Genomic DNA, 104,649 nt, shown 5'->3' with positions numbered 1-104,649 from the left:
AGTACGATGAGGCGGAGTTCGTATCATACATGCGATAAGGGGATCGTGCCGTAGTCTTGAAAGGGACTACTCACAATAACAACCTGGACATTCTTGCAAGGATATATCCACACGCTTCGTTGACGCAGAGATGCCGTTCGCCTTTTAAAAACCTAAGGTACGAACTTGATTGATGCACGCATTCAACGACCTCTATTATTACACCTTCCCTAGAAGCATTCAACCTTACTACGACTAGCTGACCACCGATTTGTAAGTCTCATCCAATTTGTCTCTTTCCTCGCAGAGAAGCAGACGGTGTCCCACCACGGCCACAAACACTTGGTTTGGACTAGTAAGTCCAAATCTTGATAGCCGGAAAGCTGAGGCATATGTCAGTGGACATGCGATGCGAAGTGGTGAGACCATCGTATGGTGATCAGGGTCTCATCAAAAAAATGGATGCACCTCTTGCATACATTTCCGTGCATATGACGTTACTTTGCACATGGCATTATCGTGCACACGGCGAAGTATTTTCGTACCTGTGGCTCAGCAAATCTTGTGCATACAGCAAACACAGACCACACAGACCAGCCTATGCCTTGTTTGCAAATACGCAAGCAATAGGTCAGCTTTGGAGATCGAATGACTTATATTAAACATGTCATTTTGCTACGAATTTGGCACTATTGTTAACTCAACACCTGCTCTATACACTGTCGCACGCACTCTCAAGTGACACGGCTTTACGAATCAAGTAGATGTCGATGGTTTACTCGCCAACACAGGCTTTGTCTCCTCCCGTGTGACGGATCTCTCTCCGACACACGCAGACACCAAGAACGACCCATCTCCGCTGCCGGACATGTTATTCTAACCGCTATAATGAAAAAGTACTGCCATTTGGGACTAAAGACATACTCGTACACACCTAGCCGCTGCCCCATTAGCATATATTTAAGCCGCACTCACAATCTGTTTGCAGCTCTTCTTAGCGACACCAAGGGCTACGGACTATTCTTTCCACCACGGTTATGTGCCTCGACAACTATGCTCACTAGACGGTGTTGACGCGTCGATTAAAGCACACGCGAGACGACTTTATTGAGCCAGAATCAAGCTTAGCTAGCACTTGCAGACAAGACTCGCCTATACAGTATCTAATCACCGCATAACTTCAGTCCTACGCGATAAACGTTCCTTATTCGTGAACTCACAAGGGAGGATAATGTGAATCCTGTACTAAAGAACAAGATATAATTAGCTTGACATGCCTAGCTTTAGCGTGGGAATCCCTTCTTCTACTCGTATTTTGCTAGGATCTCTCTACGCTTGTCTTGTTTATTGAGGATCGTTTGCTTCTTTCTTCCGATATCCAGGTGATCGAACTGCCATACTCCTTCACGCTATGCAGGAAGCCTTGACGGAGACCGGCTAACGTGTTGATGCTCTCGCCCCGTTTGACTTCGAACTTGAAAGCCCAGAGAAGCTTCGCAACACCAATGAAGAGATTGCGCTCCGCCGGATGAATACCTAGTTAGTGCAGACTATCAGCGTCACGTAAGAATCAACCTTTTCACGACCCTCTTACCGGGACATATCCCCCTTGCAGCACCGTATCCGTAGTGGTCACGCTTGTCCCACTTCCTAGATGCAGGATACGAGGAGGCTAGTTCAGGGTAAGGCTCGAAGCGTTCGGGTATGAAATGCTCTGGATCCTTCTATGTGTTTTCATCGTGATGCATCGCCCAGACGTTGAGGACGATCATCTTCTACGGAGCGATTGCGCCAATGGAGAGAATTGTGCACGCCGAAGCCGGCTTTCCCGCCTTTCAAGCGCTGAGGGAGGGGAACATAGAAAGCTCGGATAGGGTGCGGATTCTCACGTACTTGATGCAAATAGGGTTGGCGGCCATTCTACAAGCAAACGGCATCAGACCTCAAGCTGTTGTTGGTCGTGGGAGGAGAGGTTAGGCAGTCCCAAAGCAAATTGATGGCGGTATTGAGCAGCAAACAGCATGAAGTGTCGATATGACATCGATGCTATGAAGCGCATCACTTGCGCTTTGGAAGGATCTTGTCGTTAAAATCAGCTGAGGCTGAGGGGAGGGGCGGAGCGGACCTCTAAGCTCCGCAAAGGGACTTGGCAAAACGATGGTGAATAAATGAACGTTGTATAATATCAACCCTACCTTCACTTCACTGCTCCGCATGTATGTTAATCTCTCCTCTCCTCCGCTAGAACGTATCGAGCCCTGCACCCTTGACCAGCTGCTCGCTCTACATGAAGACAGCCTGCTTGTCTGCTTTACCTCCCCCCAAACTTCAACAGCTTGACAGTGTCACTCGTAGGCTCCTACTTCTAGTCCCAGCCTCAGTGATTTGTCCCTGCTTTTCAGCCCTCGTGGCCAGCTTGGCCGTTTCCCCTGCCCTTGACAACCCTAACTCCGTTCCACTCCGCATCACAGTGTACTCTCACAGGTTTTCATCGCGCTCTTTTCACCTCTTTATAATCCCGGGCCACCTTCTGCGACCGCACTCAACCTTTCTCCGTCGCACATCTCATCGCCATGTAAAGCGAGTCTTGGCTTATCGGAACATCCATATCGCGGCCAAGGGTCTAGTTCTAGCCAATTCTAGCCTAGCCGACGGCCTGAGCAGCAGCTAAAAGCTTGGTATATGACGTAATCTATCAGCTAAAACCTCCTTCGAGGCTCTCCCTAGAATAGTCCTCGACAATGGAAATGTTTAGCATAACACCTACTGAAGCTACGCCAAGTAGCGACGTTATTAGAGTGGGCATTATAGGGTCAGTTAGAGAGTTTTGGAACTGGAACGAATATTAATTATCCATAGATGTGGCATGGTAACTCAAGTCATTCACGTGCCCTTGTTGAACTCTTTATCCCACCTTTTTCAGGTCACATATCTCTACGATGTTTCTGAAGATGCTATGAAACACAGCCAGCTTAAGGTTGCAGGTATCTCAAGACCCAAGACGACCCGAAGCATTGAAGAAGTTTGCAATGCGCCGGAAGTGGACCTAGTACTGATCGCAAATAACCATGCTTTCCACGCATCCGTCGCAGTGCTTGCACTACAGGCCAACAAGTTCGTCTTCATCGAGAAGTCAATCGCCCTGACTTTGCAAGATACTGACTGTATCATCGCTGCCGATAAGGCTGCAGGCGGTTCGAGAGTCTTTGTTGGCTACATGAGAAGATACGCTGCGGCTTTTGTTGACGCTGTGAAAGAGGTTGGAAGTATTGGACAGATACGCTATGCTCGCGTCCGGGATATCATTGGACCGAACTCGGTCTTCGTGGCACAATCCGGTACACATGCCAGAACATTCAGCGATTATCATGAGGAGGATTCTGAGGCACTACGCATAAAGACACTCAATGACATTAAGCAAGCTCTTCAAGCCGAGCTTGGAATCCCGGTGACAAAAGAGACGGATATGATGTGGCAGATGCTCTCCATCCTCGGCTCGCACGATTTAAGCGCCATGCGAGAGATTATTGGTATGCCGAAAGGCGTCGTAGGATTCTCACCTTGTTCCATTACCGGCGCACCGTTCTGGAGTAATTCTCAAGACGGTGTAAACACGCTTCAAGACATATTAACTTTGACAGTGCAATCTTCCAATACCCTGGCTTCGCGGTCGCATACGAATCAGGTGTCGATCAAGTTGCAAGATTTGACGCCTCGATCGAGATTTTCGGTGATACAAAGACCGTCAAAGTGTGCTTCGATTCCCCCTTCATCAAAAGTTTGCCAACGACGATGATGATCAAGGAATCTTTGCCAGACGGATCGTATAGAGAGTCCACGACTCGACGGACGTATGAAGATCCTTTTGCACTCGAGCTAAAGGCGGTGTATGACTGGGTCGTTACTGGAAAGACTCTAAAGACCACTCCAACAGACGCCAGACAAGACCTCGTAATTCTGGGAATGCTCATGAAGGCTATTCCAACATGAAACATAGCTTTGTCCTCTGCTTGCTTCACCATACCTTCACAAATGGCGCTTTTTAGGATTGAGGCATAAGTATATCCCTTGTGGAGGTGACTATTATGGACATACCGTAGCACGTGAGCAACTGCTTACGTGTTAGGTGGAGCGAGCCATTGTTCAGCAACAAGTACATAGGGATACAAGCTGTCTAGGACAAATCGTAATCAACTCATATTACAACCCCACTAACAGGTGGAAGCCAATTAGAATGAGAGGTGGGAACATCTTGGCTTGGATGCTACCATCGCATGATGAAAGCGCACCGTCCAGAGCTTACCAAACAAGTGCCCCGCAGATGTTTTGTGCGACGTTAAAGCAATGTAATACCTCATGTCTTTCTCAAGCTCTGATCCTGGCTTCTATTAATACCGCCACCGCGAAAATGACGTTTTCTTCGAGAAAGCTAGCTTTTGTAATCCTGCACCCATAGTCAGAGGATCCCTTTGCTATGATTTTCGAGAGCTCAATTCTAGTCATTGCGCCATGGTCACGGTCGTTTCATTTGCAATAAGACGCCGTGAAAAGCCGAGCAGCCAATGGTATTTGTTCGCACATTCAAGTCTAGACACTCATGTATGTTCATCCTATTGATTGACAACTAATTAGCGGATCTAGCAAAGAATGTAAGCGGTGGCTAGCAATGCTCTACGCGGACTCTCCAGAAGGATCGAGGTGTTTTCCTATAATCTTTAGACAACAGCATTTGCATTGCTGCATTGTCCCCAACTAGGCGAAGTCGGAGTCCCAAATTACAAATATACCGATACGGTGTTCTTTTTAAATTAGGGATGCCATGGCATGGGTTAAATTTATGCACGTAGCCGACGGTACTAATAATAGAGCTGACTTTAGTATTCTTGGCACTTTGATATCTGTAATACCGTGAGAGCGTGCATTGGGATAGTTGATGATCGATAGGAACGGTGCGGCGAAGCAAAGCCCACCAAGAGCGCTTTATTGCTGCCATCAAAGTTCTTGCGAATCACGCATCTAGAGATCTCAATGGTGACATATTCATATAAATGTGGGTCCTTGTGTTCACCTAGCAATCGTTTCATGCGTTAATGTATTCTCTCTCCAATGAATCCTGTCCAACAACCATCCCTAGACGCTAGGATCCAATTGTCAGCCGATAAACAACGTTTCTAGCACTCGAGTCCCACCTCAATTTTCCGATTTCCACTATCACACCCATAGGTATCAACCTCTGCCCATCCTTCTAGAGGATTCCCCAAAGTGCCCTAATATGTATTACCTTGAAGTCTATTCCCACAGACCTACTATGCCCCCGCGTTCACATCATCCGCGCCACTATCCCCAGCCGTGGTAATGATCTTATACGGCAACTCGCCAGTGATCTACAATGTCTTGGTCGAAGGATTGACTGCGACTTTCTGCTACGTCACCAATGTCTTTTTCGCGGCATCGTGTAGTACCACGTCAAAAGCGTACTGATCGTGATTCCTGAGCTCATTTCTTTGATACTGGACGACATAGAGCGTATACCAGCCCTTAGCGAAGTTGTCAGGTACTGGCTCACCGTCCACAGGAGGCACGTTGTTGAAGATGCCGAAGGGGGCGCCGTTGATCTTAGGAATGCCACACTGCCATATCTTCTCTTTGATAGCAGAGTTTCCACCAGTCGTTGCACATAGTCTGCCTATGGTCGCGGAACCGTTGTGCTTGGTTAGGTTATCTACTTCGATTCTTTTGTAATTGTTTAGCTTAGGTAGCTAGATGACAGGGGAATGGAGGCCATATAGCCATCGGTAGTGTCGCTATCGATCCCACCAATTTTGTTGAGTGTTATACTATAGTCGCCGATCTTAGGATGGCTAAAAGATTGTCAGCCTAGAAGCAAAAAGTGTCAATGAGGGGGAAACGCTAGACAGTAGGAGAGTCTTATGTACCGCCCTTATAACACACTTGCCATAGACCCGCTAATAGCCTCAGTTTATCTATCTCGCCACACTGTATGTTGACTCCGCAGTTGCCCCTATCTATGGTGCTAGCTGACAAGGTACACTAACTCGGGACGTTGAGATCCTTCAGCAAAGCGTTGGCCCTTGAGCTACCTCGAGAGAAATCATTCAGAATGACTTTACTAAACGACATAGGATTCTTACTTCTGTATCGAGGCCTTTTAGACCAACTTCCCCTTCGATATAGTTGGCTGACTTTGCAGAAGATACTATTTGACCTCAGTCTTCCAATTGGCGATGATACTAGAATTATAGCTCTCGGCATTCTTGATGGCGCGGATGTCTTTGTAAAGCAACAAATCGAGAGTAGCAAAGTGAATATTAACAACAGTCTACCCAACTTCGGACTTTATTTGACTTTTGCTGCCTTTTCAAACGAAATCACTTCTGTGAAAATGTTGCTCAACTTCAAGGACCCCTTTATCAATGTTGACAGCAAAGGCATTATATTCTGTATTGCCTATTAAGCTGCTGGATTTCAAAGAAACCTAGACATCGTGCAGCTTCTATTAGAACGCGACGCAGATCTTTGTATAACTGGGGGCAAGTGCATAAGTCCACTTTGTGCTGGCGTTTTCTTATTGAAATCTAAGATAGTTGAACTGCTAATCATACATCCAAATTACAATTCAACGGTACTTCAGAATCAGTGTACAACATAGAAGCTCTCGAGCTAGTGAAGCCTTACGTACTAGTTGGGATAAATCTAACAGTTCTTAGGATCCATCTAGGGTGGTCAAATTACTTGCCGGTCACAACTTTCAATATAAGCTGTTCTCGAACGTTAACATCCCTATTGCACTATGATATCTTAGTGTTGGCTCCACTGTCGTGATTGAGATGCTTATCCGCAATACTCAGTATATTGACGCGTCCGGCTCTATGAGACTCACGTTATTCCGCACTATATGCCCGAATGGGTCTGATGAACTGGTGAGACTTTTGATTAACAAGCTTTAGGAGACTCAAGCTGCGTTAAATGAGACTAATACATTTAAGTGTACGCCCTTGCATTACGTGACAGTGAATCCGTCCCACGAGGTCTTTGAATGCTATCTTAATAAGGCAACTAGATCGATAGAAATGAAATATACTGTCATACGAGGTGTGACTCCTCCATAATCGCCTTTGCTTTAAGCTCACAGAAATATATAAATCTACTGAAGGAAAGAAAAGCCGACACTAGAGCAATTGGCGCCGATTAGATGACTATACGGTAATTCGCCATGCTAAACAGTGACGGTCACTTGAACATTTTAGAGCTTGACGACCTGACTAAGGATGACATTAATGCCGTTGAGATGTGATGCTTGAGAATGGAGCAGACATCAACAAAGTCGACGATGAAGGTCGGCATCCACTACTGGCTGCGTGTCAAAACTTCACCGGCGACGTAGTTGAGATTATAGACCCACTAGGGGAAAAAAGGCTTTCAATGACGGACAAAGACTTTGGACAGCGGACTACCTTATATCTACCTCTTTACAAATAAGCCTCAACAAGCAGCAAGAGATCTTTGCTGGGACTTCATGCGGGGCGATGATTTTGATGAATTCTCTTCCGATCGCTGCAGCGAGAATGTCAGCCGGATTCTCACTGAAGAAAAGTCTGGGCTCAATTGTCATAATAACGCCGGAACAAAACCCTTATATTTTGCCTGCTGGAGGGAGACACAAACCACAATCATTCAGAGAGTACAAAAAGGTATAAATATTTACGCTGTCAATTCACAGGATGTTACACCTTTAAACCTCATCGCCAACGAGCAATTGCGAGAGAGTGCAAATGCCATCCTGTCGATGGAAAGCTTTTGTCAGCATGCGAGGACAGAGTCCCACTGTGCAACCTGCCTTATAGAGTGACCTTTCTCATCTAATTTTTCATTCATCAGTGATGTAACGATCTTGCATTCGCATACGTGGTACTTTCACAATGACTTAACGCATTTTGATGAATTATAAAATGATGAGCAACGCATTCTTGCCGCTTTGCCCCCCCTACTGTTGAGTCTACCTAATCATAACACTTCAGGCCGACCGTAGATTAAATGGTCAGACTATCGCGTCTTATATGTCGCAAAGACGATGCCCACCGCCAATCGCATCTAGGAAGATACAGCCACAGTATAGCTCAACAATCGCATCTAGGAAAATACAGCCACAGTATAGCTCAACAATCGCATCTAGGAAAATACAGCCACAGTATAGCTCACCAATCGCATCTAGGGATACTAAATCATAGCATAGCTCTAGACGATCGTCAGTATTACTAGGCTTGGATTTGGCTGTCTGAGTGATGTCTCATTATGCTCTCATCTTACTAAGTCGGAGCTTAGCCTTATGATCGCATCGGTCATTGCAATCAAGACTATTATAGGCTATCGAATTATCATTATAAGAATACGCTGTTTCCTTGCGTGCAAGTCCTTGCAGGTTACTACAAAACTCCATCTCCTTAGAGGACGTAACAAAGCCGTCCACAACCTTTCTACTCCTGCTTCAGATTATCTTTGACCAATATCGTCGACATGAAGCTGTCAGTACAAAGCCTTAGCCGCGCAATGTGTACCGTGATCGGTTTCACTGTAAGTCTGCATTCGACCCACTCTCTCACGTTCCCAAACCCACAACGGCAAAGATAATGTTAAACGATTGTGAATGAATATAGGCGCTCGCATGGTGCAGTCCAACAATCAACGGGAATGCAACCGGAGACTTAATCGCAAGAGCCGACCTCGTCGACAGAGCAGGCAGGATGAATTGGTCTCTCCAGAACGTCGTCTGCAGCTTCACCGGCGCGGACCGAACCTCCTTCACGGAAGGCCAGCAGCAATTCTGCAACATCCTACTCTCCGCATACGGCGGGACGACCCTCTATTTCCTCGAGTGGATCTCGGAAGCCGTGTGCGAGGGCAACTCGGCGTGTGAGTTGACGATGAAAGTCGCCTTTGGCGTCGGTGGCGGCTTCCTTTACACCGAGTACGGCACGTACTGCAAGGACATCTTCCAGGAGATCTGGAATGATTGTAATGGGCATAGAGGCAGTGACCAGTTGACGATTCTTGGGGATGCGCCTGCGAATGCGAAGAAGGAGAAGAGAGGACCGAAAGACTACCAGGCGCTTGTCACCATTGCTTATGGGGCAAAAGGCTACTGCCAGGGCGATTCAAGCCCATCTAATGTCGGTGCTAGGTGCATTCATAATGGCGTCAATCTGGGCTCTCAGTAGTGAACGGGTCGAGCTTCAAGACTGAGCAGAATTGGGGGAAGAAGGAGATGATTTCCTTTGTCCAGCGTTGACATTGCTCTTTCTCCTTACCATAGTGTGTCTGATTGTCATATTTTTAGTGCGTCTAGCTCAAATCGTTCCAGCCATCATTCTCAATATGATACAACATGATGCTCAGCTATCTTCCCCTTGTGGCGCCCTTTCCGTAACAGCTTGGTTTTCAAAGACATTAATTACATCGAGATGCTCATATAAGCTTTTGGAAAGCATCCGTAAATTCAGGGTCGCGAAGTTATAAGACCTACATTCATGTCCTAGTATAACCTATTTAGGAACAAGCGCCCCTTGTAGTTGATGCAGATTGCTTTGCCGTTCTGTGGGCGATCGGGTCTGTTGGATCACTGCCGTCCATTCAACTACAATTTTGTATCCTGTGAGGCATAGACACTCATTCTAGCCCTGAATTCCAGTGCTGTGCCTTCTTTCGCTTGTGATTGATTAGGCACAGCAGACTAGTGTCCTTCATTGTCCATAAGCGCAGAAGCTATTGGCAGTCAATTAAAGCTTGACGTGACAACGATCTCTGATTGTTTAAACTTGTGGCTTCAATCGACACCAGCTCGTCCACCTCAGGCTCATAGACGTCGCCCTTCTCACGGACCGGCTCGCACCAGGGTCCTGTCCGAAAGATGGCTCAGCGCCCAGCGGATGATGTCATGCTTACCTAAGGCTCAAAGGCTCAAAGGCTGGAAATCTTGGCAAAACGCCCAGCGTGAAAGATCGCGAACAGTTGAAGGGGACGGTTCCTCTGCTTCTCACACTCGTGCGCTCTAGGCATTGTCGTATCGAGACGGCAATCGCGCTATAGCAATGAGCCTAGTCCTCGCTCCTCCTCCTCCTCGAAGACCTCAAAGAGCTCTCTGGGAGAGTACAGTCCCTTAGCCGCCTGGCCTCGAACCCCTCGCCATTATGCCAGCTCCAGCGAAGAACGGCAACAGCATATCCCCTCAATGGCAAGAAGGCTGCGCAAAGGCCAAGGGAGATTCATTCGCTGGCGGACTGCAGATGCCAGGAGGTGGCCCCTCCGTCGAGCCTGCGATAAAAGTAGAGGCCTAGGGCGGACGAGCACAGAAGGCAATACGAAGGCGGATGCGCTAGCCTCAATGAAAAAGAGCATAAAAGACCCTGCACAATCAGGGAGATACTATGAGGCCTCTCAATGGAGCTGCCAAGAGGAAGCTTTCTGCAACCCTCTCCAGCAACGCCCCAAATTTCAGGCTCACAGCGTCTCCTTGTACGACGCCCCACCCTCAGCATCACTAATAAAATGCACAAGAGACAGCATGCTGAAAAAGGGAAACAATACAATAATCAGAGGCATGAGGGTGTCTTTAGGCACTGTCTTGAGATCTTGGAGGCTGAACGATATGAGTTTGCGACGCTGGAGCAGATGTGGGTGAGATTTGTATAAAGATCAGGTGGCAAGTCTCGCAAGGGAGTCCTTTCTCATTACGAAGAGTTGCTCACTGAGATTCTGGGACGGAGGGTGGAGTCTGATAGGATTGGAAGGAGGGGAGGGATAAAAGCAGGGGAAAAGGGGAGGGGCAAAGGAGTAGGTGGTATAAAGGGCTGTGAGTCGGGAGTGAGAAAAGGGAAAGGGGAGACAGAAGGATCTGGAGGAAATGGAGAGGACAGAATGGGATAGAATAGAATAAAGAGGCTGAGAAGGGGAAGCTAAGAATAGGGGTTGTGGTAGGGCCTGGGGCAGGAATTGAAAGCATGGAAGACTTGCGAGGAAAATTGAAAGCGAGGGGGCGACGCCAAAACTAGAATGCTGCGAGGAATCATGGGAAGAGCAGCGGGCTGAGAGCGATGCTAGTGGGGGGTTATTATACCTTTTCGCTATCGTCGACGCCTGAACAAGCTCCATACCGATAGTCGCTTGTTGGACTTAGAAGTGTCACTTCCTAATGCTGCTATGCCCGCAAAGGCACTCTCAGCTCCCTAAGACTTCCTCGCGAGTCAGTGAAAGGTCGTTTTCCCTAAGGGCGGCGGGGGTGTTGGCGCTGGATGCGACTATAAGGGTGTAGTTTCTTGTGTATTAAGAGAAGGATGTTGTGGTTGTGCAGGAGGAGGGGAAGGGCAGGTAGAAGGCTATTAGGGGGTGGATAAGGGGGTGGGTTCCTAGTCCGAACATAGACGGTAGGAAGGTTGTTGAGGAGGAGGGGGAGAGGAGACCGCTTGTTTGGGGCGGAGATGTGAAGAAGGGTATGGGATGAAAGCATAGGATGATGCTGCCTATGAATGACGCAGCGTTAATGACTTAAAGTGATCTATATCTATATCTATGGCTACAATACTTTACACATCTGCGCCTTTTTCCTTCCCCCAAACTCCACCCTACTTCTGCCTCCCCTCCCCAAATTTTCTATCCTAAAACCCACCTTTTTCAATCCTCCTCTTTATCCTCCTCACATCCTGCGTGATCATACCCCCATCATCGCGTCCTCCAGCCCCATCTTTGATACTATCCACCCCGTCTCCGCAACTCCCTCCATCCACCCTTTTCCCCCAATGTCTTCCACCTCTTCCGGTTTCCCCGCCTCCCCCTTTATGCCAACCTCCTCACCCCTCCCGCCGGCACCATCTCCTGCACCTCCCTCCACCGTTCGCCACTCCCAAGCACCCATATACCGCTCCGCGAACTCTTTCCTCGCTACAACGATCACGCCATCCTCCCACTTGTTCCCACGAACATTTCTTCCTTGACCACCACCCGCACCTCCTCCTCCTTCTCCACCTCCCACTCCACCCCCGCCGCTACCCCTACCATTAGAGGAGGTTTGTAGGACTAGAAACACGTCCGGCATCGTGCGGCGGAGGTGAAAACGGCCGAGTGTGCCTTTAGGGCTCTCGCGCGTATTCAAGCCGTTTATCTGTACGCTGATCCCCGCCTCCCGATATCCTTATCCTCCGTCCGCGTTCGCAATGTCGTGAACGTTGTTCGTGGTCTCTGCGCCGTCTCGTCCAGCAAGCATCAGCGACTTCAACTGCTCGCACAGGCGTGTGTGGAAATGTACTAGCTCCGGCACCCAATCCTTCTGATTTCCTTCTTCATGTGTCTGTGAGGTGGAAGAGGAGGAAGAGGAGGTGGGGGGGGAGAGCATGACGTATTTTGCGAACCAGCCTCCCAGCACCCTTTCCTCCTCCTCCTGCCCTCCCCCATCCCCTCCTGCTAACCTCGCTTCTCCCCCTTCTCCGTCCTTTCCGCTACCAACAGGGAAAGGAGGCGGAAAGGCACGATGCGGATACCACACGCCCCAAACCTTCTTTAAAAACTCTATGGTCTTGTTTCCGCCCATGCCAGGGTAGATCATACAATCCCTATTCAGGAACGGCTGTGCATCTTCTAGGATCAGGGAGAAAAGAGTGCGTGATAGTCTTTCGAGCTCGGTGGAGGATATGATTGGGTTTTCAAGGTAGATTTTGTATTCTTTCTTTTCGTCTGTCGAGGTAGGAGAATTAGAGGAGGGGAAGGATAGAGGGAGGGTAAGCACGATGGAATAGATAAGGGAGTTTCGGCGGGCTTAGTAATAGCGGGTCTAGCAGAGGTGGGACAGTTATGCTGCTTTCTCTGCATTTCTTTGTTCTGTGCGGAAGGGGTGGTGGTAAACATTGTCTTGTCGTCAGTAGTTTGAAGAATGGAGGGTTAGATCCGCTGTGAAGACTACACTATCAAGGGTGACGCGGAAGGTAGTGACAGTAATCGCCAGGGTCAGAATTAGCTTTAGGTACGCTCTTCGTCATCCATGGTTGGGTTGTGTTTGGGGCTGCTTTTTATTCAATGATTATTTAAACAGTAAAGGAAGATTTTTATATGCGTGAACTTACCTGTTCGCTTGCTCGCGGTTCGAGCGTCAGTTGTGCTGAGAGAGTATGCAATCACGCTTGTGGACAGGAGAACAAATGTGGATAAGTACGCTGCAAGATTAGCTTGGACGAAAGCCACAATATTGGATTGGAGCTCTGACTTGCTGCTGTATGCGAGCTGTGCGCACATCGAAACACCTACGCGAGCAGTCAATGCTTCCTTCGCAAGCGAAATGTTATTGGCAAGCGCACCTACGACGGGGCGTACAGAGACCTGACGATCACATCGATTCTGTATTGCCTCAGCTCTCCACACCGTTTACATGTTGTGCCGCTGGCCAAGGTCTAGGGGCACAAATCGTCGATGCCCGCATGTGGACTCTGATGCTTTACCGTGAGATCGAGCTTCGATGGAGCCAACCTAGATTGCCCGTTCTTGTGTTCTTTCCCAAGACCGGCTGTCCTGTCGACATAGAGATCGTACGAAATGTTAAGGATATTTCATCTTTTAGGGCTTATAATCATGCAGTCTATCGCGTTGTACGGTTAACTTCACAGATCGCGATAGACGCGTTCATTTGCCACCGTGTTGATCAAGTACGAGCGCGTTCTTTGCAATTAGGCCAACAGGTCCTACCTACCGCGCGATGAGCCTTGGAATCTCTTGCGAACAGCTCTGCTATAAGTATGTGCTTGAGGCGCATGATGACTTCGATATACGACTTGAACCTATTCTTATCTGTTGACCCTGCCCCTTCACAATATCCTCCGCAAAGTTCAATTCATTCTTTAAGGTCTCGAGTGCCAATTTTGACATTGTCAAAGAGTCTTTGATATCCTTTCTTTGTCCAGAGTCAAGTCAACATTTTGGGGACAAAGCATGTCCACGGTCAACAAGTGACTATTTTATACAAGCGATCCTTTGTTGACCTCTAAAAATAGGTATGTATCTGGCCCTGGGTTTGCAACAGTAGGCATCTGATTTCGAGCTATTGTGTATATTAGCTGCTTTGCCGACCAACCTCCGCCTCAACAACTTCTTGCTGAAAAGCAAATCTACATTCTGTCGAAGTCCCAAGCCTTGGACTCAAAGCTTTGAAACCTATCGAACAGAAAGTTTTCGGCATAATGCTTCTCAGCGTTCTTAGCTCGCTCTGTTCCTCGCTTTCCAGTCTGACAAGTCTAGGTCACACGGTACATCATCATTCAATCTTTAATGGTCCACATCGCGATATACCCTCTTCAAAGTCTTTGAATCCTTTTTGCCCAGCCCAGAATGGAATCATCCCACCGTTCGGTCAGTGTCTCGTACCGAAGAAACGTGCTCACGACAGTGGCTATTCAGCTGGAGCTCTAGCAGATCTTTTGATAGCTAATCTTCCGGTCCACGTACCAAATTCCGAGGATTATAATTTGACGGTCGCTCAACAAGATGGACTGGACAAATGGCATACCTGCATTTTCCCTCCTTATGACACTCTCTTGGATGCGTCAAAACATCGAAGTGTTTTGACTTGCGCCTTTGAAGCATTTGACCATCTCTTCTTTGGCTCGTCGTTAGGGTCCAAGGTAGATCTTGGCTGGGAAGCCTATTCGAACGAACATCTTGGAAGAACGCTGTCTCCTTATCTGACTCGCAAGGACGTGCCAGAGGATTTGGATCGTCAACTCAACCCTAATCGCTTCGATACTATTGGTATTAGCCTCCCCAAATCTCAAGAGAGCGATGGACGGATCATCTGGTCAAAGGCGCGGTTCACGAAAACCTTAGGAACAGTGTTGCATGAGATGGTCCATGCATATTTCAACGTTTACGGCTGCTCGACGTGTGCAATCGTTGGACTCAGGGAAACCCCCAAAATATTCGCTTTTCGTCAGAGATCCGAATTAGGGTATGGCCACGGGACTTCTTGGGTGAGAGCACTGGAAGCAATCACCAAGGTGGCACGAAAAGTATTAGACACAGAGTCACTTGGAACGACCTCTCTGCAAACCGGAATCCTTGAAGGGAAATGTTCTGAGGTACAAACGTTAGTACTCGCTGACATTCTTAACTTTCATGCACGCAACGAGTCAGAAGCACAGATTGTGAGCGCGGTTGCCTTCGGCCTCCTTTCTAACGGCTCCCTTATTAACGGCTCTATCTCAGATTGCGACAGAGCAGCTGCTTGGGCCGTTGTGCGTGAGAAGGCGGCTACGCAAGTCGAACATTTCCGGGCCAAAGATGACCACGTTTCTGAATTGACCATGATCAGGATTCTTGAACTCAGTGAGATTCTTCTACCCCATTATAGGCTCGCATGCTATATCACAAGGGCTTTCAAATGGATCGGGCTTTTGGTGATTGTGTATTGCCTACACCGTCTTGAGAGGAGACTATTAAGAATAAACTGGCCTTTCATTGATCGACCTTGGGCATCAGAGAGGGCGGCAGTACCTGATTCCACTAAGATACCAACGCATGCCGAAGTCAGAACTGCTACCAGAGCTAAAAATATCAGAGCCCAAATGGATGCTAGTGTTGAGCCCATTGCCGAGTACACAAGAGTTATTGAACCCGAACAGGCAAAAATCATAGCTACTGAAGGGCTGACAGAGTCGAAACCTAAAAGAAGAGGCAGACCAAGGCGTGATGAAACGCCCGCGAACGCTGCCCCAACTAAAGGGTATAATCTAAGGTCACGTTGCTAGCATATCTAGTAATGTTGAGAGATAAAGCAGAGGGAAATGGCTAGGGGGTTGTCTGTACTTGAAAAGATGTTAGTTTAAGAGGATGCTTGTTTTCGAATCTACCTCCTCTCTCTTCTACCACCCTCGATGCGTGTGCAAGTCCAACAAAGTCTCCTAGCCGATCTGGACTACTCCGAGCAAGAGATAAAGCCTAAGATGATATGGTGACGAGAACACAGCAGGGAGTGATCCTAGAGTGACTGGGCTAGGTACTCCGTCATAAATATCTGGTCTTATTTAGAAATCCTAGTTATCCTCATTAATTGACTCCTATTTTGCATTCAAGTTCGCTGGAAAAAGTAGTAGTATTAGCTTCTACTTACTTTCCAACTCTTTTCATGAATACGTTGGAATGATAAATTGAAGGGCGGAATGTAAAGGAGGTGGCAGCTGGCAGTGACGAAAAGAGAAGCCTAAATCTCTAGCTCTAGAGTTCCTAGCCGATCAGGATAACCCTTGGAGCATTTTAGTCAGACTCGAGCGTAATGATTTTGGAAAGACCTATCATGTGCTCATATACGGTCTCCTTCTCCAGCACTCTACTAAACATAACCATTACATTGTCTTAAAACATAATGCAACAGACGGAATTGGAGACCTCTTGAGGTGATACGACATAGGATACGAGCATGCGGATTCCAACTCTCACACGAAGAGATTTAGCACTTATAGCGAAACAACTGTTGACGGGAAAGAAAGTACAACTTAGATCATTTATGCTGCCTTCAACACATAACCGCAAAGACATTAAGACTTAAGAAGAGGTTCTACGTTCTACTCAGGACGGTCTTTTTAGCTTCACTAGAGCGTCACTCGAGCTTGAGTAGAAGAAATACATTCACGGAATAGGAGACATAGTTGTGGACTTGGACGAGTATTACTTTCGACTATTTTATGCAGTGAAATACTGGCTGAATTGGTACCTTTGTTTGACTAGTCGACTATGTTTAGTAAAAGTAGAAATCGAGAGCGAACAGCGAGAGGCAAGGAAAAGCCCAAAGCAATTTAAATTATTTAGTTAGCTAAATTTTGTAGACGAAAGCGAAGTCAACAGATCTACAGTAATATATATCTGGCTTACCCCCTAGGACCGATATCGGACTTATAATAGATAAGGAGAATCTAAAGACCAATGTTCCTCCTATAGCGAACGCTAACTACGCCCCAAAAGAAAGACATGAGCAGCGATTCTCACTTGTCATACTCTATAGAGACCTTTACTATTCTCTAGAGCAAGACTTCAAAAAAATAGTAGAAGCTTACATAGATCATCAGATTAGTACTTACCGAACTCGAGGCAGATCACATACAAGCATAATGATAAAATCTCACATTAGATCTCTATGGGTCTCGTTTCTCTTCTCGAATGTGGGGGTGCGACAAGGAAGATCCTAGATGCAATAATCAAGAAAGCGAGAGACTTTAGACGAAATACTATGATTTCAACTTCGACCATATCCCTGTCCAAGTTAAAAATTTAGCGGTCTGGGTGGAACTATATAATCGATATGCTCCGAAAATCTGCGTTATTGGGCATCGTTCTGGATTTATTAAGACCGCAGCATTGGTCGGTATTCCTACCTTTCACCTCAATAAATAGAGTGAAAAAATTGCTCGTCGGAGGCACTTCATGACAGCGGGAGATATCCTTTAGAGGCTTATAGAAGATCGTAGATCCAGATTACAACTATTAGATGAAGTCATGGATACATTCATTGCGATAAACTCTTTACACGAGCCTAATTCTGGAGATAGTTTAAACAAAGCCAGCGAGAGCTCTAAGCAGACCGCCAAGATCTCAAATGATGGCGAGAAGAAACAAAGCAAGAACGTTAAAGCGCTAGAGAATATTTATATAGTTTACTAGGATTATAAAGATGAGCTCGTAGCGCACTTTTCATGTTCATTTGCTGCGAACTCATACCGGGGAAGCAGAACCTAACCCTGGTAAACCTAGTTGAGGCTATATGAAAGCGAAGAGTCCAGCATGGACGCAAAGAATCTGCACTAGGAGCTATACGACTAATGTTGTTGCAGTCGCTATTGACGTAGAGGCTAGTCTGATTTCTGTATTCAACTACGCACTTTTGGGGGCACTGCGACGAGTTTTGGAAGTACGTAGTTCCTAGCATCTTCTGTTCGATATTAATAACATCCAAAGATCTCATAATCAATGCAGTGATCTGGGGTGCGATTGAGCTGTGCAATTTGATTATGGCAGTATATCTGCCTACGCTTGGTCCATTGATCCCTGGCCGATCTAAGGGCACTCGGCGAGCTCGCGACAAAGCGAGTTGGATTGCAGCAATACACAAACAGGTGCCTTTGCCTAATGAGGATATAGGAGCGATTACTTAGCATTGCCTTGAGCAGAGCTCCGATCATAGCGTCTCTAGTAAATTGTCGGAGTCCTCTTGCTGTTTCCCTTTATGACCTTGAAAGACGACAACAACAACTTCACAGCCGTATATTGAGATTCACCTCTGTAGATAGGCGGCTTTAATTGCGTACCTCAAGCAGCATAATATTACCGCGTACTTTGTTAATAAATATAATCACACTTTTAGCAGGGACAGCTATTATTGTAGGCGGAATAGAAGCTTGTCTAGTCGAGTAAGATGAGTGTCGGCGTTCTCTCTCAAAAGCTTCACGCTCTTATCAAATTTTGTATTTCGCGCTTATACAATCCGTGGGATCTTGCGCCCCGAGCAGCCTGCGGCGAGACTTCGACTAGAAGCGACCGGTCCAAAGCCGTGGCAGTGAGATCGCTTAGGCGGACTTCAAGTGCTCACACTACCCCGATTACGCGGACGTATACAAGACTCCTGCGACCTCGCTGGATTCTACGCTATCACGCATTGCGAACCATTCGATGCGCTTGCGATCAATTTCTTTAATGCACGCCTCTTGAGTAGCGAGAACATGGAAACCCTCCTTTGCAAGTAAGATTATATATGCCGTTTAGAGATTAGATTGTTCTTCGAAGACGCCTTGCACCTTCGGCTAGCTGCAGGCTTGGATAAAATCCTCGGGGATTTATTTCCTAGTAAACCAATGAGATATATCTTAATACAAAGGTGGAGACTTCCTTAGTAAACGGACCTGAAAGCCTAGCATATGGCGGGGAAGATTGCGCAAGTGGAAAGTATTAGTCCAGAGTGTCTATAGTAATGCAAAGAGTCTGCGCTACCTGTCGATGTCATAGATAGCGAGGGCCAAGAACGATAAATACGAAGGCTAGTGACGAGAATGACAACCGACACAAAGATTTTTTGGGATAGGAAAGATTGGCTCTGCGATGTCATACTACAAGCGGGGGAGATTTTCGTCGACGCCTGAATAGAAAGCCATAACCGGGTTATCATATGCGACGAGTAGGTCGATCTATACAGGGAGGCAATCTTCACGGCTTCGTGACAATCTTATAACCAATCGAACTTGTCACTCACTAGACCTTCAGCCCATTCCGCGCCCTATGTCTCTTTCCAGAATCTTGGAGCGGAGCCGTCTTGACTATCTACTGTATGACCCTACAGCTTTGTGAGTCCAATGCACAACGATTTCAAGAACCAAAATTCCCTACCAGTTCACAACGATACTCCCTTGAGCCATAGTCCCACCAACCGCACTGAACGCTCCCGGCGTCAAGTCAATATCAGTAGAGGGACATGTGGCGCAGAGATCCTTGACGGTGACCACGATACTTTTGCTACCATTTGTGACTTTGACTTTCTTTCCACACGCGCCTTGAAGAGCACCAGTTGGCAACGCAACGGCCAGGTCGTCCGCGATGCGGCATCTTATCACTTATACACAGGCAGCTGAGGGGCTAGTGAAACGTACTGTTATTAATTGCTGTCCCACAAGCGCCTTTAGAACCACCTGGCGTGTAAAACCCAGCGTGACCCGTCGTACGCTTTTTAAGACCTTGTGCAGTTGGAGCTGCGAGCGCGCATCCAGCAATAAGCAGGCCGAGGAGGGGAACCTTGAACAACATTTTGATGTGACTATGTGTGAAGAGTCTGTGGGGAAACAAGTCCTTGAATCTGCAGATGGTGGAGAATTATGCAGCTTCCCCACGGGGATTCAAGTGGTCTTTATATCGAATACGCTCTCAGCAAGCTTCTAGGCCCATACATGTCCTCGACTATTGCTTCCCCGCATCTTTCTTTCAGAGACTAGTTAGCTGACGAATGACACGACTTATTTCCAGACTCTTTCGCTCAGATCCTTGAGAGAGCAGAATGTACGAGATGTATCCGAACGCCCAAGGCTTGATATTCTCCGATTTGGGCCAAATAAAGAGGGACGCGGCATAGCTATTGATAAGGTTCCTCGCATTCTCAGCACTAGTATAGACATAATGTCGAAAGTGTGGGGTTCCGTCCCTTCAGCAGAGACTTATTACTGATCGATCTATGATTGTACCCGTAAGACCCGCTAGAGTAAGCACAATGTATGGCCATCGATTGGTCCGGTCGTATAAAACTCGGATGCTAACCATATTCCCTATAAGAAAATGCTAATTCAACGTACTATCTACGGTCTATTCTACTTACACCGCTTTCAACCTCGGCCGCGTTTAAAACAAAGGACGAGAGCGGGGATCTTTCGTTCACCAATGGGAAGTAATTGTAAGGGCGGCACAGTCAATGCATTAGGCTTTGAAGGGGTTTTACAAATTCTCAAGTGGCCAGAATGGGTCTTTGTGTTGGAGAATCAGCGCGATGTCGATCCTGGATGCATGTAGATCGAAAAAAATGGGTCTTTACAGCCGTGGTTTATGGAGCTATCGATCCTCGAGGAAAACAAGCAACACTGCGGCCGTCTTGTTCGCTCTCTTAGCTTGAAACAGTGAGAAAATTACTTCTAAGATAATTAACTCGGCGGACACTTTACCTAAGTGGATTTATGACCGGGACACGGTCAATGCTTTCAATTACTTATAAGCCGAAGCTAAGCAAAGTCTGTAATAATTATGCCCAACCATGTGTGCTACTCATAGTCCACTTGGACGAAATGGCGGTGCTGAGCATGTTAATCAAACTCTATACATGATGACAGCTATTAGGGGGCATTGGCAAAGATGGCTCAGCGAGTGGCATCAGATACACAAGATAAGCATAGGAATTCTGAAGAAGAGGGGGACAGACCATGCGACTCTACATACTCTTCTATGGTGACGCCCTAACTCCTTCGTTCATAGACCAGCCTCGCAGCATCGCCAACTCAGCTGTCATTTGACAGCTGCAGGTAGGTCACCAAGATTGCAGCAAGCCAAGGCAACACTCCCTGTGATCTAGTCAATCTCAGCCCTTAGACCACCATTCACGAATGTTACTCTAGCTTCATATCCCAAATCTTGCTGCTGCGACCGGTTCCCTATATATAACGGATATGCAAAGGACTTTGTTGGACCCGGAGTGTGTTGGTGGCTTAAAGGAAAACAACGAGCTTGCAATAGGGGCACAATGTTCGACGGATGACTTTGAATGCATGTCGCGCCCGCTATCAGTATTTCCCCTGCTTGATCACACGGAGGAATGACGGAGGGAGGATCGTAGGGAGTTGATAGTGTCCAATAGAGCCAGTGTAGAGAATCATATCTGAGTGAGACTTTGTTGGAAAGATGGGCTCATGATTGACGATACTTCTTTTCCAGATTTAGCATTTGACACGAAGTGCAAGTGGCATTACTCAGTGCATACGTTAAAGGCTGCCTTAAGAGCACAATTTCGGCCAGAAAACCTTGGTCTAAGATAAAATTTTGTCGAATTTCTAATCAGAATTCACAAATCGTCAATGTCTTAACTTTAGAAAGAGACGCGGGAGACAAATAAAAGAAGCGCCCTTTGCGCAAGACCCTTTCTCGAGCCAAAGGTGGCTGAGCTGTGTATAGTCTCACTCACAATTGAAAACACCTGCAAACTCAAATACGTATCCGTACTCATATATGTATGTCAAGGCATAATGTTGGTCTGCAGAGGTACAACAAAGCCTAATTAGCAGTATTCAGTAAAGTATAACTTTGTCCAGCAAGTAAAATGTTGCAGGGGCATTCATCATCAGCTTTCTTGATCAAGTCGCTTCTGTTTGCTCGTTATTTTTCTTTTGCTGAAGCACGCGCACTCGTCCTGGCCAGTAGGCAGCCACCACGCGCTTCGCCAAATCAGCATATTCAGTCACTAACCATAAGCTCCATGTATTCAACAGATCTCTTAGTGTTTTTACTCAGCTACGAAAGTCAGGACTAACTCTCATCACCGTGCATAGCCCTCCAAATCGACATCAGCCGCTACCAGTAGACTACCGACATTATCTAACCGAGGACGCCGCCGTCGACCACTTCCATTTCACCAATTACAACCAGCATGTACAGCCTGATAACTTCTTTCTCGCTCTTCTGGACGCCTCGAGTTGGTTACTCGACACTCTCACCGAATCTGTTAAGCGGCATCCCTCGCGGCCAGATGAGGAGATCGACCGGCGCAAATTACCACACGGGTTCTCCCTAACAACTTATGATTTGACATTTGATCTGACACTTGGCCCGCGAACAATGGACTATAGGGAATTGATCCTTGCTTCGGTTATTCGCATAGATGGGAGCAGTTTATGACCTCCCAGAGTTTAACTTCATGTGCTGGGATACACCATCGGCATCTGAAGAAGTAGTATTTGAGATGGCACGCGGCAGTATGAGTTACCGAAATGGTGGCATTAGCAAGGTGGGAAACAGCACTCAAGGGCTGGTTGCCCCACTCGTATCGCGCTCTTCTACCGATTCTTCCCATATATCGAATAGGCTCCCACTGCCAGATCCATACAGCGCTCAAAACAATCCCTCTATAGATGTCGACCACTTCACCCTATCGAAATACACAAGGGAAATAGCGAATGAGCACGTCTTCGAGGCGCTCTTCGACGCTTCATGCTGGCTGATGGACAAGCTAGTCGAATCAGCACACCTTCATCCTCCTGGTCATGGACCTCTCATTGACGACCGATCTCTAAACCAGGACTAGAACCATACGAGCAGCAGTGGCCTGAAATTCGTTCTGGAGCGCGGCCCAATAGACATCGAATTCTCAGAGTTCCGCCACTTTCTGGAAAACCTGGCGAAGGTGGGAAACGAATATGTGATGCGGGAATTGTCATTCCGTCTTTAGGACGCGCCTCTGGGGCATGAGCCCAAGGCCGATTATATAGGCTTTAGTAGTCTTAGCTACGCGACAGACTCGCAGAACGTGAATACTACAATCGCATCGCTTTCGCCTAAAAGTCGTCAAGCCAATGGTGGCCTTGTGGCACGCGACGTAATATCACCAAGCAACAGCGTTGAAACATCGAATAAGCTCCCACTACCACGTCAGTACAAAACCGAATTCGGGAGGCACGGAGACTATTTCATACTCTCTAACTACGGCGCATTACTCGCACCAGATCGTCTTTTGCAAGCGCTTTGGGAGGCTTTATACGACATAGTATCGAAACTCAATAACTCGGCCAAGGATAAACGACCATATTCGGGAGAATCCATTTATTTCCGGGAGTATCCTGCTGACTATCGGCATGTAAGCTCTTATAGGGATCTGGAGATGACCATGACTCCAGCGCAGCGGGGAATTGATTACGACGACTGGTTGCACGTGCTCAAAGTGTTTACGGATACGATTTAGCGGTATCAAGTCCCGGAGTCGATTTCACGGTATAGGACAGAGATAGTGAGGAGATGATGGCGACGGGGAGTGTTCGACTATCAAATGCAGGAAAGACGGTCAATAGCACGAGTGTTGAGTAGCGACTGGGATGCAAAGACTGCCGTGCAGGTCAAGGAGTAAGGCTAGTTAAGACATGTGTAGCATCGCTCGGTGAGAACCATTACAGTAGAATTCAATCGTCCAAAAGCCTGAAGCCATCCAAGACTCTGTCCACTGCACTCCCTCGCCCCGATTCTCCTCCCTCTGCCTCGCCCATTCCCTCCCAGCTCCTATCCATCAAACCACTATCCACCTTACACCCGAGTCCCACACAGCCCATCCCAACATCGACCCCATCAACCTGAACAACGAACGTACACTCCCTCCTCCACCAATACTCCCCCTTTGCGAACTTCAGCCCGCCAAGCGCTTCGCTCAGGACGCCCCACGTGATCCAAGCGTCGCCTTTCACTTGGAAAGTTCCATCCCCACTCAAACAATTCCCCCAATCATACCTCCCACCAACCCTAATGCAGCCAACCAGCCAACACCTCGTCCTTTCAACGCCTCATCAGCCGCACTCGACGCGCCGCTGCTGCCAGCAGGAGCCGCAGCCGAGGTCGCGCTCGCATCGGCATTCATGCTCGACGTAGGCATGCCCGTCGACGACGCCATCGACATGCCCGACGCCATCGACATATCCGACATACTCATACTCATACTCATACTCATACTCATACTCATACTCGAAGACATCTCCTTTGCCTCGCTCGCAGCTACAAATACCCCGCCGGCGACCGCCGCGGGGGACTGCGTGGCCGCACTCATAGCCGCTTGTTTGTAATCGTCGAGTTTCTGATTGCCGCTGCATACCACCCCATCAATACATTATATGATATATTCCGGCAAAGGCGGCGGGGGAGCGAGCGGGCGGGCTTAGGGGGGGGGACTCACGGCGCATTCACAACCATAGCCATACCCCTATTACAATGGCCCTCGTAGCCACAATACAACCAGATCGGATTAGTATCGTTAACCACGACATTGAAGGTCTGGTCGCTCTCTGTCCCCTTGACTTCCACGGTGCCGGAGAAGATGCCGCCGGCGCTAGGCACGCACGGTTTGTCGAATGTGCTCTGCGCGACGTTGTGTTCGGGCGGGTAGAAGTGGAAGGCGAGCACGTCGCCTTTGGCGGCGGTCACGGTGTCGGGGGCGAAGTTCAAGCCCCCGGATCCGACGTCGATGTCGATCGTTTTGGCGAGAGCGGCGGGGAGGAGAGCGAGGAGCGTGAGTTGGAGGTTGCGCATCGTTGCGGGATGGTGAGGGTGCGTCGTTGAATAGTGTGGAAAAGGAAAAGGAAGAGGGGAAACGCAAATCAGGGCAACGTCACGGTCCTTATGTTGTAAGCGTATGCGGGGAAAGAAAGGGCCAGGTCCAGGCTAGACTAGAATAGGGGGACATGTGAGTGAGGGCTGTCAGCATTTCCCCTTCTCGTTGAATGGCTTGAAATCCCACACGTTATTGGTTGAACAAATGACCGGTGCCGCCGCTACGTGACCCCTAATCTTCTGTTGAGTTTAGCGTCGTGGCGGAGTCTGCAGGGAGCTACTGCGCCCCAATAACTGTGATGGACGGAATAGGGGCCCATTGGTCTAGGGCTTCCTAGTTATTGATTATTAACTAGTCTCGCACTAGTCTCATCCCTAAGCGAGGCCGCTTATTTTGTGCACAAGCAAGGCTTCGTAGGCTAGAGAGAGAACTAGCTAGAAGAGTACGAGGTCCAATGCGTATCTGATTAAGATACATGAAAATCATGTTAACAACAACAAATAACTTTATACTAATATAGGAGTATTTATTTCACTAGACCTTCAATAATTAGATATGCTTATAAGTAGACTTGTTGTCTACGTCTCTTTGTAGAGCGGTAACATTTCCTTTACTAGGTATCTAAGCACAAGGATAATGGGCACTATTCTATATAGTTAGGACTAGCCTAACGGATCAGAACTCTTGTAGCCCCACTTAAGAACAGAGGATCACGGCGAGATCGTGTACCCATTGCTCCACTTCTTCGATACGCTGCTCCATTCGCTTGATCTTCATCTCCCGCTCCTTATTTTGCAATAAAGATCGCTTCATCTTCGTCTCTAGATAGTCTTCAAATCCTAACAAAGGGGACATTAATCCTGCCGTCGAGTGGACTGACCACTTCGTCGGAACCAGCATGACGACAAAGCGCTTGTTTGGAATCTATGGAAAGGAGACAACAACGATCATTGTGTCTTAGGCATCGTTAATGCTAGATATCTTTCAGAGCGACTCCTTGTCCTCCAGACCCAGCACGAATCAAGTCGTTGATTGTAATGTCAGGCAGCACACAGTCTAAATATCCCACGGGAATTAAGAAGCTACGTTGTATTGTTGGCTTTGCCTAAATGTTTTCATTTTCTGCGAATCATTCCTTTCAACCCGCCTACATAATCTGCGGCGATATTGCTCGAGGAAATAATATAAAAGCATCTTCTTCACCTTAAATTAGAGATTTTGAGCAACATCATACTCTCATTCTTCTCTTTCCTAAGCACGAAGCCGAGCACCCCAAGCGCAGCAGACTCAGGCTATTAGAACCCCTTATCATAGATACCAAAGCCGTCCTGACGCGGAAACGACATCATGGCGGACCGCCAATCACTTGTGTTTCCGGCGCTGATCACAATAGTATTGCCTTTCGTGATAGGCTTACCTTTAGCGATCCTCAACCACAACCCCTGCTGGTTGGATCACCTCCGCTAGTGAGATGGTTCACTGATCTTCTTCAAAATCTATATCCTTTTCGCCTTCACTTTCACCATAATGTGGGCCTTTGTAGCGGCCTCTTTAGGCTTGGTTGTGGCAGTAATCTTGGCCATCGGTTTCATTCTTGAGATCGGATTCAAGACGCTCACTACACTTACATACTTTGGAACAGCGTTTCTCTAGGTCTCGCTGACCGTGATGCTCCCTAAGGAAATGCGCCTCCAGATTCAATGCTAGATGGAAAAGAATGGCCTTCTACGTAGCAAGTACGCTCAAGCAATCAATGACGTCGACGATGGGATTCGAGCGTGCCTAAACGATCTCCTTAGCGTTTCTCGTCATTAGTACCGCCAAGCGATAAGCAGTCTCAGTCGTGAAGTCAATGGACGCTTGAACAACCTCTTTACTGAGTTTGAGGAATGGTTTGAATACCGTCAAGCGACTACGTTGATGAATGGGGTCCCTCATTAGTCGACTTCTCCTCTAAGCCTAAAGGTGCTATTAATGGATTTTTAGTAACACCTGAAGAAGCCACGTTTGAACAAGAGGCTAGAGACTTGGCGAGGCATATAACAATTGACCTGCGACATCGATAGCAGAAAAACGCAGCCAACGACAAAGGCTAGCGTTGAGGAACCAAACCTTAGAGGCTATCTGCTTCACATTAGCCCTTAGCACGTTTGTCCTTAGATATATCCAAATATAGATAAGGCAGCAATTGTAAGCAAGAGTTATATCCAACGTAATGCAAGCCTTCCAAAAAACAGAGCATATATTTACTGCTATGTTCAAACGCTAGGGACTCCAACAATTTTAAGCTAGAATGCTGCTTCTATGATAAAGCTAAGATAATTGATTGCCCTCGCGTCGCGCTCCAAGGCGCCTTTAATAAACCGTCCTTTATAGTGAGCGTTATTGCGTTGATAACTAGACCGGTAGATGCTAGGCTCAACCCAAGCATATACATTAACATAGTCTCTCAAATGAACATGTTTTTGAAAGGCTTCTTGCCTCAAATCGCGACGTCTTTGACCTTGCCGATCCCGGTTCGGTCAAAAAGATTGCTTAGCTTCGTCATGGCAAGCCAGAATATGAGTATAAAACGCTTCGGCCGGTGTCCTCTATCAGTAGCTTTTATGAGACTTGTTTTATTACCTGTTAAGGAGCGTGTCGCTCCTTGAGAAGGCATACAAGTCTAAAACCATTATCGTCGAGAACCTTTACGAGTTGTTGGACTATGCCTTCTGATTGGCACGGTTGTGATCTTCGCCTCGATTTAATCTTATTCGACCTTGTTGATGCCTAGGCAAATTCCGCGTAGCGCTTAAACATATCGTATACAAGGTACACACCTTCATCTTGATAGCGAACATGGCTTAACAGAGTTCTAGGAGTTGAATCGCTGATTATTTTGAACAAAGCAATTATTGCTCCTATTGAGTAGCGACTAGACATCATCGTGTCGTAATGTCATAGCGACAAAGATCCACCTCTGCAGGAAGGACAGTGCATATACGTCTTGCCTAGTCCGGCAAACACCCATAAGATCACTGCTGCGGCAATCGCGCGACATAGAAGAATCAAAAGCTTCGCAAAGGGTAAGTCTCTCTAAGCAAGATAATAACGTTTCGAAGACTATGTTAGCTCTCTTGCTTTTCCCGGTGCAGCGTCCCAAACACACTTCATTAGTCCTGTTCTAGGGGTGCTAATGATGGTCATGTGTAATGCGCCGCGAAGTTCTCTAAAAGCTCTGCTCTACGCGCCTATTCAAGACAATACCCAATGGAAAGATACTAGGTATCGGTCGATCTTCGTTGAAAACTAGACTGAAAGCAAACTAAATCTACTCATTCTCATACCCCCACCCTCCTGCGTACCAGAAACTTCTCTCTGACAGTAAGATGAGCTTCTCTAAGCTATCATTTGGCAAGACTCCATTGCATTGAAGCCTGTATTGTGGAGATGTTGGTCATTGTCTACCTAAGATGTACGGGTATGATTTAGCCCCCCAATCTCCACATAACCCTGCCTCCCCTTTATTAAAGACCCTATCTCTAGTATTCTACCCCTGTGTTTAACTACTACCTTAAAAACTACCGTAAAGCCCTATCTTTACTTTCCTCTCCCCTGGGCTTTTACTCTCCTAATAGCTCTTTTTTCCCCTTTCGCTTTCACTTCTGTATCCCGAAGCAGCCTCAACACCCTTCACAACATCCTCAAAGGTCACTTATAGTATGCCGCTCATCCTTTGCTACCTAATTATTTCTTCCCTTTTTACTCCCAACTTCTCTTACGCCAGTATTTGTACGTTACGTGCCCCTTGCGATCCCTCAGTCGGGCCTGTTGACCACCATCTCTTCACGCATGCTTGTGGGCTCATCGTTTTACGAGGCATTCGGGCTAACAAGAGGAGAGGTTTTTCATACGCAGAATTTGGAGGCGTGGGATGAGTCGGGAGAAGAGGATGCGGACGTAGCAGAGCAGGATAGGGCGGGGGAGGGCGGGTAGGGGGTTTGATAGGGTATAGTGATGCGTGAGAGTGATATGAGGGAGAAGGACGGAAGAATGGGAGGAAGGGAGAGGAAGAGGGAGGGGATGAAGGAGGGGATGAAGGAGGGGAAGGTGGACGGCGCAGCTAGGGAACATTTGATTGAGAGGTTTAAGTCGTCCTCATCGACATAATATGCCTTGAACAGTGCCATCAATATCAAGACTTCTCATCTTGATTCATTGTGAAGGAAATCTCATCAATCGAAACCGTTGAAATACCCCGAAAGGACGCTGGAGGAAGTTCTCTCATACTATCCCGTGGCCAAATGCTCTCGTGAGCTATGGCCTATCAATACGGTGTATTAACAACCTCCTCGAGCCCTTATCTGCATCGTGCAGTGACCCACCTCAATGTGCTAGCAGTAGCAATGCTCTCAAGTAGATGTCGAAGAGATGATTAGGAAAAGGCCCAGTTCGAGCAGTTTCCTACGCAGGGTGGTGGCGGTGGGTGACGGAGGAGATTATGATAAATGACAGCGGGATAATGTCGTATTGTATTTAGCTAGGTGAAATTTTGTGTGAATGATCATAGCTTCCCAGCCATGATAATGATATTAACAAAGCAAATGCAGGTGGTAAAAGCCATGTCGAGCAAAACCGCAAGCGAGAATGCTGTTTTGTCGATCATCTTTGACTCGCTCCATAGTAGAGACCTCCCCATCTAGAACTCCTTACTCCGCGCTCAATTGCCCCCCGCCTTGGAACATCAATGATTAGCAACATCAAGCCGGATACTGCTTAGCCCCCTTCAATTACGCCCCACCACGATTCTCGCTCATGCTTTCGTCATCAGTAGCACTATCGTCGAGCATTGCGGGTCTCTGGTCCGCCTCTAGTACTTGATGCAGATGCTCGACATCGCGAACAGTAATCTCGCGATAACGGCTAACATCCCCCGTATACTCGCCCGTACAAGAAGGGCACTTCACCTTGGCCTTACTTTCGATGTTATTGTGGTGGGGCGTGTTCTCCGGCTCACAGAACTGCCCCACCCCAGCTTCTTTCTGGCGTGCACATTGCCAGGTTGCGAGGTAGACGTGCGTTCCTCTGCCCGTGTAGGTGCATTGGTGATACTTCTTGTAGCTAGTGACACACATAATCAATGTGATGGATGGTGTTTCTCAGTGAGAGCAGTAGGTAAGCCTGTACCGTTGTTAGTAGTGATTAATACATTTTACGACCTGGGCAGAACTCACGTTGCTGAATTCCGGTCACTGCGTAAGTTGAGCAGAGGAAGAGAGGTCTCTCGCAGGTAGAAATTTGGTTTTAGTGGCTCAAGGAACGGAAAGGCCTGGTGCGGCTGGTCTTGCAAAGGGATTCTGGAGTCGTAAAGGGATGCTAGAGTCGTAAGGTGATCGTAAGGTGGTACAAGAGAAAGTCGAAGCATTGTCCTAATGAGGCAACTGCAGGAAAGCGCGCTAAGAGGAAAGTAGCTAGCCTAGATAGGTCTTGGCTGACGTCATCCGCTTGGCAAACTTCGGCGCGCAAACTTCGCGTTTCTCTTGTTTCACTCTCACAAGCTATAGCGACAATGTCTCGATATGCCTACCGCTGGAAGGATGCCGATAAAGCGATGATCCGCATAGATTCGCCGTCCATGCAACCATCACAACATGTGCACGCCTCGCCAAATGCTGCTTTGGACTCACTAGCAACGCTTCCACTAGAGATACTCCACGACATTCTCTCCATCCTCGACTTTCAAACATTGACTACACTCCGCTCTCTCAGCAATGCAAGCTGTAACATCGTCGACTCTGTCCCAGCTTACCAAACACTCACGACATACGCTCTGCCAACATTGCAATCGCTGGCTCGAACGCGTCTGCTCCCCTACTTCTCTGCCAATCACCTTCACACTGCACTGCTCAACGATCGATGCACCAACTGCGGAGACTTTGGATGCTTTCTCTTCTTGCCAACTTGTTCTCGAGCCTGCTACATTTGCCTAGACCATAGTGCTCGATTCCGCGTCGTCGAAAAGGCTACCGCAGCTCGTCTTTTCAGCTTATCGAAGGCCAACTTTAGCGCTTTACCAACCCTTCTCAGTCTCCCTGGAGCGTACGGCATCTCGCCTGGATACAGCCGAAAACAACGAATCAAACTCGTGAGCGCCTTTCAAGCCTTTAAAGCCAGTGACATAGCTCGCGCGATCCTGGAGAACGACGGCGTCAATCACCTCGATACGGACCAGATACTCCTCAGCGCCACGGCTCAAGCTCTACGGACCAACAATCGCGAAGACACTGAAAATGCAGCATCCCACAATCTTCACATCAACATCGAAAGCTTACTCTCTCGCAGTGACTGGTTTGGTTTCACGTCCACCACCTTTCCCACCCTCAACGTTACGACTTCACAATGTCAAGATGGTCTTTACTGCGTTGGATGCCGCGCACAGCCGAAAGGCTTGATCAAAATCCGAGGAAAGAGAAAAGCGTCTCGCAAGCTTTCGAAACGGTGGACGCAGAGAGCGTACTCTGCCGAAGAATTCAGCCAGCATATGCAAAAGTGTCGGTGGCTGCAGTGGATCATGGAGCAGGATCGCAAAGGGGGAAGAGGGCAGAAATGTGGTGGAAGGCTTATCGTGGGTGCACCAATGATAGGTAGCTTAGAGCTATCAGGTAATACAGCGCTCGATCACGTCGCCGATGCTTACCTTCACACCAGCTCCACTGCCCCCCGTCACGTTACTCTCGCTCCCACCAAAGCAGTCCAAGATGACCTCTCGCCTTGCAACCCACATTGCACCACCTTCACGCTCTGCCACTCGTACATTCCCCAGGTCCCCTTTAGCACCATACTCTCCGATATACTATGCTTTTCCTTCAACTTCTCCGTTACAAATGCTACATTCGCTCTGCCTTCCGCATTACTCATGAGTCCGGCTCTGCGCAGGATGCATGGCTTCCATTCGCCATGAATTCGATACCAATTGTTGATCTCAAACAAGAGATCACAGTTGAATGCATTGTCAAGATTGGAAACCTGCCGACGTCCCATGCTTTCCCTCCCGCATCATACCTCTCTGCATGTCGCCGCTATCTAGCGGCGTCTCAAATCCACCAATTCTTTTGAGCTTGATGAAGGGCAACTTGAGGCCAATTTGCTTCTTCGCAACGCGACTAGCACCCTGTCCAAAGGACCGCGTCTAAAAATTTATCTAGTTCCTAGAGTGAGAATCCAAATGCGGTGACAAAGCTGCATCACGATACCTAATCGCTGTCGCAGGCCTCGCCTAACGTGAGGAGATCTCGCTTGCTTTCAACGCATGCAAGCTGACAATACAACATATCGTCTAGAAGTATATCTTGTTCCCAACCATTTCGTTCGTCTCCGACTATCCCTCTCGCCATATGCAACTTCTCTACCAAGCTTGCATCCCAGCATTTGTCTTTATCCTCTATCACCCTCCACGGATAGCCTTTCCTCCTCAACGAAATAGATCGATCGATTCAACCCTTGATCCAACCCAGATATCATTACACGCGGTGCAATACACTTTAGATGCCATTGGCGGGGAGGGTTGGGTGATTCGATAAGGCGGCAAGTGCCAAGACTATGGTAAGCGATTACTACCCTCACCACACAGTACGGTCGGCGGTTGAGCATTTAATACATAATGAAATTCTTTTGCCTCACGGTATTCTGAAAATTCTTCCACCTCTACGAGATATATTGGCCAGACAGATTGCGCTTCATTACTATTTGAATTCTAGCGTGTGCGATCTATCTGTCAAGCTTTGATTTCGGTAAGCTGTCTTAGAGCGACCTCTCGTCAACCCTCAGCAGCTGGGGCAAAGACATGACCTTATTCCCCGGTGCTTTGATGCAAATAGACGTTGAGATATGCGTCTGCTCCACACGACAAAGCTCGAGCTATTCGACTTCCTCGACAACGAAATTCCACCCTACGCAATTCTTTCGCATACTTGGGGCGAAGACGAGGTCAGCTACGCAGACTTCCTGACTGGCAAACGCAATGCCAAAATCCTACGCGGCTGCGAGCTGATAGCGTCCGAGTCGTGGGAGTACGTGTGGATTGACACTTGTTGCATCGACAAGTCCAGCAGTATGCGCGCGCCGATTCGTGCTTTAATCCACGGTGCTTGCTGACAGATAGGAGGTGCGGAGCTTTCCGAAGCTATCAACTCCATGTACAGGTGGTATCAGAAGTCTGAGACCTGCTACGTCCATCTCTCAGACATTCACGTGAAGCCCCGCACTTCAACCAAGCCAAAGCGTTTCGTGGAGACCAGATGGTTCACCAGGGGCTGGACATTGCAGGAATTACTTGCGCCAAAGCGGGTCGTATTCTTTGACAGCTGTTGGGTGGAGATCGGTAGCAAAACGAGTCTAAGTGATGCTATTTTCGAGGCGACACGTATTGAGCCTGAATATTTGACCTCGCCCGACACTATGCTCCAAGATGCCAGTGCCGCAATGAAAATGTCATGGGCGTCAAAGAGAGAAACAAGCAGGGTCGAGGATATTGCGTATTGCCTCCTCGGTCTTTTCAATGTCAATATGCCACTTTTGTACGGCGAGGGCGAAAGAGCCTTTCAGAGATTGCAGCACGAGATCATTGGCCGGTCGAGCGACGAGTCAATCTTTGCTTGGACCGATCGGCGGCCAGTGATCCAGTGGGAGATGTTTGCCGCCCACCCTTCGGCCTTTGAGAAATCCGGGGACATTATACGGTCGGCCAATGATGTGATATCTAGAAAAGGAACTTTGCCTTATGCGTTGACGAACAAAGGCCTTCAGATTCACCTGCCAGTTGTTGGTCGCAAAGAATCCCATCTGACTTCCGATGAGTGGGAGCTCCAACCCATCGAAGACGACGATAAGTACGCGGAGGAAAGGGTGGCTCTTGCATGTCGTCGACGCAGTCAGCCTGGCACATGCCTGGGTATTCGCCTCTCTAATTTCTCTGATGGTGGGTCCTTGAGATTGCGATTTGCTTCGCTCCAGACCTACCAAGAACGTGAAAGGCCTCTCAAGGAATACTACGTGAAGACCCATGACCCTGCGCACACGTACATCAGACGGTGTCCATTCCAAGGCGAAGTCGAGATATTTATGACACCGGCTGTTGAGGATGAGCTGATTTCAGTAGATGACGTGACGCATGAACATCAACAAGAGGTGGAAGTCTGCAATGGACAGATCTACTTCTCAGCGCAGTATGAGTCGGATCAGAAAGTCACCCACGAAGGCCCACAAGAGGTAGGAATCCTTGACGGCAGCATAATCTACCCAGGCTGGTCATCCAACATGTCTCGACGACTCGCATTTACGTTCAAAGACGGCTCCAACCTGGCACTTGGATGGCGGCATCGCTCAGAACTGGTCTCCTGTCCATCAATCATTCTTTTACAACTCATCAATCCCAACGACGATGGAGCGACAACGGAGAAATTACGAATGCTAGATATACTGACTTTTGTCTCCGATAACGAAAGATTCACAAAGATGTACAACGACCTGACACAGCAGCTTGATGAGCGACGGGAAGTACTGCTGGTTCTTGACTACAACGACAGATGGCATCGATCTTTAGCGGACGGTAGACAGCTACAGGTTAGACTAAGGCCCGCGTCATCACCTGGAAGTGAGAATTTGCATCTGCAAGTCGTTTTCGACATCATTGAAGTGACCTATGACTTGATTCTCTGATCGCTCCGGTACTACTCCCGGCTTCTAGATCCTCTGCAGCAGCGACAATGGCATCGAGCTCACTTATCCTCGCACCTTCTCGCCTCCTCCGCCCGCAACTAGCCTAAACACTAATATCTCATTCGACCCTTCATTTCCGCTCACCACAATTCTCGTTCCGCGATCACACGGTCCATCCTACACTCAAAAATCAGTCATCATAGGATAACCCCGCTTTTGCGTCTACTCACAGCTTTTGCGTCACTCTAGCCACCTCTCTCCACTCTTGCTCCAACACTCTATAGTCGCGGTCTGCCTTCTCAACTGCTTTTCTGCCGCGGAAAAGTCTCCAGATCAATCCATGCGGTTGCTCCAACTCTTGGTCTAGATTACAGATGACTTTTACAAGCCGGCGCTGATCGGTGTTGAGCCTTGCGACGGTAGCAGCGAGCGGGCCTGCGCGGACAGTGGGGATAGACTGGATGATGTCGAGGGTATCATTGAGTTGGCAGGTGTGGCGGAGAAGGTCTCGGAGCTTGCTTTAGACTAATGCGCGGCGGACAGAAAGGTCGGTCTTTATCGCAAAAGGCTTTTGCAAATGTAAATAATGCGAATGGAGGCAAGGGATACTAGACCGCAAGTACGAGAAGGCGTGATTGCGATGCAAGTGGATTAAAAAAGGTGTGTTTACAAATTCGCAAATAGGTTGGAAGGCAATCATCGTAGAAGGCAGAGGAAGGCACAATAATACGAAGGTTCCTGAGTGTTATGAGAAGCCTGGCATGCTCCGTTACTTCATCACGACGCGGTGATGCTACAGGTCGAGCGACGCCAACAACACCTTGAGCAGCAGCAACATTGAAGAAAATGGCCACCTCCTATCCTTGTTCTTATAAGTAAAAGGCGCCAAAACGAAAGCAGAATCGCTCGAGTGGCACCAACTCAATCGAAACATTTTTTCGGCGGCTGCCTTTCGCAATAAGTCGCTGACAAGACAGCATCACGGTTGATAAAACATTTTGGCGGACAGGCCTCTCCAAGTCAGGAGTCAAAGTCTTCTGCCCGATTCTAGGATTGGGGTTAGGCGATGATGATGATGCTCAGGGATATTGAGGAGATGGTGCGGCAGCGATGCTGCTGATGGAAAAGAAGGCTGTAAGGGCAAGAGCGGGAGGGAGGAGTTCGGATGGCGGGAGTTGGATGCAGTATCAAATCAAGCGGATTGTGGAGTGGGAATACGGATGACCTGATATGTGGTAGTGCAGGATGGAGAATGAAGGAAAATGAATGCATTCTTTGAGAACTGGCGATCTCCGCCATCTATCTGCATGTGGGTATCATGTCGCTGGTAAGGTTGTGAAAAGGGAAAGAGAGCACGCTTGGTAAGCTCCGCATGTAGTCATCAGCAGGCCAATCAGCCAGAAAGCAAGCACATTCGATCCTCCCCTTATAATACAGCCCCTACGCTCTGGAGCACCTCAAGCCGCAATCGTATCCTGGTTCAGGATCTGGTCCTCCCACCACTTCATGTAGTCTTCCCTGCTCCAGCGCGCAAGGCGCTGTATTGTCGCGATGACTTGGAAGAGTCCTCTGATGGTACCTGTGTTGCCGACTTGCTGTCCAATATGGACGAGAATCTCAGTTTCGCTTATCATGCGCATCACGAGCAGGGTCCAGCTGTGGCGTTCGGTCAGGATAACTGGCATAGTAGGCAGATCAGTCCATTGAAGTCCCGGATTCAGCAGCTTGAGCTTGGTGAACTGCGCAAGCGTCCAGACGGCGAGTTGACAAATTCCCTTTGCGCGACTCCGAGCACCTTGAACTTTGGTCTCAATATTGGTAGCGAGGATTGTCTTTTCCAAATCTTTGGCATCCGTCTGGTTGAGGCAGTTGCTGGAAAATATGGTATTGAGCTTGGCCAGAGTTTCATTGGGTGGTTCGATCAATATTGCGAAATCGACCATAGAGCCATCTTGTGCTTTACCCGACAATGGAGGTTTTGCTTCCTTCGTAATCTTATGCATCGTGACATTTCTGTACCAAATATGGGTATCCTTACGTTGCCCTTGCAGGGCGAGACGCAGAATCCGGGAATGTACCTCGTCATTCCAGCTAGGTTCAGAGCAATCTTTCTCATCACATTCACTCGCTGCCGCAAGAATCTTCCGTAGCTCTTTATAAAATTCATCGATAGCTTCTTGGCCTCCCGGTAGCTGGACGGGGCAGACAGAGCCTTTCAGCGTCACGTATGCCTTATTACGCTCTGCCGCGAACATGTCTGGGAATGCGTGTGCTTTCAATTCGTAGGGTATGATACTGATCCCCTGGCCTATCTGCAGGAGATCTTCTGTGAGTCTCTCTAGACGAGGAGGCGGGAAGGGATAGTCGGCGGCGTTGAACGAGGCCTTAGTGATCTCAAAGCGATCGGAGTGTAGGTAGCTTGATGGTGTAGTGCTCGCGTGAGGGATGAATCTCCTGCTTGACTCGCTGCATCTTCCCCAATCTCCACGTCACCTAGGTCTCATGGTAACCCCAGAGCGTCATTCTCCTCTATGAGAGCCGATGATGATAGTGCGGAAGAGCCAGCTTCGGATGATGGGGCCTTTTCGGCTATTCGACGGGAGGAACGTGTAGGTGACATATGTGGAGAAGATGGAGCGCGAGCTGGAAGGCTGTGGTCGGTATGCAGGTGTGGTCTGGGAGTCTTATCGTCATCGTCGTTGAGCGGTTTAGGGGGTGTCTGCGGCTGGAATGCTACTAGATTGGGCTTCTGAGGGGACTGGTTGCTTCTAGGTGCCATGATATTTGATGAGATGCAGCCAAGTGCGGTGCGTATAGGCAGGCTCTGCTGTTGTGTCTTCCTTCTCTTTCTTGAGAGTTCGCTCGTGCTGGCGGGATCGCAGAAGAGTGAGGCAGGGGATGGCAGGGAGTCGAGCCAGCTGAGAGTGCGAGAGGTAGGTTTACTTGCACTTGACATGTTTTGAGACGGCATGACACTTCAATGACACAGATAGCGGTGTTGCTGAGGTGGTTTTGTTGTTGTCCCCTCGGTCGTCCTGCGTTGATATCGCAACGTTATCGATAAGAGATGCCAAGCCGTCCTCTCGCAAATCTGTCGGATGTCCTTTCCGAAAGATACTCATCCTGTCCACCAACGTTCTTTCTCCTCACGAGCGTGCCTCAATAGCATCACAACGTGTTGAGGCTCAGCATCCTTTGCATTTGTAAGCTCGGTGATTGGGCCCTCTCTTACCGGTAAATTGCAAACGATCCGTGACTTCATAGGTCGTTTGTAGCAGTTACCTACATGTCTTCACACTATTATTTCTATGCTTAAAACGGCTAAGATGATTCCCGCAACTGTAGCATCGCGCGTGGGGCATAGCTTTATACGGTCTTGCTATCCGAGGACCTACTCATGTGTACCCAGCTTCTCCGCTCGTTCTTCACATTCACGTTTAACAAGGCCGCATCCGGAGATCAGGGCAGAAATAGACTGAAATTGGGGTATTCCTTTGTCTTAAAACGGGGAACAACTTGCCAAGATGCTGGTAGGCGGATAAAGAAGATAAAGAGCAGAATTTCTCCATCTCCTGGCTGAACTAAATTCTTGGAATTAACTCGCATCCTTTCCATTTTCTCAGATCACTTGATCCCTAGTTTCAGCTAGCACAATACCTATCGGTCACATATTTGAAGCTACATACTCACCAAACTTCGGCTCTCTGCACCACTATGACGAACACGAAGTATCTGGATGTGCTAGAACTTGTCTACACCTTCTTAGCAGGTCTATGCGCAGCCCCTGTAAGTGTATTTATCTTTAGGAGAAACTACATCATCGACCGCTGGCTATCACTCGAGACGCTTCTTTACTTTTTAATCTTCTTTAGGCTCGATTCTCTGCTCACAACTTCCTTGCCTTTGCGTGCGGAATTCCTCTTTTGGTGTGAAGATTACCAAACTCGCTAGCTCATCGGCCTACTCTGCAGCTACAAAGCCTGGTGTAGCGTTTGTAACACATTCTACAGTATCGACTTCTTCAGTTTCCTCAATACGACCTACCATGCCCTCGTATCACGTAAAAAACCCCTATCCCCTCTCAATCGTCCCGAACGAAATGCACACTCGGTCGCCTGTTAAACTTCGCGCTGTGGTTCTTTTCCACTGGCGTTCGCAATTTCTAGACTAGATCCCCTGGCTCGAAGTCGCCAAGTTCTCTGGATTAGCCGCTACTCTTTCGTGTTTGATCTGGCCCTATGTAGATCTTCACTACGGACCCGACAGACATGAGCGCGATTGGCAATGGTATCAAGACACTTTCGAACACATGCCGACGACGCGTCGTACAGGTACAAGTCCGCCGCCGGAACGTCTCGGCGCATCGTCGTCGGCGGAGAAGGAGAAGGAGAAGGCTCCAGAGCTGCGGAAGACACTAGTGGCGTCGGGACAAGAGGGAGAGCGCGATGAAGCTCATGGTGTCAGTGCTGTAACAAGAACGGGTAAGAAGGGGGAAAGGAGGAGGTTAGTGAGCGATGAGCTTTCGAATCAGCTCCAGTGGGTATTGGAACTGTCGATAAGACGATCAGCTAGGGTAGCAGGCCAAGAGAAGGGAAAGGGGAAGAGGGCAATTCATGCGAGGATTAAGGATGAAGGGGAGGGCTGTGATTGATTGATGAAATGTTGTGGTGTTGGTGATTATAGAAAATAGATTCAATTACTGAGGTGTTCAAGGCCGGTTTTTGAATATGCGCATGAATTTCGAGGGAGAAGGTTGTGAACGCTGATCTTGGATAGGCTTCCGTGATGCAACACAAATTTCAAGCTGGAGATAAAACCCCACAACTAATATTCATCGGGCTGCTAGGAATTCGAAGTAGGTCAATCTCATTGTTCCCTGCTGTCTCAACGCTAGGGGTTGTGAGTGCGGTCGCTCCACGTCTTTGCTCTTGCAGAGAACTGAAGACAGGTTGCGACAGAGTTATATATCCTATGGTTGCCTAATACTAGGCGTGATTTGGGTGGCGGATCACAGGATATAGATATGTCTTGAGCTAATGGAGCGGCACAGATTGATTTCACGCTATAAGCACCTGTCACTATATCACTAACGACGTTACAGCAGGAGACTGCAAGACTGGCAACGGATATTCATACACACATGATCGTTCACGAGAAACCGCTTAGTCCACCATCAGCCGGTCAACGTCAAAGGCTCCAAATTAATGCGCACTCGCTGCTAATAGCGTCCAATCTTGGACAAGCGAGAGTGTAAGTCATTCTCGAGATGGCCATCTGCGCTACCATTATAACACCTGGTGTCTCTTCTTCACATAAGAATTCGAATGCGAGCGTCGGCAAATCGTCTTGTCCACTTGCGGGCTTGTTTAATTTGGAGTCTACGTATTGCAATAATGTCGATGTATGCAAGCCCTGAATATGCTTTACATGAAGACTCTCAAGAACAAATATTAGTAAATTTGAAAATTCAACAGTACGATTTAGCTAGTTGTGTTTCCTTGCTCTGTCGATCGTTGCCCAGGATTCTAAGCTCAGGTGTAGAAGGCTCTGTGAATTGGCACTGCCAGTCGTACACCACATAATTCTGGATGTTAGATAACTTGACTTCAAGAGGATTAATGTTGACCTTGAGAAAGCCTACAGTTAACCCACTAACTCCTAGTTCCTTGCCAAATAGATTCATATCAGGTCTGCCTTACTAGCTATATCATGGAAGTGGATGTATAAGCGAAGCTCCGCATCATATCGCCGTCACTTATCAACAACTCAAACTCAAGACTATTCTGTTATGACTTGAGGAATACTTCCCACCGTAGGCTAGTAAGAAATTGATCTCCGCAGTAAGACACTATCTCAGCAAGAAGTGCAACACAGCCTTCCTCCTTAACCTCGCGGATGCGGCTTTCAACCTCGGTTGCTGTCATACATACATTTATGGCAAGCGATTCAGCACCGCTTGCAAACTCCTTGGGAATACTATTTCAAACGCTAATAGACACCAACTACAGTTATAGGACCTTAGCGCTATAGCTTACTTAGGATCCTCTATGACAGCAGGCCTTTCATAGAACGCTCCCTGCTCACCTGACTAACGAATGCTGCGCTCCAAGGGACACAGATAGATCTTATTACAACGATGTAGGTGCTTAAGAGCACTATTCAAAGCATATAGGTTACATATGTCACTAACATAGGCGTGAAAGGTTACTAATTCTACGTTAAGAAAGATCGGCGGACTTTTAATTATTATAGTAGGATAAGCTAAAGTTTAGAAATAATTAGTAGTCTAACAAGCTTAGATATAATAATGTAATAAGTTATAAATCTAATATTAATTATATTAGCCTAGGGTTTAAAGGTCTAAAAACCTTACTACTAAGTGTCTACGCTAGCTAAAGACTAACTCTCTTACTAGTAAAGCTATATAGCTACCTTTAAGCTAGTTAAATCCCTTTATTAATATAGCTTTAAAGTCTATATTTATAAATCTATATATAAAAATAGTAGGTAAATATTTTAAAAGCTTTTTAATTAATAGAAATAATTATAAAAATAATAGAATAAAAGTTATTAAAATATTATATAAAAGCCTAAGTAATTAAGTAAAATAAACTTTTAGCTTATTAATCTTTAGTTTAGCTAGATTCTTTAATAATCTAATAAGCTTAAATATAATAATATAATAAATTATAAATTTAATATTAGCTATACTAACCTAAAGTTTAAAAGTTTAAAAACCTTATTACTAAGTATTTATACTAACTAAAGATTAATTTGTTTATTAGTAAAGCTATATAGCTGTCTTTAAACTAGCTAAACCTATATTTAAACCTAGTAGTTAAATAACTACTTTAAAAAAATAAAGCTAAAAGGTATAGCTTTTTAATAATAGCTATATAAAGTAATAAAAAATATTTAAATATAGTTAATAAAAAATTTAATAAGAAATTAATATAATAAGTATAAGCTTCTAATTTCTAGCAACTTAAAAGCTAAATGTTATAATTTAATAAGCTGTTTCTTTTAACTTAAGTTACTATTTCTTTTCTAAATAAATATTTTAAATAATAGCTTTATAAGCTATAGTTCTATAGTATAAAGCGTAATTTATTAATAGTAATCTTTTATATAAATAAGCTTAATAATAGCTAAAATAGCAAGAAATTAGCTTAGAATATTATTAAAAAAAATAGGTAATATAGTAAGTTAACTAAATATATATTATTATTTATTCTAGTAATATATAGAATAATATCTTTTTAATATAAGTTACTTTTTAAGTTTAAAAATTCTAATATAAAATAATTTTTATATAAAATAATTAATAACTTTATTAGATACTAGTAAAAGAGATTAAATATTAAATTTTTAATATTATATATAATTTTACTTAAATATAGGAAACCTATAAATACTAAATAAAAAATAATATATAATAAAGCTTTATTAAATCTAAATATATTTAAAGTTTAAATAATTTTAATTAATATATTTTTAATAATAAGTTATTATTTTTTAAATATTATATTTATTATAGGTTTTATAAATTTTATTAATAATATATTTAACTAACTAGCTAGAGAACTTATAATTAAAATAGTTATTACTAAGTCCCTATTCTATATACTTTAACTTTACTTTTATAAAATATATTTTTATTATTTTTAGCTAAATTTAAGAATAAAAATAATTAATAAGCTATTTATATAAGTTTTTCTTTATTGCTAGTATAATAAGTTCTAGATCTTTAAATATATAAAATTTAAAGTAACTATTATAGATATTTATATATATAGTATATATATTCTTTACTAGGCTATAGTTAAGAACTTTAGCAAGCTTTAATAAAATTAAAGATTAGGATTATTAATAAAAAAGCTTAAATACTAATATAGCTATAATTTTATAAAGCTTATTAACTAAAAATAATTATTAATAATTTTTTTAAAATAAAAATAAAAGAGATTATTAGCTAAAATATTTATTTTTCCTATTAGCTAGTTAGTTTTTAAATTAATATTAAAAGTAATAATAAATAAGGCTATTTTTTTAATAATAGTTATTATTAGTCCTCTTATAGAAAGTTTTCTATAGCTATAGTAATTAGCTTATTATCTTTTATTATATATATAATCTAGTTTATTAGTAGCTTTTTCTATTAAATTAAAGTATTTAAAACTATAAATACTTTTTAAAATTAAATATTTATAGGAATTAATACCTAGAAAAGGCTTATAATTATAAACTTTAGGGTTAATAAATTAGTAGGGTCTATAAGTAAAAAGTATTTAAAACCTTCTATAAAAGTAGTATTTAACTAGAGGAAAAACTTTTATTGGAATTTTAAAATATATTTAAAATAATAACTATTATAATAAATTAATAAAGTATATTATTATTTTAAATTTAAATAAATATCCTTTTTAATTTTATACTAGGTTTTCTTTTTTATAAAAATATTATATATATATCTTAAGAAAAAGTATCCTAGCTATATAACTTTTATAGTAAAAGTTAAAAATCTAATAAAATTCTTATATAATATTAATTTCCTATTAAGGATATAAGATACGTTTATTAAAGCTCTTTAGAGTTTATCTTTTAGAAATTTAATATATATTTTTATAGTATTAATCTTAATACCTAGGAATTTTATTAAAAGGCTAGTAATATCCTTTTTAATATTAATAGTTAAGCTAAGCTTTTTATAGATAGTATTAAAATTATTATTATATTTTTTTATATTAATATTTTCTAGCAAAACTATAAAGAAATTATTTAAGTAATAAAGAACTATAAAGTAATAAAATTTATAAAAAATAATATAATATAAGCCTTTAATAAAAAGGTTAAAAATAAAAAGTATTATCTTTAAGCTAAAAAAGAGGTAATAGTTAGCTTAATATATATTATTCTAATAGAAGCTAAAGAGCTATTACTTATTTATTACTACTAATATATATTAAAAAATATTAAAAAGATCCTTTTTTATAAGTATTACTTTAAAGCTTATTTTAAGTATTATATTAATAGTAGCGTTAAATTTAATATACTTTAAGATTTTATTATCTATATTACTAAAGTTATTAATAAAATTGCCTTTTAAGTATAATAAATTATAAATATATTTAAATTCTTTATTATTTTTTAAAACTAAACTTAAAAGTAAAGAAATATAAAATAAAGTTGGAATTATAGCTATTTTTAGAAGCTAGTAGTAAGTATTCTATTTTTTTATATCTTTTATAAAGGTTTTTAAATCTATTATTATAGAGGGGTAAAGTATATTTAATAGTAATTAATTAGGGCTTCTATAGCCTATTTAGGCTTTTATTTTTATAATTTATAAGATTTACTATATATAGTATTTATTTAAATAATTCTATAGCTAGTATACTTATTTATTATATAATAGTAATAATATTTTATTTAAAAGAAAGTTAGCAAAGTTAGCTATAAAGTATAATAATCCTTCTAAAATACTACCTAATAAGGATAGAATTATAAGTAGTTATTTTAAATATAAAACTTTATTCTAAAAAAGGATTAAAGTTTTATTTAAATTTTAATAATTTTTATTTTTATAACTATTATATTTAATAGTTTTATATATATTTTTATATATTCTATAAATATTTTATTAATAATAAAATAATTTATAAAAACTTTTATTAATTTAATTATAATAAATTTACTTATTTTTTAGCTTTATTAAAGTTATTAATAAAATAGCTAAAAGAATTATAATTCTAACTTTTAAAAACTATTTATATTTTAAGTTAATTTTAGCTTCTACTTAGCGTTTTAGGTTTTTTTATTATATTATTATTATCCTATTAATATAATACGTATTAAAAACTTTAATAGATTTTTTTATATAATATAATAAAAAAAACTAAAAATAGTATTTATAATTTAATAACTTTTTATAAAAGGCTATATATTTATTTTAAAGGATAAGATAAATTAAAATCTTTTTATAGATTAAAAAGCTATATATAATATTATATATAATATTAAATTCTTTAAAAGTTAAATTTCTTATAAGTTATATAATTAAGCTATTAATAAGTTTAATAAAATTTTTAATTTAAAAAATGCTTTTTTAAATCTTTTTAATATATTTAAAGTTAAGTCTAAAGATCTAGCTTTTAAAATTATATTAAAGAGAGGGCTATTTATTATCTAATATATTTATAAAGCTTATATATAACTCTTATTATATAAAAGGGTATCTATAGAAATCCTTTACCTTATAATTTAAATAAAGAAAATATATAAAAAAAGTATATTTAAAAAGAAGAAAAAATATAAAGTAGCTTTAATAAAAAGAATATATAGTAGTTAAAAGCTATAATAAGTTTTTTAAAAAGATCCCTATTATTATTTAAAAGTTTTTTACTTTTAATATTATTAGTAAATTATAATTATAAATAAAAAGTATTTAAAAGATAGCTAAAAAAGGAAAAGCTAACTATAGCTAGCTTTAAAAAGCTAAGCCCTAAGTTATTTACTATTTTTATCTTAATAATAAAGTTTTTAAAATAATAATATATAATATTATAAACTAGGAGGAAAATTATTATAATTATAGATTCTTATTATTTACAGATTTTCTAACTTTAATATTAATAATAGTAAGGCTACCTGCTATTTTATAAGCTTTAGGTATTTATTTTTTCTTTTAAAAAAAAGTATAATAAAAGAAAAAAGCTCTTGACCCACTAACCCCTAGTCTAGCTAGATCCTTAATTAAAGCTCTGCCATGTCAAAGGCACTCCGCAGCTATTATTGAAGTCAAATTTTGGATACGCTTCAAGACACCTTTTGCGGTGCAGGTGCTAGACGATGTTGTTGCGGTGCGAGAGCAACATTCTATGGCGATCGCGAAGATATACTGTCTTTACATTGTCGCCCTTGCGGAAGGGCTTGGTGACAAACAAAGCAATAGTTGTCCGGGATCTTGCCAACACATAAATGGCAGTAGTTAGAGAAGGTGCTATTTTTCTCTAGATGCTAGTGATCTAGCTGTTGTGCTCAGTTCGAGTGGATAGCATCTCCTTTACCCTTCCCACCTCGTGCCTGGTTCCCTATAGGCGCATGAGTCCCAATTCCACCTGCTCCAGCTCCACGCTAAGCCGCAGCGCCCCTCCTATTGCTTTTCCTGCTGCCTTTTGGCCTTCCCTAGAATCGCCTCTGTGCGGAGGCTGTCTGAGTAGCTGCAGCGGTGGCTTGGACGCCATATGCGTTATCGTCGTCGCCGTCGTCGTTTTCTGATCCAGCCGCTTGTTCGAGTCTGGCGTCTAGTGTTGCCGCTACCCTGCCATACAATGTTTGGTGGAGAAGGGAAACTCTGGAAAGCGTTGATCGACTGCCCTATTCCTAGACATTTTCGCACATCTGGCGTAGACCTCTCTGCTAGGGTTCGTCTGAAGACATGGCGCTATTTACCTATTCTATGTGACAATCGACTGTTGCAATCAGTCAGTACATTGTAGGTAGTAAGCTAGCTCGGGTATATAGTGCGCTGAGCATACCTCTTCCATTTGGGAGCTTCTCCGCGTAATGCACCTAGAAGTCGACGCTATTAGTTGTCATTGTTATGGAGAATATCTGCCTATGCTTGTGGATACTATTTGTCTCTTTGTGACCGAGGAACTCGCGAAACTTTCGCAGCTGATAGATGACGATTGCTCGCCCATGATGAGCCTGCACTTGCGCAGCGGCTTAACTGCTTAGGTTGCTCTTACCTTCTATCAAGCAAAAAATATGCCAGAGCTTTTGTAGGAGATTGAAAACTTTAACAAAGTCACATTCCAACTCACTAGGTTCATAATAGAGCGCACGATCAAGCTTCAAGATAGTCATCCCAGGGGAGTTTCTTTTTTATATTTTCCTAACAATGTCTTCGGGAGGGTCGGTAGGCAAATTCCTAGCTTAAGAGAGCTTATTCGCGGCTAAGAGGTCACCTACATCTCCCTAGTCGTATAAACTATATTTCCAACTATCTATGCTTTCGTATTCCTCAACCTCCACTGCTCCAATTTCAGTCAGATCGGGTTCCACAGGCGTGCACTTTATCCAGTATTCCTAAGGGATTGCCAAGGGAAACAGACCTTTTATCATACCGTCTTCGGAACGTGAACTGTATACTTTCAAGTTCCTTTCAAAGCGTTTGGCAGAGCTAGGCGCTAGTACTCTCCTTCTTAGTTGCACCAACCTTTGCTAAAGGTCTTTGAGGAAATCCGGATCCGCTTGCTATAGATAGCTTTGAAAAATGTAGAAACGATCGAGTGCAGCTCCAATGCCTGCGATATCTAGACTAATCTTGGTGTTTGGCGTACTAAGTAAATGCTCGAAGGGACCCTTGGGAGGATGCTCACTTTGCATAGGGATTGAGTGAGTGCGCTACACGTTCGGTTCAGTGATTGGAATTATGGGAGGCTGGATGATATGATTAGGTATGGGGATGGGTACTCGCGTTTGGTGTGGTAGAAGGGTCCATTCTGGGACGCAAGATTCTACCTGGAACAAGAGGGACAACCTCGTCGGAGTCTCCTGCAATGATATGAATCATGTACAATTGGGCTCGACTAAGCTAATTCCGCGGCCCTGCCATATCTTTTGCACTTTCGTTATGTAGCCATAGGACAGTTATTGTGTAAGCAAGCTTCGATGCGCTCGTTGAACGAGCTATGGGACTGAGGAGGTGTTGGAAGCTAATGAAGATGGGAGAAGAAAGAGGGTAAAGTGACAGTGCAGTTTGCATGGTGGCGGCTTGTGATACTGCCTTGAAGCAGCGAATGCTCAGTAAATGAAAGATTGTATGACACAAACCAAGCAATCACCAACTTTGTACTACAGCAGTCGATTATCATGGGCTCGATGTCACAATTAGAGTGTTAATAGGTCCGTCAACGTCCCGGTCTTCAAGCGACTAAAGATTCATATAGAGGAGAATAGGGACTTCCACCCGAAGCATTTCCCCGCCGAGAACTTTCTCCCTCTCCCTTGCACGACACTCGTCAAAGGTATATAAGCCTACCGCGGCACTGAACTTCTTGGGATGTTGCCCACTACTTTATAAGGAGTAATCGGTCCGAAGTAGTTATACTCTAGTTCGTGAAAATAAAGTAGCAAGTAGTATCGTTGATCAAAACACTCAATACACGTATATTCACAAGATGTAATACGACAAGAGCTAGGATGCCAAGCGAAAACAGTCGCCAAGCAATGATAGTCATGAAACTAGTGAAAGGAGTTTGTCGATACAGGAAAAGCTAGTAATTTTGATACACTTTCCTGCACTGAGTAGTTGTCGTAGATAGAGGGGGCAGACTATAGAGATCCTTCGGCCAATTAGAATCTTGCATACATGTGCAGGGACCCCAATTAGAGATCACATCCAGAAAGAATCCTTGAGTCGGAAGATGCAAGCCCGGACCGATCGCCGCTTCCATGTCGCAAACGGGCAGATTCCAGAACGACAGGGCAGCGGGAGAGACATCGCTCGGATTGCTCTGCAGATAGTCGAGCAAGGCGCCATTCTGATTGTCGAAGGGATACTGGCCCTTCGCCAGAGCCGCAGTCTTGAGGACGGAGTCGAGGATTTTCGACAGGTCGAGGCCGTATTTGCTGAGCATGTTGTCGTTGGTGGAGCCATCAGGGCCTGTGCCTTGCTTGTATGCGCCCCAGACGTTCCAACTTGCCGTGTCGAACGGGTTGATCACGCGAGTGACTCTGGCGCCCGAGGAAGTGGTGACCCACCGAGCGAAGATGTAGGCGGCACCGTCTTTGCATACGGTCATTACTGGTCGCCCATTGCAGGCTGCGCCATCTCCGCGACCATACGCTTGGTCGGTCAGCTTCATGATGAAGACATGGTCAGCGGCCCAGAGAGCGTTGATTGCCGAGGCTGCAAGAGCGTTTTGAATGCCGGTATTGGTTATGGTGGGTGGGATCTGGGGTAGGGCTGCAAAGGACCCACCGGCAAGTATCATCGGGAGCTGGCTTGGATCTTCGTCGATACGATGACCTGTGTCTGGATAATCTGGCCAGTGGTCGAGACTGGCATCGTAGAACTTGCCAATGCCGTCGCTGGCTTGAGTAAATATTTGACCTACGGCTGTTTGAACCTCGCCCCATTGCTTCAGCGGACTGGCCGTTTGTCAGTGGACTGCGAGACACTTGAGCCGGAGGGAACTAACTCTGGCCTGTTCAAGCCTTCTTGCGTCAATATACCATTGACAATCCCAGCAATGCCGGCGATAACAGCGCCAACAGGGGTCACTGACGATACGACTATGATTAGGGTCAGCACCATCTCCGCCGCTTATGCAAAAGAATGAGGTAGAATATCCTGTGCTGTCGTGACACCGTAGAACATCGAGAGATATAAGATTTGTTATTTTACTCGACGGCACAGCCAATATGTCGAATTGCGTAAGGGATGCTCAGGGGGTGGGAAGAATCTATCAATAAAACGTACTCGCTGCGATACCACCAATGATGCTGACAGGTACAATCAGCTGAGAGGGATTCTGCGTGGGTGTGAAGAATGCTTTGACAAAATCATTTGTCGAGAAGCCCACTGACACCGCTGAGTCCGTCAGTCGATGTTGCACAATCGACAGCCAATTGGCAAAATTGTTGATAGTCCAGATGGCGAAATGCGCTTCGGGATACTTCAGGCAAAGATCATGACTGTAGCCTGTGGAGCCGCAATTAGGTACGCTTATGGGACCGCAGATACCAGCACCCTCGTTTCCGGCCACATGGAGCATCAAGTCCTGGATGTTGGTAGACGTATTGGCCGAGGTTGCGCCAGGGTCGAGGGCATACTCCCATCCGTCTACCTGAGCACCTCGTACTCTTTAGATCGTTAGCAGTGAAGCCACAATGGAGGCTGGAAAGCATACATAGTCTTGACCCATCCGCCCATGTTGTATTGATTCCATGAATCAGCATTGCGCTTGTCCGCAGGGGGGAGCCAGTGGGACTACCGCATATCTCGTCGGAGAGAGCCCTTTTAGTAAGTCCAAAGTTGAAGGGAGCAGGCACTGCAGAGACTGATGTTGCGCTTACTGTCAGAATGAGACCAAACGAGGGGAAAGAAGAAATTGCGAACCAAAGTGAGAAGCCGCGAGCAGGATAGCCAGAATCCTGACCATCTTGTCTTGGAACTGCTGGAACATCATAAGATGACAGTCTGACATCCTTTCAATCCAGAGATATAGGATACAGAGACCATTTCAAGTGCTCCAAACATGATATAGGGAAGCGTTACTTGATCGCCAACGCCCCCATCTTTTTTCCACCTCAAGTGCATGCTGCCCGTCTTGGCCAGATTGTCAGATTGTCACGGTAATTGGGACTGAAATCGTTGGACCTTTGAAGAGAGCTAAGCGATTCTGACCATTGGGCCCCCGGCGATCTCTCAAATTCTGTTTAGTATTTTGGAAGAAGCTTAAATAGGCGGATGTTAGTCTATTGTGTGTTTGAAGCTTCGACAGGTGCATATGTGCCGCCCGCATCGCGCTGCTCTGGAGGCCACAGACAACTTTCATGATGCGGCACATGGATCACGCTCCAAATCAGACCTCCGCCAAATGACCCCAAGTCTCTCAAAGCCGCATCCAACAATGGCCAGAAACAGGATAGTGGGGACACGTTTTGGAGTAAAGCCTATTCTGCGCTCGTTGCTCAAGTCTTCTGTGGATTGGCTTTAATCACATTCGAACGGGCTCTTTACGTCCGTACCATGAGACATTATCAGCGTCATGATGCTCCGCATAGTTCAGTGTTGGTTTCATTAGCCTACGGCTATTCCGATTCTGAATTGTGGGGTGGGGCACAGCAGAGGCAGACCAGGCCAACGCCTCGCCCTAGGTATAATGCGGCCAATCTACGCCGCACCACTCTTGAGGTACCTGAGGCTGAGAGGCATTAAGCTGAAACAAAGGTCTCCCTGGTGACTGGATATCTCAAGCGAGACCTGACAGATGTGAACAAATGATCCGAGCCGCTTCTTGCTTGAGTTTCGAATTTCTCAGATCTAGTGACCCTTGCAATATTGCCTGGACTAAGATAGCCTGACTTGCCTACTAGGCTTGAAATAGTCAATATACCTCGTTTTGTTTAGCGGTAAATACTTTCTAAAATTCGGGATATCTCAACAAAGCAATATACTTTGTAGCATTCTCTCTTTGCGACAACCTTTCGCCAAATGTGGAATGTAAAATGCGACTTGGATGATTGGTGCAATTTGCATGTTGTAAGCCTAGGTGAGCAAGTCCGAAAGTGTGAGCCTCTTGAGTAAATTTCTGAGACCAACAAATGATAGTGTCTGACGTGTAGAGATGCAAAATTATGAGATCGAGCAACAGGCCAAGCACAGGATAAGAACCTAAGCGGACCTAACCTTTAGCGACTCCCAAAAAGTCTTCCTTGAGCTATTCACTCAGACTGCCTTCACATACCTTGAGGATGACTCTTCGCTGACGCAAAGAGCCTCAAAAAACAAGATTAGCGGCGACCAACAAAATCATCTTGCACTGCGCCTTGTCTTGAACGATCTTCAACCTCAATCCTAGTCCAAACAACTAATGCCCTGCCAACATCCTAGTGATTCGCATAGAACTCTTGCTCCTTACTTGTTCCCTCCGCACATCGCTCCAGGAGTGGAGGTTTCACCAACCCAGACCATCGATGACCTCTCGCCCTGTGATCTGACCTACAAATCTTACCATCAGATATGGAAGGATCTGTACACAGCATTTAGCCCTACAGTCCTGATTTCCCTTTGCAGAGAAGAATGCCTAGTTCCTAGTCATAGATGTGTCTGTGGTGTAGCTCAACGTGACTTTATCATTATCTACTGCACTGGTAGCACAGATAAACTTCAGAGGGTGTTGTTTCACTGCGGTCTGCCGCTATGATGTGCTATTTAGCATTATTGGACGCATTGTAGTGAGACGCGAATGTCCATCGTTTTAGACAAGCTTTTGGTCCATTTGCATAGCAGGTCCAATGCTGCAGCCACTGGAAGATACCGTATCGTGCAACGAGCTACGATAGAACATCACCACGACAGTACACCTGAGCCTTGAAACAAAGAACAGAAAGAGTACAATGACGTGTACTAAGGAGTCGAGGGGGTCTACCTAGACTGGATGCCGCGTCCTACCCCACAGAGAAAGCCAAGACTTTCGTTCGGATGCGACAGCTTACATAATTCCTTATTCACCACCTCTCAACCCAATGATACTTCCTTACCTCCCCCTTACAAGAGCGACATCGAGATGCGCTCATACGATATCAGATCTTTGGCATCGCGTTGCAGCTTCTATCGGCCGAGCAACGGATGTACGGACAACTGACCAAGTGAGCGCAAACCAGCCTGAGCGCGAAAGTGAGTGCAATCAAATTCATTCCACTAAGTCCTCCCCGCCGTCTAGTGCCAATTTATTCTCTCCTCCATGGATTCTTTCTCTCCTCTATGGATTCTTTCTCTCATTAATACACTTCCACTCCCATAAGCTACAAGCTTGTGAGCAAAGCAGATCCAAGTGCGCGCGCTGAGAGCGCCAGCGAAGTTTGACCCTCCACTTCCAAGCTCCTGACTTGTGAGACTGACTCTCTACCAGTCCAGCCATCCGAGTGAGAGCCAAGAACGAGACTACTATCTGGTGAAGATCTCATTCTTCCTCCCTTGCTTCATGGCAATCTTGACACTCCCCAGGCTGCCCAAGAAGCTTCGACTATTGATCCCCATCTACATAAACAGCCTAGTTCTCTCACACAACAAACTCACCTCACATTGGACCTTCAAACCCCTACGCAAAATCTTCTGCATCCCGACATCAGTCCCGATGCCACTGCTAACTCCCGAAGGCGCTGCCGCCCAGTCCCAAATATCAACCCACTACAAAATAAACTTACTGGAGCATTCCGGCGCTACTGTCAGCCAATCTCAATCACTTTACAACGGACCAAACTTTTCAGAGTACTCTGGACATCTCTTGGCCTCACTTTAGCGCCACCCTCCAGCAGTATGAACAATCCTATTGCGTTGCAATTCAGGTGTCTATCTCCCTCTCTTACGCGTCTGAAATTTACGCGTATTGCCTAGGCAACGTCGGACGCGATGTCACGTGCGCTTGTCCAAGTATCTTCTTAGTGAAGCTAGCTGCGACATGACATGCTCAACAGTGTTGTCCTTCGCGCTTTCCTGTCTTTCTGACCATCCGCAGGGCTCGCAGTTGATGTTGGCTTCTCTATTAATTATCACCAACATCATCATCGATGTCTCCAACGCAACCTTCTACGATATGTCCGCTCCCGGATCCTCTCTCCTTCCAACTCCCAAAGAATGAACACAGAGCAACGCCTTGCCTTTCCCCTGCCCCTCCCACGACCTGAGCGCGCTTCTTCACATAATCTCCATACAAGCGCTAAGACAATAAGGTTTACAGAAACCTATAGACGAAAGTGTCAACGTAGCGCTAGGTGAATAGGAAGACTATCTTTGTATTTACGCGATGCAAACTTTTTGTCTATTGGCTTCTCAACAAAAGAGACGTCTGGTGTCGCGACCAGGGAGAGCACTGTTCCAGATCAATTGTCGGTCAATGCTAGGCAGTCTCACCGCAGAATTACCATTGTTCGTCATCTTAGCCAGATAAGAAGAGATCATTCTGTGTAAGAGATTTTCCTCTAGTTAGCAATTTAACATCGGTAAGAAAATGTTGTCGTTGAGAGGCTGCTATCTGCTCAGGAACACAACGCACATATCGATAGGATTTTGCCATATCCGCGCATTAATGTTTCCCCTGTTTGTTTTAGCGTATTCAGTTCGTTGGGGTTTCAACACAAAGAAAGAGATTTCTTGAGATTAGACGGGGATGCCGATTTGGGCTGTCGATTCCCTTTGTGCTTTTCTGATCCCGATGCAAAATTGCCTTTGTTCAACTTCTTAGCTGCTTCTCAACCTTGGAGTCAACGTACCAAACGTTCATGATGTATCTCTGAATGGTCTTGAAATAGTCAAAGCTCCTAAAAGTCGTTGAGACATGATCTAGTACAGCTCATCAATGTGAAGTCTCCGCCATTGCCCGTGAACCTCCTAAGAGGCATCTCCTAGCCACTATACAACAAAACCACTACCCATAATTTACAGATCTTTACAAGACATCTTCCCACCAGACTAATGTCTACGCGCGCCATCGCCGTTGTTGTGCCTGGATTCGTACCTACAACTCCCTCAAAAGCCGGCGTCAATTTCACCCAGAAAGACAAGCCTCCTCCAACTTCACGCCGTGGGAAACGGCGGCAGTCCTGGCCCTACCGCCGTCGTCGAAAGCGTACCATCAACTCTCAAACTCCCGTACCCATTCCACGAACAAATCTTCAACCCCGCCTCGCAGCTGAAAAAGAAGCAACTACTTTCTTCCGTGCAAAAGACGTCCTCATCAAAAGCGGCGCCACAAGCGTAAAGGCTCCCACCATCCTAATAAGTCCCAAGTCCTATGACTCAACGACTCCCACTCTGAAAAGGCCTACAAAAACTACCTTAGCGGCGCTCTCTTCAACCCCCGCAGCTCTGTGTAGTCCATCAACTTCAATGACTCTCGCACCCTCAACAGCATCAACGACTGCAGCCTCCGCCCTCTCAACCCCAGCGAAGTCACGAGGGATAGCGGCGCTGTCACTCACATACTCCCCGGCTCGCCTTGTATGCGCTCCCCGCTGACGTCGCTTTCCTCGTCCTTCTACCACCTCTACCTCCTCCACCTTTTAACCCACACATCCTCTCAAATGTCCCTCTACAACGTAGAGTACCACTCCCTCCCCAGCACCTCCTTTTTCGAATTCCTGATCCGTATGCAGACTTGTTTGTATGAGTATGGTGCGTCATCCTGGTCAGAGGCGTAGTGAGGAGGATGAGAGGATTTTGAAAAGGGATGGGATTCCTATGCGGACATCTAAGGTCGAAGCGGAGATCGAAGTGGAAAGAAGGGAAGGGGGAAAAGGAAAGGGGAAGAGGAGGATGGAGGGGAAAGAGGACGAAGGAGAAGGAGAAGGAGAGGTTTATAATACTAGGAGAACAGTGTCGATGTTGAGATGGTTGACGTGCCGCTTGTGGGGGGGAAGAACGCGAGATTAGCGCTAATGAAAGTGGATGGAAAGGGTAAAGGACACAGGGGACAGGGAGGAGAGGGAAGGGAAATGAGATAGTAAGAGTGGATGAGGAAAGGTTGACTATTAGGCTCGGTGGGTTGAGGGCTGGAAATAGGGTTTATGTACTGTTAAGAGAAGTTCAATGAATCAACAAGGCATTGTTATTGTTGTATTCGTAAGATAATTCGTAAGATACGCTGTTTGAGAGAGCTTTGGGATAGAACAGTATGCATACTAATAAAGTTGCTTTTTACTAAGGCTCTTGCTTTCTCACCTACAAAAGAAGTGAGTTTATTACTGACATTAATCTTCCTAACAAAGGCGTATGCAAGCTAGTATTTTCCGCGCTGGTAGGGCTATTGAACTTGGTTTTTGTAAGTGATGCAATGTGACATCATGCCTCTTCATATTACATTGCTTGCATTCGGACCAATGGTCGAACGTTGGTACGTGCTTTTACCCTCCGCGTGATGGCCTTCTGCGGACATATCATTCCCCTTCAACAAGTCTCTTCTTGTGAGGTAGAACGTCTCACGCGGGTTCAAGGTATCAATCAGGCGCTGCTCACGGGCAAAGCTAGTCACCGCGCCCAAATTCTTGTGTACTCGGCTCTAGAGGGGCGACGTAATCAAGTTGTAATAGAGGTGTATGGTCAAGCACCTCAAATGATAGGCTATACTTGATTTATCGACTTAGAGAAGATTCAGTTACGTACATATTAATAACCTCAGTGGTGGCCGGTGTCATAAGGCTCTCAGGTGCTGAATCACTTGCACTTTATGCAGCGAATTATATGGCATCAGAAGATTTAGTGACAGGCGCATACATAGTTGAGCCGCCTCGACTCGTTGCTGCGTATTCTTGAAATCATAGCTTTTAGTCTGGCTTAACAGGGGATGCTGTCCGAATTCTAGCAGTCTGGTCGAGTTATGCGCCATAGATTCCAGGTACGCCCGTGAAACCCTAAACCTTGAGAAATAACAAGTGGTGTGATGAAGCGCCATAAGCCAGGTCTCAATTACCTCGTTAGCCTAGTCGACATATGTATTACGCAGACTGTACCTCGTAGACCTCGCGCCCAGGAGCCAGATCCCACTGCCGGGCTGCCTCACTTAACAATTCGGCTAGTTCCTGGCCTACTATGTGATCCGGAGGCTGACCATGGTCGTATCGTTTGCACTGTACGCGAATTAGATAACGTGAATGCGGATGTTAAGAATTCTCAGACCTCGCAGGGATCTTTGCTCGACGTTCGTCTCCACCTGTAGGGGCAACTCCGATAGATAACGTCTGATCTGTATTTGCCTGAATGGGATAGCCACTAATATTGAATATATGAGGGTGCTCTTTGCTATTACGAATCAGCTGTTATCCCTGGTCTTCGTATCTTCATATTAACCCTTGTACAATGTCAAACTCCCATTTCCGGGACTTCAGATTGACTTTATATTCGGCTACTTCCAGCGTAGCTCTTACAATGCCAAAGAATGCATTAGCTAGCATCTCTACATTTCGTTCATCCGTATCTTCTTGTTTCGTTATGCATTGTGAACGGTACGTGGCTGATGGGACCGGTGGAGTGGGAGCGTAAGCGGAATAATTGTAGCTTGCATCGGCGGACATGAAGGAATTGTCTTCCAGCCATTCACTTGGGGCGTCCTGCATTTCAACGTCCCGGCTTCTCATTGCATAACGAGGAATCTCCTTCGCACTCTCCATCTGCGGTAGCTTAGGCGAGCTTAGGGATGAAGGATTTTCCGTTCTTGATTCCAAAAACTCGGAGAAACTTTCCTCAGAACCAGAAGTGGGGGAAGGACTATGAGTGAGTGCACTGGTATCTGATACGCTTCGCGCAGGAAGAACATGGCTTTTATAGTTCAGCGGAGAGGAGGCGTGCGGTGAGCTTGATGGTTTCCAGAGATGCTCGTAATTAGGCGGAGAGGATGCAGGATAAGGCGATGACTGATTGTACTGCATTTCGACACGCTTTACAGTAGCTAAGTCTTTCAGATGCCGATATATCCCATCTCGAGCACCAGTAGTTCCTGAAATGATTGATTCCCACGACGCATCGATGTATCCTTTCACTGTGCTATCCAAAAAGCCACCGGGTCGTATTACAGTATTAGGATGGCAAATATCTGAAGCATCAACGCCTTCCTCAAGGTCCACGCACAACCATTGGAGATGGGTCAAAGTCCAATAGCGCCCTGAGGTCCCTTTATCATTCCGCAATGTGAGTCTATATCTTCCAATTTCTGGCTGCCTTGTGAAGTACAAGTGACGCTTTTGTGGTGAGACGTACCAAACTTTTTACCCGCCTCTGGCATGAATGGCAGCTTAGCGTCACGTTCTCTCCGATATTGATGTTTTGTCACTATGATCGGGTTGAAGCACGATGGATGGATTGAGGCAGAGGCTATCAAACTCTGTGATGAAGAGGGTCTAGTCCATGATTGAAAGGAAGTTTCATTTCATCAGATAAGGCTGGTTCAGGACTATTTCTTTACTATCACAATGTGATGTAACTGAAGGTCCTTTTTTTTTTTTTTTTTTTTTTAATCCTACGCCGTTTCAGCCTTATGGGCTATGCCGGGTGCTATCTACGCAGACGAGCTACTTAATATCAATAGAATAGATACTTACTAACTCTTTAGACAATTAAAATAATTAAAGTTAAAGAGTAGGTATTGAAAATTAAAAATCTAACTAAAATACCGTAGACTTAAACTACTAAAACTATTAATAGCTTTAATAACTATTGCCCCCCTAATAAACTAATATAAAATAAGCCTTTATACTCCTTCCTTTCTTATAATATATATTGTTATAGACTATAGGTACTTGTTTTTTGCTGCTAACTATATTTATACTAGTCTAGAAAGTTATTTAGCTTTAAAACTTTTTATAATATAAAGTTAGCCTTTATCGATAGCTTTACTTTTCCTAAATATTTAAAGGTTTTAGTCTATAATAGGAATTATGTTATTATAATAGCTTTTTAAATATCTTTTAGCTATTTATTAATATTTACTACTAATATATTCTGGCCCTAGTACTTTTTTTTTAAATTAATATATAATAGATAGTTAAGCATTAAATACTTAACTATTTTATAACTTTATTTATAGTTATATATAACTAAATTAACTAGTTTTTTCGAATATAAATAGCTATAAAAGCTAATTACTTTTGTTTTAGCTTAGATTATAATTAACATAATAATCTATAGTTTATTTATATATTTAAAAATATTCTTTTTAAAAAGCTTCTTTACTAGCTTATAGAAATTATAGCTTATTAATAAATACTTTTAATTATTTTTTTATATTTTTAAAATTATATTTTTTATCTTTTAATTTATAGCTAACCTAAGTTTATAAATTAATAGGTAGTAAGGAGCAGTAGGTCTAAATAGTTTATTATTATCTATTTAGCTTATAGCTTTCTTAGCTAAGTTATTGACTAGCTTATTTCTATAGATTTTTTTATAACTTAGTATCTAATAAAACTCGACTATAGTTTCTATATTTTAAAGCTAATTAAAGAGTTTTATTACATTTTATATATAATACTAGCTAAATTTGTTCTTAGGATTTTAAAGTATTTAAAGTACTTTTTAATTATTAATAAATAATACTATTTATTACTTAAAAGTATTTAATAGTATAAAAACTAGTAATTAAGTAATCCTAACTATTTTAGCTATAAAAACAATATTAATTAAGTTTAGGCTTAAGTAGGTATTATAGGTAATAAGCTTTTAATAATATATTAGATTAATTAAGGCTACTACTACTTTAATTTTTTCTTTAATATTACTGCTATTAGAGTAGCAAATAGCCTACTTTTTAGGCTTTTTCTTTATTTTTTTTAAAACTTTGTTATAGGCTATAATCCCTAAATTATTGTTTTTAGCTATATTTACTATTAATAAAACTTATTATAGATAGATTATAAAAAGAATATTTTATTCGATTAGTATATTATTATTATAAGTTTAGCTATTAAAAATATCTTTAATTTTATATAAAAAACTATCTTAGCTTTTCTAATTTTTAGTATTAGCTTTTTTATATATCTAAAGAATTTTTTAATAGATTAGTAAGTAGCGGATTTTATCTATAATATAATAGATTATTTTTATTAATTATAAATCTATAGGTTTAATACTTATTTCTATATCTAATATAGTACTAGTAATGCATTAGAAAGCTCCTATAGCTACTATAATTGCTTTTTTTTAGAAAGCTCTAAATCTTTAAATAATCTTTTAATAATAGCTTTTATATTTTTACCCTTATTAGAGTAGTACCTATGTTAAATAGCTATAAAATAGCTTTAGAAAGATAGTAGCTTAGAATAGCCTTATTATTCCTAGTAAAGTAACTTTTTATATAGTTTAAACTAGACTCTTTAAAGCCTTTTTATAAGCTTTAGCCCTTTTTAAAGCAATTTCTAAGTAAGATTATTTATTTAGTATTAGGTTAAGCTAAACTCCTAGGTAATAAATACTTTTAGAAAAACAAACTTCTTAAATATATACTCCTTTTTAGAATTTAAGCTTTATTAGCCTCTTTTATTCTTTTTTTTTACTTATTTTAGTTGCTAAAAGAAGTAGATTAAGTTATATTTTTAAAGAGTAAAAATAGCTTTATACTTGTCTATCTATATTTTAAATTTAATATAAATATTAGCTAGCTTTTAATAAGTTTTTTTAGTATTCTTTCTAATAACTAGTATATATATATTGTCTATATATCCTATTAGTAAGCTTTTGCTCTTAGCTACCCTAAAGATTTTATAATTATAAAGTAGCTAAAGGATTAATAATAATAATAATTTTTAAAAAATTTTAATTTCTATATTAAAAAAGGGTATAAGCTTTACTATAATTTTAATTTAGCTAGATTAATTTATTAAAAAGCTTTACAATTAGCCTATTAAGTTAAAGTTAAATCTAAGCTTATAGATATTTTAAAAAAGTTATTTATAATTAATATTGTTAAATATTTTAGATATATTTAAAAGCATTAGACTTACTACTAATTTGTCTTTACTTTTTTAGGCTATATATACTTATTTTATAAATAGGTAAATAGTATATTTATAAAAAGTAGCCTTTTTATTTCTATAATAAATAACTAGTAATAAATAATTAATTTCTACTATAGCTAAAATTCTTTTTGCTAAAATATATTCTATTATTTTATTTAATATTTTTAATAAGGAAATTAGCTTATAAAATTTTAGATTTAAATTGTTTTTCTTTATAGGTTTTTTAATTATTACTATTATAGCTTCTTTTAATATTATTAGCTAGTATTAAAGCCTAAGATTTATATTAAATATATCGGTAAGAAAGCTATTAATTACTAGAAGAGCTATTTTTAAGACTCTATTAGTAATTATATCTAGCTTAGAAACGTTATTAGCTTTAGATTTTTTAATAGCTTTAATAACTTCTTATTTTATAATATCTAGAAAAGAAAACAGCTATAGGAAGTACTATAAGCTATAGCGTATATTAGAGAGATTTGCTAATAGTAGTTTTAGAAAGAAAAAAGCCTAGAAAGCTTTAGCTTTCTTTATATTATTTATTTATAATATTTTATTTTAGCTCCTAATCTATAGAAGAAAAGTAAAGTAAAGGGCTTTTTATATTTTTAGCTATCTATTTAATATAAATAATTAATTTGTATCTATAGTTTTAAAGACTTTTTATCTATAATTATTAGCTTAAGCTATTTAAATAACTTTCCTCTTCTAGCTATTAGCTATTTTTTTTATTACCTAGTTTTTAGGATTATATATAATTATATATTTATATTTAATTTTCTTCTAGTTATTAATAGCTTCTATATATTTTTTATTCTAGTTTAGCTTTATCTTTATAGATTATTTAATTTTTAGAGTAGAAGCTTCTAGAGCTTAGGTAGTAGAACTAATTAAGTATTTAGTAGTATTATCTAAATTAGTTTATATTCTAAAAGTTTTTTAGTTCTAAATAATATTTATTAAATAGTTTAAAAAAAATTTCATATTTATTTCTTTAAAATTCTAGTAATTAAAAACTACTATTAATAAAGTTTTATACTTAAATACTATTTTAATTAAATTATAATTAAAGTTAAAAATAAGCTATTTTAGGGACTTATAATATAGAATATACTATATTATATTTTAAATAGCCTAGGCTAAATTAATTATAAATCTTTTTAAATTAAAATTATTTAAAAGTTTTATTATTATTCTAAGTAGCATAACTAGCTAGAAGTTATATATTATTATAATCTTTTAAAGATATTAAACTTACTTTTTAATAGTTATTAGTTTTCTAAACTAATTAGGGTACTAAGCATTAAAATCCTTTATAATAAGCTATTAGTAGTTACTATAGAAAAAGAGTTTTTTTTAATTAATATTAATATATTACTATTAGTTATTATTTTTTTAGCTATATATAATAAAGCTAAATAAATATTATAAATAGCAATATAGTCTTTATATCTTTTATTTAAAAATTTTAAAATTAGTATTTAAAATATACTAGAATAGTTAATAATTTATATAAAATTAAGGTTAATATCTTTACTTATATATATATAAATTTAGGCTAGCTTATAGCTTATCTAATTTAAAATCTTATCTATAGGCTAGAAGAAGTAATATTTTTATTTCTATAATAAATAAATAGTTATTTAAAATAAATTACTTTAAAGCTCTAATATATAAATAATATAATAAGCTAGTATTTATTTATCCCTAAATACTTTAGCTATAATTTTTATTTTATTTTTCTTTATATTATACTATAATATTAATAAGTATTAAGTATAACTTATTTTTATATAGCTAAGTTTTTATAGATCTGCTTTTTAATAAAAAGCTAGGACTTCTTTAGAGTATAGCTTAATTATTATAGCTTTAAGCTATTTAAAAATAGGTTTAAGCTTTCTTTTTTATTATTAATTTTATTTTCCTTATTAGCTTTAAATTCTTTATAAGTAAAGTTAGCAATAAGCCTATTAATTAGTTTTTATTTAGTTAGTAGTTTTTTTATTTTATTCTTTTTTATTATATTTAGCTAATTATTAGTTTTTCGCTTAAAAGCTATAGTTACTTCTTTTTTTATAGCTCTTTTTAAAGCTAACTTATTAAAAGTAAATATAGAAGCAGGTAAAAGCTTTAGGCTAATTAACTTAGCTAATATAAGTTTTAGCTAAAACTTCTTTATAGTAGTAACTTTCTATTTAATATATTTTATCTCCTTTTTTTATTACTTATAATCTCTAGACTAAGACTTATATAGTCTTTTATATTATATATATTTAAACTTAGAAATATTTTTTAAATAAAAGTAATCCTTTAAAAAATATTTTTCTAAATATATATTATATTTAATTAAGTTCCTATATAAAGCAGTTTTATATCTATATTTATAGTATTTATAATATTAATTTATTATATATTAGCTAATATATTAATATACCCTATAGCTTTAATTATTTTAAAATATATTATAGGTATTAATTACTATATTATAGTTTATAGGGGATATAAATTCAAGTATTAAAAATATATATATTTATAGCTTTTAAAGCTTTTAAAGCTAATAGATTCTTTAAATCTATTATTTTCCTAAAATAGCTATATTCTAGCGCTATAGCTCTTTAATTATAGCTATAAAGTTATTTATATTTATATTTTTAATATAGATTTTATTAATAATTATATTATATATAAGGATTATAATTATAGTTTTACCCTTTAATATAAAAGCTTTTAGCTATTCTATATTTTTTTTATAATTTTACTATTTTTAATAATATATATTATTAAGTATATATTACTGCTAGGGAGTAGCTTAACTAGTTTAAAGTTAATTAATATTAATATTTAAACTATAGCTAAGCTAAGTATATATTTTAACTTATTTTTTAATAAGTATTCTTTTATATAAATATCAGTGCTAGTTTTCTTTTCTAAATATTTATTATACCTTTATCTATATATATAACTAAGCTTTTTATAGGTAAAATATACTAATTAGTTTATAAAGTTTTTTATATTAATTATAATTTCTTGCTTTTAGCAATATTCTGAAAAGGAAGCTATAGCTACTATACTTGCATTAAAGGGGGATTTTGCTATAATAGTTATATATATAAGTAAAGGAAAAGCAAGTAATATAATAACTATAGTAGTAGTTGCAGCTTATATCTTTATAGCTTATAGTTTATTAATATACTTAATAGTTTTAATATATTATATCTTTTATTAGGAAGAAGCTTTAATAATTAAAAACTATAATAAAAACTTAATATTATTAAATATATTAAGTACGCTATAGGTATTAGCTATTTAATTAGTAAAAATAATAATATCTTTTATAAATCTTTAATATATATATAAGCTAGTTAAAACGCTTTTATTTAAATATTTTTATATAATATTAATAATTTCTTAAGCTAGGCTAAGTCCTATAGGCTTATTATTATTAGCTATTATTATTATTATAGTTGCTATTTTTATAGTAGCTAGCTAGCTATTATATAATAATTTCTACTTATTAGGTTAATAAAAAGCAACTATAATAAGCCATGCCCTAAAATAGGTATTATTTAAATACTTACAATAAGCTGGTTAAAATGCAGCTATGCTAATGATAATTGCTATTGTAGTTGTTGAGATGCTAATTGCTGCACCTGCTGCACCTGCAACTGAAGGTCCTGGTCAACCCCTTTGCGCAACCTCGGCCGCAAGTAACTCCGCGCCGCGATAGCAAATCTTGGCATTTTGTCGGATTCACGTTGATCCTGGGCCGAGCCAAGACTTGACCCCCGCTTTCGATTGTAAGGTAAACAAACAACCAACAACCACTACCACCGTCTCACCCACAAGAATCTGTTCGAAATGGAGCTGCTGCAGCCTCTCGACGAGGCCCTCATTCATATGATTCGAGATGACGTTGAATACAATGGTACGCGCTACGCCTCTGCCATTAAAGGTGCGCAAAGAAATTTCAGAAATGACCATATCAGCGATGGCACTGGCCATCTGCTTGGATCCTTCGACCGCTGGTGGCTCACGATGTTGCGACAGCACGTTGAGGAAGGCCAAGATGCTTCGTCGCGAGACTGGCTACGCTGGGAGGTCACATTTCAGGTGGGGGTCACAATATCCGGGAAGTACGAGCCTCACTGACGCTGATCTACATAGACACGCGCATGGCGCCACCTCATCATCAATCCTGACCCCTCACGATTCGGAAGCATACTCGTCTTTGAAAAGCAGAAGTTCAAGAGAAGGTTCCACATTGGCAGCGACTGCCGCGAAAGACAAGCTCTGATACGGTGGCTCTGGGACTACGGGAACAAACGGCTCATTGCGATCGATCAGTATGCAAAGAGACCGAAGCGTGTGTTGCCTTCTATGGTTCCGTATTCCTTGGTGCTGACGAATGTGCGCATGCAGCATCTTCCCCGACTACCACATCCTCAAGCTCTCCTCAGCGAAGCCTGCGTTCCTTCCCCCCCACCAATCCACAACACTCCTCCTCTGGCAGCAACATGATTCTCCGACCGCGAAGAAACCCCCTTCAAGAACTCCGCAACCGTGTCCGCCACTCCACGGGCTTCAACGCTCACGACCGAAAGCGCAAGAAGAAACAGAGGCCTAGTCCATTGAGCATGGGATGTACAAAGCTTGACGACGTTCAGGAGGAGGCTTCCAGCCAAATGGCAAACATCGAAGAAGAGGAGCGGGAGTATGATACGACGAGGGATGAACCAACGATGGCATGTGGGAGAGACCAGGAAAATGTACAGCCAGAGGTCCAGCCGAACAGCGAGCAAGAGCCATGAACATTATGGGGCCCAAGATCTAAGTGCAGAACCTAAGATGCAAAGTGATGGCACCTGCAACATCGTCTGCATGATCGAATCAGAGAAAGGAGGGTGTCGTTGGGGGCAACCGCGATTGAGGACAACGAGATGGCGAAGCAAGACGACTCCTCTGGGCGAAAGGCAGTCGCATAGAACGTGGAGAAGAAGGGTATTTGTTAAGCATCCCAACTGTCACGTCTGCTGCTGCGTGCTTGCATACCACCAAGCCAGTGGAGACGGCTGAGAGATATGAATATTTCGGGGGAATAGGCTGGCGTGATGCTCAACGAAGACAATAGAATGCTCAAGGGCACATGTTAGACAGCCTAAATGAAAATCAAATGATGACAGCATATGGCGCGCCATATTACTGCTTTTCAAGCGTCAGATATAGCAGCACAGCCGGCGGCAGAAGACAGCCAAAGTAGCGCCATTAGCCTTGACATCGCTCAGCCTGAGGAACTTCAACTAATAACAGCAAGGGAAGATCTGCAAGAGCTGACATGCTGAGAGAGTGTAAAGATCCAGACCAACTCCTAGCAATAGCATTGACAGCGATCAACGCACGCGCCGACGTGGTAGGTGCATTCACCTCTCAGGCTGCCTGCGATATTGACGAAATCTTCACCATTGTGGCTACACATAAGAAAACAACGAATTATAAGCGCCGGATAGAGCAATGGGAATATGGAACAAATGCCAGTCTTAGTAGTGGTAAGTGCAGTCCATTGCCCCTTGCTCGAGTAGTAGGTGGCCATGCTAATGACTTGCCTCAGGTGGACTAGCATCATGGAAAGCGCTTAAGGATGCACAGCAGTGGATTACTTCGTATGAATACACGATTCACGAGAATTAGCACGTTCCTTCTAGAAGAGTCCTTGACCGAAGTCTATATGTTCCCGATAAGATCCTAACTATACCGGTTCTTCAATCGATCGCCGAACTCAGCCGTTTGATATCCTTGGCCGAAGGGCGAAAACGCATGATCAAAGAGATTAACAAGCGATGCGACCGCCCGAAGAGAGGAGTCAGGAGAATCCTAAGCCGGAGGCGGGAGCGATCAAACCAGCAGCGAAACAACGAAAGTGCAATCACCAAGCTCATGTGACTGACATGCCCCCTGGTTGTGCTGCTGTATTGGTAGGCACAGAGCCGGCGAACTCAGAACCATTCACGCCCGAAGTTGGGCGCTTTCACCAGCAGGACAACTATACGGATGCCGCCGAGTTCAATTTCCCTTCTGTGGGATCCCCCTCTGACGAGCGACTGGACAATCATACAAGTCAGTTTGGTTGAATGGGCAATGATTTCTCTGCCACAAGTACGCTCGCACATGCTCGACATGTGACGCCTCCTTTCCCACATACACCCCTCACTGGTCAGACTACGCTTCTCCAGAAGCCCGCTTCTGCTGTTTTGACTAAATCAGAGCCCCAACGCGTTTGCAATAACATTACTCGTCCACGGGCGGCGTCCTGTGAACCGCTTCAAGCGACTTCAGCTTTGCAATCACCGTCACCAAGCGGTTCCCTTAACTTGACTAGTTTGCAAAAGCAGTTCAGTACCTTAGGCGCAGCCTCAACGGACGGGTCAGAGCACAATATCGCTGCCTCCATGATACCAATCTAAATAAGCAAGGTGCTTCAAGTAGTCTCCATCCGGGTAGACAAGTCTCGTCTACGACAATAGAATCATTGCTAAAGACACTCGAGAATCGCGGTGTCCACGTTCTGGACCCTTCATCAATAGATCTCTCTCACGAAAACCCCACAAAATTGCGCTTACTACCGATCACGACAAGATTCGCCATTATTCCCCTACATCAACACCATCCCAACACTGGACTGTCGCCATCATTGCCAAAGAGCTATGTTCCATCCAGCATTACGATTCCGCCTATCCCTCCACTCCACACCACACGAATGACGCCTACTCCAGGCGGCTCAAGAACTTTTTGGAGATGCTGGTGACGGATATAAATGGACTTTGCATCAGGAGCCATACCCGCAACAGACCGACGCTCACAGCTGTAGGGTTTTCGCCTGCGTAACAGCCATGTATCGCATCGCCATGAAACCGCTCCCTGCATTCAACTCCGCTAAGATTTGGAGACGCTGCTTCCAGGCCATGATGGACCATACAATCACGACAAACTCCTCCGTTCTAGAAATGTCACATGACGAAACAGGAAAAGAGGCGCACCCTCCTACGCTGACAGCTCCCATCCATCCGCTCACGCAAATCACCACCACCCCAATCACCACCAACTCCCTTAAGCGCTCTCTCTCTCTAATCTCACCTCTGTCAACACTGATATCGCTAGCGCTCGCGAAGTGCTCAAGCACCTGCACTCCACGAGCCTCGCCGAGAGCGCCAGCCCCCCTGCGCCAGCATATGAATTTGCAAACGGGGCTGATGTCCCTCACAGCTTATATCTTGTCCGAATCGCACTCAGAAGACGTAGCGGAGCTGCACGACGCCGACTTCTCACGCAGCCTGCACCAATTTTCCGAGAAGTAGATCCGCAAAAGCGACGTCAAGCTGGTGAAGCAGGGAGAGGCGGCGAAAGCACTCTCGGCGGGAGTGGAGTTCATGGTTGGGGAACAAGATCGTGGGCTTTTCTTCTCTGAACCTTTATGTGTGGATTATGGGAGACCAATGATCGTTTTGCTATCAGAGCTAACAACAGCGGCGCGACAGCGTGAAAAGCCAATTGAAGCAGCGACGGACGCGATTCTAGGAGCTGAGCCGCTTGTTGGAGGAAGAAAGCAGGGGGAGAAAGACGATTACCTGAGCTCAAGATTGCGATTGAAATATCTGTAAGGGAAAGGCTTATGGGCTGCGCTTGTTCGCCTTTGTCTTGTTTGGGTTGTTAAAAGGCAGGCGCACTGGTGATGATTGAGGAAGAATAGATGGTTATTAAGTGTATATGCGGCGTTTAGAGGCTCAAGAGCTGAGCTTCCTTGGGATTGTTAGGCAGTAAAAATGCTCGGGTGGTCATAACCATGGCACATGTGTTGAAGAACAGTCCTTCTGGAAATTGTGGAGCTTTGAAGTAATTAGCCTATGCATCGCCTCGTACGCACCGCGAAAGGGACGGAAAGCATGATCGCGCAGGAAAGGGATTTGCAAGTGTACTCCGAGATATGGCAACGATGGCAAGCAGAAGATTCAGGTCCGGTAGGATACCACCAGGATTTAAGCTCGTTCAGACGTCGACCATGGCGCAAAGGTTTGATCATCGAGTACCTGTCGCAGGAGGCAATGACAGCATAGGTGCGACGCTGCATAAGCACGCAAGTATCCCCAAAAGACTTGCGAGGTGAACACAGTACAATGGCACTTCAAGTCCGTGAAGCCAGGTCTGTACTTCATGTGCATACATACATACAAACGCAAATTGCGTATCACTTTCGATCGATCATTGGGTATCATACCAAACCAGCCTTTAACGCCTCGCTTTCTTACTGCTTTACCCGAATTCGCTTTTCCGAAACCTTCATACGACATGCTCGACGTCGGGTGTGGGGTGGGTATTGTGGTAAGAGGGAAGATCCGAACAGGTTGTGATTTGTTTGCAAGGCGGTAGCGACACTGATTGGTATGCTGATGAAGCGCTGCTCCTCTTTCTCTTTCTGCCGCGCCGTGGAGAGTCATCTTCCTCCGAAGAGCTCGGCCAGTGCCAGTTTGAATCTTCAGAGCTTTCAGAACCGCCACAATCTGCTCCCTCCTCTTCCACAGCATCTTGGCCATCACCGTCAGGAGCCTTGCGTTTGGCGGGGCTTCGACTCTTTTTTCGCATCATTCTTTCTGTCTCCTGCTGGTTGAGGTATTTCTTGATCCATCCCGTTGTACCATCGGATTCGTTCACAGTGCGTACAGTCACCCATCGTTTCGAGGGGCCTGACCAGAACTCCCTCATGCGCGGAAGGACCGCCCACGCCAGTCTAGTCAGGAGAAGCTGACCTGACACTTTGCCTTGTAGATCAGGTACCCGGAGATTGTGGTAAGTTGGCCCCAGATCGTTGGTCGGCTTCAAAAAATGCACGGACCAAACACCCTCTTTCCCCGCAAATGCCCATTCTCGATCGTCAAAGGATTTATGTATGTCGCGGCGCAAGGCGACGAGGTTCGCGACATCCTCCAGTAAGGCATTTGCGAGCACATCCGTGTCAAGAATATAGTTGGTCATGTTATTTTGCCGAAACCAAACCAACTCCTCTGCGGGGCATACATGACAAGCCTCTTTCATATCTCGATATCGACTGACTAGGCATCCCTGATCTCGAGTAAAGGTTGACGATTGATGGGCGTAGCTCTTGTTAGGCTGAATGCCTGTGGAGGAGTGGGAGATGGCCGAGCAAGCCCACGGTGACAGAGGGTTATCGTGAGGAAATTTCCAATGCTCGAAAGCGGGGCACACGGCGTAGGTCTCGTCGCCAGGAATATGGAGGTAGTAATCTCCACCTTCAAGAACTGCATCATCCTCAAATTGTATCTGTTGAGCCTCCTTCTCTTTCACGCGTGTAAAGTACCCACTGAAGTGACTTGTAATAATGCCGCATATGACCAAAGCTGTGCCCATGTGCAGACCGAGCGACGATGATGTATCTTTCTTGTCGAACCCGTCCAGACGTATCAGTGTGTCATAGCCATCTGCGTAGCCTGGATGATGTATGATGATTCGAGCGCTGGGCGCGGGGTATTGGTCGCGTTCTTGAGGCTCATAGGGACGTGCGAGCGGCATGATGGCAACACTGTCGGTGATGACTGCATCCGAAAGATTGTGCGCTGATAACGCCTGGTGAAGCTGATGTCGCAGTTGCGTAGACACGACTAGGAAAATGTTGTCGTTGATTGAAGTTGTACAACGTCGCGATGACAACAAGAGCGCCAAGAATTCAGCGGAACACTAATGACTAAGCAAATGACTAAGCTGATATGATGTAATGCCAAGAGATATGTCAAATATGCACTCACGAGATTGTACTAGCACGAGCACGATTCTTTTGAAGCCCTAAGTCGACTCGCTACCTTCCTCTCGATACCTTATTGCAAACCCTCCAGCACGTCCACACCCTTCAGAAAGAGATGGAAGCGGACGCACAAAGACGATGGCCCTTTCGTGATCTTTCACCGTGACTCGCCATCCTACAACCCCACATCTCCCCCAGATACAGCCTACAGAGGCATCTTAGCCTCATAAGAGTTCCCTACGAGTCTTTGAATGATTGCAGGACCACGGGAACGCTGAGATGACGCCCAAGCGTAGACCCGTATCTACCAGTAGCCTAGTGCGTCGTTCCGTTGAAGTACGCGCTGTTGGTCGAGATCGTTGAAGAGCTTGACATTCTGGTCGCGGAGATGAATACTGGCGGGAACCCTCGTCGATATTGACACCTTGTCCGAGCATGGCAGATCTCGAACATACGGAAGTACAACAGCATGCCCTGAACCGCATTCGAGAAGCTACATACAAGCATGATGAAGAACTGGGACATGCTAGAGAACATGTCCAGAGTCCCTGCCTCGTGCGTGACTGAGTTCAGGATTTGGAGGCTGATGGAGCCGGCGAACGACCTAGTGTTCCCGCGCGGCCTCGTACAGTGCCACCGAATGATGAAGCTTAAGGAGAAGACTCTTGGCAAGGGGACGGCAGGTTGTTAGATAATCTTCAACGCAGCTATGTGCTTGGGTGAACAACAATCGTTATAGAGAACTTGAGATTTATGGTGTTAAACTCTGAGACCAAATGAGGCAATTCAAACTCCAAGTTCCTTATACCGTCAATGCTAAGGTTACCACATGCGCTTCATTCGCCCAGTCAAGCATCCCGCTAAGGGAAGTTGTTGCCTTATAACACATAGCTTGTGTTAAACAAGGACAAACTAATAGTATCTCGACTCGCAAGATTTAACCCGATCGGAGTTGATAAATGATAGCCGAAAATCTACTACCGCCAGAGACAATGCCTCCACACTTTGAATTCACCCAGACAGTCATATTTTCAGAGTACTCGGCGACGGCTCACAAACCATACCCATAAAACCCCTTACGCAGCATTCCTGCACCCACAAACCATAGCAATAGCAACAACGAAGTTCACGACGCATGGCTCTTCAACGCATCCCATCCCCACAGACCACAAGTCAGTGAATCCGCCTTCGCCGCGTTTCTCCTCGGGCGCGAATCCCACCTCCTCGATCTCGCTGACCTTTCATCGCCGACCATTCGACCAAAGTACGCTTATCAAAAATTGATTATTATCCACTTTTAAGCGTCACAATCATCGACGTCATGAGTCTTAGCCATATTTAACTTGCTAAAATGGAAAGACCTCAGAGAACCCCGAAATGCAGACGCGTTGGAAAGACCAGAGTTACTTACACGCGTGATCCCACATTCTCGGTACTAATTTCAGAGTAGTAAAGCAAGCTTGATTAATGAATGAAGGGTGTCAGAGGCTTGTTTCAAACTTGCAGTCGTACCAACAGACTTATCTACCTAATTAGAGAGCATTCTCGTGCGGTACATTCCGGAAGGTGGAACGGAGATATTCGTATGTGCGGGCAGAAAGCAGCGTCGTTGTTGTTCTTTCTAGAATTTAATTCGGAAGTGATAATGGCAACTTTACGCAGCGAATTGGGAGGACAGATAAACGTCTATGACTCGAACGGTAAGAGCGGTATCAATATCATTGTGACAGGATGTCTCACATCCCAACCAGATCACAAACGGCCAACAATTTGCCGGTGCAGACAAGGTCGATGAGGGAACGCACTTGCTCAGCCACGCACTAGTGGCTCCCAGCGATTTTTAGGCAAGGCCAGGATCGTTGAACAGTATATTGAGTAAGCTGCTGCATACTATTTAAGCCCTCTGCTTGCGCTTTTTGCCCCCAGCGCCCACTTCGTCACCACTGTTCTCCTGCTCCACGCCACCGCACAGCTCGTTGCTTCCTCCATAAGCCTCGTCCTCGTCCTCGTCCTCACTGTCCCCATCATCCCCGTCACCCTTAGCAAAATCGGTGCCTTCCTCTTGTAGCGCAATGGTCTTGGGAATTTTTCTGGCATCGCCGTGCGTAGCGATATCAGCAAGGAGTTGTTTGACCCAGATCTTGCGTGCTCCAACAAGATCCTGCAACAGGTTGTTGAGCGCCTTGCGCTGGTCGAAGATGCCGCGGGTGCCGTATTCGAAGGTCCAGCTGGCCACTTGATGCATGTGGAAAGTGGTTATCAGGGCGCCCGTGTCCGGATGCTTTGAGATGTTGATCCAGTGCACGAACATACGGGCTAGCTCGTGAGTCATTGCGATGGAGCGGACGACACTCTTGGTGTCAGCTCCCAACGCCATCATGTCTCTGCCGGCTGCGATCCCAAGTTGATGAAGTGTATTGGAAAGAGCTGACCCTCCCCGAGCAACCTGCGCTTTGGCTGCACGCATGTTCTGCTGCTTGAATTCGATAATGACGCCAGGAAGCCAGATGCGTTCGGAGATTCCAGTGTAGATGTTGTAGTACATGAGGATGTCCATTTCAAGTTGGCTGAATTGCTTGCTATGGAGTCCGTATGCAAGATCCGGAACAGGGTTCTTCACACGGCTGTGGGTCTTCCGATTGAATTTCTTCCTCCAGTCGCCAGATGCGTTTATTCTGGGCAAAGATTGACGCTGGAAGGGCTGGTTCGAATTGACATCAAGGCCATCCAGTCTCCAAGCGCGCTTTCCCCACATCCCATCGTCATCTTTGACATTGCGCTCTCGGCCCACAAACGGCATGAAGAACTGATCGCGGTACGTCGCTTCATTCGCCTCGTAGTAATCCTCTTGCAGTTCCTTCCAGTATTTGTCTTCGTGTCCACCAACATTAGGCGAGTGGCGCTCAACATCGAGAACAGCGTGGGTGTCATCCACCACAGTCTTGTATCCATCTGTGTCCCTGGCTACTGGATCCTCAATAAGGATACTGTTCATTGCCAACAACCTCTCAACAGAGAAGCCTGAGCTAGTATTTGTCGTCTTAGTCGAAGCTTGGGTAGTGTTCTGAGCGCGTGTGCTTGGTTTCGCGGGCATGCTGCCTGTCACTAGGCCTAGGTTTTCTCGCGTGAGGGGAAGGGATTGTGGAGGCGAGGGGTGGACAGCAAGACCGTCTGTTGGTCGATGTGAAGGTGAGATTTGTGGGCGGTGATGGAGCTTGGACTCCTGCTGGAAGCATGCACATGTCAGCGATGATGGGCTGCTGCGGTCTCCGCGCCTACCTTTGATGGGGATCTTTTGCGCTTCTTCTGATTTGTACCAGACTGTGATTGCACCGAGTCGCCCGCTTTCAGATCTGGACTGGGGAGCAATGAGACGCTCTGTGGAGGAGACTGAATGGGGGTGTGGGTGAGATTTGTACGAATGGCCTGTGGCTTTTGCAATGGAATGGATGATGGAGATGGGAGGTCAATTGAGGGCTGGAGGCGGTGAAGAGGTGTCTGGACCTGAGCAAAAGAGGTCATTAGTCTTGTGAATGTTACCCGAAGTTGCATACGCGTGGAGAACTTGGGCCTTACCTCTGGTGGGTGGCTTGCAACAAGTGGCTCTTCCTGCTTCATCGGCTGGGCACTTGGTGATAAGGGTGGATTGGAGGCATCGTTGCTGAGTTCATCAAGAGATGAGGATAAGTTAGGATCAGCTGGGGGTGAAGACTCGGTGATGCGGGGCTAGAGGCACCAGTGGTAAGTGAATGATTGCTGAAGGGTAAGGGGAATACCGTCGACCTTATGATCAGCATTCATTCTGGAATGCGACAACGACAGCGTTGTTCGGGACGGTATTCATAGCAAAGTGCACAATGCAAAATGCGCGGGGGTTAGGGACGACTCGATGAGGGTGATGGTGCGATTGATAGTCGAGAAACAAAATATGAAATGGAATCTGGTGACGCGCCCCGGCAGCTTTGTCTTATCAGTTTGGCCGGGGTTAGTGTCAAAACCGCTATCTTATCGATAAGAAATGCCAAGCCCTGGAAAAAAGTCCCGGGAGACTTTGTTTTTTCTTTTTCTAAATCCCTAAGGCTACTATAGCATATTCAATAAGACAATAGAAAATTGATGATTTCTTGAGCTCCCGGTCTACGGAGAAGAATAGAAAGAATACGTACGGGATCCAGACGCATTTGGGAAGCGCCATGCTCATGCTCGCGTATGCGATTAGTTTTAAGACATTACAACGCCTAGCAGCGTTGGAAGAGAAGCAAACCAACGAGTATGGAGAATCGCAACATAACCTGTTGAGAGAGGTTGGGATCTTCCTCGGATTGCGATAGGTAAGCCAATCTAGACAATGTTGTATTATACCTAGAAGTAAGACATGAGCACTTGGACGACAACAACAGGACGTGGCTACATAAGTCAGGACCATCTTCTCCCTCATACTTGGGAAACCAAGCTCTTTCTCCAGCGATTTCAATCCTCCCACACCGTCATCATTGCATATCACCACATCCTGTGCCTCGCGAAGTCAAAGCGCGAAAGGTTCCAGCCACCATGCCTACTCTCCGTTCCATCATATCCGTCATCCCCACCCTCACCATACTCCTCAGCTCCATCCACCCCGCGACCGCCCTGCCTAGCTCGCAGCAGGGCCAAAACCTCACCACCCTCACCGACACAGCCACAAACCTAACATCGCTCGGCAAAATAACATGCTACGGAGTCGACGCCCAAAATCCCAAGATCACCCCCGCCCAATCCTGCATCGCAGCCGCGGACTGGATTATCACCACCACCCACAAAGTATGGGGCCAAACCCAACATTTCTCGAACTCGGCGCCCGAGACCTCGCCTGCGCACTTGCCCGCGACATTCCGCCGTCGGGACGCTTGCTCCGTAGTAATTGATCTGCAACCAGACTCGGCGACGGATGATGCTGACTGGAAGGAGGTGCATCACGCTGCCTTTGTCGTGGCGAGCTACTGTTGGGGTGCTTCGGAGTATGCTGAGTCTGGAGGGGAGGTCTTCTTGGGAGCTGGGGGGAAGATTAGGGTTAGAGTTGGTGATTTCGGGGATGTGACTAAAGATGCGCCTGCTATTGTAACGTGAGAGTAGAGGTTGTTACCCAGTTTGCGCATCTTTGGCGAGATTGTTCATGTTCTTGAGTCGCAGCATGAGCTCAGTAGGTTGGCAGAGGATGCCCGATTCGCCGCTATCAGTCTTCAATGGGTAGGCATTCAATCAAGGCACCAATGTTTAATTTCCTTAGATAGCGTGTGCTTTCATTGCTATGCGGTTAGCCTTCTCAGGCCCTTTAAAGCCGCAGGGTTTTATGCAAAGAGAGCGCATAGATGAGCCAGATCTTATTCCTGGCCTCCCATACGTCTACTCAGCCCTGTACTCCAGAGCGATCACCTTTCGGCCGCCCCCGACCACGTTTCTGCCACCCTGCACGGCTAGGCGGACGCCCAGGGCCACGGCGACGGCGGCTATTATCAGCAGGCGTATCGTCGTTTTCATTTCCATTATCACTATTATCTTCTTCTTCTTCATCTTCATTATCATTATCATCATCATTGGCATCATCGTCCCCCTTTTCACTATCCGTTGCCAAAGTCCAACATGGGATCAATTGCATCATGAGCCTTCGTGACCGCGTTTTCATGCTGCTCACGTGCCCATTCCCGTGCATTCCTTAGCGTAGTAGCACCGGCAATCCACTGGTCCTGGCGGCTATCCATCTTGAACCCTGTTAGCTGCGTCTGGCGATACCCGATCCGCTCTTGTTCGCCGTGCTCATTTCTTTGAATTGCGTGCATCGTGTAAAGGGTTAGCAGGGCGTCGCCGGCGTGGTAGATAGCTGCGATGGTGTGAGCGGCATTGTTGGGGCTTTCGTCGTTGTTGGCGTACTGGATGATTTTAAGCATGGCGCGTTCGCCGATGAGGCCGTCGTGGAGGGCTTGGTATTGCCCAATTTGCGGGCTTTGGTTCTTGCCTTTGACTTCGATATAGGCGTTTGGAAGACAGGGGCATGAGGAGTTCTTAGATGGCTCGATATAACGGCTCAGTATATTGCGTATGTTCGCGTCCAAGTTGGAAGGATCGACACCGTCATATATATCGGGTTTCAGCTGAGTAAAGTTATCCGCAGGAACACTCTTGATATTAGTGAAAAGAATCTCGCTCGCTTCGGGGACATTGGAGCTGCCGAGAATCAAAGGTAGAATGTTTTTTAAAATGATGACGTGACTTTGGGCCTCATGATCCTTCACCTGGAACTCGAGGAAGTCTGCATCTGTGAAGCGGGAGGGGGATAGGGAGCGGCGAGGTTGCTCTAGGCGTTCTTGTATACTCGACAGGTTGGTTGGATGCACTGGGCCATCCTTGTGGAGATTACTGAACGCGGGATAGACACCGGCGTCGATCATATGCTGGTGGAAATTCGCATCGTAAGCGGAAGGATTGTGGGAGGAGTTTTCTTAGCTATTGGTTTTGACATTCTTTCTTGGCGGCACTTCTTCTGCTAAGGTGGTCCCGCCTGTGCTTTCGATTTCTTGACACTGATGACGCATTAGTAGGTGTATGAAAGAGTAAGATAGGCTACTTACGCTACGAAGTTCACTCAGGTCCGGTCCCCCGTGCCGTGCAAATTGCTCTATGTCTGCCGGAACCACCTGCGCTTAATTCGAAACGCACGTGGTGCCACTGAGATCTGAACGTCGTCGCAGACGTCTGCCATGCTCGCGTAGAGCCGCTTTTGTGAGGTGTACTTTGCTGAGGCCGTCCCAATAGCTTCTTGAAGGTCTTGATATCACTTGTAGTCTCTGCTTCTGTCTTTTCGCTTGAGGAGCGCGGTCGTCAGCGTGTGAAGGTTGAGAGTGGTCAGAGCGTAGTCGCTTTGGGAGAGGTGAGAGAAGCACGTAAGAGGATTGTGTGTTCATGCGCTTGTCGGCAGGCGAAGAGTGGTGGTTCGAAAAAGCTCGCACAATTGGATCAGGGAATTGTAGGCTTAAAAGAGTTCGAGGTCGCACAAGTGCACCAAGATTCGCCTGATCACGTGATCGCGCGATGTGCTTGCTGTCCTGTCAGTAGGGCCAATGTCCTATTCGGTGCTCGGCGGGGTTCGGATAAACCTTTTCCCTTAGTCAATGTCTCAAGACCCTAAGGAGAGAATTTCTTTTCCGTTTTTAAATTAAGCACAATATCCTTGGGACAAGTAGGAAGCAAATTCAAAGACAGTATTAGAAAGACCAAACGGCAGGCTGGAAGCGCTCAGAGGCGCTCGGTGTTAGGGATTGAAAAGCAACGGCAGCAAGCGCATATTGGGCAGAATAGTTGTGGTCACGACGTCGCAAGATGATGGACAAAGGATTGCCACAAAGATCCCAGTAATGGTTTTATATCTATCAATCGGCAAAGGCTTCGTTAATAGTACGTTTGCGGCTATTTGGGCAGGAGAAAGTCAGTCAAAAACTGTGCACGCATACAGAAGGGACTGCAAGAGGCAGACTTAGGTTTAGGGTTGGTGTCACTCTATATAACCTATACAATCGCTGTAATAACAATGGACTGCGTCTGTGGCCTTTTATACCTCTGTATAAGCCACAGCAAGGTTGAATCTCTCTACTCTCAGCTTATCAAATATACAAGAACGGAGAGAAGTTCCGCAAGACGAGGAATGCCCAAGAAAGCAGTCTCCCTTCGCTTGAAGTGCAGAGATAGAGAGCGATAGAAAGAAGGTGCTAGGGGCTTTGTGCCATACCTAGTGAGTATGACCCGGCATATAGCTCTACGAGCTGCTTACTATCGCAGCGGATCTTCACCTCAGACGCTACAAGTTAATGTCTCAATTTCGTCGCGCTTACTGCCGATGTTGTCGCTGGAGCCATATTGCCCCTCATAGACCTGATATTCAGCAAATTGTGAGTATGGAATGGCCTTGAGATGCATTGCGCTTTTAATCTGCACCCAGTGTGACTCATTCACTAATCTCGCAGCTAATCGATTGATGCCCGCTCAATATCACTCTGAGGTCAATGAATAGGGGTGAACATCTTTCAATAACCATCCAAGCACTGCAATAGACATACATACTATTTGCAGCTCTATATCCGGGATTTGGACCACAAAAGTATTACAAATTAACTTCATTAAGTATATGCTTTATTAGAATATAGCTTTCTTCGACACAGCAGATGCGGCATCCATCTCTATTCCAGCCATAACAAATAGCAACAATGTGTCAAGTGGAGAATCTGAAAAGCCTACTCTTACTATTAGCGAAATTTTAACTCTTGTCGCAGCATTTGTCGCTATACAGTGGAAGCTGACGATTATCATAGTCTTTATTATACTGAAACGTACGAAGCTCGACAAGTCTATGGAAGTTGGCTTGTTGGCGGGCTTCTTCTCTGCAAGTTCTTTCTCCGCAGTCTTCATATCAGCTTCTCTCGAAACGCGGTGCTCTGCGTATCCTTGTCCTCGCTATATGCTCTTTTGATATCGGCGACTCTGCCGCGCGGGAGTGTGTGTCCGTAGATGGCTTCTGCGTCCTCGGATTTTGTTGAGCTGGAGAGGTGTGCTTTGCGGGCTTGATGGGCGGGGTGGGGTGGGTTGTTTTGGACCTACTGCTGGGTCCACATTGGGAAGGAAAACAAGGACCTAAATTGATTCAAATCGCGCTAAGCTTGCTGCTCGTGAGCGTCAAGCGTGTCGACAGCGTCGCGGGCTTTTTGACTTCGAGACTTCTTTTATTTGATCGACCTTTTCGCAAGCCTGTGTCAAATAGCAATCTTTTCAGCTACTGCTTCTTTCCCTCCCCAACAAAGCTATGCACTGGTTAAAAAGCAATCAACATGCTGTAGGCATAACGGCACGCCATCAGTCCAACCCGTTTCTGACCTTAATGCCTGGCTTCTCCAGAGCTTTGTCAAAGGTCAGGGTCAAGATCACAGTTTCTCCTTGGCACGGATTTGGACGCATGAGATGAAATTCAGTGAAGACAGATATCTCGCTTCTGTTGAACACATTTGCAAAAATTAAAGACAGGTGCGACATCTCAGCCTGGAATCTTTTGTGTTTTGTGTCATTTTGCAACGGTTTGATGGCTTAGGATTCCGAAAGTTGACACTGAAAAGGGTTGAGCAGGGTTGAAAAGTGATACTGCGACAACGACACTAAATAGAAGAGTATATGTCAGTATAATTGTAGCTTCCTATTTCACTGTGAAGCGCGTTCCCTGTTTCGACATGTTCTACCACTGGAACAAAGTGTGTTCATAGCTTCTATGATCGAAGTGCAAACGTAAGCTCGTGCGCAAGGTTTGTCAGGAAGTGCTATGCTTTTCCTAATCGAGAAATTGAGAAGACTGCTGACGAGACAATGAAAACCTAAGCTCTGATTGATTGAAAGTTTACGTTCTAAGAAAAGAAAAGAACATGTCGCGCATAATGTTGCGCCTCTACGCAAACTCGTGTATCAACACAGCCACCCTCAGCGCATGTCAATCAACAGACTAGCGACTGATAAAAAGCATGATAGCCCAAGAAACCACTCTACTGAATCCAGCAAAAGACATAAGCTAATAAACCTCTCTACTGAATCCAGCGAGACATAACCCAACAAGCCTCTCCACCGAATCCAGCAGAAGATAAAATGTATACATCAGTGATTGCCCTAACAACCCTAGCAGCATTCTCGTACCTCACTTTAGCCTTGCCTGCTACAGGAGATAAGAACCCTCACGACGTATCAGCCACTACCATCAGCGCTCGCAATGCTTTGCCTGACACAGCAGCCCCTGCTAGGTAAGTGCCTCTCCCACTGAGGATTTTCTATGATGCTTAAAGAAATAGCAACCGCGGCCCAATCCCCGTCCCAGGCACAACCCTGAACGTCTACATTGAAGTCCCGGGGTGGGCTAAGCATATCGATCCCACCGCTATGTCTACCTTCCTTGAATCGTTTCAGAAACATCTCGAGGAGTCCGGCGAGGCGCCAATACCTGTTACTGAACACTGGAGGGCTACAGGTTCCAAGCTTGGGCTTACCCTACGTCCAACACAGAATCTTGGTCCGAACACGATTAACTTTAGCGACGGCGCGAAGGCTATTGCTGTTCTGAAAGCACAAGTAGATGAAGGGGAGTTAGCTGCAGACTTTCAATTTACGATCTTTAAGGGCTTCGCTATGCAGTTGGCGAAGGGGGAGCTAGGGAGTTTGACCAGTGATGAAAAGACAGCTCAAGTAGAGGGCGTTGATGTTCCTGTTAGCGATGCGGGAATGGCGACTACCTGAATTGTTAGTCTTAAACAGAATGTGATCTACATGAGTCGTACCGTAGACGTGAGTGTGAGCTAAAGGGTTTTTACGTCAAACGCACTGCTCAAACTGCAAATAGACTCTTTCTGTAGCTCGACAGCTGAGGCATCGAATTTTATCAGAACGAAAACTAAAAGTGCAAGAAAAAGACATGATCTCAAGCTCTCTCAGCCAAAACTATTGAGCCCAACGCTACTGAGACCTGCTTTGCGGGAAGCCATTCCACGTCTGTTTAAGCTATCTTAATAGCATAATTGATGCAAAACATATCTTAGTATAAGGAATCCCCCAAAAGCTTAACAGCAACAAAGAGCGTTTTGTTACCTATGGATGTAGTCTCAAATCTACGGAGAAAGAGGTCATATCCCTCACAGTGTGAGACTTTCGGCAAGCGGATCAATTTGCCTCCAAAGATAGAACAAAAAGGGGTATTAGCGACATTTGCTATAACCATATTTTCCTATTGTCTTGTCAAGCAATAAGACTTTGGATCCCACAATAGTACTTTTTAGGGTTCGCTCGTAATGAACTGAACGAAGGACTTCGCGCGCTCCGGCGAGCAGCCAAAACGAGACAGGTATACGCGGGAATACACAATATAAAGACACACAAGACGCCATGTTCGTGATCGCGCTTTGACTCCACAGACACGAAGACAACACCATGTTTTCCCTACCGATTGCTTCAATTTGCCTCCTAGCTCTAATCAACCATGCCTATAGCTTTCCCGCAACGAGCGACGCCAGCAGCGCCAAAGTTCAAGCACCGCCAGTGCCCATCCCAGAAACCGACTTGAGCGTACAAATATTCGCCCATCGCGAGAAACGTGTGAGTAACGACGAGATCGCCAGTGTCCTAATCAATGCCTACCGGTTCTGCAACCTCTACGGTAAGCGTGAGATGGTAGTGAGCCCCACAATCAACAGCGAGACGCTCAGCCTGAAGCTCTTGGCTCAGCCGGGACCAATTAGATACGATGAGGCCTCGGATGCTTTCTCTGTGATGAGGCGCTTGGCGCGAGATGGGCTGTGGTCGACGGAGTTCGATTTTGACATCCTCAGGGGAGGTGGCATTATTGCGACTGGCTCTGTCCAGGCGAAAGGGGCGGGTGGAGATGACAAAGCGTCGGTAGCCTTGCCAGACACAGAGATTGGTCCTCCTCCGTCTTCGATCCTCTCCGCGCGTGAGGCCAGGCCTCAGGCAGGAGTCGCAGCAGGGTAAGCATTTCCCCCCACCCCCTTGTCCAAACCTATGCCTCCTTGCCGGAAATAGAGAGCTTATCCGTTATGTAGTAGTACCCTCTCCACTATCCCCGTGCCTGGCGGTCTAGATCTCGACATCACCATCCCCTTTGTCTATGAGACGTTAAACACCCGAGCCGCGTCGGCGATGTTGGGCGGATTCATTGACCATCTCAACAACTACGGCGACGCCCCAATGACCGAAACCGAGATTTGGAATGGTCGCGGGTTGGAGTGTATCTTCCGCCCTTTATCAGATCGGACACGGCGGCCGATTAAGTATGATGAGGCGGCGGCTGTTATAACGGTCGTCAAAGAACAGGTAGATCGCGGATTTGTGACGAGGAGCATTGATTTTACTGTCAAGATTCATGGGTATGATATTGTGGTTGCGAAGGGGAGGTTGGATACTAGGCCGGGGACGGAGGCGATTGGGACGAGTCTTCCGGTCGCCTAGGAAACCAATGGATGGTGAAGGCGGTTTTGTGACTAAGTAAGATTATACATGTACCTACCCTTAAGGAAGTATCTCCAGGGGGGTCAGTCAGCGCTTCTTTGAAGACTCCCATATTTGCAATACTTTCCATTTCCTTCATAGAGATCTGTTCATGAATCAACGTATTCAGATCTTTAAGATCAAAGGCTAGCCTGTTGGACAAACTTTGATTCTTCTCTCTAAGCCTTACCATCTGCAGACATTCTTTCCCCTCTTCTTTACTCACCGAGGCCCCTTCGACAATCAAATCCAGTTCCTTAGTCTCTACTCACTTTATAATATGACTACCAAATGGCAGTATATATTAATCGTTTCAAACCTTAAAAAGCGATGCAGTGTTGTTATCTCCCTTCCTGGCACTACTAAAATAGGCGTCCAGAATTCAAGATTTAGGCCTAGTAATACAATGCGCTCTTAATAATTTGCTTGCGATTATTAGAGACCCTTTCATTTGCAGATATCTGCAATTTTTATAGGAAATCAACTTACTACTAATTATTTATTTTATATAAATAGCGGATTGTAAAGTAATAAAATATAGAGTACTCTATATATAGTACTTACTTTAATATTCTTATAAACTATTAAATATCTTATTTTAAAAATAATTTTATAAGGTTAAAACTTAATATTTAAATAACTTCTTTAATATTTAATAAATTTAAGTATAAGTTAATATTTATAAAACTATAATATAATATTTAAAGAAAATAAAATTTTAAAAAAATTATTTATTATTTAATATTTTATTTATTATAGGCTTAAAGGTTATAATAAAATAAAAGAGTTTATAAAATTCTTAAAAAAATTTTATATAATATTTAAATAATATAAATTATATTATATATAAGATTTTTTTCTTTAATAAAAGAATTTTAATCTTTATATTAAATTTATAATTATTATAATAAATTAAAAAAACTTTAATTTATTATACTTTTTTTAATATTATTAATAAATTTAAATAGCTATTTAACTAATTAAAAAAAACTTAATTATATAGAAAATAGCTTTATAAATAGTTTATATTATTAGCTAATTATATAACTTTTTCTTTACTATTTTTAACTTTAAGTTAAGTTTATTTAAATTTAAGAAAAAGCTTATAAATAGCTTATATTACTATATAGCTATATATTCTTTTTTTACTATTTTATTAATATTTTTAAATTATCTTTAATTAAAAATTATTTTTTTAACTTCTTTTGCCTTTATTCTCTAGCTTTTAAGATATTTTCTTAAAAAATAAAGATTTTATACTATATATAATATAGTAATTTTCTAGTTATAATAATATATATTTACTTTTATATATAAATTATATATAAATTATATATAAACTATAAATTTAAAAAACAAAACTTCTATAAAAAATTCTTATTTAATAAGGGATAAATATACTTAATAAATTACTTACTAAAACTACTTTTAGTATAGATTTCAAATTTTTAATATATATAATATTAAGGGAATTATAAAGGTTTTAAAATAAGGGAAAAAAGTTTATTTTATTAAAACTCTATAGTTTTTTGTTAAGCCTATATATATAAGTAATTAAAAGTAAAAGCTACTTTCTATACTTTTTATAAATACTTATATAAACTATTACTAGAACTTTTACTAATATAAACTTTATTTTTTCTTTTTTTTAAACTTTATTATTAATAGTTACTAGCTAATTAAAAGTACTTTTAAATATAGCTTAGTTTATATAAATAATATAAATAATATAAATAATATAAATAATATAAATAATATAAATAATATAAATAATATAAATAATATAAATAATATAAATAATATAAATAATATAAATAATATAAATAATATAGATAATATAAATAATATAGATAATATAAATAATATAAATAATATAAATAATATAAATAATATAAATAATATAAATAATATAAATAATATAAATAATATAAATAATATAAATAATATAAATAATATAAATAATATAAATAATATAGATAATATAAATAATATAAATAATATAAATAATATAAATAATATAAATAATATAAATAATATAGGTAAATAATATAAATAATATAGGTAAATAATATAAATATTATAAATATTATAAATATTATAAATATTATAAATAATATAAATAATATAAATAATAATATTAAAATAACTTAAATTAAGTAAAAATATATTATAAAAACTAGATTTTAATAAATTAAAATTATTATAAAATTCCTAAGATAAAATGTATTAAAAAGAGATAAAGAAAATAAAAATAATTACTCCTTTTCCTCTTTCTTTTTTATTATTAGCAAATTAATAATTAAGAAGTTTATAATTTATAAATAAAATAAAATAAATAAATAATCTTTATATACTAATACTACTTATATTTATAATTTAATATAATAACTTAAATAATATATTTAAAACTTACCTTTATATATAATTATTATCTTAGTATAGACTTTACTTTACTATTTCTTAGGATTTCTAGTTAAGGCTAGTCTACTTTCCCTATTACTAGGCTTAGGAAGATTCTTATAAATACTTTAATATATTATAGAAATATAATAATATTATATAATACTAATCTTTAAAAGCCTTATAAACTAATAAATTATTAGGGTCTTAGAATAGTAGTTTAGAAAATTAATAAAATTCTAACTATAAGTAAAAGTCTATTTAAGAATTAGATAAAAGTATAGATAAGTGTATACACTAAGCTTAATTAAGCTTAGCGTCCGCTCTAAGTAAATACTTGCGCTAAGCTAGGCCTAAAGCTATTATATAACTCCCCTCTAGAAATAAGCTTTATTAAGTAATTATTATTATATATAACTTAGTATACTAACTATAGTATATAAAATACTTTCTTAGGCAGGTAAATTAAATAGTATAGCTTATAAATTAGGATCTATAGCTATTATAATTAATTAATAACTTAGTAAATATAAGGCTTTAATTATTTAAGGTTTTAAATAAATTATATAGTCTAGCCTTTTCAAGATATTTATAATAAAAATCTACTATAAGTTATAAGTAATTAATAATATTTATTTATACTTACTATTCTAGGTTTATATGTTATTCTAAATACCTTTAGTAGTAAATCTAGTAAGGTATTATAAATAATTATAATTCTTAATAATAAGATTATTTATATAATAATTAATATATAAGTTAATTAATTTTAATACTTTATTATCTTTAAACCCCTTACCTATAAAGACTAATAATAAAGGTAGTATAACTTAACTAAGTAGAAGATTATAGCGATTTAAATAAATTAATTATAAGTAAAATACTAAGAAGATATTTTTTATTAATTATAAAAGCTCTAGCTTATATACTATATTATTAATAACTTAGATAATTTTAAATAAGCTTAAATTTTTATAGTTTAATAATAGTAATAGCCTTATTATTTTAATATTTTAAATATTTAATATTACTTTATTACTAACTTTAAACTTTAAATATAATTAATAATAATAATTAATATATTTTTTTCTATATTACTCAAGCCTATTTTAACTCTTCTTATAAGTATTAATATATTTTATTTAACTTATATACTAGTTAGTCTACTACTTAAACTTTATTCCTTTATAAATATAATATATTATTAAGTATTTCTTTTAAAGCTTTTAAGCTTAAATAAGGTAAATAACTTTGATTAATAAAGAATAGTAATAGTTTAATTAAATAATTAATATCTAAGTTAGCTTTAAACTTAGTAATAGCTAGAAAGTTTACCTAGTTATCTTAGTTATAACTAATATATATTTTTAAGTATTATTTTAGATTTAAATTTATATTTTTAGTTTATTTATCTATTTCTAAGTAAAATATAGAAAATAACTTAAGTTTTATATTAATCTTTTTATATAAATATTTCTAGAAATATAATATAAATTATATTTCTCTATTAAATAAAATATTTAAAAAATAGCTTTTTTTATATTATACTTATTTAATAAATACTTATATAAAAGCTTTAACTTTAATTAAATTAAGAGGGATAAATTTATATTTTTTAGATAACTAATTTATAATTATTATAATATATTTAAAAGAGTATTTATAATAAATATATATTAAGAGTAAAATAATAAAATTAATAATTATATTTATTTAATAATACTTAAGTATAGGTAATAGCTTAAGTAGGCTTTACTTTCTTTTATAATAACTTTTTAATTTATTATATATATAGTAACTCTTTATAAACTTTATAATAGTATTTATTATTTTAAGCTAATAATATTCTCTATTTATATAGTTATATATCAATACTCTATTAGAATAACCTTCTATTAATAAGTTCTAGGCTTATTCTATAATATAAGTATATAAGTACTTTTTATTATCTAGTAAAAAAAGTTAATTATTAATATATAGTAAATAGTCTTTAATTTTATAAGATTTTAATTTTAATTTTAATAACTTAATCTTTCTTAAATCTAAGGGTATTTAATAGGCATTAGTTTATTTTATATATATAATTACTTAAATAACTCTATTTAATATATATATATTATAAATCTTATATATTAATTTCTTTTTAAATAAAGTAGGTTTCTTATTTAATAATTCTTTTTTTAAATTTTTATTATTTATAGCTAGTCTAAACTTATTAAATTATAAATCTTTTAATTATTTTTTACTTTTTTTTATTTTTCTTTACTTAAATAATACCTTATATTAATATAATTAAATTTATAATTATTTCTTTTAACTTATTTAATAAAAAGTATATTAAGTTAATCTTTAGCTTAAGGTTTATTTATTTATATTTAATAATAATTTAGTTTTAATATTAATACTATTTATAAATATTATTAATTAATATATTACTAAGGTAGTATATTAGACTATTAGGCTTTATACCTTATTTACTAAGCTTATAAATAATTTAGAAATTAAATTTAGAAAAGAACTTAGCCTATTATACTTATTTATAATTTAGTTACTTTATTATTATAAAGTATTTTAAATTCTTATAATTAATAGTTATATTAACAAGATCTTTAATTAGCGTACTAACTAACTTTAGATACTATTTTTTAAAAGCTTTTACAATAGTTAAAAGTTTTTTATTATAAATTTTATAATTATATTTTTATAAAGTTATCTTTTTTAATAAGAATATAACTAATTATAAGACTTTAATATTATTTTTTTATAATAGATTGTTACTATTATATAGTTAAAAGTATGTATTTTAAGTTATAACTCTTTATTAGAGTTAAAGTAAATAAAAATAAATACTATAGTAAAAACATACTTTAAGTTTTTAAAAACTTTTTATTTTAATTTATTTAAAGACTATAAGTACTTAATTTCTTTTATTATAATAATTTTATTAAAACTATTAAAAGTATTATAACTTTAGAGTAGTTAAATATAAAGTAATAATAAAAGTTTATAAAACTTAAAAATACTTATATATTTTTTATATATTTAAAAGTTTTCTATTTTAAAATTATTTTTATTTTCTTAAGGTTTATATATAGTTTTTTAATTATAATAATTAAACTTAAATACTTAACTTTTATTATATAAAACTTATATTTATCTATATTTAAATATAAGTAAGTAGCGTATAGCTTTGCTTATATTTTTATTTTATATTATATAGAATTTATTAAAGTATTTTTAAAAAATATTATTAATTGGAGCCTAGAATATACCTAGAGTATTATATAAGCTAAATAATATAATATTATATTTATAAAGACTATATTTTATAAAAAAAATTAATTTTTTTTATAACTTTCTTTAACTTAAATTTTATTAAATATAGTAATAATTTTAAACTTTATAAAAACTTAAGCTTAATATAACTTTATTAAAATCCCCTTAATTAATAATAAAGTATTATAATTTTTTATTATTAAAGTATTTAATATTTAATAATTAATATATACCTTATATATAAGCTACTATTAAATTTTTTTATAATTAGTATTAACATAGTATATAGGGAGATACTTAGGCGAATATAGCCTTTACTTAATATATTATTTATATATTTCTTTATAATTAATATTTACTTATAAGATATATTATATACTTTCTTAGAGGGAGGCTTTACTCTTTCTTTTAAGTTAATATAATAATTTATTAGTTTTCTTTAGATTTTAGACTTTTAACTAATTATAATACTTAGCTTATATTTAATTTAATAACTTCTCTTTAGTTAAGGGGGTCTTTTTAATTTTATAAAAAAACTTTTTATAGTTTTTAATAATAATAGCTATTATATTAATAGTAAATATAATATATATCTTCTTATTAATATTTAATTATTTAAAATACTTAGGCTATATAGCTATAACTTTATTCTTAGGGTTTATAAACATTTTAGTAAAAATATTAACTAAGATTTCTATAATATTAAATTATATAATATTTTTTATATTCTAAGTATATTTTTAATTTAATATTATTATTAGTTTATAATATTTTAAATAATGTAATATATAATAATTAGAATTAAATATTAAATATTAGGTTAAAAACTTAATATCTAAGTTATATAGTTCTAGTTATAGTATACTTAAAATTATATTAAAATTCCTTAAAATTATTATTATATATTATACTTTATCTAAGTATTCTTTTAATTAGAATATTATATAAGCTATATAAATAATATTTAATATTAGTTTATTATTAGCTAGCTTAAGCTTATAGGGCTTTATTAAAGGTATAATATTTAATTTATATTTTTCAATTAATATAAAGTTTATAAAATCTAGAGTAAATACTTTAATATTAATTAAGTATTTAATTAAAATATTATTTATTTTTATAAAAAGTCTTTCTTTAAAGTTAAATTATTAATTATATTATAAGGGTTAATTAGGGTTAATATAGCTAAAGGAGAATTTAATAATAGCTAGCTTACTTTATAACTTTATTTATTATTTTAGTTCTTTAATTTTCTTTTATATTTATTTTAGCTCCTAAGGGTATTTTTTCTTAAAAGTATTTAATTAAAAAAATTTTTATAGTTTCTATTAAGCTTAGTAATCTTAACTAATTTTAATTATATAGTTACCTCTTTATTAATAAGCTATTTAGCTTTTTTATAAAATATATTTTTATCTTTTATAATATATGTTACTTTCCTATATTTTTAGTAGCACTCTTCTTTATTTAATTATTAAATTATATTTAAAATTATAATAGATTTTAAAGTATTCATACTTTTAAATATAAAGTAAAATAAGCTCTTTTTATTAAATTTACTATTAAAATTATTATTAGCTTAATATATCTTAATATTATAGTATTTATATTATATTATATATTTATAATAATTATTAGTTATTATATTATCTACTAGCATATAGTGAAGCCTTTTTATAATAATTTATTTTAAATTTTAAACCTTTAAAAGATTATTAAACTTAAAGAGAATAATAGTAATAATAAAGTAAGTATAGAATTTATTAAAAATCTTATCTTTATTTTTATTTAAGCTTATTAGAAACTTAAGGTTATATAATAAAGTATTAGTTTTAATTACTTTATTAGTTTCTTTAAATATATTATTTAGGTCTTACTTTACTTAATTAATAATAAAATAAAGGCTTATTATATTAATTCTTTATAATAATTATAAATAAAGTTAACCTTATAGTATTTAAAAAAGTATAATACTATGCTATAAGAGAGTTTAAAAAGGTAATATAACTACTAGGCTTTATATTATTTATACTTATTTATTTTTTTAAACTTATTTAAGTTAAAATAATATTTATTACTACCTAAGATAAATATATTTTTAATATATAAATATATATTTACTTTTTAAGTTATTTATTAAAGTATCAAGTTATTTTCTTTATTAAGTTTTAAATTATAGTTTTTATTAAATATAAATATAATTTTTTTTATATTAGCTTATAAATATTATACCTCTTTTTTAAGGCTTTAACTTAGTATAATATATTATTTATATTATTATAATATAGCTTATAAATAGCTTAGACTCTAATAAGGTTTTAAAGTATTATCTTTAGCTATTAATTAACTTTTTCTTTTTAAATATAATTATAATTCTTTTATTATTATAAAGTGTTTTATTTATTTAAAATACTAAAGCTTTAAGCTTTTAGCTTTTCTCTTTTTCTTATATTAAGGCTAACTTTATATTTAATTTATTATTTATTTATAATTAGTTTCTATATTTAAAATTATATTAATAATAGTATTATACTATATTATAAGCTTATTTTTAATACTTCTTATTAATTCTATTATATTATATATATAATTTATAATATTTTTACTTATTTTACTTAAGTAAATAATACTACTTTATTTAAAATTAAAAGTAAAATAAATTCTTTTTATAATTTTTTATTTTAATAATATTACTAATATATTTTTAATTTAATTAATAATTCCTTAGGTTTTATTATAATCTTCTTTATTTCTTATAATATTTATCTTTTATATTTTAAATTAATATATAACTATATTTAATTCTTATAAAGCTTTATTTTTAATAATAATATAATTAAGGTTATATTTAGTCTCTATATTAGAGTTGTCTTTAAAGAATTATTTAAAAGTTTTATTAATATTAAATAGAATATAAAGAGGGTAGCTACTTAAAGGTAAGGTATTACTAAGACTATAAATTATAGGGTATATAATATTTATAATCTTTTTAATAGTTTTTTATATATTTTCTTTTTCTTTTAATTTATAAGTTATTATATTTAAGTATTTTAAGTATATAGATACTAATAACTTTATTAAGTTATATAATATTTAAAAGATATTATAATATTATTTTTATCTATTTTTATTATATTTAAATAATATCTCTTTTATTATTATTATAAGTAAGGGTATTAAGTCCTTTATATTAATAATAATTAAAATTATATTAAAGTTTTAAAATAATAGTTTAAAAGATTAATAGAATTCTAACTATAAATAGAAATCTATTTAAATATTAGATAAAAGTATAAATAAGTATATATACTAAGCCTAATTAGGCTTAGCACCTACTTTAAGTAAATACTTATACTAAGCTAGGCCTAGAGCTATTATATAAATAATTAAGTTAATAGTTAAACTAAGATAACTTACTAGAATAGCTATTACTATTAAAGATTTACTAAAATCTTCTAGTAAGTTTAATATATCTATAAGCTATCTTAGTAAGAATTTACAACTACGGCAAAATTCCGAAAATGCTAAGAAACTCTTATATAGGGGTACTGCAATATCATAAAAGTTTGAGCGAACGTTGGCGTTGGTACTAACCCTGTCAGCAATAATGCGGCCTACCATTCAGTGGCTACGGTAAAGAAGTTGAAAACATGATCTTACACAAATGTGAGCGTGTGAGTTGGTCAAGTTATTGATACGATTGCATGTCTGCGCGGCGCAACACGCTGCTGCCTGTTGCAGTCAGCGCGACTACGTACCCCGCACACGGCTGACGCGGGAGACGCAGCTTTGACTGCTTCTCACAAGGTCGATCCGATACACATCCTTTCCACCTTCATGTCTGTTCAGGCATCAATGTGAAATCTCGATGGAGGTACAGCCGAGGAGATACATTGCAGCTGCCGAGGTTATCGAACACACGAGAAACTCCTGGCCGGCCGTCGCAGCACCAACGACGACGAGCTCAAGGCTGTGCAAACACTGCGACACCAAACTACCTCTTCGATGGCGTCCTTTATTCAGATCTCTCAATGAAATACAGATCACGGCTTTGCGCGGCTGTGATCGATGTACAATTCTGCTACAGGGAACGCGGGCAATTGTTCAAAAGTATGGAATCTACGATCGGCCGGATTGGGAGCATCGAGCTCGGCTCTATCCACTGGTACGGGTCGGGATTACTTGTCGTTATTCGTACGAAGTCGAATGCACTGGCATGCCCAGAGTCGCTTTTGACTTCTATACGGACGCTGATGGGCGGACGCCCTTTTTCAACTGGTTTCCACCATACACACACATCTATACTGGCAAAGCGTCTTCGACTTCCCTTCAATTCGCGTTGGAGGCTTTGCAAAAATGCACCGCTTGTCACCAATGCTTTGTACCTCACGAGAAACGTTTGCCGAAACGTCTGATTAATATTGAAATACCAGGGCTTAAATCTGATGGGGTCCGGGTGATCGATACCACGGCAGCCTTGCTTCCGCCGTCGACTCATTATGCCGCTCTGAGCTATTGTTGGGGCCCCGAGAGCACGATCCGATCTCAGATGGTTTGCATGACGAAAGAAAACCTTGCTGATATGGCAGCTGGCACTGATTTGTCTCGGCTGCCTGCTGTCTTTAAGGATGCTGTCTTGACATCTCGGATTCTCGGATTACGGTATTTGTGGATAGATGCTCTCTGTATTGCGCAGGGCGACCGACAAGAGTGGTTGGAAGAGAGTGTGAAGATGGCGGAGGTGTACTCTTGTGCTTTTGTGACAATTGCTGCCTCAGCGTCGGCCTCTTGCCACGAATCGTTTCTCAACGTCAATCACCTTAGGAGCTTTCGGGAAGCGGTCGAAGCGCCCGGTTCCGAGGCACTCAGCTTAGGAGTCAAGGTGTATGTGAGATTGTCCACCTCGAATCTCTATGGCGAAGCAACATTGCCTGGTCTGCCGAGTCTAACCACTATGATAGACCATCGAGCTTGGTGCTATCAAGAAATGGTGTTGAGTCCTCGGATTCTCCATTTCACGCACACTCAAGTTGTACTATCATGCTTAGAGGGTGTCGAAAGCGAAGATAGTGACAGAATTAACGACCAATATTTGACAAACCTACAACCCCGTGTTTATCAATGGCGTACCAAGATACTGTCGAAAACGCTACTTACGTCGCAAGAAGCTTCGTTAGTCTGGAAAGATGTGTTAGAGTCCTATATTGACAGCAGGATCGCCTCGGCAGAAGACCGACTGACGGCTGTCGCTGGAGTTGCGTCTCAGCTCCATGCCCACATGCAACCGGGGAACACTTATCTAGCCGGTCTGTGGAAGGATACATTCGTGCAAGAACTGTTGTGGTCAGTCAATTATTGGCCGTCTGGCGGCCACAGACGACAAAAAGCGCCAACGTGGTCATGGGCATCTCTTTCTGTCGGATCATCTGAAAAAGGGTCGTCGTTTCTGAGATTTTATCGCCCTGAGGACAGCGGTGAGGTGACGTTGCACACCAGGCTGGTCCGTGCAGAAATGAAGGAGGAAGGCGGGGGCACATTCGGCCAGGTAAAGCACGGCACAGTCGTGCTGGAAGGTCCGTCAATGCGGGCGAAACTGAGTGGCAACAACTGCACTTTCTAAGTACGGGAGCCAGTGGACACGCAACGCCCTTGGATCCTCGCGGGTCTCAACCTCCGGAAACCCTCTTCGATCTGCTACTAGCGGATGTATCCACGATCACCTCTGACGCATACTCAAACCGATCTGCAGCTCTGACTAACATAGGCGTTGACGAGAAAGAAGCGACTACTAGGTCAAATATTGCCTGGGAGGCCGTTGATCTCCTGCTTTTACGCACCCACACTACTCAATCTGCCATCAAAGCAGATTTCTTGGTATTGGGACCAGCAGGGGAAACCGGGGAGCAATACCAAAGACTAGGTATATGCAAGGTCAAGAAGGACTTTCTTATACTAAAGTACGTCAATGGTGACTACTCCTGGGCTAGGTCGACCACGAGATCGATTATAGCCAAATGGCGCTGCACACATTATAGGAAACGATTCGAGAAATGGGTGGGAGAAATGCCGAGAAGGACATTCGCAGTTGTGTAGTCGGTAGAGCCGACAGGCCCGCGTTCTACTAAAGGACAGATACCTACCGGATGTGCTCCTGCTGAGGGTTTTTGAGACGACAAGACCTGGAATTTGATCTATCTGTTCAAGCAAGATCGATTGAGCTCACCCGTAAGCTAATGGTCGGGACGAAAGACAGTTCACAGAGCCGCTTCCTCCTACAATTGACTCGGAATGATCAGTGCCTTTTTGGCCATAGGTGGTGAAGACTTGTGGGTTTCATCCAAGGGATACCGCGGACGGACGATACTTGCAGGCCTCGCATCTACTCGGGTTGATACTGGAGACGAGATCTGGCAATTTGAGCGAATACCTCTTGCGTTCATTGCTCACCCTTCTCGCATAGGTCATGCCTTGGTCGGCCCCGCTTACCTGTTGGGAAGACTTAGCACCGGACGATGTCTAGACAAGAGGGAATCAGCCTGGTCAGTTCAGCAGCTCGAGGATTTTTTGATCTGGGTCCCCGGTCCAAGATACCCAAATCCACGAGCACTTAACGCCGATGATTGATATCGATGCGCATGGACTGCTCACGTCAATGGCTTGGGCGAGGCATGCCTGCTCGGTAAGGGAAGCGGAAAATGGTGAACCGAGGCAATATGGGGACCAGATCTGCATTTCGATTCAAACGTTCTATGGTGAGCTAGAATATAACGTCTATTCCGAGAATGGCAATCCGCAATTCGTAATATTGGGGCAGCACAGAAGATACGCCCTCTCACGGTCGTCCTCTCCACCAGCCCAAGTCGACATTCGCACCCATCGGGCCTATCGATTGAGTTTGACTCCTCATCTTTGACGTTCTGCACCTTTTCATTGCAAATTGCGCTGGCGAACGGGATTTCGACCACGACCTCGTTGTGCGGCCGTCCGAGATTTACCTGCGCTCTTTGGCAGAGCAGAACCTTGCTTGATCACAGCGACCTCGCACAAGCTGTTGATTTCATCCTGTCTAATACTGTCATCCAGACAACATTCCCAGTACAGAGGGCGTCTCGTCCATTTTGTTACCACCACCGCCGCGTACTCTGGGTCGACGAGAAACCACTCCCTATGCTTCCGCCCACACTCTTTGCTATAGCGCCGGGAAACGCGGTACTCCTTCAACTCCGCGTGAATCAGCGACTCAATTCGATGCGGGTGGCGCACGCTCTCCAGCGCCTAGGATTGTTTATTAATATGCTGCTCGAGAGGAAAACCGCATTATAGGATCTAGCTAGACTAGGGGTTTATGGGCTAAGAGCTTATTTCGCCTAAGTTCTTAGACTTTTATATAGTATTTTAGTAGCCCTTACTCTATTATTTTTTAATTATTTCTATTAATTAAAAGGCTTCTAAAATAATATTTTTAAATATAATATATTTATATATTAATATAATATTATAATACTTTACTTATAATATTATTATTTAGAATTTCTTTTCTTTATTATATTTTTTTAGAAAAAGAAATTAACTTTTAAAACTTATAAAATAATAAGTAACTTTATTATTATTAATATTAGTATTAAAAAATTTATAAATAATAAAGGTTTATAATTATAATTATTTTCTTTTTAATTTATAATATTATATATTATTATTTTAAATATATTATTAATATAATAAAAATAATTAATAACTTAGAACTTAACTTTTTAAAGTTAATTATAATTAACTACTTTTTTTAATTATTTTTTAAATATTTTTTATTTATAATTATAATTTATTAATAATATTAAAAGTAAAAAATATTTAAATAATAATAAAAATCTTTTTAAAAAAATCTAGTATAGCTTTTAACTACTATATATTCTTTTTATTAAAACTATTTTATATTTTTTTTTAAATATAATTTTTTTATATATCCTTTATATTTAAAATATAAAATAAAGAATTTTTAAGAATATTTTCTTATATTATAAAAACTATATATAAACTTTATAAATAAATTAGAAAATATATAGTCTTTTTCTTTAATATACTTTTAAAGACTAGATTTCTAAACTTAATTTTAAATATATTTTAAAGTTTTAAAAAAGTATTTTTAAGTTAAGAATTTTATTAAACTTAGTAATAGTTTAAATCTTTTTTTTAAAAATAGTTTAATATTTTATTAGTTTTTAAAACTTTTTAAGCTTTAGTTTTAATTTCTTAATATTTTAAGATAAAAATAGCTTTATTTAGACTATTTAAAGATTATTTCTTTTTAAATTAAAATTATTTATAATTTTAATAACTATTATCTTTATTAGCCAGAATTTTAGGCCTATATATAGCATAGAATGCGCAGAATACGGGAAAGTATATATCTGCTTTCATGCGTAGTTTGCCCGCAGATTGCCCGCAAACGGCAAGTAGTTTGTAAACTAAAAAAAAAAAACCTTTTTAAAAACCCCTCCTTTAATAAGGGGTATATATACTTAATAAATTAATTACTAAGACTAATTTTAGCGTATATTTCAATTCTTTAAGAATTTTTAAAATACGTGTAATATTGAGCGAGATATAAGCGTTTTAAAATAAAGAAAAAGTTTGTTTTCACTAAAACTCTATAGTTTTTCACTAAGCCTACATATGTAATTACCTAATCGCGGCACTTTGCAAATTGCGCATTTTATAAGGCTGTTGCACCTCTTGGCACTAGAATTTTTACCAATATTATATTAATTTTCTTAACTAGATTACTAAGTATTTAAGCTATTTTATTATTCTTTTTTAGATTTTTAACTTTTTAAAAACTAGTTTTTCTTTATTTAAATATTTTTAATATTTTTTAAGAAGATATTAATAATAAAGCTTTGGTTAAAGTATTTACTAATTAATTTTTAATATTTATATATACTAGTTTAAATATAGATTTTCTTATATAATTATATATAAAATAATATTATATATTTATATACTTTATTTTAGTATAATATTCTAGATTTTTAAATAAATTAATAGTTAATTTATTATTATAATAAATTAAATCCATATTATAGTCTTTTAAATTTAATTAATTAAATAGTAATTATAATTAAATTAGCTTCTTATTAACTTCTTTTAAAGCTATATATTTAGCTTTATATAAGCTTAAAGTTATTAATTTTTAAAGTCTTAAAAACTAAGATATAAAGCTATTTCTAAAAGAATTATATAATTATTATTAAGATTACTTATATAATAAATATAATTATTAATTAAAAAAGTTAAATTAAGTTTAGTATAAGTAGACTAAGAGATTTCTATACTATATATAGTATAAAAACTTTAGTTTTAAAAGAAATATCTTAAAAGCTAGGTAGTAAAGGGGAGAAGGCTTAAAAAATATTCCTAAGTAAAAATAGCTTAAAACTAGTTGTAAAATAGTAGGAAAAGGGAGTATATAGCTATATAATAATATAAACTATTTATAAACCTATTTCTTAGGCTAAATTAAACTTAAAAATAGTAGGGAGGAAGCTATATAGCTAGCTAGCAATATAAGCTATTTATAAGTCTATTTCTTAAGCTAAATTAGGCTTAAAATTAGCTAAGAAAAAGTATATTTTATAAGCTATTTATAAGCCTTCTTATAAACTATTTATAGAGCTATTTTCTATATATTTAAGCTTTTTTCTAATTAGCTAAGAGGCTATTTAGACCTATTAATAGCTATATCTAATTAGTAAACTTATTTACATAGGAGTAGGAGTAGGAATAAGAGTAGAAGGAGGAGGAGGAGGAGCTTAAATAAAAATAATAATAGTAGCTTTAATTCTATACTCCTTAGTTAGCTACAAGCTATTAAAAGATAATCCCCCTTATTAATTAGTAATAAATAGTTAGAATTATATATAAATTTACATATAATCTTAATAGGGCCTTATAATAGAGGATTAAGAGTTTTAAACTAATATAAGTAATATTAAAGGTATTATAAAACTATTAGGGTTTAGTAATTAAATACTATTAAGAGTTAAAATTAAGAGCTAATTAACTTTATATAAATCTTTTTTAACTAATTAGAGCTACTTATACTAACTAATTAAAAGTATTAAAAAAACTTAATAATAATATATATTAAATAGTATTTAATACTACTTAAATTAATAATATTTACTTTTAATTTAATATTACTTTTTAATAAATTAATTTCTTATTTATTATTAAAAAAAATTAATAGATTATTAATATAAACTATATATTAGTTTTATTATTTATAAAGATAGACTTATTTACTTTTATAAAATTAAACTCTAAATTAGCTAGTATATTTACTAAAAAATTATAAAAAATTTTAATAACTTATTTTAAATTATATAAAGTTTTATTTAATAAATAAACTTTATTAATATTATTACTAAAGCCTTCTAACTATATTATATAAATTTTTAAAATAAAAGAGTATTTAGAACTATTAATATTATATTTTAATATTTTATATTTATATTTAAATCTATTATTAATATAAATAAAGCTTTATAAACTATAGGTTTAATTATATTACTAAAGATTTTTTAAAAATTAATTCTATATTATTATTAAAAACCTTTAGCTACTTAATTAGTTTTATATTTTTAAATATTATTATTTTAATCTAGCTTTTCTTTAAATACTTATCTATTTTTTAATATATTAATATTATTAGGAGGGTCTACTAATATCTAAGTATTATTATTTTTTAAGCCTTTAATTACTTATTTATAGCTATTTAATTTACTAGTATTACTAAAAATAGCTAGTACTAGCTTATTTTTAAAATAACTATCTACAATATTTTCTAAGTAATTAGTATCTAAATTATTAGTATTATTATTAATTTTAAGTTAATTTTAGTTATTTTAATTTAAATTCTTAAATAGAGATTTTTTATTATTTTTTATTAAAATTAATTTATTAAAATTATAATTTTAATTTATATAATCTATTATTTAGGTATTAGCTAGTATATTACTAGCCTTTATAATATTAAGATTCTTAAGTTGATTAATAAATACCTCTTTAAGTATTTTAATATTTCTTAAAAATTAAATATATTTATTTTTTAAATTTAGTAATTTAAATTAATTTTAATTATAATTAATTAAAATACTTAATCTAAACCTTAAATCTAGTTTTTTAGTTTTATAATTTTTAATATAGGCTAGGCTATTTTAAATATATATATTTTTTAAATTTAGAATTTTATTAAATTTTATTTTATAAAGAGTTTTATTATCTTATACTATATTATTACTAAGTAGCCTTTTAATTAGTCTTAATAAGCTAATAAAAAGGATAGTAATATAATTAAACTATTAAATTCTAAACTTTTTATATTTTTATATCTTTAAATAAAGTATATATATTTTCTATATAAAAGTTTTTAGGCTTTAGAAACTAAACTTAAATCTATAATAATTATTTTATATAATATAAATATTTTATAAATTTCTATTAGTCTATATTTTTCTTTATATTCTTTTATATATTATTTATTCTTCTTAAATAAATTAATATAAATTAATATAAAATAATATATCTTTATTTATCTTTTCCTTTTTATCTTCTTTAATATTCTTTATATAGTTTCTTATAATCTATAATATATTTTTATAATACTATATAAAGTATATATTTTTTAAAAAGTCCTCTTATTTCTTTATATAGAAAATATTAATTTATCTTTATTTAGAGATTCTGTTTACACTTAAATAAAAATACTAAAGATAGAGAAATTATATAGTTATATAAATTACTAAGAGGAATTAAACCTCTATTACTTATATCTTATATATTATTAAATATAAGCGTATTAGTAGTATATTATAGGGAATTACTATTATTATTACTTCTATTATATATTATTTATTTTAAAAAGTAAATAATTTAAATCATATTAATTATATTAATAGCTAGTTAATTATATTAATTTCTTATTTATTAAGTAGGTTAAAGGCCTTATTTAAGCTATTAGAGCTCTTAAAGCTCTTAAAGCTTTTAAGGCTTATATTAATATCTATTATATTACTATTAAATTCTATTTCTATATCTATAGTATACTCTAGATATTATAGAGACTTTTTAATTTTTAAGAGTTTTATATCCTCTCTCTATAAGATATAGAAAGATACTAAGTTATATATTTTATTTAAATAAGATTATTTTATCTTATATAATTTATTTATAAATATTAGACTAGTAACAGCTTTATACTACCTTAGGCTACTATAGCTTATATAGTTTATTAAAACTATAAATAAGATAATATTTTTATAGTAATTATATAGCCTTTAGGTAGAGTATTTCCTAATAATACTTATTTATCTTTTTAAATAATATTAATATAATAGCTATAAATATAATTATCTTAAATATATTATAAGAGATAAAGGCTAGTATTTAATATAGCTTTAATTAAATAGTTTAGAATTTTTTTTAAATAATTCTTATAATTATATAATCTATTTAAATATATTATTTTATTTAGTCTAAACTATTAAATAAATAATATTATTATTTTAACTTTATTTAATTTAATTATATTCTAGTTTAAACTTAGTTATATAGTAGGTACTAGAGTAAGTCTCTTATCTTAAGATTTCCTAAATAGTTCCTTATTTTTATTTTTTTATTTCTTTACTTATTAGTAATAAAGATCTATATAACTTCTTATAATTAATAATTAACTTTATACTATCTCTTATATATAGGTATATCTATATTAGATATTTTATAAATATTTAATTAAGTTTATTTTTATCTTTATTAAATCTTTTATATATTAGTAATTATAAATAATTATAATCTAAGTATAAATTTCTTTTTATTATCTTTTTTTTTATTTAATTTTTTTATATTACTTTATAGTCTAATATATTTTAATATAATTACTATATTATTAAAATAGTAATTACTTATAAACTTAAAATAAGTTAATTATATAATTAAGCTAAAAAATATAAATATATATAATAAAATATATATTATATAAGCTTAGTAATTAAAACTATTAATAAATAAATTTAGAATTAAATTACTATTATAGTAAACTAGTAGTAAAACTAATTTTAAATACAAGTATAAGCCTTAAATCTAATATAAGATTATAAGCTTTTATTATAAATCCCTTAGATTTATAATATAAGCTTATAGTAATATTAGTAATTATATTTATAATCTATAATTAAAAATATAAAGATTATAAATCCTTAGATAGTTTTAGTTCTCCTTTCTTATAAATTACTTTAATTTTACTTAATTATCTTTTAATATAACTATCTAAGATTTTAAATATATGCTCTAAACTATTACCCCTTCTTATAAGATAAGTCCTAGACTATATATCCTAATTAGGCTAGCTCTAATATTTTTCTAAAACTTAATTTTATTAAAAAACCTTAACTTCTTCTATTTAAATATAATCTATTCTCTAATAATATTAAAAGTATAGTCTTTTTAAAATTAAGTTTATAGTAGAAAAATTTCTAGCTTTTAGCTACTAAATTTTAATAGGCTTTGATACTTTTAATATTATAACCTTATATAATAAATATTACTAGGTAACTATTATAAAATAGGAACTATAACTATATTAGGTTATAAGGAAAAATAATTAAAAAGAGGAAAGGATAGCGAAAGTATTTAAATATACTTAAGTATTAAAAGTATTAAGTGTTAAAAGTATTAAGTATTAAAAGTATTAAGTAACTTTTAAGTTAAGTAAGCTTATAGTAATTAAAAGTTAAATACTATTAAATAAAGTTATATATATAGAATTTTCTATTCCTTTTTTTAAATAAATTTTTTTATATTTAATATAAGTTTTATTCTTTATTATAAAATTTAGAATAATTATTATTTTATTTTATTTTACTATTTTACTTTTATTTATTTTTTAATTATTATTTATATTTTAAAAAAACTAACTTATATATTTAGAATTAAATTAATTAATATTATTTATGAATTTAAATATTAAAGTTATAATATATTATAATAGTATTATAGATATGGCTTTAAAGGAGGTTTTAGTATAGGTAAATATTATATATAGTTCTAGATAAGATCCTTATTATTACTATACTAATTATTATTAATAAAAGAATCTTCCTGCTATTATTATATTTCTAGTATACTACTACTATATTAATAATAGTAATACTTAGTTATTATTAAACTAAGGACTACTACCCCCCTTAATTAATTTAGTTCTTTACTAGATTATTACTAATTACTAATTTTTAACCTTAGTTTTAGTTTAAACTGCCGATAATAATACTTTATTCTATATTACTTAATACTAGTAAGAATATAACTTATATTAGCTTAGCTTATTTTCCTACGCTATTAGAAAGAGACTATAAAGTATTTATATACTATTATAATTATATTTTACCTTTATATAATTTTATCTTACTAACAAAAGTGTCTTTATTCCTTCTTAAACTAGGAATAGAAATATAACTATCTTTAGATAATAGTAATATTCCTTTCTAAATAATTATTACCTAGTACTAAAATCGCTTTATAATAACTAGTATTTTAAAATAATATTTTCTTTATTATTTATAATTCCTAATTACTTATTACCTTTAACTTAGTAACTTATAACTACTTTATAATAAAGCTTTTATTATTTATAATGTTTTTTAAGTACTTTAATATACTTATTCTATACTAGCGTTTTTATTAGCTTTAGTTTCTATTTTATTTTTTAGCTTTAAGTATAATATATTTATACTTATCTTTTAATTTTATAATTTCTACTAATTTAATTACTTATTTACCTAAGATTTTAATAAAAATATTATTAAAAAGTTTAGTTATATTACTATATAATTGCTTAGACTATTAAAAGCTTAATAACTTTTTATAAGCTAATCTAATTATATTTAAGTTAAATTAGTAGAACTTAATCCCACTTAGCTATAATATTAAACTATTAATTAACTTAGTTTATAAAAAATATTAAATTTAATTACTAAATACTTAGCCTTAATTACTATACTAATAAATACTATATTATTAGTAAAGATACTATTTTTTTAAGTATTTTAATAGAAAGTATAAACCCTTATATTAGTTTAAGTTAAACTTTAGTAAAAGAAGGAATTTACTAATAACTAATTAGTCCTAAGCTACCTATAATTTAGGAATAGGAATAAGGACTTAGTTTATATTTTAATTATAGTAATACTATTAATATATAGTAATACTATTAATATATAGTAATACTATTAATATATAGTAATACTATTAATATATAGTAATACTAATATAGTAGTAAGTAGTAAGAGTAGTAAAAACATAATTATAGTATTAATTATTACTAATATCTAAAGCTATAAAGGTATTTAAGTAGGATATAAGTCCTACTTATATTAAGCGCTATCCTACTTTTACTAAGCATTTTTATTTCCTTTTATTAATGCCTTTAAATAATAAAAAGGCGACACCTTTGTTATTTACTATATATATATATTATTAAATTTATATATTATAATACTAGACTATTAAGACTTATATTATATACTTATAATTTATAAATATAAATGTTTTTTTACTAATAAAGCTATCTACAATAGCGAGGTTACTTAGGGTATATATTATTATAAACTTTTATTAGGTTTTTAGTATTATTAAGGTTTTTAATATTATAATTATATCCCTTTTATTTAATAAGATAGTAATAGTAACCTTATTAATTTATATACTTATTAAGTAAAAAATTATATTACTTTTATTATTTTTTTTATTATTTAGGATTTCTATTTATTATAGCTTATAATATAGATTTTATTTTATTATAATTGCTTTCTTAAGTTATATAACCAAAACTATAAAGTAGATATATATAATAGGTAAGAGCTTAAATTTATATACTAGATTACTTATATATTTTAAAATATAGAAAAAACTAATATACTATTACTTTAGCTTATAATTTATAAGACTAAGTATTTTATAGCTATAAAAAAAATAAAAAAAATTATATTATTTTTCTTAAATATTATTTATAAATGTTTCTAATTATACTATATTTTTATTATAAAGTTAGTATAAGCAATAGCATTAGCAGTAGCTTTTTAATATATAGTTTAAAGCTTAGTATAATTTTTAAAAAGAAGTCTTCTAAGAAGTTTAATAGATTATTTATTTTAAAGCTATATATTATCTTATTTAAAGCTAGGCCTATAATAGAATTAGTTAAATTATTATATAAAGAAGAGATAAATAGAAGTAGTTCAATTTAGTTTACATTTCTTTATATAAGTAAAAAATAAAGTACTATTTTAATTATTTAATTAGTCCTTTCTAACTAACTATTAGTCTATAAATAATATACTATAAAAGCTAATAAGTCTATTTTCAAGATAGTAAATACTTAACACTAAAAAGATAATATAAAATAAGAGTCTTAATTATTAATAATTAAGTATAATATACCTTACTTATATTTAAATAGCTTTAATATAAGAATATTAGCCTATTTTTCTATACTTTAGTTAACTTTTCATTCTTAAAGAATAATATATTTATAAAACTTATTAGTAACACTAAGGATTATATTAAAGCTATTAATTATAGGTAAGCTAATAATAAAGTTAATTATAATAATATAGAATAGGATCGCAAGTACCTTTATTAGATTTATTTTTCTATAAAATATATAATATTTAATTTAATATAATTAATAATTAAAATAATAATAAATATAATTATATAAGGCTTTATTAAGCTAATAGATATAGAATAAGTTAGCTAATTAATTATATATTTTATAAAAGCTATTATAGCTACTAAAATTATATATTATATAAAATATATTCTTATAAAATATCTTTAGAATTATAAAACGTTCCTTGCTAGTAGCGCTATTTATAAAATAAAGAAGCTTGTTTCTTAAAATAAACTTAATTCTATTTTTAGTATAGTATAATAGCAATTTATTGCTTTAAGAAGTCTATAGCTTTAATAATTTTAGATTTTTAATTATTATCTATTAGTTAGGGGTATCTATATAAGCCTTTTATAAATAATTTTTAAAATAAAAATCTAGTTTTATTAAAATTATATAGAAAGCTGTTATAGGTTCTACCTAGAAAGTATTAAGTTCTTTAGGACTAATATTAGTATTTAATTTATTTACTAGCTTAGAAAGAATATTTAATATAATATTAATTTTCCTAAGCTTATAGTAGATATTAAGTTTAAAACCTAATAAATACTAAGAAATATAGATAAAGCAAAGATTAAATTTATTTATATTTAAAGTTTTAAGGGTAAACTAATA

The 104,649-nt window shown here is 39.3% G+C and overlaps 18 protein-coding genes across 18 annotated transcripts; 10 read left to right on the top strand and 8 right to left on the bottom strand.

Moving 5' to 3' along the window:
- Nucleotides 1-2,720: 2,720 nt before the first annotated feature.
- Nucleotides 2,721-3,969, top strand: KY384_008035 (uncharacterized protein; the record flags this gene model as incomplete). The annotated part of the gene is made up of 3 exons (XM_044816524.1): nt 2,721-2,791; nt 2,839-3,561; nt 3,621-3,969. 3 exons carry the CDS (start codon nt 2,721-2,723, stop codon nt 3,967-3,969), a joined length of 1,143 nt encoding a protein of 380 aa, XP_044666574.1.
- A 4,545-nt stretch (nt 3,970-8,514) lies between these two features.
- Nucleotides 8,515-9,215, top strand: KY384_008034 (uncharacterized protein; the record flags this gene model as incomplete). The annotated part of the gene is made up of 2 exons (XM_044816523.1): nt 8,515-8,571; nt 8,655-9,215. 2 exons carry the CDS (start codon nt 8,515-8,517, stop codon nt 9,213-9,215), a joined length of 618 nt encoding a protein of 205 aa, XP_044666573.1.
- A 2,486-nt stretch (nt 9,216-11,701) lies between these two features.
- Nucleotides 11,702-12,085, bottom strand: KY384_008033 (uncharacterized protein; the record flags this gene model as incomplete). Its single annotated transcript, XM_044816522.1, has 1 exon — nt 11,702-12,085. The coding sequence occupies one exon, from the start codon at nt 12,083-12,085 to the stop codon at nt 11,702-11,704; it is 384 nt and encodes a 127-aa protein (XP_044666572.1).
- A 2,128-nt stretch (nt 12,086-14,213) lies between these two features.
- Nucleotides 14,214-15,776, top strand: KY384_008032 (uncharacterized protein; the record flags this gene model as incomplete). Its single annotated transcript, XM_044816521.1, has 1 exon — nt 14,214-15,776. One exon carries the CDS (start codon nt 14,214-14,216, stop codon nt 15,774-15,776), a length of 1,563 nt encoding a protein of 520 aa, XP_044666571.1.
- Nucleotides 15,777-24,465: 8,689 nt separating this feature from the next.
- KY384_008031 (uncharacterized protein) lies at nt 24,466-24,822 on the bottom strand (the record flags this gene model as incomplete). Its single annotated transcript, XM_044816520.1, has 1 exon — nt 24,466-24,822. The coding sequence occupies one exon, from the start codon at nt 24,820-24,822 to the stop codon at nt 24,466-24,468; it is 357 nt and encodes a 118-aa protein (XP_044666570.1).
- A 5,573-nt stretch (nt 24,823-30,395) lies between these two features.
- Nucleotides 30,396-31,787, top strand: KY384_008030 (uncharacterized protein; the record flags this gene model as incomplete). Its single annotated transcript, XM_044816519.1, has 1 exon — nt 30,396-31,787. The coding sequence occupies one exon, from the start codon at nt 30,396-30,398 to the stop codon at nt 31,785-31,787; it is 1,392 nt and encodes a 463-aa protein (XP_044666569.1).
- Nucleotides 31,788-32,713: 926 nt separating this feature from the next.
- On the top strand, nt 32,714-35,072 carry KY384_008029 (uncharacterized protein; the record flags this gene model as incomplete). Its single annotated transcript, XM_044816518.1, has 3 exons — nt 32,714-32,936; nt 32,988-34,447; nt 34,911-35,072. 3 exons carry the CDS (start codon nt 32,714-32,716, stop codon nt 35,070-35,072), a joined length of 1,845 nt encoding a protein of 614 aa, XP_044666568.1.
- A 928-nt stretch (nt 35,073-36,000) lies between these two features.
- Nucleotides 36,001-37,499, bottom strand: KY384_008028 (uncharacterized protein; the record flags this gene model as incomplete). Its single annotated transcript, XM_044816517.1, has 2 exons — nt 36,001-36,997; nt 37,054-37,499. The coding sequence occupies 2 exons, from the start codon at nt 37,497-37,499 to the stop codon at nt 36,001-36,003; spliced, it is 1,443 nt and encodes a 480-aa protein (XP_044666567.1).
- Nucleotides 37,500-47,823: 10,324 nt separating this feature from the next.
- KY384_008027 (uncharacterized protein) lies at nt 47,824-49,484 on the bottom strand (the record flags this gene model as incomplete). The annotated part of the gene is made up of 4 exons (XM_044816516.1): nt 47,824-48,700; nt 48,751-48,844; nt 49,032-49,414; nt 49,462-49,484. 4 exons carry the CDS (start codon nt 49,482-49,484, stop codon nt 47,824-47,826), a joined length of 1,377 nt encoding a protein of 458 aa, XP_044666566.1.
- A 6,626-nt stretch (nt 49,485-56,110) lies between these two features.
- KY384_008026 (uncharacterized protein) lies at nt 56,111-57,051 on the bottom strand (the record flags this gene model as incomplete). The annotated part of the gene is made up of 2 exons (XM_044816515.1): nt 56,111-56,931; nt 57,027-57,051. The coding sequence occupies 2 exons, from the start codon at nt 57,049-57,051 to the stop codon at nt 56,111-56,113; spliced, it is 846 nt and encodes a 281-aa protein (XP_044666565.1).
- Nucleotides 57,052-63,637: 6,586 nt separating this feature from the next.
- KY384_008025 (uncharacterized protein) lies at nt 63,638-64,587 on the top strand (the record flags this gene model as incomplete). The annotated part of the gene is made up of 3 exons (XM_044816514.1): nt 63,638-63,889; nt 63,944-64,122; nt 64,290-64,587. The coding sequence occupies 3 exons, from the start codon at nt 63,638-63,640 to the stop codon at nt 64,585-64,587; spliced, it is 729 nt and encodes a 242-aa protein (XP_044666564.1).
- Nucleotides 64,588-65,111: 524 nt separating this feature from the next.
- Nucleotides 65,112-65,464, top strand: KY384_008024 (uncharacterized protein; the record flags this gene model as incomplete). The annotated part of the gene is made up of 2 exons (XM_044816513.1): nt 65,112-65,322; nt 65,385-65,464. 2 exons carry the CDS (start codon nt 65,112-65,114, stop codon nt 65,462-65,464), a joined length of 291 nt encoding a protein of 96 aa, XP_044666563.1.
- A 2,342-nt stretch (nt 65,465-67,806) lies between these two features.
- Nucleotides 67,807-69,355, bottom strand: KY384_008023 (uncharacterized protein; the record flags this gene model as incomplete). Its single annotated transcript, XM_044816512.1, has 2 exons — nt 67,807-67,857; nt 68,114-69,355. The coding sequence occupies 2 exons, from the start codon at nt 69,353-69,355 to the stop codon at nt 67,807-67,809; spliced, it is 1,293 nt and encodes a 430-aa protein (XP_044666562.1).
- A 2,123-nt stretch (nt 69,356-71,478) lies between these two features.
- Nucleotides 71,479-73,385, bottom strand: KY384_008022 (uncharacterized protein; the record flags this gene model as incomplete). The annotated part of the gene is made up of 4 exons (XM_044816511.1): nt 71,479-72,810; nt 72,864-73,088; nt 73,161-73,310; nt 73,368-73,385. The coding sequence occupies 4 exons, from the start codon at nt 73,383-73,385 to the stop codon at nt 71,479-71,481; spliced, it is 1,725 nt and encodes a 574-aa protein (XP_044666561.1).
- A 1,796-nt stretch (nt 73,386-75,181) lies between these two features.
- KY384_008021 (uncharacterized protein) lies at nt 75,182-76,009 on the bottom strand (the record flags this gene model as incomplete). Its single annotated transcript, XM_044816510.1, has 1 exon — nt 75,182-76,009. The coding sequence occupies one exon, from the start codon at nt 76,007-76,009 to the stop codon at nt 75,182-75,184; it is 828 nt and encodes a 275-aa protein (XP_044666560.1).
- A 2,820-nt stretch (nt 76,010-78,829) lies between these two features.
- KY384_008020 (uncharacterized protein) lies at nt 78,830-79,877 on the top strand (the record flags this gene model as incomplete). Its single annotated transcript, XM_044816509.1, has 3 exons — nt 78,830-78,850; nt 79,188-79,387; nt 79,436-79,877. 3 exons carry the CDS (start codon nt 78,830-78,832, stop codon nt 79,875-79,877), a joined length of 663 nt encoding a protein of 220 aa, XP_044666559.1.
- Nucleotides 79,878-80,564: 687 nt separating this feature from the next.
- KY384_008019 (uncharacterized protein) lies at nt 80,565-81,599 on the top strand (the record flags this gene model as incomplete). The annotated part of the gene is made up of 2 exons (XM_044816508.1): nt 80,565-81,118; nt 81,194-81,599. 2 exons carry the CDS (start codon nt 80,565-80,567, stop codon nt 81,597-81,599), a joined length of 960 nt encoding a protein of 319 aa, XP_044666558.1.
- Nucleotides 81,600-91,530: 9,931 nt separating this feature from the next.
- Nucleotides 91,531-93,349, top strand: KY384_008018 (uncharacterized protein; the record flags this gene model as incomplete). The annotated part of the gene is made up of 3 exons (XM_044816507.1): nt 91,531-92,887; nt 93,079-93,271; nt 93,325-93,349. The coding sequence occupies 3 exons, from the start codon at nt 91,531-91,533 to the stop codon at nt 93,347-93,349; spliced, it is 1,575 nt and encodes a 524-aa protein (XP_044666557.1).
- Between the last annotated feature and the right edge of the window lie 11,300 nt (nt 93,350-104,649).

The sequence above is a fragment of the Bacidia gigantensis genome (genome assembly GCF_019456465.1).
Source record: "Bacidia gigantensis strain McMullin 20006 chromosome Unknown contig_283, whole genome shotgun sequence".
NCBI lineage: Eukaryota > Fungi > Ascomycota > Lecanoromycetes > Lecanorales > Ramalinaceae > Bacidia > Bacidia gigantensis.
Note: the sequence above shows the minus strand (reverse complement) of the source record. Positions and strands in the feature narration are given on the sequence as shown.